Genomic DNA, 144,179 nt, shown 5'->3' with positions numbered 1-144,179 from the left:
TTTTATTTCAGCTCATGAAACATGGGACCAACACTTTACACACACACGTGCACACACACAAACCCAAGTTCTGCACATTCTGCACACAAAATAAACAAACACAAACAAGTTTTCTCACATTTGCACACGCACGCACACACACGCAACCAGCCCCTCCCACACAAGCTGAAAATCAGCAAAGCTTTTATCAGAGGCTCGCCAGCACAGGTTGCCACGCAACTCTAAACTCCCTGGGTTTGCCTCCACTTGTTCCACAACGCTGTATTTGCCAATCCAGTGTGCCACCGCACCGCCTCAATTGGTTTAATTAGATCCAGGGGCCTTAACACAGGCATGAATTTGAAACAGAGCAGGGGTGCGTGTACACGTACGCCAAAAATCCTGTGCACACCCGCTATACCCGCCAATTAAACGTTTGATAGCCATTCATCACCATTAATCGTATTCATGCAACGCACAGGGCCCAGGTCTTAAAAGTGAATTTCATATTCTCGACATTCTGCCATACGCACATTCGCATATTAATCACGGGATTTAAATTATGAGATCTGATTTGCCACTAATAGACTGTACAATGCATTTTTATCAGTTTTCTTAATTCCTTCTTCGTCTTTTCAACAGGTGCTTATAGCTGACACTGGGCTATCTAATTAATTCACTTAGTGCAGGGGAAGACATGGCAAACGGTCAACGGGCGAGCCACAATCAGATTAATTCAGCTGTTTTATATTGATAACTGCCTGCTGAATAGGAGATACTTTTAATAATGTAATGCTGTATCACCACAGAAAAGGCTCTGATTCTGACAGAAGGCCGCAGTATGAGGAGTTGCATATATATATTTCTCCGTAACTGTATATTCCTTCTCTTACATTACCAGCCTAAAGAACATCATAGAGGAAAAATTATTCTATGCATACCCTATTGCAGAACCTAAGCCTCCATGGGTCTTTGTATTTCCTGCTTAATCCTCCCTAAGCATTTCACTGAATCCCGGATCCTCAGGAAATTGCATCCTCCTCCTCACTCATCCCTTTCTCAGTCGTCAAGAGGGGAGGAAGAAGGAAGGAGGAGAGAAAAGAGAGAAAAAGGAGTGAATTACCGCTGAGCCGATGCTTAGTGATGCCTAAAGTCTAATTACGTTTCTGCCGCTGTTTTAATGGGGTTTACACAAGGTGCTGTGGCAACCATGTGGTCGGGACTAGGGAGGGAGAGAGGATTGAATGTTGTGATGGGGGTTATATAGAAGTCAGTGCTGCAGAAGGGGGGCCTGATTGACTACAGGATAATGGTTATTCATAAGACCATATGTGAAGGCAATTGATCCAAACCTCTTCACTAGGTATGTGGAGTGGTTTGGCGGAAAGTATTAGTGTTTGACATGGACATCCTCGTTTGATTTTATAATTAAGAATTGAGAAAAGTAACACATTTTGAGAAAAGGTAACAAAAAGGAAGAAACCAACATGTAATCAAACAAAACATTTTGAATTGAATCTGTTTTATTTTTTGAAAGAAAGCAACCTGAGACAACGATAGGTAACCCTGTCCCTGGGTAAAACAGGAGTAAGATGAATGGCGGTGGGGTCTGGAGGACCAGACCAGAGTAACGCGTTAGCCGGGTGGGGATGGCCAAGGTTCGCCCTGGAGAACCCTGATCCTGTGATGTGTACTCTAATTACCTCACCCGCTGCTTTGATCTAAAATGTTCACCAACATCACATATGTTCTATATAGATTCAGCTTTGATTTGAATAGGGGCTCTAATCCAGGCCAAGGTCACCCTGGCTAGCTATTAGCATGTCTTTGGTGTGGCTTGTGTAGTGTGTTTTTTAACCCTCCCGTTGTCCTAGGGTCAAAATGACCCGCCACTGTGTTGAACCAACTTTATTTAATATTGATATTTTTTGGATCATTTGTGAGAAGGAGGCAGTGATACTTTCTTTAAAGTCTCACTGCCTCCTTCTCACAAATGATCCCAAAAATATAAAAATTAAATAAATAATAATAATAATAATAATATGCCATTTAGCAGACGCTTTTATCCAAAGCGATTTACAGTCATGCGTGCATACATTTTTTTTTGTGTATGATAAAGTTGGTTCAACACAGTGGCGGGTCATTTTGACCCTAGGACAACGGGAGGGTTAAACAGAGATGAATCCTACTTCTATAAGAATGCACTGTACATATCAACAAACTTCCTAACAGAGCACAGAAACATATTGAAATTCATCATCAATGTCCCTCAGTGTTAGAAAGTAAGGCCAATAACAGGGGTTAAACACTTTGCTACAGATGTGTAAATGTTGATGTATGTTGGAAGTAACTACAGTAGATCTCCATTTAAAGGTGCTATCCTCAGCCAATCCTGTGGGAGCCCTAGATGAGGAAGTGCAGGAAGTTCACACTTCAATAACGAATTTGCTGGCGCTCAGATCTGGACAGGCAGACGTCTAGCGATAGCGCGGGAGATCTGACACTACTAAGCCTCCCCCCAACCCCCCCTCGCTCCCTCCATCTCGGCGGTAGAGGGAGAGAAAAATATCATCCTGCATCCTGCATCTCAATGAGAGACCTTCAGCCTTACATGGGTCTTAATCTGATGTGTGTGTGTTTTTCTAGGAGAGCTTGGCGAGTCCAATCAAAGAGGAAGATGCTCTCTGGCTGGGATTGGAAACAACCGCCCCATAAAACCCCATCTCTGCCCTAAAAATAAGCGATAATGCTTTGTTGAATAGGCTGACAAACATGGCTGACACTGAGCTAGACAGACAATAATCTGCCATGAAATTCTTGGACAGTTCTCTCGGGGGGAAACAAGGAAGGAGCAAAACAAAATTATTCCTCTGTGCCCTTTCTCTTTCTTCTCCTTCTTCTCTATCTCTCTGACTCTCTCTCTCTCTCTGCCTGCCTGCCTCCCTCTCTCTCTCTCTCTCTCTCTCTCTCTCTCTCTCCCTTGCTCTCTCTCTGCCTCCCTCCCTCTCTCTCTCTGCCTGCCTGCCTGCCTCCCTCTCTCTCTCTCTCTCTCTCTCTTTCTCTCTCGCTCCCTCTATCTCGGTCTCAAAATAAACACTAATCTGTGACCGTCTCAATTCGTTTTGGACTTATTATCGTGCGTCGACGGCGTTGCAGCAGTGTGTTAGCTCTCCGAGTCAGAGCTTAGCGTATTCCTCTGGGGATTTTTCCATTTGGTGATGTTATCGCTAACAAACCCCTGCAGAGCCTAACCCCCATGACCATGTTTATTAATGGACAGCCATTTCACTGGCGGTCAGCCTGCATGAGAAAGACCCTCTTCTTTCCCTCAGATGTGGTGAAGTTTGTCATGCAGCTGATGCAAGAGAACATAGGCAGACTGTAAAATAAGGTGAATGTAGAGTTGTGAGCAGAGAGTTGTGGAGTTGCTGCTTCATTTGATTTGCATGAGTAAGACGATCAAATGATGGAGAGTTCAAAGGATGAAAGAGTCACTCGTCTCTCTTGGAAGAACAGACTCTCACTAAAGCTGTTTTAACAGTTTTTCTGTAAAGCTCTTCTTTTCTCTCTCTCTTTCTTTCACCCACCCACACATGCACACGCTCAAGCACACACACACACAAGTACACACACACACACACTCAAGTATATACACATGTACAGACTCACTCTCATACACAATAGACAAACCTTGCTTATACAAAGTTAATTGAATAGAGCATTACTGCAGGCAGTTGGGTTTTGAGAGGCTGTGTCTTTGAGAGAGCTGGAGGACAAAGCCTGATTCACTGGGTTGGAGGAGGAACAGGCTCTATGGGGAGTCATTGTTTGGCCAACTCAAGGAGAACCGGACTTGAATCAGCGTCTAATAAAATAAGCTCAAATTCGGGCTTTGAAATTGCAAAGCCATTGGTGGATTGTGTAAACACTTCAGAGCATAAAAGGGACTTAAACAGCATTATTCTGCTATTATTTCAAAGTCATCTGTCAGACTCGCAAGTGCAAAAAAGTTCAGTGATTAAACAGACTTCCAGAAACAGCGCTGTCAGTGTGTGTGTGTGTGTGTGAGTGTGTGTGTGTGTGTGCATGTGTGTGTGTGCGTGTGTATTCATGGTTATGTCTATCTGATGTGTGTATACACAGTATGATGTTGATGTTTGCCATAAATAAAGTATGACTCCATCTGCTTCTCGGCTGTACAAGTGCAGTTTGTAGGATACATGTCTACTACAGTACTTCATCGACTGAGAGCTACTCAATAATGCAGGACCAAATAAGACCTGGCCAACGAGCCACAGGAACTTACATAACACTGTGAATTACAGTGCATATGCGTGTGTGCATATGTGAGTGTGTGTGCATGCTTGCGTTAAAGTGTGTGTGTGTATGTGTATTCGTCCATGTCGATGCACCCGTATGAATGTGTGCTCATGCACTCCCGTGTGTGTGTGTGTGTGTATGTGTGCCTTCATGCATGTGTGTGCGTATGTACACCATGTGCACCACATAATTCTCCTGGAGGATGTCAGGTGACTCTTAGCCAAATCAACAGCTGCTTACAATCAGTGGAGAGGAGACCAGGGGAAATAAGACCAGTGGAGAAGAGACCAGGGGAGAGGAAACCAGAGGAAAGGAGACCAGGGGAGAGGAGACCAGTGGAGAGGAGACCAGGGGAGAGGGAACCAGAGGAAAGGAGACCAGGGGAGAGGAAACCAGAGGAAAGGAGACCAGGGGAGAGGAGACCAGTGGAGAGGAGACCAGGGGAGAGGGAACCAGAGGAAAGGAGACCAGGGGAGAGGAGACCAGTGGAGAGGAGACCAGGGGAGAGGATACCAGGGGAGATGAAACCAGAGGAAAGGAGACCAGGGGAAAGGAGACCAGGGGAGAGGAGACCAGGTTAGAGGAGACCAGGGAAGAGGAGACCAGGGGAAAGCAGACCAGTGGAAAGGAGACCAGTGGAAAGGAGACCAGGGGAAGGAGACCAGGGGAAAGGAGACCAGGGGAGAGGAGACCAGTGGAGAGGAGACCAGGTTAGAGGAGACCAGGGAAGAGGAGACCAGGGGAAAGCAGACCAGTGGAAAGGAGACCAGTGGAAAGGAGACCAGGGGAAGGAGACCAGGGGAAAGGAGACCAGGGGAGAGGAGACCAGTGGAGAGGAGACCAGGTTAGAGGAGACCAGGGGAAAGGAGACCAGGTTAGCGGAGACCAGGGGAAAGGAGACCAGTGGAGAGGAGACCAGGGGAGAGGAGGCCAGGTTAGAGGAGACCAGGGGAAAGGAGACTAGTGGAGAGGAGACCAGTGGAGAGGAGACCAGGTTAGAGGAGTCCAGGGGAGAGGAGACCAGGGGAGAGGAGACCAGGGGAAAGGAGACCAGGTTAGAGGAGACCAGGTTAGAGGAGACCAGGGGAGAAGAGACCAGGGGAGAGGAGAACAGAGGAGAGGAGACCAGGGGAGAGGAGACCAGGGGAGAGGAGACCAGGGGAGAGGATACCAGGGGAGAGGATACCAGGGGAGAGGAAACCAGAGGAAAGGAGACCAGGGGAGGGGAGACCAGTGGAGAGGAGACCAGGGGAGAGGAAACCAGAGGAAAGGAGACCAGGGGAGAGGAGACCAGTGGAGAGGAGACCAGGGGAGAGGATTCCAAGGGGAGAGGAAACCAGAGGAAAGGAGACCAGGGGAGAGGAGACCAGTGGAGAGGAGACCAGGGGAGAGGGAACCAGAGGAAAGGAGACCAGGGGAGAGGAGACCAGTGGAGAGGAGACCAGGGGAGAGGAAACCAGAGGAAAGGAGACCAGGGGAGAGGAGACCAGTGGAGAGGAGACCAGGGGAGAGGATTCCAAGGGGAGAGGAAACCAGAGGAAAGGAGACCAGGGGAGAGGAGACCAGTGGAGAGGAGACCAGGGGAGAGGGAACCAGAGGAAAGGAGACCAGGGGAGAGGAGACCAGTGGAGAGGGGACCAGGGGAGAGGATACCAGGGGAGAGGAAACCAGAGGAAAGGAGACCAGGGGAGAGGAGACCAGTGGAGAGGAGACCAGGGGAGAGGGAACCAGAGAAAAGGAGACCAGGGGAGAGGAGACCAGGGGTCTAAAACCTGCTACAGGACTGCTAGTTTCAGCTCTGCTCTCTATTCATCAAGCCAACAGTTAATTGATTAACTGTAATGTACTAAATGGAGTGATTCTACTGTACAGAATTGGCTGAAAGTCACTTCAACAGGGTTTTTCCAAGGTTGAATTCGTTGCTGCATGGTCAATGGTTTGCTAAAAGTTAAGGATTTAGGTAGAGCCAGAGTAATACGACTCCAAATTCAAGTAATTACTCCAGCTACTCACACAAGAGGTCACTGATGGTGACGTATAAGTAATGTGTCAGCTAGTCTAAAATGGTCAAATGTCACCATGTTTTACATATTCTAATGAGACCATGTAGGCTACTGTAGAGGAAGTGTAAGGTATGTCTACTGTACAAACTCTCTGTGAGGTTCACAGACATGTTCATCACCCCTCTGTACTACCATTGTTGAAAAGACAACTCATGTGACATCCAAACGAAAAGAGCTAGACGGTTTAAAACCGTATCAAATCCATACATGTCTTTGGGCCACAGCTTCGCAAAGCTTCACACGTTAAGATATTCTGTCTCTTTTCTTCCCTTCCTGTTTTCCTTCAGCCTCTCTTGTGAAGCTCTTGAAAGAGAACCTCCTTAACAAATGTAGTCTGACAGAGAAAGTGTTTGATACCATGTCTTCAAAAGGCAGCAGCAGCAGCGAGGATTTCTTGGCAAGGTGGCTTTGTCAATGAAGGTCGGCCATGGCGATCTGGCCTTGGCTGGGCTTGCGTGCGATGGCGATAAAAACGCTCGGGGCAGAAGTCTGTGCAAAGTGGCATGGAAAAGCAAAGGGAAAGCAGAAGGAAGAAAAATAACATGGCCATAAAAGATTCATAAACAATAGGACTGTGTGTATCTGAGTGACTAGACGAGAGGGTCAATTCTGACCCCTGAGAGGTTCTCTCTCTACTTCACCAGATTACTAATCTGTCCATCCACCTTTCAGTTTGATTCTGTCATACAGTGCAACCAAGAGTATATAATCAGTTCTCATAGGTTTAGGGTAAAGATGGGATCCATGTGTTATAGATTATGTATGTGGTTGTATGTATGATGACATCTTTGAATGGACAATAAAGTCATATTCAATTCTATTGTTCTAGGAGTCCTTCAGCAGACTCCTCAGCAACTTAACTCTGCTAAATAGTCCACAACAGCAAAACATGATCTAACAACTAGTGAGCCAACAGCCCAATTAAATTGCCTTCTCTTAATTACATTACCCTATTACCACAGTCTGCTCTCTGGAACAACATGAGATAAAGTCACATTGTTGGTTTTGCTAAGAGTAATCCTGCTTAAGTCTATGTTTTTGTTTTCGAACAAAAGAGTTTGGATATTGACTTATGCATCTTTTACATTGGCCTAATTAAAGTTTTATGGATAAAGTCGGCCAATAAGAATACAACGGCATCTACTTTTCCACTGTGTCAGATGGAATCAGCTTCTCCACAATGGTCCTTCAATAGTACAAATAAAATGTGTTTACATGGAGAGTTAAGCACACTGACTGAAAATCCATACAATGTGAAATCAATGTATTGCAGTATATTGTATTTCAGTACATACACACTATCCAAAGGGATTTGATAATATTTTAAAGGAGACACAGGCATCCATATTGTGCCCCTGTGGTGTCCGGAAGGAGAGGAGGCTCCTCAGAGGAGGAAGGGGAGGACCATCCAACTTAGTGAATTTCTGAAGAATAAAAACAGTGAAACATTACAAAAAGTTATCCTATACTAAATATATTCACGTCACCAAATAACTGATTAAAGCACACTGTTTTAAGGTATACAGTAGCCTCAATAGCACCCTCTAGGGTAGCACCATTGTGTAGCCAGAGGACAGCTATTGTCCGTTCTCCTCTAGGCACATTGACTTCAATACAAAACCTAGGAGGCTAATGGTTCTCACCCCTTCCATAGACTTACACAGTAATTATGACGACTTCCGGAGCACGTCCTCCAACCTATCAGAGCTCTTGCAATATGAGCTGACATGTCTCCTCAGTCTCCTGAGTCTCCTGAGTGGCGTAGTGGTCTAAGGCACTGCATCGCAGTGCTAGCTGTGCCACTAGAGATCCTGGTTCGAATCCAGGCTCTGTCGCAGCCGGCCGCGACTGGGAGACTCATGGGCGGCGCACAATTGGTCTAGCGTTGTCCAGGGTAGGGGAGGGAATGGCCGGCAGGGATGTAGCTCAGTTGATAGAGCATGGCGTTTGCAACGCCAGGGTTGTGGGTTCGATTCCCACGGGGGACCAGTTTGATTTTTTTTTTTTAAATATATATATATATATATATATATATATATGTATTCACTAACTGTAAGTCGCTCTGGATAAGAGCGTCTGCTAAATGACTAAAATGTAAATGTAATGTTGTCCGTCCAACCAAAGGATTAGAGAATGAATCTAGTACTGAAAGCATACGCTACAGCTAGCTAGCACTGCAATGTGGTGAGTAGTTAACTCAAAGAGAGAGAAGACAATAGTTGAACAGTTTTGAACAAATTAATTTATTAAAAAATTAAGGAGAAGCAGCAGAGAGAGAGAGAGAGAGCGAGAGAGAGAGAGAGAGAGCTAGCTATATTTCGTTGGTTTACCTTTCACTTACTTAGCTAAAGCAGCTAATTAGCCTACTCAACAACCTGACTCAAACAGAGAGTAATGCTATTTATGTTAGCTAGCTGGCTAAGGCTATCCAACACTGCAACTCTTTTAAGTCAAGGTAAGCTTTTGGTTTTATAAATGTATTGCCACCGGGGCCTGCCAGTGTAACTGCTAAACTGCTGGCTGTACAATGTACTGCTTGATTGTACACATGGATTGGATTTTGGGTTTACTAATGCGTTAGTTATAGTTTGTTGACTATAACGTTAATATGGTGACAACGATGTAGGCTGTGAAACGGTTAGCGGTTATGGTATGAAGGTTTGGCTTGGAGAGGTTTTTGCACCTGGTCACAAACAGCTGTTGTGTTGTGCACTGAAGTCCACAAGCGAAGGGAAAAGGTGAGAGGAGGAGAACGCGTAGATGCAAGCATAAATTATACAACAAGCAAAGTGACGATGTTGTATGTGGCTGCTATGAAAGTGAACTGTGTGTGCAGGTGATCTGGGATGTATTCATTCCACCGATAGTGTTGCAAAACATTTCTTAAATTGAAGCAAACGGAATGAAACGGGGAGGGACCCACCTGAATTTGTCCAATAGAAACTCTTGTTTTAGACTAATGATTACACCCCAGATCAGCTAGATGCAGGAAAGCGTGTGCAAGGCGGTATTTAATGTGTCACTGTCTGTCACCTTGATTACTCCAATTTGTGTCTAGACCTGTGCACCTATGTTATAAACTTTCATTTGTAGGCTAGGTTGTAGCAATCTCATGATGGGTATAGGGCAAATTCTAGTGTTATGTAGTAGCCTAAACCTATCGCTATTACATTGAGCTGGGTGAATGGAATATGAATGACAGTCATCCAATATTATGTAATATAAATAATAATGGCATGCTCATAAAATAAAATATATCGGCCTCCCTAATCTTAAATGGCACCGACCGCCACTGTCCGGAAGGCCTTATGGGGTCACACGGGGTCAGCTGTAATGGCTGAATCCATTGACTGAGCAGCGATTTGGGCCATGGGAACAATGTGATGAGCCATTATGGAGAATGACCCTTGACCCCTCATCCTCTGTCGGTTTGACATCTGCTTCTCCTATAATACGAATACATTACCATAGGGAGGTGGATAACTTCTCACCTCATGTACTGTCTCTGTTCGCTGCAGGTTTTTAATCCTTAAGAGTCTAAGCCAATAGTAAAACATTATTTGATGAAACATTGAATTTGGCCTTACTGCTATTAGCCCATAGAAACGCATTAATTAACAGATTCATACATGGAAAAACAGATAGTCAAAAAGTCAATCAAAAGGAAGTTTGTTTTAAAGTGTCTGTCCTATATCAGGAAACTAAACTAAACTTTTTGGCACTAAACGTCTTCCATACATACTGTACTTCCATTCATTTTTTTAACTGGTACTGGGCTACCTTTAGATGAGTCTTGTGAGACTTGTGGGCGTCCTAGAGCAAATCAACCGACATATACATGTTTGTGAGAGTCTCACCTTTCCATAGTGGTCATATTAGTTTGGATGCTACAGATGTTTTCGTGAGAAGACCGATTTTCGGGATGTCTCATGGTCTGACAAACACCGCTGTAGCTGGGGCACCTTCCACCGCAGATGCGGAAGGCTGCTGATATCTCTAGCGTAAACAGACGGATTTTGATGTTTTTTTTTTATTGTGCAAATAAGATTTCCGTGGAGGCACGGACATACACTGTAATTTAAATGTTACTAGTCATCCCTTATGAAGAAAACATGCATTGTTAAAAGTAAGGGAGACTGTTTGGAGGTGAAATATTAACGTAAGTTCTTCTTTCAGAGAAAACCCAATGAAATACAGAGAACAAAGACAGTGTAAAAGAGAGCAAGAAAGTGAGAACATTAAGTAAAAAAGAGAGTGGGGGACTGATTTCTAAAGCTTTTGAACCTGAGTGAAGTTTTCACCACTTATTTAAAAAAAACACATAAAAGATGAAAGAGATCAAGTTTAAAAGCTTCAAATGTATCATTTTTATTTTATTTTATTTCTGATTTTGGTTAAAACGAGTTCAAACTTGGCACTACAGTGTAAAACTAGCCCTATATACTGTAAGTTTAAGAGAGAGGGAGCTAAAAAAAAACAGTGAGAGACAGGGAGAAAGAGAGAGAGAGCTAAAGAGCTAAAGACAGATCGACAGAGAGCGAGGCAGAGAGAGAGAGGAGGATAGGGGGAAACAGAGTGAGAGAGAGAGAGAGAGAGAGAGAGAGAGAGAGAGAGAGAGAGAGAGAGAGAGAGAGGAGGATAGGGGGAAACAGAGTGTGAGAGAGAGAGAGAGAGAGAGAGAGAGAGAGAGAGAGAGAGAGAGAGAGAGAGCGAGCGAGAGAGAGAGAGAGTGCTAAGAAGAGGAGAGAGAATGCATAAAAAATAGACTCCAGGCTAATGCAGTTGTAAGCCTTTCCAGGAGACATGCAGTACAAGCACATATTCTGCAAGAGTTCCAAACAGTGGATGGTTAAGAAGGTTTATTAACCCTGTACTCACCACTTCGACAGAGTCTTATCCAGCTGGTCGTAGACCGCAGACAGGACATTCGCTACAAGCACAAAGAGTCTCATCTTCCCCAGCCCACCATGCCACCCAACAAGTGAATTTCCAGTGACATAAGCTTCCACTGCCTTCCACTGACATTCAGCAGTTACAATACAGCCTTCTCCCTCATCTTGCCTGCAACTGTGTTGTAATTGGGGTGACTCTGCTCTACCACATCAAAACACACTAAGCTAGCATGTCTAACCTCATCACACAGTGAAACGGACAGGCACACCTTAGTTTGATGTCACTCCATTACCCTGACAAAACTACAGTGAATTGCCTGAATACCTACTCCAGCATTGCCACATTTTGCATTGTTGCAGGTACACATGTAAATAATGCAATGTTATTACTTTGTATTTCTAAATGTTGATTGATGTTTGTGCACAGAAAGGTCTCACTTTGATCAACTACTGTTTTTGCAAAAAACATTCAAAGAAGATTTTGAAATGGAAATTATAGTGAAACCAGTCATTAGTTTTGCCTGGCTCAAATATGGATATTTTCTACCAATCTTCTTAATTTGTCTGCCTGTATGAATTCACAGAATATATTTATATAAGCTGTACAGGGCTCTGTAGCATCAAACAGATGTTAGACATTCAGATATATCTAAAGACTGTTAATTTGTCAAGGGGAGTGTACACTAATGCTAACTCAAAAAGAGAACTGGGTATTCAACAGGAATTTTATATGATAAAAGTAACATACAAAACAAATACAGTATGAACAGTGTAGTACAGTTCAGTGTGTGAGTGTGTCTCATGTGTAGTAAAGTGCAGATAACTGGTGATAAGCAGATGATGGGAGAGGTGGTCATGATGACAAACACACACATACAGCAAGAAAATACAGTATGATCAGTGTAGTAAAGTTCAGGGAATAGCTGTACAGCTGTGTCTTAGCAGCAGCTGCTGTGTTGTATGTCTGAGGTGTAAAATGCAGACATCTGTTGATTAGCAAATGATGGGAGCGTTGTTGTCATGATCAAACTGCCATTCAGCTCCTCTTGAGTCCTCTACTGCTTGAAATCCAGCATAATGGGATACAGTTCACAGGATACAGTTCTGCTCCAATGATACTCCCAGGCAAAGGAATTATGTTCTCTCCATCTAGAATCCACTCCAGAAAGAAACATAGGCACCACACAACACTTTATCTTGCATCATGGCTCAAATTTTGTGAGATTGAAATGCATCCACTTTCATAATCATAACCAATATGTCACTTGAAAGCCATTGCGGCCTGGTCAGTTCTTTTAGTTTTGCCCGAGACGATTTGTGTTGTGTCCGCCTCCCTTTCATAAAAATCCCGCCTTGGGGGAGGGACGGGTTCAGAGCATGAAGCATCGCCCCACACCGAGTTGTAGTCTTTCAGAAACTGGAAAAAATGTGTCACCTTATACATTTATCAATGAATCCGCCGATAGGAACATGGCTGAAAGACGTCCAAAGGCTCTATCGAACAAGGACAACCATATCTACATGCACACAAATGTATAGTGCGGTCAGTATAACATAGAGCCCCCGTGCCTCTTGTGTAATAACATGTTTAGTCAACCCAGTGCTATACAATGTAAAGTGTTACAGTAGGATTTTACAGTACGCAAAATCATTAGGTGATTTTATTTGAGCATGGAAAGTAGCTACAGTAGGCTTAAATACTGCAATATGATTACATTTAAGTGTTCCTTTTGGAAGTCTCATCGAGCCTTACTTTGAGCACATTTAGAGTCACGGGACCTCAAGGGAACGAAATGCAAAAACAGAACTGGGAACCAACTGCTGTCCGTAACATCTGGTTGTTTTAGGTTACACCTAAACATCCTTTGATTTCAAGTGTTACATCTTTCTAAAAATATTTCTGAAGGGGTGTGAAAGGGTGCCATGTGACATGTGTGTGCATGCATGTGTGTACGTGTGTGTTTCAGAGAGCGACAAACAAATTCAAACAACTTTACTCAAGCAACTTCACTCATCATTAATGTTCAGCAATTAACTGGCATATATTAAAACCATGGTGATGACATACTTCCACAGCCAAGACATTATGTTACCTCCAGTTGAACTGGTAAAGATGTGAGTGAGTTAATAAGATGGGACCAGGAGCTAATGAACTCCTGATATATTATCCATCAACCATCAGAGTACCCTAAGCAGGGACACTTCTCTCTGGTCCTAATGGCTCTGACTACCAGAGATAATTTGCATAGTGGTTGTAGATTACATCAGCTCCCATAGGACAAAGCGAGAGAGGGGGAGGGAGGGAGGGGAGAGAAAGAGAGGAGAGAGAGAGAGAGAGAGAGAGAGAGAGAGAGAGAGAGAGAGAGAGAGAGAGAGAGAGAGAGAGAGAGAGAGAGAGAGAGAGAGAGAGAGAGAGAGAGAGAGTGAGAGTGAGAGATCATGGCGTGTTTGGTACCCTGATCCACGCTATAAAGCATGTGTGAAACGCAAATTAACTCTGGCTGAAATGAATACTGGACCTGAGTGAGTAGTAGAAGGTATTGTGACGTGGCAGCGCGAGTCGCATGGAACATTTTGCCTGTTGTAATCAAGATAGCTTGCTAACGTCATGTAATGTCATGTGAAAAAGCCCATAGTTTACATTTTACATTTTAGTCATTTAGCAGACGCTCTTATCCAGAGCGACTTACTGTTAGTGAGTGCATACATTTTCATTTTCATACAGTTTACCTGATGAACAGCCAATGAGACTTGTAACATATGTATGTGGAAAACAAACTGTTTCCAAAGGATTTCATTATTGTCCAAGGGATTCATTATCATAATTTACATAGGCTCCCATAGGACAGATAGAGAAGGAGGGTCTGCCACAGTTGATCTGAGTAATGAACAGCATAGGAAACCAAGGCTAGGCCATGCGGCCTAGGAGAGCAATGTTCCATCATCAGCAGATGGAAGTCCACCCTTAGATAACAACGTTTCTGAAGGAGGGAAAGCCAGAATTCAGGAAATGAATCACATCAATCGTCATACATTTAATGTACCCTCTGAGTAGCCTACATCCATCCTCATCAGACATGGTCTGGTATAAGAGAATAATCAGAAGAATATAAGTGGTCAGTGAAAAACACAGTAGAGAGGAGATCTGCTTTGCTTGGAACTCCTGGGATGCCCCTGTCTTATAGAGACCGCAATCAAATCACACTGTCGGAGACCAACATGCAATACATTCAGTACCTGCATTTCACAGCACAAGGCATGGATATTATCATAAACATACCGTTTATTCGAGATCTATTTTCTAGAACTACGTTGTGTTTACTCCTGTGCTGTTTATCACCCCCCCCCCCCCCACACACACACACACCCCCCACCCTCCTGAGCTGAACCGTAATAGAGGGAACTTTTTTCATATCCTTTTTTCCTTCTTTTGTGTATAAATAAGGTGGTGATGTAATTTCCTTCCTGGATCCATACAGTACACAAGAGGGCTTCAATCAGAGCCAAAGTGCCTGCTGCTGGTGCCAGGTGATTCTGGGGCTTGCACTGTTTCACTGGCAGCTCCAACACAGTCAAATGATTTATAAAGCTGTTTATGTACTCTGGAAAGCAGTGCCAACGAACACCGGAGGGTATACAGGAGAGGGCCTGATTTTAGAGTCAGACCCTCTCACTCTTCTAACCAGGCGACTGTGTGCTTTCCTTCACAAACTCCCACACAAATCTCTCTACATACAATGGGTTCTATTATTTTGCCTGAGAGGGAAGTGACAATGCCTCTGCACTCTGCTTTGTAGTACTGGTGCTGCACAGTGCAGGCACTAGGCTACATACAGCCGTGGTCAAAAGTTTTTTAAATTGTCATTTAGCAGACGCTCTTATCCAGAGCGACTTAGTGAGTGCATACATTATTTTTTTTATTTTTCATACTGGCCCCCCGTGGGAATCAAACCCACAACCCTGGCGTTGCAAACGCCATGCTCTACCAACTGAGCTACATCCCTGCCGGCCATTCACTCCCCTACCCTGGACGACGCTGGGCCAATTGTGCGCCGCCCCATGGGTCTCCCGGTCACGGCCGGCTACAACAGAGCCTGATACAAGGATCAGATTAATTGCAATTAATTGCAAAGTCACTCTTTGCCATGAAAATGAATGTAATCCCCAAAAAACATTTCCACTGCATTTCAGCCCTGCCACAAAAGGACCGACTGATATTCTGCAAAAGATACAAGGATTGGACTGCTGAGGACTGGGGTAAAGTCATTTTCTCTGATGAATCCCCTTTCCGATTGTTTGGGGCATCCGGATAAAAGCTTGTCCGGAGAAGACAAGGTGAGCGCTACCATCAGTCCTGTGTCATGCCAACAGTAAAGCATCCTGAGACCATTCATGTGTGGGGTTGCTTCTCAGCCAAGGGAGTGGGCTCACTCACAATTTTGCCTAAGAACACAGCCATGAATAAAGAATGGTACCAACACATCCTCCGAGAGCAACTTCTACCAACCATCCAAGAACAGTTTGGTGACGAACAATGCCTTTTCCAGCATGATGGAGCACCTTGCCATAAGGCAAAAGTGATAACTAAGTGGCTCGGGGAACAAAACATCGAAATTCTGTGTCCATGGCCAGGAAACTCCCCAGACCTTAATCCCATTGAGAACTTGTGGTCGATCCTCAAGAGGCGGGTGGACAAACAAAAACACACAAATTCTGACAAACTCCAAGCATTGATTATGCAAGAATGGGCTGCCATCAGTCAGGATGTGGCCCAGAAGTGAATTGACAGCATGCCGGATTGCAGAGGGCTTGAAAAGAAGGGTCAACACTGCAAATACTGACTCTTTGCATAAACTTAATGTAATTGTCAATAAAAGCCTTTGACACTTGTGGAATGCTTGTAATTATACTTCAGTATACCATAGTAACATCTGACAAAAATATCTAAAAACACTGAAGCAGCAAACTTTGTGAAGACCAATACTTGTGTCATTCTCAAAACGTTTGACCACGGCTGTACAGTACATCTCACAAACACACATTTACATTCACACAACATGCATATCCGCATCTCACAAGAGAAAGGGTGGTCAGGGACTTAAAAAGTGGTTATTTTTTGGGGGACCAGCTTTCTCCCCCAGTCTTTATTTCAGGCTAATGGTACATGGAGGGAGGGGATCATTAGGCTGCCTCCTGGACTATAGCAACACCTATTACTGTGCTATAGCGTTGCTCTCCCCCGACGGGCCCAGCACACTCTATCATTGCTTACCCCAGACCTTCCCCCAGAAGGTCAGCCTTCGCTAATGACTCGTGACTCGAGTCGTAAGGAGAGGAGAGAGAGAGGGAGATGGAGAAAATAACATCTAGAGAGGGGTGGAGAGAGGGAAGGAGAAAAGAGAGAGAGGAAAAGAGGGGAAGAAGTGAAGAGGGTGAGGAAGAGATGGAGATGAAGAGGAAATTGGGAGAATAACCTCCAAAGAGCGACAGGGACAGAAAGAGAGGAAAGAAGGAATGAAGAGAGTGAGGAAGGAAGAGAGAGAGAGAGGTGGATAGCTGAATGGAGAAAAGAGCCTCCCGAGAGAGAGAAGGGGAAATGGAAGGAAAGAAAGTTAGATAGTGAACGGAAGAGAGAGGAAGATATGGGTGAGGTTAAGATAGATGGAGAGGTAAATGGAGAACATAGCCTCCAGAGAGAAAGCACGAGAGTGAGGGAAGGAGAACCAAAGAGAGAAGGAGAGAGAAAAAAAAAAGAGCGTGAGATATTGAGATGGAGAGGTAAATTGAGAAAAAAAAGCCTCCAGAGAGAGGGAGAGGTGAAGAGAGGGAAGGAAGGCAAGAAAGAGAGAGAAAGTGAAAGAGAGTAAGAGAGAGGAAAATATTAAGAGGGTGAGCGAGAGAGAGCGAGATTAAGAGAGGAGAACGCCCTGAGGGACCTCAGCTCCGTGGCAGCTCTGCGGTGACACACTGGGCCACAAAGGTCATTTGGGAGTCATTGTGAGGTCACCAGAGTTGATCTCCTCAGAGAATCTATTGCTGTGCTCCAATTACCCCAACTGACCAGTAATGCAATCTCCTTCTTTTTTTTTCTTTTCTTTTTTTACAAACGACAAACCTATAGATACACACACTGCCCGCTGTTATTGGCTGGTTATTGTCCATTTGCCACCTAATTGGATTGTGACGAGTCCTTGACATTTATTACAGTGTCAGCAAGGTACAAATGTGGATCTAATCTCGCCATCAGTCTTCATAGACCTGAGAGGAGAAGGAAAAGAGCAACAAGGAAAATAACTTCTGATGGGCTACTAGCTTGAACTTGAATCTTCCTGCTTGTTGTTTGTAATAATAGACAAGTGTTTCAATGAGCAGGGAAGGCAGTAGCCAAAGGCAGACAGATCTTCAGAGACACCTTGCCTTAAGTTTTGATAGAGGTGTTCGTCTGTGAATTGAAATATCTGCATATCTGGTGTCTAGCAAAGGGGAAGCGTCTTTAGACATCCAACTATTTGGAAAATGGCACAAGGCACACTTAAGTGCCTACACCTTCATTAGAGTGTCAGTAGCTACTGAACAAGGATGCATGGTTTCACACACATCATTAATGAGGGATTAGAACGGGGGTGACAGGTGGACAGGTGTTAGTTGAACTCTTAAAGAAAAATCTCATACAAGCCATGTCTCTTTACCATACACGCACACACACACAGACATGCACGCACATGCATACTCAGTACTGTACACAACAAACACATTGTGGACAGATGCATCACCACACGAATAACAACTGCAGTCCTGCCGTCTTAATGAGAAGTAAGGAGCTCTCTTACACACACACACACACACACACACACACACACACACACACACACACACACACACACACACACACACACACACACACACACACACACACACACACACACACACACACACACACACACACACACACACACACACACACACACACACACACACACACACACACAGGTTTATAATTGTATCTCCCTGCCTGTTATGCAATAGGGCTATACTATACTAAACTATTCAGGCCCAAAACCAGCAACCGTGTTTCCAGGATAGGTCAAGAGCAACATTCTTCCTGTGCAACGCCAGAGGCAGGCCAAATCTTCTCTCTCCTCTTCTCTGTGTGTGTGTGTGCTTGTGCGTGTGTGGTGTGTGTGTGCGTGTGTATGTGTGTGTGTGAGTGTGTGTGTGTGTGTGTGCTTGTGTGTGTGTGTGTGTGTGTGCTTGTGCATGTGTGTGTGCATGTGTGTGTGCGTGCGTGTGTGCGTGTGTGTGTGTGTTAGAGAGTGAGTGTGTAAGAGAGCTCCTTACTTTTCATTAAGACGGCAGGACTGCATTGACTTCTCAGAGAGTCTCCCAGTCAATTGACTCTCAGGCTTTGCAAACAGACCTGCATTCCTTTCCTTTTTAAACAAACTTATTTACATTTACATTTACATCATTTAGCAGACGCTCTTATGAACTTAGCACTGCACTTGTCTGATGTTGGCTTGGCTGAGAATCTCTATGTACCACCAAACCCCCCGTATTCCTCTCCCTTGTGTACAGTGAACTATCACTGTTAAAATCCTCAATAAAAAATAAGAAGGATTTTACAAAAGAAATAAGAGAAATAAGAGAAATGTAATCTGAAGCGTATTGACTCTAAACTAAATAAGATTGTGAGTGTCATTACATTTTAAAGAACGACCTGCAGAAGTATCTTCCGTAATTTTCCTAAAGCTTTCTACATGACTTCCTCTAAGTGAAAAGACACGTTCCTACCCACGTTGGTTGACACGTACAGTACGTCTTCGCCAATTGAAATATGCCTTGCGCGTCTAGAAAAACTGTTCTGTGGGAAATAATTTTACGACACGGGGAACAGAACACCCCGAGTGTCTAACAAGAGAAACAACAAGACCTGGCTGAATGTATTGGCAATTATGATTAATTCCGTTAATTACCTACAGATTCTCGAGAGGCCTCTTTAGTTAGAGGCTGTGACAGAAGCAACAGCAGCACAGAACACAGCAGATCTGTGTGCTGTGGAGAGGAGAACGTGTGTGTACCACCAGGTCCTCTCTACTAGGGGCAGCACAGCTGGCTGAGACAAGCAGGGGAATGAGGTGGGGAAGTGCTATTCATCACGATAAGACTGCTGGACCAGAGAGGAGGAGAGGACATGAGGAGAGGATAGAGGAACAGAGAGGAGGACTGGGGACTACGTGCTGATAGGCTTTAGACTGGAGGAAACTCTTTCCTACACACCTACTTCTTCACACACACAGTGCTGGCAAGTGTTGGCATGCTGGCATGCATACACACAGCAACCCACAAACAGATGTGCACGCACTCATGCATACACCTGCACACTCACACAGATTGAAACACACATTACACTCACACAATTCCTTCCTCCTAGTGTTTCTTTCGCAAGCATTGTGAGAGTAAAAATTACCTGCTTTGTTTTATATTAACAGTTAACAATTATATGCTTAACATGGGTAAAGAGATGTTGATAGCTTGCAATACTGTCCTTCTGAGAAGGGATGGTTCCACTTTCTACTCCCTGCAGCTGGTCTGTGTGTGTCGTCAATGACATGGGGCGACTCAGAGATAACTTGCGACTCGGATAGAGATAAAACATGAGGGACAGAACAACCTGTTATTATTTTGTATCATCTTTGTTTCTGAGTAACTTGGTCACATGGCATAAGACAAAGAGCCTGAGAAGTGACCACAGTGTCTCAGTTCATCCTGTTCTTCTGTTATCTTTCAAGGGCACAGCTGTGTAAGGATGTGAGGTGAACAGCCTGGCTTGAACGGAAGGGAGTAACGGAACTAATGTTATCACTTATTTGTGCGCTATGAACCGATACACATAGCCATGAGAAGAAAACAAAGTAGCTTGTTTTCTTCCGAGCTGACGTGGAAGGGTGGAACCAGCCATGATTAAGCATTTTTAGGTCCACTATATAAGACATCTGTTTGTCTCTGTATGTCAGAGCTCTCGGCCCAACACTCAAGAGTGTTGGGTCGACCAGCCTCATTATTGCAGAGCACTCACTCTATTCACTTGTGTGTGTGGTGTGACCTGCTCCCTTATTAATGCAGTTGAAGTTGGAAGTTTACATACACCTTGGCCAAATACATTTAAACTCAGTTTTTCACAATTCCTGACATTTAATCCTAGTAAAATTTCCCTTTCTTAGGTCAATTAGGATCACCACTTTATTTTAAGAATGTGAAATGTCAAAATAATAGTAGAGAGAATGATTAATTTCAGCTTTTATTTCTTTCATCACATTCCCAGTGGGTCAGAAGTTTACATACACTCAATTAGTATTTGGTAGCATTGCCTTTAAATTGTTTAACTTGGCCCATTCCTCCTGACAGAGCTGGTGTAACTGAGTCAGGTTTGTAGGCCTCCTTGCTTGCACACACTTTTTCAGCTCTGCCCATACATTTTCTATAGGATTGAGGTCAGGGCTTTGTGATGGCCACTCCAATACCTTGACTTTGTTTTCCTTAAGCCATTTTTCCACAACTTTGGAAGTATGCTTGGGGTCATTGTCCATTTGGAAGACCCATTTGTGACCAAGCTTTAACTTCCTGACTGATGTCTTGAGATGTTGCTTCAATATATCCACATAACTTTCCTTCCTCATGATGCCATCTATTTTGTGAAGTGCACCAGTCCCTCCTGCAGCAAAGCACCCCCACAGCATGATGCTGCCACCCCCGTGCTTCATGGTTGGGATGGTGTTCTTCAGCTTGCAAGCCACCCCCTTTTTCCTCCAAACATAATGATGGTCTTATGGCCAAACAGTTCTATTTTTGTTTCATCAGACCAGAGGAAGTACGATCTTTGTCCCCATGTGCAGTTGCAAACCGTAGTCTGGCTTTTTTATGGTGGTTTTGGAGCAGTGGCTTCTTCCTTGCTGAGCGGCCTTTCAGGTTATGTCAATATAGGACTTGTTTTACTGTGGATATAGATGCATTTGTACCTGTTTCCTCCAGCATCTTCACAAGGTCCTTTGCTGTTGTTCTGGGATTGATTTGCACTTTTCGCACCAAAGTACGTTCATCTCTAGGAGACAGAATGCGTCTCCTTCCTGAGCGGTATGATGGCTGCGTGGTCCCATGGTGTTTATACTTGTGTACTATTGTTTGTACAGATGAACGTGGTACCTTAAGGCATTTGGAAATTGCTCCCAAGGATGAACCAGACTTGTGCAGGTCTACAAAAAAAATTCTGAGCTCTTGGCTGATTTCTTTTGATTTTCCCATGATGTCAAGCAAAGAGGCACAGCGTTTGAAGGTAGGCCTTGAAATACATCCACAGGTACACCTCCAATTGACTCAAATGATGTCAATTAGCATATCAGAAGCTTCTAAAGCCATTACATAATTTTCTGGAATTTTCCAAGCTGTTTAAAGGCACAGTCAACTTAGTGTACGTAAACTTTTGACCCACTGGAATTGTAATACAGTGAATTATAAGTGAAATAATCTGTCGGTAAACAATTGTTGGAAAAATTACTTGTGTTACGCACAAAGTAGATGTCCTAACCGACTTGCCAAAACTATAGTTTCTTAACAAGAAATTAGTGGAGTGGTTGAAAAACTAGTTTTAATGACTCCAACGTAAGTGTATGTAAACCTCTGACTTCAACTGTAAGTTTGGAATAAAGTAATATCCTGATTGGTGATTGGCCTTGTCTCTCCTCATTGTTAAAGTTGAATTTCCACAATAGCACTCACACATGCAAAAACACACAATATTCCTCTTCAGGTTTTTCTATCTGAAATAAACTTTTTAACAAAAAGCTGCAATTAAAAAAGTCATGTAATTTTGTGTCTGGATGAGTAGGATGTAACAATGCAAGTCTGAGTGGCTGTGTCTAGTGGGAGAAAGAGGGGGAGAGAAAGAAAGAGAGAAAGAAAGAAAGAGGGAGAGCGAGACAGGGGAAGAGAGAGGGACAGATACAGAGAGCAAGAGAGAAGGGTAGTGGCTGTGCATTGAGGTCGCAGTGATTAGTAATAGTACCAATACTGAGGTCAGTGGCTGCAGTTGCTGGGAATTGTTTTCAGGTGCAGTTACTCTGGATTGTGGCTGGGCAGTCAAACAAAGGATATAAGGGTGGAGGGGAAGAGTCCACGTTATAGTATAGTGCAGGTGGGTAGGGGTACTGTCACTAGCAATAAAACTAGGACTGGACATTTGCTAGCAACACACATCAACACGCAACATGCGTAGAGACAAAACAGAAGAGCAAAATGAGTAGTAGTTTTTCCACAATTGACATTTACTACATCAAATGTCTTCAGCTGTCACATTGCTGATGTGATCCCTTTTCCTAGCTCATCACTTCAGTAAAAACAGGCAGCAGCAGCTTTCGTTAGCGGCTACAAGTTGAGACAGTGACAGTGATGATAACAGCTGGTCACAAGGTGAGGCGACACCACTGAGATTATACACCTCTTCTGTTAGCCAGCTCACTAACTTGCTCAAACATTTCAACACATCCCGATCTCCCTGTCCTGATTTAGCCTATCAGCTCTGAACCAGGCACAATGTTTTATAACACCCAACGTCTGGACACACACGGCTGACGGGGGAACAAAGAAGAGTTAGAAAGAGGGGTTGGGGACACAATATGACGTCACACCGCCAGATAGGCCTACTGCACACACAGTTACAAGACAATAAGAGCTGATAATGTCAGCCAGTGATTGGAAAGTAATTGCTTTCAAATGAAAGCGCTGCATGTGCCTCAAATATCTTCTGTTGCACCTCCCTCCCACTGACATTATGAGAAGATGTAGGTGTCAGGAAGCAGAAGCAGAGAGCTGTGGAGCTGGGGTATGTCAAAGATGATTATGCGTCTTCTGTGGAGTTAGATTGAATCACTGCATTGTGGATTCATCATCAAAACAGTTCATGTGTGTGATGGGATGTTGTGCATGTTGTGTCTTTGACTAGGCAATTTGGAAGCCAAAGTCAAATAAGCCATTATTAAGTGTTTGAACTTGTGTTAGTACTTTATAATGGTCAGTTAGCACTAAACCGAACACCGCTAATAGAGAAACAAAGCAAGGCACGAATATCATGTAAAGAATTGTGTATTCCCAAATGAATCAGCTGACATACAGAATCAAATCCAATCAAATGAAATTATATTTGTCACAGGTGCCGAACCCAACAAGTGTAGACCTTACAGTGAAATTCTTACAAGCCCTTCCCAACAATGCAGACTTAAAAATAAGAAAATAAAAACACAAGAGAAATAAAACACACAATAAATGTATACAGTAGGCTCAGCCGTTGAATCACAAATTAACATCCAAAATCAGGTCTCTGTTTTAGTTTAGCAATATTAGGCTAGCTATCACAGGAGGATTGCAGCAAGAATTGTCCTCCAATGAAAGTAAATGCTCAATTCAGTTCAATCCCAAAATCCAGCAAGAAACCCCCCCCACCCCCCCTTTACTGAGCAACAAGTTGTTGAGTTGAATAATGTTGTTGCATTTAACTGCCGAAAAGGCTGTTATCAAGGTAATTTCCTTAGAATGTGACATCTGAGTTAAGCATGTGGGAGAAGTCAGAGCTCAGAAATTATAGACTAGTTTCCCACTAGTAATTACCAATTTGTTCAAATTGATTTTTCCCAGTCTAAGGCTGGTATTTACGAGATGTTATGAATGCAGCATTAGTCTGTGTAATAATCCAAAGTAAAGTAGTCCACAGAAGAAAACCCAAAATTATAAAAGTAGGAAGAGAAATAGCCTTCCAAACGTTGGTCCTCAATAGAGAAAACTTTTTTTAAATGAAAAACAGGTGTTTTAACTACAGTTTCCTAGTTACAAACATTTTCATCACGAAAAGCAGTCAAGAAAAATGTTCAATGCTTCGGTCCGCGCAATCCTGGATCCTTGGAACGTCTCTACCCCATTGACGTTGACATTTTAAATGGTTAAGGTAAGGGTTAAGGTTAGGTAAGGGTTATGGTTAAGATTAGGGTAAGGGTAGGGGTTAAGGGTTAGGGTTTAGGGAATTAGGTTAGGGACATCCCAAGGATTCTAGATAGCGCTGACGAAATGGCTGCCTCTTCCTGACCACCCACTTCCTGTTTCACTCAAACTAGGAAGTGACTATGGGTGTGGCTAGGGAGTGGTTCTGACTCATAGAGATGGATAGAAGACTCACTTCTGTATCTGTGCCATTATAGCGTCTGTGACAGGCAATCTCCCTCAATGGCGCTGCCCATGCTAATATGGCCTTTTGGCCAATAGAGCCCTCTATCATTCTCTATGGTCAGACTATACTGTACAGCTATTTTTGGAAGTGAGTTTTTCGTAGCAGGCAGTGGTATAAAGTATTTAAGTAAAAATACTTTGAAGTACTACTTAAGTCATTATTTTGGGGTATCTGTACTTTACTTTACTATTTATATTTTTGACAACTTATACTTTTACTCCACTACATTCCTTAAGGAAATATGTCATTTTTACTCAATTACTTTTTCCATGAGACCCTGCTCAGGCAGGACAGCAATATGGTCCAATTCACACACCTATCAATATAATGCGTTGTCATCCCTACTGCCTCTGCGTTTGTAAATTATGTCTTAGTGTTGGAGTGTGCCCTTGTCTGTCCGTAAATGTAAAGAACAAGAAAATCATGCCATCTGGTTTGCTTAATGTCACGCCCTGGCTCTGGGGACTCTAGTATGTTGAGCCAGGGTGTGAGTTTTCATTTGTTTTTCGTTTCTAGTTGTTGTATTTCTATGTTGGCCAGAATGGTTCTCAATCAGAGGCAACGAGTGTCAGCTGTTGATGGTTGTCTCTGATTGGGAACCATATTTAGACAGCCTGTTTTCCCACAGTGGTTGTGGGATCTTGTTCCAGTGTGGTTTGTGTTAGACCGAGGACGTCACGTTATCGTTTGTTGTTTTTTTTGTTCGTGTTATCATTATTTAATAAATATGTTCACCGTTCACGCTGCGCCTTGGTCCTCTGTACCTGACGATCGTGACACTTAATATAAGGAATTTGATGTATAGCTTTTACTTTTACTCAAGTATGACAATTGATTACTTTCCACCACTGTACTTATGCACATTTTAAACTAGATACTTTTAGACTTTTACTCAAGTAGTATTTAACTGGATGACTTTCACTTTTACTTGAGTCATTTTCCATTAGTTTGACAATTTAGTACTTTTTCCACCACTGGTAGCAGGGTAGGATAATTTACGCAGCAGGCTAGGACAACTAATGTGACAGGTTAGGAGACTTAGGTCAAGGTTAGGAAAAGGGTTAGGGTTAGCTAAAATGCTCTCCTAACCTGCTCCGAAAAGTAACTTCCAGTCGTAGCTGTACAACCCTATGAAGTGACTGGTGCAGAACCCACAGCCTATACCCATCCCAAGGAACCATGGGACCTTGTAGGTTACAACTTCTAAAACCATAGAAATCACAGAAATAGCTGAAATACTCTTCAGAAATATAAATTAAGGAGGACTGTGCATTAATGTACGACGTGCTATATAAATAAGGTTTGATTTGAATGATACACTTTCACATTAGATGCTGAGGCTAGTCTAGCTGTAGTTGGTAGTGTTCACCTATTGTCCAACCTTTAGGCTGACTGGAATGAAGCTGAAGATAAAACTATAGCTCATTGGCTAATGCCCTTGGGTCTGCATTCACCACCATAAAAACACATACAAATACTCTGCACTGGATGAAGATCTCATCTGAACGCAGTCAGCTGCCGGTCTCAAACTTGTATTTATGTGGGCAAGTCACAACATATTACATATATCCATCCCTTATCTCTTGATGGAAGTACACAAATAGGGTGACCAAATTCAAAATACTCAAATGCAGGACATTGGGATGATTTTGCGGGACATTGTACCAGTGGTGTGTATTCATGGATGCCAAGGGAATCCAGGCTTCCCCAAATATTTCACCAATACATTTTTTGAAATTATAAAATAATGTATCTTTCGTCACTCTGTGTTTTCATAACTTTCTGTCAATTCACAAATGGCTGAATCTCAGTGCCCCTCTGTCTCAGTATGTGTAGCCCATGTATCTGATACTGTCTGGACCAAAAGAGTATAACATGTTGCCACCGTAGCATTTAATTGATTGATGCCAGCAAGCATTTGGCCTGCCTTGATAATTAAAACAATTAATAATTAGCCAATCAGCCTTCAGCTGAGCTCAACTGTCAGAACGCTGCGTGTGGATGTGGTGCAGGGAATCAAGCGCAGGAACCAGGGTGTTCGTCAACAGACTTTAGTATATCCAAAAACAGGAATGATTCGCCAACCCAACCGGGTGGCACGAACAATTACGCACAACAACAACAGTGCGAAATACAAGAAAAAAGCGCACGCAGTGCGAACTCTCAAATACAAAGTTATGAGAGAGGAAACTCCTCAATGGCAACAGCTGACAATAATAATCACACATAACACCTGACCCAACACACGATAACTAAATAGGAAACAAAATCAAAGACTAACAAGGGACAGGTGTACAACCAGACAAAACCAAACAAACATGAAACATCGAACGGTGGTAGCTAGTACTCCGGGGACGACGACCGCCGAAGCCTGCCCGAACAAGGAGAAGGAGCAGCCTCGGCCGAAACCGTGACAGTACCCCGAAACCGTGACAGCCTCGGGGACGACCAGGACGACGCGGAGCAGGGCGCGTAGGATGACCCCGATGGAACTCAGTCAGCAGGGACAGGTCTAATATGTCCCTCCTCGGCACCCAGCACCGCTCCTCCGGGCCGTACCCCTCCCACTCCACGAGATATTGGAGACCCCCCATCCGGCGTCTCGAATCAAGGATGAACCTCACAGTGTACGCCGGAGCCCCCTCGATGTCCAACGGGGGCGGAGGAATCTCCTCTATCTCATAATCCTGGAGTGGACCAGCTACCACCGGCCTGAGGAGAGACACATGAAACGAGGGGTTAATATTCCTGTACTCAATAGGCAGTTCTAACCTGTAACACACCTCGTTCAACCTCCTCAGGACTTTAAATGGCCCCACAAACCGCCGACCCAGCTTCCGGCAGGGCAGGCGGAGGGGCAGGTTTCTGGTCGAGAGCCAGACTCGATCTCCAGGTGCGTACACAGGCCCCTCACTGCGGTGGAGATCGGCGCTCGTCTTATGCCGACGGATGGCCCGCTGCAGGTGAACGTGGGCAGCGTTCCACGTCTCCTCCGAGCGCCGCACCCACTCATCCACCGCAGGGGCCTCGATCTGGCTCTCGTGCCAAGGTGCCAGAACCGGCTGGTACCCTAACACACACTGGAAAGGGGTTAGTTGGGTGGAGGAGTGGCGGAGAGAGTTCTGCGCCATCTCGGCCCACGGAACGTATCTCGCCCACTCCTCCGGCCGGTCCTGGCAATAAGACCTCAGAAACCTCCCCACATCCTGGTTGACACGTTCAACCTGCCCATTACTCTCCGGGTGGTAACCCGAGGTAAGGCTCACCGAAACCCCCAACCGTTCCATAAACGCTCTCCACACTCTGGAGGTGAACTGGGGGCCTCGATCAGACACTATATCCTCGGGTACCCCGTAATGCCGGAAGACATGGGTAAACAGAGCCTCAGCGGTCTGTAGGGCAGTAGGTAGACCCGGCATGGGTAGGAGACGACAGGCCTTCGAGAACCGATCCACAACGACCAGGATGGTAGTATTCCCCTGTGAGAGGGGAAGGTCTGTAACAAAATCCACCGAGAGGTGGGACCAGGGTCGTTGTGGAACGGGCAGGGGTTGTAGCTTACCCCTGGGCAAATGTCTGGGCGCCTTACACTGGGCACACACCGAACAGGAGGAGACATAAATCCTCACATCCCTGGCTAACGTTGGCCACCAGTACTTAGTGCTAAGTCAGTGAACTGTCCGGCCGATACCTGGATGTCCAGAGGAGGGGGACGTATGAGCCCAATAAATGAGGCGATCGCGTACCTCGAGCGGAACGTACGTCCGACCCACAGGACACTGGGGAGGACTTGGGTCGGTGCGTAACGCCCGCTCGATCTCGGCATCGACCTCCCATACCACCGGTGCAACCAGACAAGACTTCGGTAGTATGGGAGTGGGCTCAACGGACCTCTCCTCCGTGTCATATCGCCGAGACAGGGCATCTGCCTTCCCGTTCTGGGACCCAGGGATGTAAGTGATTTTAAACACAAACCGGGCTAGAAACATAGTCCAGCGGGCCTGGCGAGGATTCAGTCTCCTAGCTGCCCGGATGTATTCCAGGTTACGGTGGTCAGTTAGAATGAGGAAAGGGTGTTGAGCCCCCTCAAGCCAATGCCTCCACACCTTTAGGGCCTGTACCACGGCTAACAGCTCCCTGTCCCCTACGTCATAATTCCGCTCCGCCGGACTGAGCTTCTTAGAATAAAAAGCACAGGGGCGGAGTTTAGGTGGTGTGCCAGACCGTTGTGAGAGAACGGCCCCAATACCAGCCTCGGACGCGTCAACCTCTACCTGGAACGGTAAAGCGGGATCCGGATGCGCCAACACCGGCGCTGAGGTAAACAGGTCCTTCAGTCTCCCAAAAGCCCTGTCCGCCTCAACTGACCACTGCAAGCGCACCGGACCCCCCTTCAACAGAGACGTAATGGGAGCTGCCACCTGTCCAAAACCCCGGATAAACCTCCGGTAATAATTCGCAAAGCCCAAGAACTGTTGCACCTCTTTCACAGTGGTTGGGGTTTGCCAATTACGCACAGCTGACACCCGGTCAACCTCCATCTTCACCCCTGACGCAGACAATTGATAACCCAAAAAGGAGACCGACTTCTGAAAGAACAGACATTTCTCTGCCTTGACATATAGGTCATGCTCCAACAGCCTCCTCAACACTCGGCGCACCAGGGCTACATGCTCAGCTCGGGTAGAACTGTACACCAGAATATCGTCTATGTACACGACTACTCCCTGCCCCTGCATGTCCCGGAAAATCTCATCTACAAAGGATTGGAAGACTGAGGGAGCATTCATTAACCCATATGGCATGACGAGATACTCGTAATGACCGGAGGTCGTGCTAAATGCTGTCTTCCATTCATCGCCCTCTCTAATGCGCACCAAGTTATATGCGCTCCTAAGATCCAATTTTGTGAAGAACTGAGCACCGTGTAATGACTCCGTCATAGTCGCAATCAGAGGAAGTGGATAGCTGTACTTCACTGTAATCTGATTGAGACCGCGGTAATCAATACACGGGCGCAGACCTCCATCTTTTTTCTTCACAAAAAAGAAGCTTGAGGAAGCGGGTGAAGTGGAGGCCCGTATGTATCCCTGTCTCAGAGACTCGGCGATGTAAGTTTCCATTGCCTTCCTCTCCTCTTGGGACAAGGGATACACATGGCTCCGCGGGAGGGCTGCTCCTGACTGGAGATCTATCGCACAATCCCCCTGTCTATGAGGCGGCAGCTGCGCCGCCCTAGTCTTACTGAACACCAGTTTCAAATCCTCATACTCAGGGGGAATCTGCAGTGCTGGCATTAGATTCGGACTCTCCACCGAGGTCGCCCCTATGGAAACACCCAGACACAGCCCCACACACTGAGCAGACCACCCTGTAAGAGCTTTCTCTCGCCACGAAATAGTAGGGTCATGGGTAATTAACCAGGGAAGCCCCAGTACCACCGGATACGCAGGAGAGTCAATCAGATAGAGCTGAATCGTCTCCTCATGACCCCCCTGCGTCACCATCTTAAGAGGCGCTGTGACCTCCCTAATCAACCCAGATCCTAACGGCCGGCTATCTAGGGCATGTACAGGGAAAGGCTTATCAACGGGACGGAGGGGAATCCCTAACTTTACACAGAACTGGCGATCTACAAAATTCCCAGCTGCGCCTGAATCTACCAGCGCCTTATGCTGGGAACGAGGTGCAACCTGTGGAAAACAAACAGGCAAGGTTAGGTGAACGACAGAAAGCTCTGGGTAAGTAGGGCACCTACTCACCTGGGAGGACTCCCCAATGCCTGGCCTGACCTCACCTCCACCAGGAGACCCACCCCAACACCTAGCCGCAGTGTGTCCTCCACGGCCACAGTTGGTGCAGGGAACGGCCCCCCTCGGGTTCCTACTCCTCCGTTCCCTAGCGCCAGCACCTCCGAGCTCCATAGGGCTCGGCTCGGAGGTGCTGGAAGGTGGAATGGGCAACCCCCACCCGGGACGTCCACGGGTAGCGAGCAGGGTGTCCAGCCGAATGGCCATGTCGACCAGCTGGTCAAACGACAACGTGGTATCCCTGCACGCCAACTCTCTCTGGACGTCCTCCCGGAGGCTGCAGCGGAAGTGGTCTATGAGGGCCCGCTCATTCCACCCTGCATCTGCCGCTAGAGTCCGGAACTCCAACGCAAAAACCTGTGCGCTCCTCATCCCCTGTCGGAGGTAGAACAGACGCTCCCCCGCCGCCTTCCCCTCCGGTGGATGGTCAAACACGGCACGGAAGCGGCGGGAGAACTCCGCATAGGTAACAGTAGCGGCGTCTATTCTCCTCCATTCGGCGTTGGCCCACTCCAACGCCTTGCCGGTGAGACAGGAGATGAGGGCGGAGACGCTCTCGTGTCCCGAGGGAGCCGGGTGTATGGTGGTGAGGTAGAGCTCCACTTGCAGCAAGAACCCTTGACACCCGGCAGCGGAGCCGTCGTACGCCCTCGGGAGGGAGAGCCGAATCCCGCTGGGTTCCGGAAGGGGGACAGGAGGACTGACCGATGGGGATGGTCCGGTAGGTGGGGGCGTGGGTACCCCGCTGGTCTCCCATCGGTGGAGAGTGTTCATCACCTGATCCAGGGCGTGACCGATCTGGTTGATCCTGTCCTCCTGCCCACGAAGACGGTCTTCCATAATGTCCGTTGGCGCGGCTGCTCCTGCTGATTCCATAGTGTGATGTGTGATTCTGTCAGAACGCTGCGTGTGGATGTGGTGCAGGGAATCAAGCGCAGGAACCAGGGTGTTCGTCAACAGACTTTAGTATATCCAAAAACAGGAATGAGTCGCCAACCCAACCGGGTGGCACGAACAATTACGCACAACAACAACAGTGCGAAATACAAGAAAAAAGCGCACGCAGTGCGAACTCTCAAATACAAAGTTATGAGAGAGGAAACTCCTCAATGGCAACAGCTGACAATAATAATCACACATAACACCTGACCCAACACACGATAACTAAATAGGAAACAAAATCAAAGACTAACAAGGGACAGGTGTACAACCAGACAAAACCAAACAAACATGAAACATCGAACGGTGGTAGCTAGTACTCCGGGGACGACGACCGCCGAAGCCTGCCCGAACAAGGAGAAGGAGCAGCCTCGGCCGAAACCGTGACATTAACTGTGAGTTGTCCTGGTGCAGCAAAATTCATTGTTGCCCATACCAGGAAGTTAGGCTAGCAAGCATTTTAGCTATGACAACAAAAACTAAAAGTGTACTGTGTGACAGAGCCATAGAACATTTTGCCAACATGAAAGAGAGGAGGATGGCATTTGCGTTCAACTGGTCTACAAGTAGGGTGAGTCAAAAAAATAGTTTTACTTGCGCGTGCACACACACCACACAAACAGAAATCAGTGCCATGGACACCCACATGATATTTAGCAACATTGATTGGACTAAATTGTTTTTGGTATCTTTAAGTTTGTTTTCAGTGTATTAAACTAAGCATATATATCCTTGTTGATTTGATGATGTTTCAATGTTTAAGTTGAAAAGGTGCTGGATTAGCGGAGGTAGTGCTCCTGTTGTCTTTGTGCTGACTTGCGGTAACTCCATGGTTCTAAATCAGTAGTTGATTATTTAGTAAACTGTCAAAAACATTAACTTGCTTGACCATGCTGCAGGTGATATAACTGTTACATACAATATTTGCGGACTTCACCGGACACATGTTGCGATGAAACAAACAGTATGTGTAGTTGAATTTATTCCTCCAATGTGTGACTGTTGTCTTTTTACATGACGCTCTTATCCAGAACGATTTAAAGGAGCAATTAGGGTTAAGTGCCTTGCTCAAGCGCACATCGACAGATTTTTCACCTAGTTGGCTCGGGGATTAGAACCAGCGACCTTTCGGCTACCTGCCACCCATGGTTTGTTGTCATGGTTTGATTGTATATCACGGTGGCGTATGAACAAATGGGTTATAGAGCAAACAACGCAATTATCACAACTTAGGTTGTAAAATTGTTTTTTGATTGGCTTGGCTTCCTCAGTGATTTTACCCACGCACCAATACTGCATTGTACAGGAATGCATTTTTCCCTCTATTAAATATCATTTTAGAATATTCATAAATGCATTCTCCAAATGCCTAGTCTGTGAATTTTGGCTTAAGAACATTATTCATTATTTTATGTATCCTAGGCCTACAGTCTAACTACTGTTTCGTGAGCGAGTTAGAGCGGATAGTGTTAACTATAGCCTACCAGTCTTTTCTTTTAATCAAAGCACATATTATGCCAAATGGCGAGCGCTGTTGAGTTTCGGCAGCATGAGAAAAAAATGAGACCATTCAGATAATCATCCTAAAATATCGTAATAAATGAAGTGGTGTATTTGGTCTAACAGTAATGGTAGGCTATACCATGCTATTATCTTTGGTTCTGTTATGTAGAATACTAATTATGTGAATACTCGTTATATGATCTTGCGGAATTTAAATACATTTGCATAATCTGAGAAGTGGCGGAGCAACGCTCTGGTGGGCCTCGGCAGCACTACACTCATGCTTTCTGCCTCACGTTCCGTGCTTGTTGATGCAGAAGCCAGACCATAATTGTGGCTGATTTATAAAAACTCTGGGAATATTTGGACAAGGAAACATTCCTGGTTGGTCTCAGGGTATGTAGTACGGTCAGAAAGGGAGACTTTCAAATTGGGATTAAGTAAAGTAAATGCAAATATGTTGAATTATTATGAGCAGCTATAAGCATGACTAAGCAACTATAAGCATGCCTAGCCTCAAAAGTTTGACAAAATGACCTTACATCATTGAGTCTAATATGGCTATTGACTTACTTTTGTTGTTCTTCGTTAGAAGCATGGTTTTTGTGACAGTCAGCTCTCCAAATGTATTTTACGCCTGCTACATTAGGTTAAACTGGAACTGAGCCCGACAGGATTTGACTAAAGGTGATTGGTTGATGACATGACATTGGCCTATGTCTCGTCTTTTTTTTTTTATTGCGTTGCTCAGAATATCAGATCTCAAAATGATTGGAGAAATGTTTGACATCACCAGTGCCACATCCATATGATATACACTCCCCTACATATTTATTTGGACAGTGAAGCTAGAATTTGTAATTTGACTCTATACTCCAGCATTTTGGATTTGAGATCAAATGTTTTATTACCTAAACGTCAGTGTTTAAAACTTAAACATTAGGCGTTTAGATGAGCCAATAAGTGTTCTCATCTTAAACACAGGAGTTTAGAATGCAATAGTAAACATGATAGTTAGCTTTTCCAAGTCAGTTTCCAACCAGGAGAACACGTATATCTCCTTAGTGTTCAGATTTTAACCACTAGTGTTTACTTTCCCATTGTCCTGTTTAGAGTGCATTTAGTCATTAGAATTGATGTGACTTCCCATGCTTGTTATTCAGATCAGTGTTAGGAATGTCTGTCACCTTACTTACATTTCAACACAACTGAACAGGACATTTGATTCAAGAAATCTTTTAAATTGTGCTATGTTGTTGTTACTCGACTGTGTTGAGTTCATTTTCGTTAACTGTCTGAGTGAAAAAGAGGGGCTCATTATCATATTTCCCAGCATGCTTTGTTGTAGGTTGATTTTTAGAATAGTTTGTTTTAATATCTATGTTTCCCCATGCACATTGATTGAGTAAGTGATTTTATACTGATTAATAACTTACATTTTTCTAAACTAATCCAATCTGTAAGGGGTTGGTCTTATTGCACCCGTTACTGACATGGTTGTTCCAGTTTAAATGGTTTAGGTAGTCTTGTATTTAAGTCCTTCACCATAGTGCCGGTTGTGGGTGATAAAATATAACAATTATTGGATATCCTCCCTCTGGCTGGATTCCGATAGGAATTACCTAATCACTTCACAAACCAGCGTATTGTGTCTTGCAGGTCTGATGTGGCCCATGAGCCAGGATTTTCAGACCACAATGTTGAAGATAATTAGGCCATAACTAAAAGATCTATGAAATGTATAATGTGTGGTTATAAAGGGTTTACTTTTATTCAAACACATTCACTTAGGCAGTCACTTGGTGAAGGCTTCAGGAATATAATTTATTGAATGCAACAACCATGTCTCTGTCACTAACAAACATGTCATGGGTGGGTATCTCTCACATTCACTCGAAAGGCATGCTGAGAAATATGCAAATCGGCTTTACACCCTACAGTGTTAAAACAAAACCCTCACTGTTTAGTGTTTAAAACCTAAACGCCTTGTGCTGAATAAACGTGTTAATGTGTTTACAATCTAAACACTGTGAGACATTTTCATTGAAATTCTAAATGCTTTGACGTGTTTAAATAGTGTTACAGAAAAGTGTTTAGTTGTGTGTTCAGATTAAAAACATTTCATTTTACAGTGTATGAGGCAACAGTAAAGAATGTTACCTTTTATTTGAGGGTATTTTTATACATATCTGTTTTACCGTTTAGAAATGAAAGCACTTTATGTATCTAGGTGACATACGTATTTGGGCAAATTAACTTATATTGTATTCAATTTAGTCAAAAGTTTAGTATTTTGGTCCCATATTCCTAGCACGCAATGACTACATCAAGCTTGTGACTCTACAAACTTGTTGGATGCATTTGCAGTTTGTTTTGGTTGTGTTTCAAATTATGTTGTGCCCAATAGAAATGAATGGTAAATAATGTATTGTGTCATTTTGAAGTAACTTTTATTGTAAATAAGAATAGAATATGTTTCTGAACAAATAGTAGATACTACCATGATTTCAGATAATCATGAATGAAATGTGAATAATGATGAGTGAAAAAGCTACAGAGGCATAGATATCATAACCCCTCCAAAATGTTTTATTCTTAGTTATTGTACTCTCTCTGCGTTGCTCAGCAACAGTGTCTGTGTACCAAATTACTATATGAGAGCATATAAACATATGCAAACCAGATGGAACCAGTTAATCTTCTCTGTGCTTGATGTGGTGAGATAACCTTTCCACTGTTCTGCTTGAATGCCAATGCTAAACAAGAGCGGTTCACGATGAAGCTGAGAGAAAATTGCACAGATGAGGATCAAAATGAGGACATCTAGTCTACTGTCGACTATGGTGAAGAATCAGGCTCCATTGCTACAGTAACTTCCATTGAAAATCTGTGAAGGTTTTGTTCACTTTGCTTCATCATGATGAAGAAAATTGCTCAGAAGTAGATTCAAATGAAGAAATCTGGTCTAGTGTCACCTACGGTGAAGAATTGGGCTCCACGTCAAACATATTCATTTAAAAATGGAATCCGCAGAAGGTGGAAACGGCGTCAATGGCCGCCCCACCACCGTTGTTATTGTTTTTGTTACAGAGCTGTGGAGCCCGCGCAGCATGGTAAAAAATAATTGCAGTACATATTGTGCTCTTCTATCGTGCGTGCAATGATGCCAGAGGGGAAAAAACAGTGTTCGTTGTTTGCAGTAACTCTTTAGTTGTTAATATCGCAAAGGGATGTAGCTGTTCCACCATTAAGAATGCCATCTTTAAAAGGGTTATGAATGGCCATGACACCTTATGACAGGGCAGGTGCTAAGTCATGTTGATAAAACTGTCTCGGCATCATGTCCGACAATATGTCTAAGAGATGATCACATGAAAAAGTGAAGGGAATAATGGGTTCTATCAGCGCTTCTGTCAGAGAGAGGCATTTGTCAATGAGGGTCACATTATGGGAAATGACACATTATCTCCATCATACTCACCTTGCATTATACACTCTCTCATGCTCTCTCTGTCTCACTCTCCCATCTCTGTCTCTCTCTCTCTCTCTGTCTGTCTCCTTATTTTTCTCTGTATCTTCCTCTTTGCCTCTCTTTCACTCACTCTGTCTTTCTAACTCTCACTCTCTCATTGCTCTGTTTCTATCAGGACTCAGGCTAAGACCCAGATGCAGACACAGGAGGCGGATATTACGAGTCTCAGAGTTTATAAAAGTACAATGGGCAGGCAAAAGGTAAGTCAAGGCAGGCAAAGAGTCGTAATCCAAATCAGACTAAGGCAGGTACAGGACGGCAGGCAATCGGTAGGTCAAGGCAGGCAAAGAGTCGTAATCCAAATCAGAGTCAGGCAGGCAGGATCAGGGTCAGGACAGGCAGAAAGGTCAGAACTGGGAAGACTAGGAAAAACAAAAACTAGAGCACAGGAAACATATGAACGCGCTGGTAGGACTTGACGGAACAAGACAAACTGGCAACAGACAAACAGGAAACACTGGTATAAATACACAGGGGATAATGCGGACAAATGGGAGACACCTGGTAGGGGGTGGAGACAAGCACAAGACAGGTGAAACAGATAAGGGTATGACAGTTTCTTTCAGTCTTAGGTGGAACTCTGGTAAGTGAAGAAGGAGAGATGATAGGAGGAAATGACACGAAAGTGTTAGGATGGGATCAAGAGTCACATAGTGACAATACGGCGGTGGTGGGCCTGATTGTCGACGGCTATGAGACAGCCTACAGGGAGGAGGTTAGAGCCCTGGCACTGTGGTGTCAGGGAAACAGCCTCTCCCTCAACGTTAACAAAACCAAGAAGCTGATCGTGGACTACAGGAAACAGGGGGAGGAGCACGCCCCTATTGTCTTCGATGGGGCTGCAGTTTAGAGGGTAAAAGCTTCAGGTTCCTCGGTGTGCACATCACAGAGAACCTAACATGGTCCAATCACATCACCAAAAAGCGCCTCTTCAACCTCAGGATCCTAAAAAAATTCAGCATGGGCCCTCAGATCCTAAAGAAGTTATATAGCTGCACAATTGAGAGCATCTTGACTGGCTGCATCACCGCCTGGTACGGCAACTGCGCCACCCTCAACTGGAAGGCCCTACAGAGGGTGGTGTGGACAGCCCAGGACATCTACACCAGGCGGTATCTGAGGCCCGAAAGATCATCAAGGACTCCAGTCACCTGAGCCACAGACTGTTCACTCTGTTACTGCACGGCAAGCGGTACCGGTGTACCAAGTCTGGAACCAACAGGACCCTGAACAGCTTCTACTCCAAAGCCATAAGACTGCTAAATAGTTAACCAAATAGCTACCTGGACTATCTGCATTGACCCTTTTTGCACTAACTTTTTTGAGATTCATCACATATGCTGCTGCTACTGTTTACTATCTGTGACTTTATTCCTAGTAACAGTGGAAGTTTACATAGACCTTAGACAAATACATTTAAACTCAGTTTTTTCACAATTCCTGACATTTAATCCTAGTAGAAATTCCCTGTTTTAGGTCAGTTAGGATCAACACTTTATTTTAAGAATGTGAAATGTCAGAATAATAGGAGAGAGAATGATTTTTTAAGCTTTTATTTCTTTCATCACATTCCCAGTGGGTCAGAAGTTTACATACACTCAATTGGTATTTGGTAGCATTGCCTTTAAATTGTTTAACTTGGGTCAAACGTTTCGGGTAGCCTTCCACAAGCTTCCCACAATAAGTTGGGTGAATTTTGGCCCATTCCTCCTGACAGAGCTGGTGGAAGTATGCTTGGGGTCATTGTCCATTTGGAAGACCCATTTGCGACCAAGCTTTAACTTCCTGACTGATGTCTTGAGATGTTGCTTCAATATATCCACATAACTTTCCTTCCTCATGATGCCATCTATTTTGTGAAGTGCACCAGTCCCTCCTGCAACAAAGCACCCCCACAGCATGATGCTGCCACCCCAGTGCTTCACGGTTGGGATGGTGTTCTTCGGCAAGCAAACCACCTTTTTCCTTCAAACATAACGATGGTCATTATGGCCAAACAGTTCTATTTTTGTTTCATCAGACCAGAGGACATTTCTCCAAAAAGGAAGATCTTTGTCCCCATGTGCAGTTGCAAACCATAGTCTGGTTTGTTTATGGCGGTTTTGGAGCAGTGGCTTCTTCCTTGCTGAGCGGCCTTTCAGGTTATGTCGATATAGGACTTGTTTTACTGTGGATATAGATACTTTTGTACCTGTTTCCTCCAGCATCTTCACAAGGTCCTTTGCTGTTGTTCTGGAATTGATTTGCACTTATCGCACCAAACGCACCTCCTTCCTGAGCGGTATGACGGCTGCGTGGTCCCATGGTTTTTATACTTGCATACCATTGTTTGTACAGATGAACGTGGTACCTTCAGGCATTTGGAAATTGCTCCCAAGGATGAACCAGACTTGTGGAGGTCTACATTTTTTTTCTGAGGTCTTGACAGATTTCTTTTGATTTTCCCATGATGTCAAGCAAAGAGGCACTGAGTTTGAAGGTAGGCCTTGAAATACATCCACAGGTACATCTCCAATTGACTCAAATGATGTCAATTAGTCTATCAGAAGCTTCTAAAGCCATGACATCGTTTTCTGGAATTTTCCAAGCTGTTTAAAGGCACAGTCAACTTAGTGTATGTAAACTTCTGACCCACTGGAATTGTGATACAGTGAATTATAAGTGAAATAATCTGTCGGTAAACAATTGTTGGAAAAATTACTTGTGTCATGCACAAAGTAGATGTCCTAACCGACTTGCCAAAACTATAGTTTGTTAACAAGAAATGTGTGGAGTGGTTGAAACACGACTTCAACTGTATATGTACATATCTAGCTCAATTACCTCATACACCTGCACATCGACTCTGTACTGGTACCCCGTGTATATACAGTGAGGGAAAAAATTATTTGATCCCCTGCTGATTTTATATGTTTGCCCACTGACAAAGAAATGATCAGTCTATAATTGTAATGGTAGGTTTATTTGAACAGTGAGAGACAGAATAACAACAACAAAAATCCAGAAAAACGCATGTCAAAAATGTTACAAATTTATTTGCATTTTAATGAGGGAAATAAGTATTTGACCCTTCTGCAAAACATGACTTAGTACTTGGTGGAAAAACCCTTGTTGGCAATCACAGAGGTCAGACGTTTCTTGTAGTTGGCCACCAGGTTTGCACACATCTCAGGAGGGATTTTGTCCCACTCCTCTTTGCAGATCTTCTCCAAGTCATTAAGGTTTCGAGGCTGACGTTTGGCAACTCGAACCTTCAGCTCCCTCCACAGATTTTCTATGGGATTAAGGTCTGGAGACTGGCTAGGCCACTCCAGGACCTTAATGTGCTCCTTCTTGAGCCACTCCTTTGTTGCCTTGGCCGTGTGTTTTAGGTCATTGTCATGCTGGAATACCCATCCACGACCCATTTTCAATGCACTGGCTGAGGGAAGGAGGTTCTCACCCAAGATTCGATGGTACATGGCCCAGTCCATCGTCCCTTTGATGCGGTGAAGTTGTCCTGTCCCCTTAGCAGAAAAACACCCCCAAAGCATAATGTCTCCACCTCCATGTTTGACGGTGGGGATGGTGTTCTTGGGGTCATAGGCAGCATTCCTCCTCCTCCAAACACGGCGAGTTGAGTTGATGCCAAAGAGCTCGATTTTGGTCTCATCTAACCACAGCACTTTCACCCAGTTCTCCTCTGAATCATTCAGATGTTCATTGGCAAACTTCAGACAGCCCTGTATATGTGCTTTCTTGAGCAGGGGGACCTTGCGGGCACTGCAGGATTTCAGTCCTTCACAGCGTAGTGTTACCAATTGTTTTCTTGGTGACTATGGTCCCAGCTGCCTTGAGATAATTGACAAGATCCTCCCGTGTAGTTCTGGGCTGATTCCTCACCGTTCTCATGAGCATTGTAACTCCACGAGGTGAGACCTTGCATGGAGCCCCAGGCCGAGGGAGATTGACAGTTCTTTTGTGTTTCTTCCATTTGCGAATAATCGCACCAACTGTTGTCACCTTCTCACCAAGCTGCTTGGCGATGGTCTTGTAGCCCATTCCAGCCTTGTGTAGGTCTACAATCTTGTCCCTGACATCCTTGGAGATCTCTTTGGTCTTGGCCATGGTGGAGAGTTTGGAATCTGATTGATTGATTGCTTCAGTGGACAGGTGTATTTTATACAGGTAACAAACTGAGATTAGGAGCACTCCCTTTAAGAGTGTGCTCCTAATCTCAGCTCATTACCTGTATGAAAGACACCTGGGAGCCAGAAATCTTTCTGATGGAGAGGGGGTCAAATACTTATTTCCTTCATTAAAATGCAAATCAATTTATACAAGTTTTTCTGGATTCTGTTGTTGTTATTCTGTCTCTCACTGTTCAAATAAACCTACCATTAAAATTATAGACTGATCATGTCTTTGTCAGTGGGCAAACGTACAAAATCAGCAGGGGATCAAATACTTTTTTCCCTCACTGTAAATGTCCCCATCAAGCCGATACCACGACGGCCCTCAAAGAACTTCACTGGACCTTATGCAAACTGGAAACCACATATCCTGAGGCTGCATTTATTGTAGCCGGGGATTTTAACAAAGCAAATTTGAGGACTAGGCTGCCGAAGTTCTATCAACATATCGACTGTTGTACTCGTGCTGCTAAAATCCTCGACCATTGCTATTCAAACTTCCGGGATGGTTGCCTCCTTTCGGCAAATCTGACCATGACTCCATTTTGCTTCTCCCTTCCTATAGGCAGAAACTCAAACAGGAAGTACCCGTGCTAAGGACTATTCAACGCTGGTCTGACCAATCGGAATGCACGCTTCAAGATCGTTTTGATCACGCGGACTGGAATATGTTCCGGGTAGCTTCCGAAAATCATTTAGACATATACACTGAAACGGTGACTGAGTTTATCAGGAAGTCTATAGGTGATGTTGTGCCCACTGTGACTATTAAAACCTACCCTAACCAGAAACTGTCGATAGACGGCAGCATTCGCACAAATCTGAAAGCGCGAACCACCGCATTCAACCATGGCAAGGTGACTGGGACAATGGCAGAATAGAAACAGTGTAGCTACTCACTCCGCAAGGCAATTAAACTGGCAAAACATCAGTATAGAGACTTGATTTAGAGTCGCAATTCAACAGCTCAGACACGAGACGTATGTGGCAGGGTTTACAGACAATCACGGACTACAAAAAGAAAACCAGCCACATCGCCGACACCGACGTCTCACTTCCAGACAAGCTAAACACCTTCGCTTTGAGGATAATACAGTGCCACTGACGAGGTCCACTACCAAGGACTTTGGCCTCTCCTTCTCCATGGCCGACGTGATTAAGACATTTAAGCATGTTAACCCCCGCAAGGCTGCCGGCCCAGACGGCATCCCTAGCCGCGTCCTCAGAGCATGCGCAGACCAGCTGGCTGGTGTGTTCATGGACATATTCAATCTCTCCCTTTCCCAGTCTGCTGTTCCCACATGCTTCAAGATGGCCACCATTGTTCCTGTACCCAAGAACGCAAAGGTAACTGAACTAAATGACTATCGCCCTGTAGCACTCACCTCTGTCATCATGAAGTGCCTTGTGAGACTAGTCGAGGATCATATCACCTCTACCTTACCTGTCACCCTAGACCCACTTCAATTTGCTTACCGCCCCAATAGATCCACAGACGATGCAATTGCCATCACACTGCACACTGCCCTATCACATCTGGACAAGAATGTAAGAATGCTGTTCATTGACTATAGCTCAGCATTCAACACCATAGTACCCTCCAAGCTCATCATTAAGCTCGAGGCCCTGGGTCTGAACCCCGCCCTGTGCAACTGGGTCCTGGACTTCCTGACGGGCCGCCCCCATGTGGTGAAGGTAGGAAACAACATCTCCACTTTGCTGATCCTCAACACTGGGGCCCCACAAGGGTGCGTGCTCAGCCCCCTCCTGTACTCCCTGTTCACCCATGACTGCGTGGCCAAGCACGCCTCCAACTCAATCATCAAGTTTGCAGACGACACAACAGTAGTAGGCTTGATTACCAACAATGACGAGATCGCCTAAAGGGAGGAGTGTGGTGCCAGGAAAATAACCTCTCACTCAACATCAACAAAACAAAGGAGATGATCATGGACTTCAGGAAACAGCAGAGGGTGCACCCCCCCTATCCACATCGACGGGACCTCAGTGGAGAAGGTGGAAGCTTCAAGTTCCTTGGCGTACACATCACTGACAAATTGAAATGGTCCACCCACGCAGACAGTGTAATGAAGAAGGCGCAACAGAGCCTCTTCAACCTCAGGAGGCTAAAGAAATGTGGCTTATCACCTAAACCCCTCACAAACTTTTACAGATGCACAATTGAGAGCATCCTGTCGGGCTGTATCACCGCCTGGCACGGCAACTGCACCGCCCACAACCGCAGGGCTCTCCAGAGGGTGGTGCGGTCTGCCAAACGCATTACTGGGGGCAAACTACCCGCCCTCCAAGACACATACAACACCTGATGTCACAAGAAGGCCAAAAAGATCATCAAGGACATCAACCACCCGAGCCACTGCCTATTCACCCCGCTATCATCCAGAAGGCGAGATCAGTACAGGTGCATCAAAGCTGGGACCGAGAGAATGAAAAACAGCTTCTATCTCAAGGCCATCAGACTGTTAAATAGCCGTCACTAGCACATTAGAGGCTGCTGCTGCCTATTGAAATCACTGTCCACTTTAAGAAATGGAACACTAGTCACTTTAATAATGTTTACATATCTTGCACTACTCATCTCATATGTATATACTGCATTCTATTCTATAATATTATTCTGTATCTTAGTCCATGCCGCTCTGTCATTGCTTGTCCATATATGTATATATTCTTAAATCCCATTCCTTACTAGTTTTGTGTGTATTGGGTATATGTTGTGAAATTGTTAGATATTACTGCACTCGGAGCTAGAAGCACAAGCATTTCGCTACACCCGCTATAACATCTGCTAAACATGTGTATGTGACAAATAAAATTTGATTTGATCTGAAAAGCAGTATTGGAGTATCACGTCTCGGACCAACAGGCTGAGACAGCTTCTACCACCAGGCCATCCAACTGCTGAAAAGCTGAACCTAGCTGTCTCCCTGCACAGACCTGCACCTTAGAGACAATTTGCACCAGAGAGACTATATGCACCGTAGAAATGATTTGCACTGACTACCCACACATCCAACCCTTACACACAAACTTAAACGCAAACACACACACAAATACCCATAAGCACACACACAAGCACACACAGTCAACACTTTGGTTCTAATAATATTGATTCCACAACCCACTTTATATTTGTAAATGCAGTGTAAATACAGTCCATAATTACTATGCATGCTACCTCTTCTATTACTTTACTACTTGATATTTTGGACTTGACTCTTTTCATTGTTATTATTGATATTGATTATTGTACTGTAATGTTAAGGGAGCTAGCACATAAGCATTTCGCTGCACCTTTTATACCTGCTGTGAACTGTATGTGATGAACAAATTATTTGAAAAGGTGACTGTAAGAAGCCCTCATCATTTCATATAGGCTACATATACACACAGCATATACACATTCTAAATAGATCAGGTGCCAGACAGGTAGCCTAAATTATTTAGGCTATATTATTAGCCTATTATTTCAAGGCTATAGCCTACAAATAAATTAATTGTGAAGCATTTGCGAGTGCGACACACTAGGCTGGCAGGATTATTAAGCGTTGTATTAAATAATTATAGTCTATAAATTGAGTATAAGGGCTGTGACTTAAATAAAAATGTAACAAAAAATGCCTTATTAGGTTCAGTGCCTTTGAATTCACTTTTAGAAACACGAGTTTGGCCAGAGTCTGTGGCTTCAGGCTCATGCGATGGTGTCTGGAGAGCAGATTAGCAGCGGAGAATACCCTCTCCATGCTTGCAGAGCCACTGGGGATGCTAAAGGCGGTGAGGGCTCTGGGAGTGTGACCCTTCGGGCCACTCTTGCCAGGCTGGGCAGAGATGCGGAGTTGTTTTTGTTATTTTTCTATAGGTAGGCCTAAAGGATTTTAAGTAAAATAACCCTATCAAAACAGAAAACTCCTTGTAATTGGTTTTTAAAAATGTCAGGCCTATTGGGACAAAATCAATGACGGCCTATTGTATAGATAATATAATGAAAATGAACTAAACTTTTAAGAGATATGATTTTTAGTTTATAAATGCTTTGCTACTATGTCAAATTTAGCCAGCTACCCACCTCGTTCCTTTCTGTTAGAATGTGCAAGTAGTACACCATCATGCTTCTGGATACGTGTCTTTTCAGATTCCACAATGATTCTTTAGTTGTGGACACTAAATCACAGCACCCCCTCTCTTGCTCTTGGTCCTCATCTTTGTAAATCACCTTGAATTGCACCTGTGTGTTTTATCAGTTTCTTTATGAAAATATTTTGCGAACTCCATGACAGTAGCTTCAGTGCCTTGCAAAAGTATTCATCCCCCTTGGCATTTTTCCTATTTTGTTGCATCACAACCTGTAATTTAAATGGATTTTTATTTGGATTTCATGGAATGGACATACACAAAATAGTCCAAATTGGTGAAGTGAAATGAAAAAAAGAACTTGTTTCAAAAAAGCATAAAAAATAAATAACGGAAAAGTGGTGCGTGCATATGTATTCACCCCCTTTCCTATGAAGCCCCTAAATAAGATCTGGTGCAACCAATTACCTTCAGAAGTCACATAATTAGTTAAATAAAGTCCACCTGTGTGCAGTGTAAGTGTCACATGATCTGTCACATGATCTCAGTATATATACACCTGTTCTGAAAGGCCCCAGAGTCTGCAACACCACTAAGCTCACTCAATCTCACACAAATTATCAACGAACCTACCAGGTACAACCCTAAATCCGTAAACATGGGTACCCTCATAGATATCATCCTGACTAACTTACCCTCTAAATACACCTCCGCTGTCTTCAACCAGGATCTCAGCGATCACTGCCTTATTGCCTGCGTCCGTAACGGGTCCGCGGTCAAACGACCACCCCTCATCACTGTCAAACGCTCCCAAAAACACTTCAGCGAGCAGGCCTTCCTAATTGACCTGGCCCAGGTATCCTGGATGGATATAGATCTCATTCCGTCAGTAGAGGATGCCTGGTTGTTCTTTAAAGGTAATTTCCTCTCAATCTTAAATAGACATGCCCCATTCAAAAAATACAGAACTAAGAACAGATATAGCCCCTGGTTCTCCTCAGACTTGACTGCCCTTGACCAGCACAAAAACATCCTGTGGCGTACTGCATTAGCATCAAATAGCCCCCGCGATATGCAACTTTTCAGGGAAGTTAGGAACCAATATACACAAGCAGTTAGGAAAGCAAAGGCTAACTTTTTCAAACAGAAATTTGCATCCTGTAGCACTAACTCCAAAAAGTTTTGGGACACTGTAAAGTCCATGGAAAATAAGAGCACTTCCTCCCAGCTGCCCACTGCACTGAGGCTAGGAAACACTATCACCACCGATAAATCTACAATAATCGAGAATTTCAACAAGCATTTTGCTACGGCTGGCCATGCTTTCCACCTGGCTACCACTACCCCGGCCACCAGCTCTGCACCCTCCGCTGCAACTTGCCCATGCCCCCCCCCCGCTTCTCCTTCACACAAATCCAGACAGCTGATGTTCTAAAAGAGCTGCAAAATCTGGACCCCTACAAATCATCTGGGCTAGACAATCTGGACCCTTTCTTTCTAAAACTAGCCGCCGAAATTGTCGCAACCCCTATTACTAGCCTGTTCAACCTCTCTTTCGTAACGTCTGAGATCCCCAGAGATTGGAAAGCTGCCGCGGTCATCCCCCTCTTCAAAGGGGGTGACACTCTAGATCCAAACTGTTACAGACCCATATCCATCCTGCCCTGCCTTTCAAAAGTTTTTGAAAGCCAAGTCAACAAACAGATCACCGACCATTTCGAATCCCACCGTACCTTCTCCGCTATGCAATCCGGTTTCCGAGCTGGTCATGGGTGCACTTCAGCCACGCTCAAGGTCCTAAACGATATTATAACCGCGATCGATAATAGACAGTACTGTGCAGCCGTTTTCATTGACCTGGCCAAGGCTTTCGACTCTGTCAACCACCGCATTCTTATTGGCAGACTAAATAGCCTTGGTTTCTCAAATGACTGCCTCGCCTGGTTCACCAACTACTTCTCAGATAGAGTTCAATGTGTCAAATCGGAGGGCCTGTTGTCTGGACCTATGGCAGTCTCTATGGGGGTGCCACAGGGTTCAATTCTTGGGCCGACACTTTTCTCTGTGTATATCAATGACGTCGCTCTTGCTGCTGGTGACTCTCAGATCCACCTCTACGCAGACGACACCATTTTGTATACATCTGGCCCTTCATTGGACACTGTGTTAACAAACCTCCAAACGAGCTTCAATTCCATACAACACTCCTTCAGTAGCCTCCAACTGCTCTTAAACACTAGTAAAACTAAATGCATGCTCTTCAACCGAACGCTGCTTGCACCCGCCCACCCGACTAGAATCACTACTCTCGACGGGTCTGACCTAGAGTATGTGGACAACTACAAATATCTAGGTGTCTGGTTAGACTGTAAACTCTCCTTCCAGACTCACATTAAGAATCTCCAATCCAAAGTTAAATCTAGAATCGGTTTCCTATTTCGCAACAAAGCCTCCTTCACTCATGCTGCCAAACATGCCCTCGTAAAACTGACTATCCTACCGATCCTTGACTTCGGCGATGTCATTTACAAAATAGCCTCCAACACTCTACTCAGCAAATTGGATGTTGTCTATCACAGTGCCATCCGTTTTGTCTCCAAAGCCCCATATAATACCCACCACTGTGACCTGTACGCTCTTGTTGGCTGGTCCTCACTACATATTCGTCGCCAAACCCACTGGCTCCAGGCCATCTATAAATCACTGCTAGGCAAATCCCCGCCTTATCTTAGCTCATTGGTCACCATAGCAACACCCACCCGTAGTCTGCGCTCCAGCGGGTATATCTCACTGGTCATCCCCAAAGCCAACACCTCCTTTGGCCGCAATTCCTTCCAGTTCTCTGCTGCCAATGACTGGAACAAATTGCAAAAATCTCTGAAGCTGGAGACACTTATCTCCCTCACTAACTTTAAGCATCAGTTGTCAGAGCACCTTACCGATCACTGCACCTGTACACAGCCCATCTGAAATTAGCCCGCCCAACTACCTCATCCCTATATTTTTATTTATTTTGCTCATTTGTACCCCAGTATCTCTATTTGCACATCATCTCTTGCACATCTATCATTCCAGTGTTAATACTAATTGTAATTATTTTGCTCTATAGCCTATTTTATTGCCTTACCTCCATAACTTGCTAAATTTGCACACTGTATATTATATGTATTTCTGTTGTATTTTTGACTTTGTTTTGTTTTACCCCATATGTAACTCTGTGTTGTTGTTTTTATCGCACTGCTTTGCTTTATCTTGGCCAGGTCGCAGTTGTAAATGAGAACTTGTTCTCAACTGGTTTACCTGGTTAAATAAAGGTGAAATAAAAAAAAATTATAAAAAAATAAGCAAGGGGCACCACCAAGCAAGCAGCACCATGAAGACCAAGGAGCTCTCCAAACAGGTCAGGGACAAAGTTGTGGAGAAGTACAGATCAGGGTTGGGGTATAAAAAAAGATCAGAAACTTTGAAATCCCACGGAGCACCATTAAATCTATTATTAAAAAATGGAAAGAATATGGCGCCACAACAAACCTGCAAAGAGAGGGCCGCCCACCAAAACTCACGGACCAGGCAAGGAGGGCATTAATCAGAGCGGCAACAAAGCGGAGATTGGAGTATGTGTCCATAGGACCACTTTAAGCCGTACACAGAGCTGGGCTTTACGGAGGAGTGGCCAGAAAAAAGCTATTGCTTAAAGAAAAAAATAAGCTAACATGTTTGGTGATCGCCAAAAGGCATGTGGGAGACTCCCCAAACATATGGAAGAAGGTACTCTGGTCAGATGAGACTAAAATTGAGTTCTTTGGCCATCAAGGAAAACACTATGTCTGGCGCAAACCCAACACCTCTCATCACCCCGAGAATACCGTCCCCACGGTGAAGCATGGTGGTGGCAGCATCATGCTGTGGGGATGTTTTTCATTGGCAGGGACTGGGAAACTGGTCAGAATTGAAGGAATGATGGATGGCGCTAAATACAGGGAGATTCTTGAGGGAAACCTGTTTCAGTCTTCAAGAGATTTGAGACTGGGACGGAGGTTCACCTTCCAGCAGGACAATGACCCTAAGCATACTGCTAAAGCAACACTTGAGTGGTTTAAGGAGAAACATTTAAATGTCTTGGAATGGCCTAGTGAAAGCCCAGACCTCAATCCAATTGAGAATCTATGGTGTGACTTAAAGATTGCTGTACACCAGCAGAACCCATCCAACTTGCAGGAGATGGAGCAGTTTTGCCTTGAAGAATGGGCAAAAATCCAGATGTGCCAAGCTTATAGAGACATACCCCAAGAGACTTGCAGCTGTAATTGCTGCAAAAGGTGGCTCTACAAAGTATTTTCACCCCAAAAATATTTTGCATCTTCAAAGTGGTAGGCATGTTGTGTAAATCAAATGATACAAACCCCCCAAAAATCAATTTTAATTCCAGGTTGTAAGGCAACAAAATAGGAAAAATGCCAAGGGGGGTGAATAATTTTCACAAACCACTGTAAAGCAAGGGGCTATAACAGCACACAAGTAGCCTACAAAGCTTGTGAAGTGAGCGCTACTGGAGCGCTACTGGAGTGGAATTAGAGTGGGTGAGAAGGCCTTTGGGAAACTCCAGCTTTTGGGATCAGCTCCAGTCAAATTGGGCATGCTCCAGTCAAATTGGTTATGCTCCACTCCTCGCTCGGCTCCAGCTCCACTCCGCTCACATACTCACATGCATGATATTATAACACCTGGCCGAACGAGGTGTGGGACAGAGGAATGAAGAGAGAAATAGAAAGAGACAAGGACACAGAGAGAAAGAGGACTGTCTCTCAACTGTCTAACCTCTTAACTTTCAATATGACTGTGTGTGTGTGTGTGTGTGTGTGTGTGTGTAGTCGTGTGTAGGCTTGCATATGTGTGTGTTTCATACACAATAATTGGTGGTGACCAGTTAGAGATATACAACATGTGGGAGGGAATGCACCCTAGTGGGTGGTGAGCTGTAGACAGTGTCACCTCTCCCCTCGCCCCCTCTGTCTGACAGGGCCAGTGAATCATCATCACCCCCTACCACCTGTCCTTCATCATCACAGGTATAGAAAGACCACCCCAGCTAATATGGCTGCCCAGACTAAAATATAAAGTTATTTAAAGTTATCATTTTTCCTCATGGTAAGGATATCATATATGATTTACAGGACTCAACAAAGCTATCTGATCATGGACTTCATACATGATAAATGAATAATAAAGGTGCATAAATGCTATTCCCTTAAGCTCAAAGTCTCATTATCACACGTTTATAAGACAATAAGAACTCTAAATGTATATCTATTCATAGCACTCAACACTCCATCAGTTAAAGGACTCAGGGCATCTTTAACCTCTTAAGGATCGGAACCTTTTTTTCAATTTTTTCCTAAAATGTCATACCCAAATCTAACTGCCTGTAGCTCAGGACCTGAAGCAAGGATATGCATATTCTTGATATCATTTGAAAGGAAATACTTTGAAGTTTGTGGAAATATGAAATTAATGTAGGAGAATATTTACATTTACATTTTAGTCATTTAGCAGACGCTCTTATCCAGAGCGACTTACAGTTAGTGAATACATATATATATATATATATATATATATATATATATATATATATATATATATATATATATATATATATATGTATGTGTATATATATATATATATATATATATAATTATTTTTATACTGGCCCCCCGTGGGAATCGAACCCACAACCCTGGCGTTGCAAACACCATGCTCTATCAACTGAGCTACATCCCTGCCGGCCATTCCCTCCCCTACCCTGGACGACGCTGGGCCAATTGTGCGCCGTCCATGAGTCTCCCGGTCGCGGTAAAAGATAATACAAATGGTAAAAGATAATACAAACAAAAAAACGTGTTTTCTATTTATTTTTTGTTGCATAATTTTTTAAATGCAAGAGAAAGGCCAGACAGTGATGTAGGATTCTAGATGTAATTTAGATGTTGTCCACCAGATGGCAGCAGTGTGTGTGCAAAGTTTCAGGCTGATCCAGTGAAGAATTACATCAGGACACAATATTTTATATAAAGTCTGCCAGGATTTTTCCCAAATGTGCCAAATTGGTTTTCAAGTACATAACTATAGAGAAGATACAAAAATGCTATGGTAATACAACATTTTAGTTTGCATACTCCCAGGAATGTCATAAATGATGCATCATTTGCTTCCCTACAGAAAAGACACTAACCTTCACACATCTAGATGGCCGGGTCGGGTGGGTGTGGAGTCAGAGGTCAAACTGTAGAACCCAGTTCCTACATGTGAATATAAAATTGATTTTTCAAACAAAACTACACTACATTTAATCTCTTGGACACTCAGGATACAAATCAGAGCAAGATTACTGAATGTAAGTACATTATTTACCTTCAGAGGTGAATGTACCAAACCAGTTGCCGTGATAAAAGTGTTTTGTTGTTGTGCACTATCCTCAAAAAATTGCATGGTATTTTTTTTTGCTGTAATAGCTACTGTAAATTGGACACTACAGTTAGATTAACAAGAATGTAAGCTTTCTGCCCATATAAGACATGTCTATGTCCCGGAAAGTTGGCTGTTGTTTTCGACACCATTCTAGTCACATAACGCATATTGAGAAACAACCATCCCGTATAAGGGACACCGTTCCCATAGAGGTTAAACTAACTGATAACTTTTTACTCAACGTTATTCCCGTAACAGTAACATAATATCAGTACACAAGACGTTTATAACTGTCACGATCGTTCATAAACGAGACGGACCAAGGCGCAGCGTGATATGCGTACATGTTTATTTTTCCGAATAAACACAATGACAAAACAACAAACGAAACGTGAAGTCCAAGGGACACAAAACAAACATACCTAACACGGAACAAGATCCCACAACCCACTAGTGCCAATAGGCTACCTAAGTATGGTCCCCAATCAGAGACAACGAGCTACAGCTGCCTCTGATTGGGAACCACACCGGCCAACATAGATCTACACGATCTAGATCTAAACATAGAAAATGTAACATAGAACATACCACACAGAAAAATACACACCCTGACTCAACAAATACGAGTCCCCAGAGTCAGGGCGTGACAATAACAACTCTTTGGAAAATAGATACTCTTTGCAGTTTCCATAGGTACAGTTCATTGTGCACTCATCTCACAAAAACAAAGTAAATAAAGGCATGTAAATAAACAATAGAGGTTAAAAGCTTAATAGTGCATAATGTTATTTGTATTTCATGGAAATTAATTATGTTTCATGTAGAAACAAGGTGTTGACTGTTTCCACTCTCTATATAGTACCACAGACTGTCTCATAACTCTAGGCAGCCATTCACCAGAAAAGCCCTGGGCTGCTTAAAGAATATTGAACATAACCCAGATGGCAAATGCCTGTACCAAACAATTGGTGATACAATCCCAAGACATTACCATTATGGTTAACCTAAAAAAAAGATAGAGCAAAAAAAGAAACAAGAGAGAAACAAATATGCTGTGGGCAGTTCAATAAAAATTAGTAAACCATTGTCTAACGCTCTCTCTTTTTCTCTCTCTCTCTTTCTCATTCTATCTCTTTCTTTCCCTTCACCTAGCTCTCTTTTTCACAGACCTGCGGGGTGTCATGATCCTCTCTATCCTGACTCATTTCTGACTCCTTTCAGCAGGCAGTCTTACTGGCAGTTCTGCCCAATGTTCTCTCTCTCGCTGCAGCAGTGGTGTACAAACCTTCATTTGTCATTTCGGGAAAATATTTATTTTCTGTCCCTCACACAGTCTGAGGGCAATGGTATGCACCCAATACCCCACAACCACAAACTAATACAAAAACAATTCTACCTAGCTCACCGGAGGGGGAGTAGGGGCTGCCAAGAACCACAAAATGAAGCATAGGTTCCTTGACAGAATCAAATTGAAACAGAAACCCAGGCACCTTCAATAGGTGACGCTGAAGTGCAGACCGGAGAGAACGGCCAGGCAAGATGTATGAGTTTTCCTCCTGACATCAAAGCGGTCTGTTTCTGAAAAGCTCTCTAACAGAAGAGAATGAATGTTTCACATTGCACAACAAACCATGAAGCAAAATTCATAACGCCACAACTGGCACAAATTGAGAGAGAATGTGATATACAGTGGCTTGCGAAAGTATTCACCCCCCTTGGCATTTTTCCTATTTTGTTGCCTTACAACCTGGAATTAAAATTGATTTTTTGGGGGGGTTGTATAATTTGATTTACACAACATGCCTACCACTTTGAAGATGCAAAATATATTTTTTTGTGAAACAAACAAGAAATAAGACAAAAAAACAGAAAACTTGAGCGTGCATAACTATTCACCCCCCCAAAGTCAATACTTTGTAGCGCCACGATTTGCAGCAATTACAGCTGCAAGTCTCTTGGGGTATGTCTATCTGAGCTTGGCACATCTAGCCACTGGGATTGTTGCCCATTCTTCAAGGCAAAACTGCTCCATCTCCTTCAAGTTGGATGGGTTCTGCTGGTGTACAGCAATCTTTAAGTCATACCACAGATTCTCAATTGGATTGAGGTCTGGGCTTTGACTAGGCCATTCCAATACATTTAAATGTTTCCCCTTAAACCACTCAAGTGTTGCTTTAGCAGTATGCTTAGGGTCAATGTCCTGCTGGAAGGTGAACCTCCGTCCCAGTCTCAAATCTCTGGAAGACTGAAACAGGTTTCCCTCAAGAATTTCCCTGTATTTAGCGCCATCCATCATTCCTTCAATTCTGACCAGTTTCCCAGTCCCTGCCGATGAAAAACATCCCCACAGCATGATGCTGCCACCACCATGCTTCACTGTGGGGATTCTGCTCTTGGGGTGATGAGAGGTGTTGGGTTTGCGCCAGACATAGTGTTTTCCTTGATAGCCAAAAAGCTCAATTTTAGTCTCATCTGACCACTTTTGGTGAACACCAAACATGTTTGCTTATTTTTTTCTTCAAGCAATGGCTTTTTTCTGGCCACTCTTCCTTAAAGCCCAGCTCTGTGGAGTGTATGGCTTAAAGTGGTCCTATGCACAGATACTCCAATCTCCACTGTGGAGCTTTGCAGCTCTTTCAGGGTTATCTTTGGTCTCTTTGTTGCCTCTCTGAATAATGTCCTCCTTGCCTGGTCCGTGAGTTTTGGTGGGCGGCCCTCTCTTGGCAGGTTTGTTGTGGTGCCATATTCTTAAAAAAATTAATGGATTTAATGATGCTCCGTGGGATTTTCAAAGTTTCTGATATTTTTTTATAACCCAACCCTGATCTGTACTTCTCCACAAATGTGTCCCTGACCTGTTTGGAGATCTCCTTGGTCTTCATGGTGCTGCTTGCTTGGTGGTGTTGCAGGCCTTTCAGAACAGGTGTATATATACTGATATCACGTGACAGATCATGTGACTCTTAGATTGCACACAGGTGGACTTTATTTAACTAATTATGTGAATTCTGAATGTAATATTTTAGAATTTTTTGAAACAAGTTATTTTTTTCATTTCACTTCACCAATTCTGACTATTTTGTGTATGTCCATTACATGAAATCCAAATAAAAATCCATTGAAATTACAGGTTGTAATGCAACAAAATAGGAAAAACAACAAGGGGGATGAATAATTTTGTAAGGCACTGTATCTTTCTATTGTAGAGGAGAACTATGCAGTAAAATGTGTTGTTATCTGTAACGAGGCATTCCAAACATTTCACAACTCGGTGTCCTTGTGGATTATTGTTTGATTATCGCTGATAGCTTTTATGGACCTTAATTGCGTCCGTTGAAGAAAAACAAAGAGGGTGTGGTGTGTGTGCATGTGTGTGAGTGTGTGTGTGTGTGTGTGTGTGTGTGTGTGTGTGTGTGTTGTGCGTTCGTAGGCTATGTTAGTGTGTCTGCGTGTCTGTGCGTGTGTGTGTGTTGCCGGGCAGGAAGCAGATTACAGAGTTGTGTAGTGATGGAAGTTGCTTTCTGCCCCGTGGTGAGCCAACAATGTGCAGTATTAATCAAGCAAGCTGGCTATCCGCTCAGGTTAATTAGGGTTAAGGGATAATTAGGACGCCATTAAAAAACGCAGGCAACCACAGAGGACCCTTAATCTGCGCGCTGGTGTGTGTCTGCACACAGTTGTTTGTTTGTGTGTGTGTGTGTGTGTGTGTGTGTGTGTGTGTGTGTGTGTGTTTGTATTAATGCTGGTGCAGACAGATTCCTGGTTGAAGCGTGACCTGGTTGTAAATTATTTGACCTTGTGAACCTGTCACAGAATGTTGTTTTGGTGCCTTTACAGCCAGACACTAACACTCACTAACACCTCACTGGGCTGTGGCACCGTCTCCCTCATAGTCACACAGTGACATCTCCCTTTAAGACAGTTAGCCCAGCTTAATTGTTGGGGATGAAAGTCAAACTAAATGCTTGGGGCATCAGTAAGACAAATGAAACTCATGCAAATGAGAATATAGTAGAATAGAATATAGTAGAATAGAATAGAATGAAAACAATAGCAACGTTACTGTATGTTTCATATCCTCTCCTATCTCTTCATCTACAAATGTCTACAAATAGAGTAGCCTACTCATGCACAGTATGTACACCATATACAATAAGAACTAATCTACGGTAGTTTCAATAACCCCAGTGTGCTGTACAGGAGGTGAATTGGTACTCTAAAGCATGTGTAACCTGTTCTGTCATGGTGGCTCGAGAAATGTGTGTAAAACCCAGAATGACTAGCAGCATTGTAGCTGATGACACGTGCATGTGTCGGGGGTGACCTGAGACATCCTCTTTGGCCCCCTCCAACGAAACAAATTGCTCCCATTTTGTGCTGCCAAGTGTGAACCTTGAATGTTTAAGTTACAAATTGAAATAGATTTAAGCCTTGGCCAAGATTTCTGAGGTTGCGACCCTAGATGCTAAAAAGCATTTTTCCAAGATTAGCATTCAACACTGTGCCGTACCTACCTCGCTGGCCACATTTCACAGCATGAATAAAATAAATTGCTATTTTCTCACTTTTTTTCTCACCTCGAGATTTTAGTCAATTGCTCTGGCATTTAATGGACAAACATTATTCCTGGTTTACATGAGGTTTGGGTGTCAGAGCGAGCCATCTGATACACAGTATGTTAGAGCAAGGCTTTATATTTTGACACCATCGGTTCAGTTCTGAAGTATCAGAATACATTCTCTACATTCAAAGACACAGACCAAATATGAGGAAAATGCATGGCAAAAATGTATTTATGCACTTCATTTGGATTATTGTCACTACGAACCGATGTGGATGTGGTGGAGGAGTCAGGCGCAGGACACAGAGGTCAAGTCCAACATACTTTAATAGTCCAAAGTAAACGAGAAAACACGACCTCGACTAAAACCAAGAGGCGAGGGAAATTACGCAACACGCGTAAACACTAAACACGAAACAAAACAGAGTGCTAACACGTAGCTCCGACAGAATAGCAGTCATAAACAACACACAATCAGACTAGTGCAAAACAAGGAACTTATAAGACAAGTAATCAACACACAAATGGACACAGGTGTAACAGACAGACAAAAGCAATCACATAACGAAACATAGAGCGGTGGCAGCTAGTACTCCGGGGACGGCGAACGCCGAATCCTGCCCGAACCAGGAGGAGGAGCAGTCTCGGCAGAATCCGTGACAGTACCCCCCCCTTGACGCGTGGCTCCAGCCGTGCGCCGACCCCGGCCTCGGGGACGGCCAGGAGGACGCGGACCCGGGCGCGTGGGTTGCCCACGGTGGAACTCAGTCAGGAGGGATGGATCGAGTATGTCCCTCCTGGGCACCCAGCACCGTTCCTCCGGACCGTACCCCTCCCACTCCACGAGATACTGGAGACCACTCATCCGGCGCCTCGAGTCCAAGATGGTCCGGACCCTGTACGCCGGGGCCCCCTCGATGTCCAAAGGGGGCGGAGGGGTCTCTCCTATCTCGTCTTCTTGGAGTGGGCCAGCTACCACCGGCCTGAAAAGAGACACATGGAACGAGGGGTTAATATTTTTATACTCTATAGGCAGTTGTAACCTGTAACACACCTCGTTCAATCTTCTCAGGACTTTGAAGGGCCCCACAAACCGCCGACCCAGCTTCCGGCAGGGCAGGCGGAGGGGCAGGTTTCGAGTCGAGAGCCAGACTCGATCTCCCGGTGCGTACACCGGTCCCTCACTGCGGTGGCGATCGGCGCTCGCCTTTTGTTGACGGATGGCACGCTGCAGATGGACATGGGCAGCGTCCCACGTCTCCTCCGAGCGCCGAATCCACTCGTCCACCGCAGGGGCCTCGATCTGGCTCTCGTGCCATGGTGCCAGGACCGGCTGATAACCTAAAACACACTGGAAAGGTGTTAAATTGGTGGAGGAGTGGCGGAGAGAGTTCTGGGCCATCTCTGCCCAGGGGATGAACCTAGACCACTCCTCCGGCCGGTCCCGGCAATAGGACCTCAAAAACCTACCCACATCCTGGTTGACACGTTCCACCTGCCCATTGCTCTCTGGGTGGTACCCCGAGGTAAGGCTTACCGAGACCCCCAATCGTTCCATGAACGCCCCCCCAAACTCTGGAGGTGAACTGGGGACCTCGGTCAGACACAATATCCTCGGGGACCCCATAGTGCCGGAACACATGGGTAAATAGGGCCTCAGCGGTTTGTAGGGCAGTAGGGAGACCCGGCATTTACATTTACATTTTAGTCATTTAGCAGACGCTCTTATCCAGAGCGACTTACAGGAGCAATTAGGGTTAAGTGCCTTGCTCAAGGGCACATTTACGTCATTTAGCAGACGCTCTTATCCAGAGCGACTACAAATTGGTGCATTCACCCTATAGCCAGTGGGATAACCACTTTACAATTATACTTTTTTTTTTTTTGGGGGGGGGGGGGGGGGGGGGGGGGGGGTAGAAGGATTACTTTATCCTATCCCAGGTGTTCCTTAAAGAGGTGGGGTTTCAAATGTCTCAGGGAAGGTGGTGAGTGACTCCGCTGTCCTGGCATCGTGAGGGAGCTTGTTCCACCATTGGGGTGCCAGAGCAGCGAACAGCTTTGACTGGGCTGAGCGGGAACTATGCTTCCGCAGAGGAAGGGGAGCCAGCAGGCCAGAGGTGGATGAACGCAATGCCCTCGCCTGGGTGTAGGGACTGATCAGAGCCTGAAGGTACGGAGGTGCCGTTCCCCTCACTGCTCCATAGGCAAGCACCATGGTCTTGTAACGGATGCGAGCTTCAACTGGAAGCCAGTGGAGTGTGCGGAGGAGGGGGGTGACGTGAGAGAACTTGGGAAGGTTGAACACCAGACGGGCTGCGGCATTCTGGATGAGTTGTAGGGGTTTAATGGCACAGGCAGGGAGCCCAGCCAACAGCGAGTTGCAGTAATCCAGACGGGAGATGACAAGTGCCTGGATTAGGACCTGTGCCGCTTCCTGTGTAAGGCAGGGTCGTACTCTCCGAATGTTGTAGAGCATGAACCTGCAGGATCGGGTCACCGCCTTGATGTTGGCGGAGAACGACAGGGTGTTGTCCAGGGTCACGCCAAGGCTCTTCGCACTCTGGGAGGAGGACACAACGGAGTTGTCAACCGTGATGGCGAGATCATGGAACGGGCAGTCCTTCCCCGGGAGGAAGAGCAGCTCCGTCTTGCCAGGGTTCAGCTTGAGGTGGTGATCCGACATCCATACTGATATGTCGGCCAGACATGCAGAGATGCGATTCGCCACCTGGTTATCAGAAGGGGGAAAGGAGAAGATTAGTTGTGTATCGTCAGCGTAGCAATGATAGGAGAGGCCATGTGAGGATATGACAGAGCCAAGTGACTTGGTGTATAGGGAGAAAAGGAGAGGGCCTAGAACTGAGCCCTGGGGGACACCAGTGGTGAGAGCACGTGGTGCGGAGACAGCTTCTCGCCACGCCACTTGGTAGGAGCGACCCGTCAGGTAGGACGCAATCCAGGAGTGAGCCGCGCCGGAGATGCCCAGCTTGGAGAGGGTGGAGAGGAGGATCTGATGGTTCACTGTATCAAAGGCAGCAGACAGGTCTAGAAGGACAAGAGCAGAGGAGAGAGAGTTAGCTTTAGCAGTGCGGAGAGCCTCCGTGACACAGAGAAGAGCAGTCTCAGTTGAATGACCAGTCCTGAAACCTGACTGGTTTGGATCAAGAAGGTCATTCTGAGAGAGATAGCAAGAGAGTTGGCTTTGGAAGGAGACGACAGGCCTTGGAAAACCGATCCACAACGACCAAAATGGTGGTATTCCCCTGGGAGGGGGGTAGGTCAGTTACAAAATCCACCGATAGGTGGGACCATGGTCGTTGTGGAACGGGCAGGGGATGTAACTTACCCCTGGGCAAATGTCTAGGCGCCTTACACTGGGCACACACCGAGCAGGAGGAGACATAAACCCTCACATCCTTCGCTAACGTTGGCCACCAGTATTTCATGCTAAGACAGTACACGGTCCGGCCAATACCTGGATGTCCAGAGGAGGGTGATGTATGAGCCCAATAAATAAGACGATCACGAACCTCGAGCGGAACGTACGTCCGCCCCACAGGACACTCGGGGGGAGTAGGGTCGGTACGCAGTGCCCGCTCGATTTCCGCATCGACCTCCCATACCACCGGAGCCACCAAACAAGATTCCGGCAGTATGGAAATAGGCTCGTTGGACCTCTCCTCTGTGTCATACCGCCTGGACAGGGCGTCTGCCTTACCATTCTGGGACCCTGGGATGTATGTGATCTTAAAAACAAACCGGGTTAGGAACATGTTCCACCTAGCCTGACGAGGGTTCAATCTCCTAGCTGCCCGGATGTACTCCAGGTTACGGTGATCAGTCAGAATGAGGAAAGGGTGTTGAGCCCCCTCAAGCCAATGCCTCCACACCTTTAGGGCCTGGACTACGGCTAACAGCTCCCTGTCCCCAACGTCATAGTTGCGCTCCGCCGAGCTGAGCTTCTTGGAGTAGAATGCACAGGGGCGGAGTTTAGGTGGCGTGCCGGACCGTTGTGACAGGACTGCCCCAATACCGGTCTCGGACGCGTCTACCTCTACTTGGAATGGTAAAGAGGGATCCGGATGCGCCAGCACCGGGGCCGAGGTGAACAGGTTCTTAAGTTTGACAAATGCCCTGTCCGCCTCAGCCGACCACTGCAAACGAACCGGACCCCCCTTTAGCAGGGACGTAATGGGAGCTGCAACTTGTCCAAAACCCCGAATAAACCTCCGGTAGTAATTAGCAAAACCCAAGAACTGCTGCACCTCTTTTACAGTGGTTGGAGTTTGCCAATTACGCACGGCCGATACACGGTCTACCTCTATCTCCACACCAGACGCGGACAACCGATAACCCAAAAAGGAGACGGACTCCTGGAAGAACAGGCATTTCTCTGCCTTGACATACAAGTCATGCTCCAACAGTCTTCTCAACACTCGGCGCACCTGGGCTACATGCTCGGCTCGTGTAGAAGAGTACACTAGGATGTCGTCGATGTACACTACTACACCCTGCCCATGCATGTCCCGGAAAATCTCGTCAACAAAGGATTGGAAGACTGAAGGAGCATTCATTAACCCGTATGGCATGACGAGATACTCGTAATGACCCGAGGTGGTGCTAAATGCTGTTTTCCATTCATCCCCCTCCCTAATGCGCACCAGATTGTACGCGCTCCTGAGATCCAACTTTGTGAAGAACCGCGCTCCGCGTAACGATTCCGTCATAGTCGCAATCAGTGGAAGTGGGTAACTGTACTTAACTGTGATCTGATTGAGACTACGGTAATCAATACACGGGCGCAATCCCCCGTCCTTCTTCTTCACAAAGAAGAAACTCGAGGAAACCGGGGAAGTGGAGGACCGTATGTATCCCTGTGCCAAGGACTCGGCTATGTAAGTCTCCATAGCCGCTGTCTCCTCTTGAGACAGGGGATACACACGACTCCGTGGAAGAGCCGCTCCTGTTTGGAGATTTATCGCACAGTCCCCCTGTCTATGAGGAGGTAGCCGTGTTGCCCTCGATTTGCTGAACACAAGTGCTAAGTCCTCATACTCAGGGGGAATGCGCAGTGCGGGCACTTGGTTCGGACTCTCTACCGAGGTCGCCCCTACGGAAACACCTAGACATCTCCCTACACACTGGGCAGACCACTCCATAAGAGCCCTCTGTTGCCACGCAATGGTAGGATCATGGGTGCATAACCAGGGAAGCCCCAACACCACGGGGTACGCAGGAGAGTCAATCAGATAAAACTGAATGATCTCCTCATGACCCCCCTGCGTCGTCATCGTCAGTGGCGCTGTGACCTCCCTGATCAGGCCCGACCCCAACGGCCGGCTGTCTAAGGCGTGGACAGGAAATGGAGCTTCTACCGGCCGAAGGGGAATTCCTAACCTACAACAAAATGCCCGATCAATAAAGTTCCCAGCTGCGCCTGAATCTACTAGCGCCTTATGCTGGGAATGAGGTGCCACCTGTGGAAATTTCACAGGAATACTCATGTGACCAACAGAAAGCTCTGGGTAAGTGGGGCGCCTACTCACCTGAAATGACTCCCCAGTGCGTGACCTGTTGTCCCCTCTCCCAGGAGACCCTCCCCAGCACCTGGCTGCGGTGTGTCCTCCACGACCACAGGTGGTGCAGGGGATGGCCCCCCTCGGGTTCCCTCTCCTCCTCTCATTAGCGCCAGCACCCCCGAGCTCCATGCGAATCGGCTCGGAGGTGCTGGAGGGTGGAATGGATGACCCCCACTCGGGACGTCCGCGGGTAGCCAGCAGGGTGTCTAGACGGATGGAAATGTCCACCAACTGGTCGAACGACAGGTTGGTGTCCCTGCAGTCCAGCTCACGACGAACGTCCTCTCGTAGGCTACATCGGTAGTGGTCGATGAGGGCCCTCTCATTCCACCCCGCATCCGCCGCTAGTGTCCGGAACTCCAGTGCGAACTCCTGTGCGCTCCTCTTCCCCTGTCGGAGGTGGAACAGACGCTCTCCCGCCGCTTTCCCCTCAGGTGGATGATCGAAGACGGCCCTGAAGCGGCGGGAGAACTCCGCGTAGGTGATGGTAGCGGCGTCTATTCCCCTCCATTCGGCGTTGGCCCACTCCAACGCCTTGCCGGATAGACAGGAGATGAGGGCGGAGACGCTCTCGTATCCCGAGGGCGCCGGGTGTATGGTGGCCAGGTAGAGTTCCACCTGCAGGAGGAATCCCTGACACCCGGCTGCAGAACCGTCATATGCCCTCGGGAGCGAGAGCCGAATGCCACTGGGTTCCGGTGCTGAGAGAGGAGGACTGGCCGTTGGTGATGGGATGTTGTAAGAGTGCGTGGGCACCTCTCGAGTCACCAACCGGCGCAGAGTGTTGGACACCTCGTCCATGGCGGCCCCAAGTTGCCGGATCATGGTGTCCTGGTAGCTGATCCGGTCTTCCAGGGATTCGGGTGCCGCCGCTGTTCCTGCTGACTCCATAGTTTTGGTGTGTTGTTCTGTCACTACGAACCGATGTGGATGTGGTGGAGGAGTCAGGCGCAGGACACAGAGGTCAAGTCCAACAGACTTTAATAGTCCAAAGTAAACGAGAAAACACGACCTCGACTAAAACCAAGAGGCGAGGGAAATTACGCAACACGCGTAAACACTAAACACGAAACAAAACAGAGTGCAAACACGTAGCTCCGACAGAATAGCAGTCATAAACAACACACAATCAGACTAGTGCAAAACAAGGAACTTATAAGACAAGCAATCAACACACAAATGGACACAGGTGTAACAGACAGACAAAAGCAATCACATAACGAAACATAGAGCGGTGGCAGCTAGTACTCCGGGGACGGCGAACGCCGAAGCCTGCCCGAACCAGGAGGAGGAGCAGTCTCGGCAGAATCCCTGACAATTATATTAATTCACATGAGTCATACATGTTGTGTTATGATAAAACACTGCATTATAGGTCATAGCCCTACTCATTTACCATTATTAGAAACAAAAAACTATGTTTTAAGTGAGAAGTAGAAATGAAGCCAAAAATGAAAGGAAATTCACATGAGCACCACAATGCCTACTTCACCCATGCTCTACCAAGGTCTTCCAGCCCACAGCTTTGACCTACTACACTAGCTTTGTCGGTCTATTGTACTTCAAACAATGTGTAGGCAAGTTGCTTAGGATTCAAACCTTCTCAAACAGCCTAATGTATAATAAAACATTTAATTAAATGTAGATACATTCAAACCATACTTAGCGATTAGTCACTCATTTATGGAACAATTACTCTTAGAATATCTCCTTATAGTATACAGTCTGAGCTGTTCAGTTAGGCGTCAAGATATATTACTTCATTAGAAGTAGTGAAGTTGGTTTCAAGGGAACCTCAATGAGTGCTGTAAATATTTCATCATGGTGTGAAACACCAATTAGCAGCAGTACACATCTTCACATCAATCCTTCCATTCAAGTGGAATGAAGAAACCATAAGGGAAAGACATTTCATTCTTACTATGAACTTCAGCTCCTATAGACCACCAAGTTGAGCAAACTGAAGAAAAGAGAACATCATTTGGCCCGAGAAGGACAGCCCAGGCCCACACTCTGTTATGTGGTGGATGATAGCAACCTAAATGGTGACTCGCCCTCCATCCCAACTCCTCAGCCAAGCAGACAGACAGACACCCTGATGAGGGGAGGAGGAGAGGATGGGAGGGGAGGATGGGCAAGCCCAGTTTATCAGGGCAAACAGCCAAAGGCACGCTTCAATGAGAACGGGCCCGGCTTAGCAAACACACTGATAGCCCAGAGCCGCACTGGGCACTTTATGCCATTTTTATTATTATTTCTGCCTTGGAAGGCGATATCTGTGGGCCTCCTGTGAACTGATTGCGCCTGTGAACTGATTGCGTCCTGACTGGGTAATTCCCAGCCAGAGATAAGGGGCTGGATAAGCATAATGAGGTTTAGAGGTGTGAAGTTTTTGCTTACTTTAAATAGAGACGGCGATTCTCTGGCACTTCTTACACCTCCTCGCTTATTTACAGCCAAGGCTGTGGCCAGGAATACCAATGGAGGTTTTGATTTACAGACAGGTCTGTTCTGGGTTCAGTTTGTGTGTGTGTGTGTGTGTGTGTGTGTGTGTGTGTGTGTGTGTGTTGTGTGTGTGTCTGTATGTGTGTGTGTTTGCGCGTGTGTGCATGAGTGTGTGCATAGATGTGTGTGCGAGAGCGCTTATGCGTGCACATGCATGGCAACATTTGTGTGTGTGTGTGTTTCTCCAGGCCTCTATCTTGAACCTTGCCTAGTTCCACCTCCCTCCTGATCTGTATGTGAGATAGGCTGTGTGTTGAACTGGTGGTAGTGTGTGTGGAGCGTGTGTGTTTTGGGCTGGCAGAGGGGGTCTTTATCTGCTTACCAAGTTTGCCCTGTCAGCAGAAAGTCAGCACTGGCCCTAGAAGAAGAGAGAAGAGAAGCTGTCTTTCTCTCTCTCTACTGTATTTATCTCCATAAGCCTCTATCAAGGTCACAATACATACATTTCTCCTTTACCCTCCTCCCAAGTCTTTCAATTAAAGTTGTTAAAGTCACCAGGGCTCCATGCTGCTTAGAGGGCCTTTGTATGGAGGGTACTGTCTTTGCCTCACAGTCCAACCACAGTGCATGAATTAAGGAGCAAAGTGGATACCTGAAAGGTGCTAAGACACTCTTGATGGACAATGATAGTTGTTATCACCCCTGGAGTAGCTTGATGAAAGGCTGCAAAGGCTCCAAAATGTACAGATTTTTCATGATAAAGAAGTGATGATTTTTCTATTGAGCTTTCGTTGTCCTTCGAGAGGCTGGCTGGATATCTAATTATATGTTATTATATCTCAAATCAACATTTCTATAAGGCATCCTGTTCTGTCTTGCTCTACTCTATACTGTACACCCCACTGCGCTGAGCTGGATGTGGTAGTGGTCTCTCTCTCTCACTCTCTCTCGCTCTCGCTCTCGCTCTCGCTCTCGCTCTCGCTCTCGCTCTCGCTCTCGCTCTTTCTCTACTGTCTCTCTCTCTCTCGTTTGCTCTCTCTCTCTCATTGAGGATTAATTCATTGCATGCGGATCTGAGCGCTGAGATGACAGCGGACACGTTGGGCTGATTATCTAAAGGCCTGATCTACACAGCCTTCTTATCTGACAGATCGATCAAGGCACACATAGGCACAAAAAAGCTATTGGAGAGGAAAAAAAGTGTGTGTATGTGTGTAATGTGTGTGTATGCATGTGTATGTAATATGTGTGTGGTGTGGATGTTTGAGTGTGGTGTGTGTGTTTGAAAGTGTTTGTATCCGCGTGTGTGTGGTGTATGCATCTTCTTGGCTCCTATCTACAGTGGGGAAAAAAAGTATTTAGTCAGCCACCAATTGTGCAAGTTCTCCCACTTAAAAAGATGAGAGAGGCCTGTAATTTTCATCATAGGTACACGTCAACTATGACAGACAAATTGAGAAACAAAAATTAATTTATTTGCAAATTATGGTGGAAAATAAGTATTTGGTCACCTACAAACAAGCAAGATTTCTGGCTCTCACAGACCTGTAACTTCTTCTTTAAGAGGCTCCTCTGTCCTCCACTCGTTACCTGTATTAATGGCACCTGTTTGAACTTGTTATCAGTATAAAAGACACCTGTCCACAACCTCAAACAGTCACACTCCAAACTCCACTATGGCCAAGACCAAAGAGCTGTCAAAGGACACCAGAAACAAAATTGTAGACCTGCACCAGGCTGGGAAGACTGAATCTGCAATAGGTAAGCAGCTTGGTTTGAAGAAATCAACTGTGGGAGCAATTATTAGGAAATGGAAGACATACAAGACCACTGATAATCTCCCTCGATCTGGGGCTCCACGCAATATCTCACCCCGTGGGGTCAAAATGATCACAAGAACGGTGAGCAAAAATCCCAGAACCACACGGGGGGACCTAGTGAATGACCTGCAGAGAGCTGGGACCAAAGTAACAAAGCCTACCATCAGTAACACACTACGCCGCCAGGGACTCAAATCCTGCAGTGCCAGACATGTCCCCCTGCTTAAGCCAGTACATGTCCAGGCCCGTCTGAAGTTTGCTAGAGTGCATTTGGATGATCCAGAAGAGGATTGGGAGAATGTCATATGGTCAGATGAAACCAAAATATAACTTTTTGGTAAAAACTCAACTCGTCGTGTTTGGAGGACAAAGAATGCTGAGTTGCATCCAAAGAACACCATACCTACTGTGAAGCATGGGGGTGGAAACATCATGCTTTGGGGCTGTTTTTCTGCAAAGGGACCAGGACGACTGATCCGTGTAAAGGAAAGAATGAATGTGGCCGTGTATCGTGAGATTTTGAGTGAAAACCTTCCATCAGCAAGGGCATTGAAGATGAAACGTGGCTGGGTCTTTCAGCATGACAGTGATCCCAAACACACCGCCCGGGCAACAAAGGAGTGGCTTCGTAAGAAGCATTTCAAGGTCCTGGAGTGGCCTAGCCAGTCTCCAGATCTCAACCCCATAGAACATCTTTGGAGGGAGTTGAAAGTCTGTGTTGCCCAGCGACAGCCCCAAAACATCACTGCTCTAGAGGAGATCTGCATGGAGGAATGGGCCAAAATACCAGCAACAGTGTGTGAAAACCTTGTGAAGACTTACAGAAAACGTTTGACCTGTGTCATTGCCAACAAAGGGTATATAACAAAGTATTGAGAAACTTTTGTTATTGACCAAATACTTATTTTCCACCATAATTTGCAAATAAATTCATTAAAAATCCTACAATGTGATTTTCTGGAATTTTGTTTCTTATTTTGTCTGTCATAGTTGACGTGTACCTATGATGAAATTTACAGGCCTCTCTCATCTTTTTAAGTGGGAGAACTTGCACAATTGGTGGCTGACTTTTTTCCCCCACTGTATATCCATTGACCCATCAACACGACAGTCAGAGTATTATGAATGGGAGACGTTGGCTCACTAGTCAGAGTAGCAGGGTCAGGAAATCACCTCCACCAACACACTGGGAGTAAATAATGACTACTTCAGCTTCAGAGATTCACAGTATACAATATATGACTCATTATCACTTTTCATTATAATACGCTGTAATGACATGAACAGGTATGAAAGCATGGGCGTAGGAAGCAAAACAGCAGCCATTACTGTGCATTACACTCTACAGGCACTCTTCTCCGAGCACTAAACCCATCAAATGGACCTCCTACGGACCTCCTACGGAGCCTTTTCATTTTGTTGGAGGTGTTGTACTAGCTCTCTGACATCCCCCTGTTGTAGTTTGGGTAACCCCCCTGGGCCAGGGACCCTGGGTAGAAGAATCGCTACACTCTGATTAATCACAAAACATTTGGAGCAGAGGAACGAGCGGTGTACAGGAGGGTGGGGTTGGGGGAGTGTGTGTGTTTTGGGGGGCTGAACACGGGAGACCGGAAAGAGCAATTTACGTAGTTGAAGTGTGAAGAAAAACACAATTACTGGGAAGGCAGAGGCAGAGAAAAAAATAGAAAAAGGAGCGGTAATGAGATGCATGAGTGTGAAGCAGAACCAATCATTGGCTGTCTCCATTCCAACGTATGGACCGCGCCTGCATTCAACACCCCCAGGAAACATATTGAGCACCCCTGTCTATCTCTTTATCTCTCTCTTTTTCTCCCTTTCTCCCTCTCCTCCTTCTCTCCATACTTGTGCATTGTTATTGGGCTTATCAGGGTGGAATCACAGTGTTTTGGAAGGGTATTCTAAATCGCTTAGTTCTCTGTGGTCAACCTGCCCTGTCAGTCTGGGTGGGAAGACCTGCCCTAGCTGCGAGCAGCAAGGTTAGACTCATAAATCACTAGACAGCATGTAACACTTTAGCTACCAAAACTTTAAAGACAGTCCGTGACGAATGATAAATGTAAAATCAGTGATGGGCTGTGTCAACCTTGTGCATGAGTTTGGAGGGTGGGACTTAACACTATAAGGCTTGAGAGATCTATGATTAAACTCAAAACCATACATAGAATGAGTTCGAGAAATCTGGAAGTGACATGTGAAGATAAAGGACAGGAATGACTGTTGTAAGAGGTAAGTTCAGTTTAGTTGGTGAGGAGTAGGTTGTACTGTAAGGAAAGAGATGAATCAGTGTATTTGGCGGTGGTAGAGGTGGTAGTTTGTGTGTGTGCGTGTGTGCGTGTGTGCGTGTGCGTGTGTGCGTGTGTGTGCATGTGCGTGTGTGTGTGTGTGTGTGTGTGAGTGTGAGTGTGAGTGTGTGTGTGAGTGTGAGTGTGAGTGTGTGCAGAGTCCATCAGCACAACCATAAATCATCAAGGTCAGAACTATTGCATTGTACATTTAACCCATTGAACTGCAAGAAAAACACACACACACACACACACACACACACACACACACACACACACAGCAGGAAAAAAGGCATAAAAGAGGGAAAACAGAAATCAATAACACTAGGAAGGAGAGAATAGTCCTTTGAGGACTGAGCTCCAGCTCGAGGAATAGCAGATCTGTTTACCAAACCATTTCATTTCCAATCACTCCTCCTCCAAAGTCAGATTGCTCAGGGATCTGCTAAATCCATAGGCAAAAACAAATGACCCACCATATGATGTCTCGGTAATGCCTGAGAGAATGGAATACATAAAACACTTCAGCCCTTCGACACATTAGTAAATTGAATTACTAATTATATACATTCATTATCTTTACTAATTTCATTATACTGTATATTTTTACTGTTATATTAATCATAAATGAATTCCAACACAATATCAAAGGTAATATCAGAGGTATCGTCATTAGGGAACTAAACCAATTTGAAAACATGACAAAATGGTGCTTTGTGTTTGTTACAACATTTCACAACACTTCACAGAGACATAAGAGCAAAAACGAATCTAGTACAGTTTTCCCCATTAACTATCTATCAGACTCAGGTGTCACATCTTGGGTGTAAAGGTCTTTGTTTTTCATATCTTGGCATTTATCCCTATCAATGTGAGGCTTGTTATGGAACGCTGATCGTTAATTGGAGCCAGGCGAGAGTTGAAAAGGTCTCTGATGAAGACTGTAGGGTGGCTGACATTCACTGACCCAGCCGGGTGACGTGTCTGGGACTGGGGAAATGGAGAGGATGGAGAGGAGGGATTGAAAAATCCTCCTCCTCCATAAGCTAGAGAAAATGTCAGCTTTTGTCACTACTCAATGACATGATGACACAGTCCTAGGAACATGTGATGCCATCATTCCTGATATAATACACTATTGCTGCGTTTGGACAGGCAGCCCAATTCCCATTTATTTTCTTCACTAATTGGTCTTTTGACTAATCAGGTCAGCTCTGAAAAAGATCTGATGTGAAAATATCTGATGTGATTGGTAGAAGGACCAATTAGTGGAAAAAAATATCAGAATTGGGCTGCCTGTGTAATTGCAGCCAATTGTCAGTTTGGTAGAACCGACAGAACCACTCTATATCTAACAGGGAAAGTGAAGATGTTCCTATAGTATCATCATAATCATTATAATGCTGAATACCTGATATACTGTACAGTATACCAATGTTTTCCACATCGTAATAATATAACTAAATTCTCCTGTACATACCTATCATCAATCAGATGCACTGTTTATTTTGTCTAAATGCATAACAACCCATATCCTCCTTGAAGTGGATGGTAAGCAACAAGTAAACAAGTTAAAGAAACAACTCTAAAACACTAACTTTCTATTAGCACCCACACACAATGTACTTACTGTAAATATACTGTGTCTATATAGATCTGTTTTCCCTGTCACATATAAAGACTTTCAACAGCGGTGGGTGCATTCCAACATTCTCTGCTTTTTTCTCTTGATTAGACTGCAGGTCAAGCTGGCTGTGATTTCGGTCAGAACCACTCTGCTTTGATTTGCCTCATTCAAAGCATCCATTCACTGTGCACTGTGTGCCTCTGACGTGTTGATTGAATTAGACAAAGAACCTCCATGAGAGGAAGAAGAGAAAATGCAATCATATTCCCATTAGCGTATGGCATAGTGGGAGCACTGCCGCCTGCCATGGCCTTTTCTTTCTGGCCTTCCATTTTCAACATTAATTACTGTTCATTTCATCCGTTCACTTGTATTTTTTCAGTCTTTCAATTTTTTTTACCGCCGCACTGACAATTAGACCCCACCACATTAGGTCAGCTATCCACTCTTCTCTCTCTCTCCCCCCTTCAACTCTTCAAGAGTGTGCTTTGAATTTAGAACTGAATAGAGGGTCAGAGACAATGGTCTTTTTGAGCGAGCGAGCCAATTTATTGCTTATTATACTTAGATTTTTTGAACCAGCTCATTTTAATTTAGAGGGGAAGTCAGAATTGACATTCATGAAGGGTTGGATTAATTTTATGTCTGCTGAATACACACATCATACAGCGGTGAGTGAGAGTCGTGGAAGAGGACTGGGGTTGGGGGCATACACACAGTGATGTACATGGGATCTTCTATAAGGAGAGAGGACTACACTCTCTCTGTCTCTGTCAATGACACCTAAAGGCTTTGTCTAGAGGTAATTGTCTTCTTGTGTGTTCGTCACTGTCACATGCCCTAAAAGTTACACTCCAACCACTCAACTCTGTCTTCAAGTGTGACTCACATTGTGAACTTCACAGCAAAGCCAGCGGGCCTGACTTGCATAATCTTCATCTTATTATTCTGTGTTGTGGCAAAGGAAAATGGATGAATCTGAAATGCCTACTGTGAGCGAGTGTGTTTGTGTGTGTGTGTCTGTGAGAGTGAGAGAGAGAGATAAAGAGAGAGTGTGTGTACAGTGCATTCGGAAAGTATTCAGACTCCTTTACTTTTTACGTTACAGCCTTATTCTAAAACGGATTAAATCAACATTTTTACACATCAATTTACACACAATTCCCCATAATGACAAAGCAAAAACAGGTTAGATGTTTTTTTAAAGCAAATGTATTAAAAATAAAATACAGAAATTACTTAATTACATAAGTATTCAGACCCTTTGCAATGAGACTCAAAATTGAGCTCAGGTGCATCCTGTTTCCATTGATCATCCTTGAGATGTTTCTACAACTTGATTGGAGTCCACCTGTGGTAGATTCAATTGATTGGACATGATTTGGAAAGGCACACACCTGTCTATACAAGGTCCCACAGTTGACAGTGCATGTCCGAGCAAAAACCAAGCCATTAGGTTGAAGGAATTGTCCGTAGAGCTCCGAGTCAGGATTGTGTCGAAGCACAGATCTGGGGAAGGGTACCAAAAAGTGTCTGCAGCATTGTAGGTCCCCAAGAACACAGTGGCCTCCATCATTCTTAAATGGAAGAAGTTTGGAACCACCAAGACTCTTCCTAGAGCTGGTCGCCCGGCCAAACTGAGCAATCGGGGGAGAAGGGCCGTGGTTAGGGAGGTGACCAAGAACCCGATGGTCACTCTGACAGAGCTCCAGAGTTCCTCTGTGGAGATGGGAGAACCTTCCAGAAGGACAAACATCTCTGCACCACTCCACTAATCAGGCCTGTATGGTAGAGTGGCCAGACGGAAGCCACTTTTCAGTAAAAGGCACATGACAGCCCGCTTGGAGTTTGCCAAAAGGCACCTAAAGGACTCTCAGACCATGAGAAACAAGATTCTCTGGTCTGATGAAACCAAGATTGAACTCTTTGGCCTGAATGCCAAGCGTCACGTCTGGAGGAAACCTGGCAACATCCCTACGGTGAAGCATGGTGGTGGCAGCATCATGCTGTGGGGATGTTTTTCAACAAAAGGGACTGGGAGACTAGTCAGGATCGAGGGAAAGATGAACGGCGCAAAGTACAGAGAGATCCTTGATGAAAACCTGCTCCAGAGCGCTCAGGACCTCAGACTGGGGTGAAGGTTCACCTTTCAGCCAAGACAACGCAGGAGTGGCTTCGGGACAAGTCTCTGAATGTCCTTGAGTGGCCCAGCCAGAGCCCGGACTTGAACCCGATCTAACATCTCTGGAGAGACCTGAAAATAGCTGTGCAGCGACGCTCCCCATCCAACCTGACAGCGATTGAGAGGATCTGCAGAGAAGAATAGGAGAAACTCCCCAAACTCCTCAAATACAGGTGTGCCAAGCTTGTAGCGTCATACCCAAGAAGACTCGATGCTGTAATTGCTACCAAAGGTGCTTCAACAAAATACTGAGTAAAGGGTCTGAATCCTTATGTAAATTTGATATTTCTGTTTCTAAAAACCTGTTTTTGCTTTGTCATTACAGGGTATTGTGTGTAGATTGATGAGGGGAAAAAAACTATTTAATCAATTTTAGAATAAGGCTGTAACGTAACAAAATGTGGAAAAAGTCAAGGGGTCTGAATACTTTCAGAATGCACTGTATACTGTATGTGTGTGTGTGTGTGCGTGTGCGTGTGCATGCATGTGTGTGTGTGTGTGCATGTGCACATGTACAGTACCAGTCAAAAGTTTGGACAAACCTACTCATTCAAGGGTTTTTCTTTATTTTTACTATTTTCTACATTGTAGAATAATAGTGAAGACATTAAAACTATGAAATAACACATATGGAATCACAAAAAAGTGTTAAACAAATAAAAATATATTTTATATTTTAGATTCTTCAAAGTAGCCACCCTTTGCCTTGATGACAGCTTTGCACACTCTTGGCATTCTCTCAACCAGCTTCACCTGGAATGCTTTTCTTGAAGTCTTGAAGGAGTTCCCACATATGCTGAGCACTTGTTGGCTGCTTTTCCTTCACTCTGCGGTCCAACTCATCCCAAACAATCTCAATTGGGTTGAGGTTGGGTGATCGTGGAGGCCAGGTCATCTGATGCAACACTCCATCACTCTCCTTCTTGGTCAAATAGCCCTTACACAGCCTGGAGGTGTGTGTTGGGTCATTGTCCAGCTTTTGTGGTGACATTGTCTGTAATTTATTTAGAATTCAAGGCAGACTTAACCAGCATGGCTACCACAGCATTCTGCAGCGATACGCCATCCCATCTGGTTTGCGCTTAGTGGGACTATCATTTGTTTTTCAACAGGACAATGACCCAACACACCTCCAGGCTGTGTCAGTGTCACACACAATTAGTGCCTTGCTCAAGGACACATTTTTTAAAAATCACCTTGTCAGTGCAGGTATTCCAACCAGCGACCTTTCAATTACTGGCCCAATGCTGTAACCACTAGGCGGCAGGAGATTGTTATTGTATTACAGAAGTACTGAAGAGTATTCTTTCTTCATTCTGTCAAGTATCTCATTTCTGAGGCTGTGGTCTGAAGGTTTTATGTGAAAGAGCTGGCATCTAGAGCTGTTCGTCAAACTGCGACGTGCATTAGTATTGAATGTGATTCACTCGGGGGAGAGAATGATGAAAGTCATAACACTTGACTCGTGCCTTCACCATCTCCCCACAAACTTCTCTAAAGCGCTCTCATTTCTGCACCGAACTGCAGCCTCAATACAACTACGATAACGAGCTCCCATATCACAACTTTTAAAAATGCATGTTGTGATATCGAACGATTGAATTTTTAGGGACAATTGTCTCTGGAGTGTCTTTAATAATCGTTGCCTCTGTCTGTGGATACAGCGTTATTTAAACGTGAACACACGTGTGCGTGCGTGTGAGACATAAGAGAAAGAGAAACTGCCAGGAACGTTCCTAATGAGAAAGGTTAAGTGCTTGGACAACAGAGAGCTCTAGATTCTGGACTAATCACAGGTGTCATATTATGGTGCAAAGTCACACAGATCTGCATGCTACCCCCATGTATAATAATAATAATAATATGCCATTTAGCAGACGCTTTTATCCAAAGCGACTTACAGTCATGCGTGCATACATTTTTTTTTTTTGTGTATGGATGGTCCCGGGGATCGAACCCACTACCTTGGCGTTACAAGCGCCGTGCTCTACCAGCTGAGCTACAGAGGACTTGGGTATTTTATTAGGATCCCCAGTAGGGAAAGGGGGATACCTAGTCAGTTCTACAACTGAATGCATTCAACTGAAATGTGCCTTCCGCATTTAACCCAACTCCTCTGAATCAGAGAGGTACAGGGGGCTGCCTTAATCAACATCCACATCATCGGTGCCCAGGGAACAGTGGGTTAACTGCCTTGCTCAGGGGAAGAACGACAGATTTTTACCTTGTTAGCTGGGGGTTTGATCCTGGCCCAATGCTTCTACCCACCAGGCTACCTTAGCTGTTGCGAAAGCAGCAGCTACTCTTCCTGGGGTCCACACAAAACATGAAACATGACATAATACAGAACATTAATAGACAAGAACAGCTCAAGGACAGAACTGCATCAAAAACATTTTTAAGGTACACGTAGCCTACATATCAATACATACACACAAACTATCTAGGTCAAAAAGGGGAGAGGCGTTGTGCCGTGAGGTGTTGCTTTATCTGTTTTTTGAAACCAGGTTTGCTGTTCATTTGAGCAATATGACATGAAAGGGAGTTCCATGCAATAATGGCTCTATACAATACTGTACACTTTCTTGAATTTGTTCTGGATTTGGGGACTGTGAAAATACCCCTAGTTGCATGTCTGGTAGGTTAAGTGTGTGTGTCAGAGCTGTTTGTAAATTGACTATGCAAAAAATGTGGACTTTACAACACATTAATGTTTCTTATAAAAATAAGAAGTGATGCAGTCAGTCTCTCCTCAACTCTTAGCCTTGAGAGACTGGCATGCATAGTATTTATATTAGCCCTATGATTACAACGAAGAGCAAGATGTGCCGCTCTGTTCTGGGCCAGCTGCAGCTTAACTAGGTCATTCCTTGCAGCACTCGACCACACGACTGGACAATAATCAAGACAAGACAAAACTAGAGCCTATAAGACTTGCTTTTTGGAGTGTGGTGTCAATAAATCTGTATGTTTTGACCATGACAGTTTACAATCTAAGGTAACACCAAGTAATTTAGTCTCCTCAACTTGTTCAACAGCCACACCATTCATTAACAGATTCAGCTGAGGTCTACATAATATAGACTTGTATTTAACTTGAATATCCCAACAGACACTGGGCATGGCACATAATTTGCATTGAACATCCATTTTACAAAATTGTATGTGTTTACTCCAAACCAAAGATATCGGTTCCAATTATGAGAATATTGTTTCTTAGAATTCCATTGTTTCTTAGAATTCCATCCTGTTTCTCAGAAGTCCTTTTTTGTCCCGTCTGATTGGACAAACCTTTTCAGAGAAGCTGATTGGTGCAGACAGCCCAAGAAGCCAGAACACAAGCATAACTTAACAAATCTGTTGTTGCTTTCTAGGAACAAACCTCAATTTATATTCCCATCTAAATTACTGATTTTAGAGGTAATATGACAGTAAAATGTCAAGTGATTGTGTACTTAAAAATAACTGATCATGATTCTGTGTTTAGCCATTCACTGTACAACATCCAAGTTTGAATCTCAGAATTCAGACAAACTTCTGTGTCCCCATAGAGGATGTCATCATCTCAAAATGTAGTCTGACTCATGACATTTGGCACAGAAAAACAATCTGACCCATCTGTAAAGGCTTCACTGGGCCCTGGTGCAATGGTAGTGCTGATTTAGGATCAGTTTTGTCTTTTAGATCATAACGAATAAGATCATATGGATTATATATCCTAGATCAGCAGTCCCACTGTGAGAGGCTTTGTGAATAGGGACCAGGCCTAAGCATGACGGAACCAGCTGTATGTTGATGTCATGTTCAGTCATTCAGTCAGTGAAAACCCTATGAGGTCCTATTCCCATTCCTGAGTGTTAGCCAACACCTGTCTTTCTCTGTATTGTGTTGGGCATGACAGTAATCGCAGCGCTCCTGAGTCATTTTACCTGGATAATTTAGCAATGCTAACAGCCGTCTATAATCTTATCAGAGAAGTGGTGAGGAAGTGATTCACCTTGAAAAAGAGATTACTTGAGTGTTTCCTTCATAAGTTTACTGCCGTGAACATCACCGCCATCACCGCGAGGCCCACCATTCAGGGAGTGAGACAGCTGCTGCTGTTTGCAGGCTTATATTTATAGTATCTATCCACTCACACAGAGTATTCAAAAATATCTCAAACTAATTGTTTCTCCCATTATCGCACATTTATCACTTTACGATGTCTATTGCTGCATTGGTTCATTGTGCGGCATGATAAATACCAAAGACACTTGTGAGTTGTGGCAGAGAGAAAAATAAAATATATATCTACCCCAATGAGAGCCGATTAGTTCCTAATCTGCATTGTTCCGAAGGCAATGAATCTGTTTTAGTTTACTTTGTTGCCCGTGCGTAAAGTAAACAACATTATCATTTGACAAAGCTCTCTGATTCATGGCTACATTCATTCTATTGTGGGGAGGAATCCAAAGACTGTTTAGACACAGCATGGGTTGGGGGAAAATATCCATAGTGAGAGCAGCATGGAAGGTAAGTGACTGTTGGGGGGGGATGTCCATAGGGGGAGTAGCAGAGGGAAGGGGGGAGCTGACTAGTGGTGGCTATTCAGCAGCCTGTTGTTTTGAGGGTAGAAACTATTGGCCAGTCTTCCAGTTTCTGCCATGATGCTCCTGTACCGCCAATGTCTGAGTGATTGAAGCGGGGAGAACAGGTTATGGCTTGGATGGCTGGGGTCCCTGATGATCTTCTTGGCATTCCTGCGACACCTTGTGTTGTAGGTGTCCTGTAGGGCAGGCAGTGTGCACCCAATGGTGAGTTTGGCTGCATGTATCACCCTCTGAAGTGCCTTGCGGTCCGCGACGGTGGAGTTCCCATACCAGGCTGTGATGCAGCCTGACAGTATGCTCTCAATGGTACTCCTGTAGAACACTGTGAGGGCCCCTTCGGGGACAGGCCGAATTTCTTCAGCATCCTGAGGTTGAAGAGTCGCAATCGTTCCTTCTTCACGACGGTGTTCGTGTGGTTAGACCATTTCAGCTTCTCTGAGATGTGTAAGGCGAGGAATTTTAAGTTATTGACCGTCTCCACGGCGGCCCCGTTGATTAGGATGGGGGCGTGTCCAGCCTGGTTCCTCCTAAAGTCCACAATCGGCTCCTTTGTTTTGCTAACGTTGAGGGAGAGGTTGTTTACCTGGCACCATGCCGTCAGAGTGCCTACCTCCTCCCTGTAGGCTGTCTTGTCGTTGTTGGTAATCAGGCCTACTACTGTTGTGTCGTCAGCGAAATTGATGATGGAGTTGGAACTGTGTGAGGCCACGCAGTCGTGGGTATACAGGGAGCACAGGAGGGGACTGAGGACGCACCCTTGAGGGGCCCCCGTGTTGAGAATCAGTGTCGAGGAGGTAATGTTGCCTACCTTCCCCACCTGGGGGTGGCCCATCAGGAAGTCCAGGACTCAGTTGCATAGCGAGGAGTTCAGAGCCAGGGCTGTGAGCTTTGTAATGAGCTTATATGGCAATATGGTATTGAAGGCCGAGCTGTAGTCAATGAACAGCGTCCTCATATATACATTCCTTTTGTCCAGGTGGGTAAAGGCAGAGTGCAGTGCAATGGCGATTGCGTCGTCCGTGGATCTGTCAGAGCGGTAGGGTCGAGTGTGTTGGGGAGGTGATATGGTCTTTGACTAGCCTCTCGAAGCACCGATTTGTGTCAAGAACTGCACCGCTGCTGGGTTTTTCTTTCCTCAGCCAATCCCTGTGCCCAAAAAGTGCCCAAAGAAATCTCTAAACCCATTTAATTTCAGCTTCATGACAAGCAATTTCACAGCTCAAGTGTCAAACACAGGGATCAAGTTGCAGCATTACGCAGAACACCAAAGTACCAAGAGAGAGTAGAGAGGGAAGTCCAGTTGAGAGCACAGGTCTTCCTTTCAATATGCTGAAGGAAATGGTCTTCAGAAGAGAAGAGAATGCATTCATTACAGACCTGTTGACTGGCTGACAGTCGCTTTGAACAGTCAAGTATTCATCTCGACTCATGCTCTCCAAGAGATGGATGGCAGGACCTCGACAAGTGAAGGAGAGAGAGAATAGAGGGAGAGAAAGAGAAGGAGAGAGTGCAAAAATGATAGACTGAAAGAGAAAGTGAGGGAGAGCCAGTGAGAGAGAGAACGAGAGAGCGAGGTACAGTGAGGAACAGTGTGAATTCAAGTCGACTTGAGTTAATTAATACAGCTGAGTACTATCACGGCAGGTCAGCGGCATGCAGCCACTCTGAGGCGGGTTTAATTTCTTTAAACGAATTGTAAGAAGCTCTTTTCACTTTCTCTCTCTCACTCTCTCACTCTCACTCTCTCTCTCTCTCTCTCTCTCTCTCTCTCGCTCTGACTCTTTACATATACATATTTCCGCCATTACACATCATCCTGTTAAATTGTTTTTATTTCTACATCTCTTAGTGTATATAGCATAGTCTGTAGTTATCAGCTACAGTGTTCATACGATTTGTGTTAATCCTGCATCTATTTTGTTGTCAGTATAGGTGGCACCATTTCACAGAGTCAAACTCCTGTACATGCAAATGTATTTGACAAATAAAGGTTACTCGGGGTAGGCCCGTTAATGTGATTACAAAGCTTATAATGTACCTCGTTATCCACCGCAGTCTGAATACAATGACGTTCTCAATCTTTGGTGCTCATCCTTGTACTGGCCGGCTGAAATTATTGCAGATAAAACTATACACGATGAAGGAATAGAGAATCAAGATACACACGTAGGTAGGCACACACACACTTACTTACAGAATCTCGATTTAAGCAGAAATTGTAATGCTTGACCAATGTACAGTATTACAACTATACTCCATTCCATTCCTTCCATTCAACTATTCAGCTCTGGACTACCTCTTTCCTGGTATACAGGTTTGTCAAGAGACCAATACAAGTATTGTTTTTGCCTTTCCCACTGCTTCATTTATTAGCATTATTTCTTATTAATTCGTCATTGTTGATTGCTCACCTACCTCTGACATCCATTCACTCTCAAGGACTATATCATATTTTCCTTTCTGCAGTATACTTTATAAAACACAACATGTTGCCACAACAGCACTTGAAGCACAAAGGAGATGATCGTGGACTTCAGGAAACAGTAGAGGGTGCACCCCCTATCCACATCGACGGGACCGCAGTGGAGAAGGTGGAAAGCTTCAAGTTCCTTGGCGTACACATCACTGACAAACTGAAATGGTCCACCCACGCAGACAGTGTGGTGAAGAACGTGCAACAGAGCCTCTTCAACATCAGGAGGCTGAAGAAATTTGGCTTATCTCCTAAAACCCTCACAAACTTTTACAGATGCACAATTGAGAGAATCCTGTCGGGCTGTATCACCGCCTGGTACGGTAACTGCACCGCCCACAACCTCAGGGCTCTCCAGAGGGTGGTGTGGTCTGCCGAACGCATTACCGGGGGTAAACTACCCGCCCTCCAGGACACCTACAGCACCCGATGTAACAGGAAGGTCAAAAAGATCATCAAGGACATCAACCACCCGAGCCACTGCCTGTTCACCCCGCTATCATCCAGAAGGCGAGGTCAGTACAGCTGCATCAAAGCTGGGACCAAGAGAATGAAAAACAGTTTCTATCTCAAGGCCATCAGACTGTTAAATAGCCATCATTAGCACATTAGAGGCTGCTGCTGCCTATTGAAATCACTGGCCACTTTAAGAAATGGAACGCTAGTCACTTAATGTTTACATATCTTGCACTACTCATCTCATATGTATATACTGTATTCTATAATATTCTACTGTATCTTAGTCCATGCTGCTCTGTCATTGCTTGTCCATATATGTATATACAGTGCCTTGCAAAAGTATTCATCTCCCTTGGCGTTTTTCCTATTTTGTTGCATTACAACCTGTAATTTAAATGGATTTTTGTTTGAATTTCATGGAATGGACATACACAAAATAATCCAAATTGGTGAAGTGAAATTCTAAAAAATTAATAACGGAAAAGTGGTGCGTGCATATGTATTCACCCCCTTTGCTATGAAGCCCCTAAATAAGATCTGGTGCAACCAATTACCATCAGAAGTCACATAATTAGTTAAATAAAGTCCACCTGTGTGCAATCTAAGTGTCACATGATCTGTCACATGATCTCAGTATATATACACCTGTTCTGAAAGGCCCCAGAGTCTGCAACAGCGCTAAGCAAGGGGCACCACCAAGCAAGCGGCACCATGAAGACCAAGGAGCTCTCCAAACAGGTCAGGGACAAAGTTGTGGTGAAGTACAGATCAGGGTTGGGTTAGAAAAAAATTGCCAAAACTTTGAACATCCCACGGAGCACCATTAAATCCATTATTAAAAAATGGAAAGAATATGGTACCACAACAAACCTGCCAAGAGAGGGCCGCCCACCAAAACTCATGGACCAGGCAAGGAGGGCATTAATCAGAGAGGCAACAAAGAGACCAAAGATAACCCTGAAGGAGCTGCAAAGCTCCACAGTGGAGATTGGAGTATCTGTCCATAGGACCACTTTAAGCCGTACACTCCACAGAGCTGGGCTTTAAGGAAGAGTGGCCTGAAAAAAGCCATTGCTTGAAGAAAAAAATAAGCAAACAAGTTTGGTGTTCACCAAAAGCCATGTGGGAGACTCCCCAAACATATGGAAGTAGGTACTCTGGTCAGATAAGACTAAAATTGAGCCTTTTGGCCATCAAGGAAAACTCTATGTCTGGCGCAAACCCAACACCTCTCATCACCCGAGAACACCATCCCCACAGTGAAGCATGGCGGTGGCATCATCATGCAGTGGGGATGTTTTTCATCGGCAGGGACTGGGAAACTGGTCAGAATTGAAGGAATGATGGATGGCGCTAAATACAGGGAAATCCTTGAGGGAAACCTGTTTCAGTCTTTAAGAGATTTGAGACTGGGACGGAGGTTCACCTTCCAACAGGACAATGACCCTAAGCATACTAGATGTGCCAAGCTTATAGAGACATACCCCAAGAGACTTGCAGCTGTAATTGCTGCAAAAGGTGGCTCTACAAAGTATTGACTTTGGGGGGGTGAATAGTTATGCAAGCTCAAGTTCTGTTTTTTTGTCTTCTTTCTTGTTTGTTCACAAAAATATATATTTTCCATCTTCAAAGTGGTAGGCATGTTGTGTAAATCAAATGATACAAATCCCCCCAAAAATCCATTTTAATTCCAGGCAACAAAATAGGAAAAATGCCCGGGGGGGGGGGTGAATACTTTCGCAAGCCACTGTATTCTTAAATTGTATTAGTGTTCATTCAGTGAAACAATTTCAAATATGAAAAAGTAATTTTTTATTAGGCTCAGGTAGTGCGTAATTAGTCACTTGAGTTCTGTTTTTCTAAGAAAGCTTTAGTTTTTAAAAAGCCTACAGAGTATATCTATTTTTAGTTGTTATCTATTTTTAGTTGTATTTAAATCATTACAATGTACAATAATTAATGCCTCAGGCAGTACTGAGGTGTAACAGTATTTGTTCTCTGTAGTTCCCCGGACAAACTGTTCTATTCATCACATTGTCTGACATTACCACTGCTACTGAATCCTTCACTAACTAGCCTATTTCCCTACTAAAGTTTCTTCTACTATAAAATTTGCTAAATGTGTTTGGCAGCCATTTTGAAAAACCAGGAAAAGAGAGTGATACAGGTCACACCCCCAGATATATGATATCATTGAAAAGCCCAGCATGTCCTCTCAAATGGACAACAGGACTTAACACAGTGGCATATATGGCAACAAAGATATGGACCAAAAACCAATGTACATTAGAGTGGACAAAAATGAATTGCTGGGTCTCAGGAGGACATGAAGCCTGCTTCATGCATGAAATAACTGGCTGTTGTCCTTCTGACCCTCTAACTTTTGATAAACACTGATACACACAATAACTCCCGTCTTGTACTATCGCTACTGTATCTGAGATGCCGATACACTCTCATTACCCCGTCCCATTTCCTGTGTAATTTACAACGTCTCTTTTCCCCTGTCATTATGAACATGCTAGCTGCTCCACAGACGCCATCTATGACCCCGCTGTAATGAAAATATAATGATCCACATCTAACGCCTCGTATTTCAACACGTTGTCACCGGACGCCTACTACCCTTAATGGGTTTAAATGGAGGAGATTGACAGAGCAAGACACCTATTTCATGGGCTAACATTTGCAACCCAAAAATCAGCGATGGATTTATTTGATGGCTGGTTAGAGGGAGTATGACAATGTTGGGAAAATAAATGGCATGCAGGGAGATGGGTCTCTTTTATCATGGCTACGTATCATATGTAAACACGGGAACCGTAGAGAAGCTAATGACATGTCACACCTGACTCAGGGGACTCTTATATGTTGAGTCAGGGTGTGAATGTTCTATGTTGTATTTTCTATGTTTGTGATCTAGGTTGTAGTTCTATGTTTGGCCGGGTGTGTTTCCCAATCAGAGGCAGCTGTCGCTCGTTGTCTCTGATTGGGGAGCATACTTAGGCAGCCTATTGTCATTCATGGGTTGTGGGATCTTCTTCCGTGTTTAGGCTAGTTTTGTGTTCAGCCTTTGGACTTCACGTTTGGTTTGGTTTGTTGTTTTGTTGTGTGTTTATTCGTTGTAAATAAACATGTACGCATTTCACGCTGCGCCTTGGTCTGACCCGTCCTTAAACGAACGTGACAGAAGATCCCACCAAACACGGACCAAGCAGCGTGCCCAGGAGCAGACAGCCTGGACATGGGAGGAGATCCTGGACGGAAAGGGATCCTGGACATGGGAGGAGATTCAGGCTGGGATGGATCATCGTCCTTGGGAGGAGACAGTGGAGGCCCGGTATAGAGAGGAGCAATGGCAACGCAGAAGGCACCCGTCGAGGAGGAAGCCCGAGAAGAAGCCCCAATACATTTTTTGGGGGGGGGGCACACGGGGTGGTTTGCGGAGTTTCAGAGCAGAGCCAACTCCCCGTACTCACGTGAGGAAGCGTGTGACTGGGCAGGCTCCGTGTTATGCGGAGCTACGTACTGTGTCGCCAGTGCGCCGGCACAGTCCTGTACGTCCTGTGCTAGCACCACGCACGTGCCGTGCGAAGATGGGCATCCAGCCAGGACGGGGTGTGCCGGCTCAATGCTACTGATCTCCAGTACGCCTCCTCGGTCCCGCATATCCTGCGCCGGTTCTACTTACTGTATCGCCAGTGCGCATTCACAGCCCAGTGCGTCCTGTGCTAATGCCTCACACATACTGTGCGTAAGTAGGCATCCAGCCAGGACGGGTTGTGCCAGCTCTCCGCTCCAGACCTCCAGTCCGCCTCCACAGTCCGGCCCGGCCCGTTCCTGCTCCCCGCACCAAGCCAGTGGTGCATGTTCCCAGTCCGGCCCGGCCTGTTCCTGCTCCCCGCACCAAGCCAGTGGTGCGTTTCGCCAGCCCGGTACAGCCCGTTCCTGCTCTCCGCACCAAACCAGTGGTGCGTGTCGTCAGCACGGTACGGCCCGTTCCTGCTCCTCGCACCAAGCCAGTGGTGCGTGTTCCCAGTCCGGCCCGGCCTGTTCCTGCTCCTCGCACCAAGCCAGTGGTGCGTGTCGCCAGTCCGGCCCGGCCCGTTCCTGCTCCTCGCTCCAAGCCAGTGGTGTGTGTTCACAGTCCGGCCCGTTCCTGCTCCCCGCACCAAGCCAGTGGTGCGTGTTCCCAGTCCGGCCCGGTCTGTTCCTACTCCTCGCACCAAGCCAGTGGTGCGTGTTCCTAGTCCGGTCCGGCCCGTGCCTTCTCCTCGCACCAGACCAGGGGTGCGTGTGTCCAGTCCGGCCCGTGCCCGTTCCACCGGTGCCTGGTCCGGCACCGGTCAGCTGCTCCACTCCAGAGCCAGAGCAGTCCGCTCCACCGGTGCCTGATCCAGCTCCGGTCAGCTGCTCCACTCCGGAGCCAGAGCAGTCTGCTCCGCCGGGGTCCAGTCCAGCTCCGGTCAGAGGCTCCACTCCGGAGCCAGAGCAGTCCGCTCCACCGGTGTCCAGTCCAGCTCCGGTCAGCGGCTCCACTCCGGAGCCAGAGTAGTCTGCTCCACCGAGGTCCAGTGCAGCTCCAGTCAGCGGCTCCACTCCGGAGCCTGAGCAGTCCGCTCCACCGGTGCCCGGTCCAGCTCAGACGTCAGCCCCTCTCCAGGGTCGGGGTCTCCCACTCCAGGTTCGGGGTCTCCCAGACAGGGCTTGGAGTATCGTGGGAGGAAGGAGAGGGGAAGCAGCGCGCCGAGGTCCAGACCAGACCAGGGGCGCAACAGGGAGGCGGAGAGTATGTGGTCGTCACGCCCGGAGCTGGATACGCCTCCGAGGCGGAATGCCCACCCGGCCCCTACCCTGTTGTGTAAAAGTTGTGCGGTCGGAGTCCGCACCTTTGTGGGGGGGTACTGTCACGCCCTGACTCAGGCGACTCTTATATGTTGAGTCAGGGTGTGAATGTTCTATGTTGTATTTTCTATGTTTATGATCTAGGTTGTAGTTCTATGTTTGGCCGGGTGTGTTTCCTAATCAGAGGCAGCTGTCGCTCGTTGTCTCTGATTGGGGAGCATACTTAGGCAGCCTATTGGCATTCATGGGTTGTGGGATCTTGTTCTGTGTATAGGCTAGTTTTGTGTTCAGCCTTTGGACTTCACGTTTCGTTTGGTTTGTTGTTTTGTCCTGTGTTTATTCGTTGTAAATAAACATGTACGCATTTCACGCTGCGCCTTGGTCTGACCCGTCCTTAAATGAACGTGACATGACAGCAACTGGTGATGATTCATATAAAAGCTACCAAAGAGAACGTATGTAAACCTGATTTCACAATACTGTGGTGTGGGAACCCAACAACCTGTCAACAGTATTACATTTACATTTTAGTCATTTAGCAGACGCTCTTATCCAGAGCGACTTACAGTTTGTGAATACATAATTTAAAAAAATAAAAATAATAATACTGGCCCCCCGTGGGAAACGAACCCACAACCCTGGCATTGCAAACGCCATGCTCTATCAACTGAGCTACATCCCTGCCGGCCATTCCCTCCCCTACCCTGGGCCAATTGTGCGCCGCCTATGAGTCTCCCGGTCGCGGCCGGCTGCGACAGAGCCTGGATTCAAACCAGGATCTCTAGTGGCACAGTTAGCACTGCGATGCAGTGCCTTAGACCACTGCGCCACTCAGAAGTATTACATAAAAATGTATCAGAAAATACCCTTTGAAGGACATTTTGAAGGGCATATGAATTAAATGCATTGTCAAGTTAAATGGCCTGGAGAAAAGATGGACAACTAGATCAATATTTACAATGTACATGGACTTTCTAAAGCTATACAGCAAATAAAATCCCTGGTGGAACATTGATGACAGAGAATAAATGTTTGTGTAGTACACCTGGCTTATCTGTGTCCATCAACTACAAAATCAGGATTCAGATCCCTGTATTTGATTTTCAACTGTGTGTAATTATTGTAATGATCTTGGCAGACAAATCCTAATTGCACCAAATGTTTTTGATCAGCAGGAAGTGAGTCAAGACATCTGCGATCCATGATCAACACACTCCATTAGGCTAGAGAGTGAAATGTTCTGCCGCAGTAAAAAGTAGCAGCACTGTGCAGCACTGCTGAGATGAATACTGTCACGCTGCTGAGAAACCAGCCTTATTAACTACCGCTAATGAATGCAGTATATAATCGCAGCATTGTGTGTGTTGTGTATGTGTGTGTGTGTGTGTGTGTGTGTGTGCTTGCTTGCTTGCAAAAGAGAGAGTGAATGTGTGTGTACGCATACGTGTGTGTTACCTAGCTTGCAACAGAGAAAGGCCATGACTTCCTGTACGCATGTGTGTGTGTGTGTGTTTACCAACACACTATCACAGATGAATTATTCGAAATTTGTGAAAGGCACAGGAAAAAGTTTGCGTTATACGCCCACCCATCCTCCCCGACCAACCTCCTTCCTATCGTTTCTATCTTCAGTAACCTGCTGTCTTTATCTGTGATTGAAATGCACTCCATACAAAATTGTGTACCGACACAAATTTCCAATAAGCAATACGTGTCTATTTCACAATAATCTGTGATACTGGGTTGGTGTTTACATGTGCACACGGGTGTGTGTCTGTGTGCATGCATGGACGATATAGACAGGGAGCGATTATGGTTAAATAACTCCATCCATTTGGCATGTAAATGACATCACATGCCTTAATGACACTAACCACGTTTCCATCCACAGTTTTCATGCGAGTAAAGTCATACTGTGTTTTAAAAAATCACAACAGCTGTGATGGAAACAGGAAGTTTCAGTACACTTTTATAAATGCCTACAGATAATTTCTTCATTCCACATGGTGGGATCTTTTTGTGTCGGTAAAATGTATTATGTGAGAAATGGCGGTGGAAACGTCTTTAGACGCAAATACTGATATAATAACCATCATAGCGAAGCAAACTTGGAGTCAGGCTATGATATGGAGTGTGGTACTACCACCACAACTTGGGAAACCATGCAGTTTATTAGGCTACAGATGAAATAAGTTATGATGAACTTCACAGGGTGGTGAAAGTGCACGCTATGAGCTTGATGCCCCTTTCCAATAAATATTGAGGGTCTTATTCTGGTGACATGATGATCGATGCTTCACTACAGTTTGACAAATATAAAATATTCGTATCCATAATAATCTCATCATGTAGACTAGCCAACCCGCACAGCCTACCCGCACCGTATCTGAGAGCTGTTGGCTAGAGCGCATGTGCCAAGACCAGAGAAGGCACATTTGCTATTTAAAGTAACCGTTTTTGGGACAAAACATGCAAAACTATTGGTAGAGTTGAAAATGTGATGGAAATACATTGAACTTTAGATTTTTATTCTGTACATGAAAACTTAAGCGAACATTTTTATTGTGTGTGCACTACATCATCACGCACTGATTTTCCTCCCCAAACAAGTCAGCTTGGTGGAAACACACCACTGGAGGGAAAATGCGCATATTGTCTTTAAGTGGTTTTTTGGATATTCGCATGAAAATCTGTTACCAATTGGATGGAAACCTAGCTACTGAGAGTAGATCTAAGAGACCCCAGCAAAAATTGGCTTTACATTTATCTGACTTTCATTTATCTGCATGTCCAGCCCTTATATTTAGCCTCACAATGAAGTGTTTTACCATTTTCTTTTCAGGACAACCAGGACTACAAGTAGAATACAAAACAATTTGACATAAACGGTTGCATTCATGAGTGTTAAAAAGCCCATTTCAATGTGACAGAGGAGGGCTCTAACGTGGTTGGCTTTAAGTGTTTGGCAGCGCTGACATGTATAGAGAAACCCAGGGTAAGGTAAACATTACATTTACATTTTAGTCATTTAGCAGACGCTCTTATCCAGAGCGACTTATAGTTAGTGAATACATAAAAAAAAAAAAAAAGTATCTATTTTTTTTAAATCTATTTTTTTTCATACTGGCCACCCGTGGGAATCGAACCCACAACCCTGACGTTGCAAACGCCATGCTCTATCAACTGAGCTATATCCCTGCCGGCCATTCCCTCCCCTACCCTGGACGACGCTGGGCCAATTGTGCGCCACCCATGAGTCTCCCGGTCGCGGCCGGCTGCGACAGAGCCTGGATTAGAACCAGGATCTCTAGTGGCACAGCTAGCACTGCGATGCAGTGCCTTAGACCACTGCGCCACTCAGGAGACAGACTCCACTCTGACAGCGTCCCTCTGCAGCTCTGCAGCACTCCCAATGCTCCTGAGGTATCTCAACTTATAACCTATTTAGCCAGTCAGAACTCAGTATGGGGCAAACACAGGAAAAGGACTTGTCACCTGACAGCTGTCCAGTTATTTTATCCATGTACAGCAGAGGTAGGGGGTGGGCCACTCTGGTCCTGGAGGTGCTGGGCAGGGTTGCATAAAACATCTTAAGTGTCCCTTACCTGAGGGAATTGTTTAAGGAAGTTGCACAGAGCCCTTCAAACGTTTTCTTAGGTAAGGGCATCATTTAAGGGTTTTACGGTAGTTTGAAGGCATGTAAGGCAGAAAGAGTCTCTGGATACCATGGAGACAGCCTGATTCATTGACTGAATAACCTCATCCCCAGGCTCAACTGCTACCACATATAGATCCTGGAAACACTGTGCAACAAAGTGGGACTTGAAAGGGGCATGGGTTAAAATCAAGGCGGGAGAGAGAGAGAACCTGCTAAAGCTATATTAAAGGTGAAAAATGCTGAAATCGACAATTAAAATAAATATTCTATCACAGCAACCATATTATTTTTGGGAAGCCCACAATTGATTCTGAGTTTGGGCATATAAAGTTTATATGTGAAAACTACTTTTAAGATACATACTTACCGATTTCCCAAACTCACTTCCTTGTTTATCCCTAGGTAGAAAATATACAGGTTAGGACAAGAGGATTCTAATATCCCATAAGTCTTGGCATAAATGCAGAATTTTAACAATGGGACTAGCAATGCAAGCGAAAATGACTGGAAGTGAATGTTACAGTACAGAAAGTACAGAAAGTCAGCAAAGACATAGCATAACTGTTTTACTATCATTCTATTCATTTAAACATTTCTCAAATTATCTACAGCCACTTAATTACTTGATTTCCCGACCGCTGGTCACGTTTTCAATGCTAATCCTGTAATCAGCAACGGTGCTGGTCCAATTAATTAGTTTATTTTCAAACGCTGCCACATGGAATTATTATGTTGTCCTAACCTGTATATTTTTTGACCTAGGTTTAGCCTAAATCACTTGCAATGCTCGCGGTTTGAAATCCACAATGTAGAGGGAGGTTCTAAGGGTTATGCTAGATGGTGATGGACTGAGAGATCAGCCAATGAAAATCCAGCAGGAGTTTTTCCCGCTCCTTCCATAGGCTCCATTCAAGTCCCTTTCTGAGGCGCTGTGAAACCAGATGGTTCGAAAGAGAAAGAGACGGCTGGTGGATGAGATTACTGACTGAATGTCTTGTAAAAGAGATCGCATTTATTTTGGGAGATCGCAAAATACAACTTTTACATTCAAGACAGGATAAACAAATTGTTTCAAATGACAATAAAACACATTTATTTATTTTAGTTACTTTTTCCTAAACTTCTATTACTTTCTAGCACATTAAGCTAGCTTACACAGAGTAGCTAGCTAGCTAGCCAGCTAGCTTTGAAGCCATGGATTGTGTACCTTACATTGTTTAGCTAAGTAGCTAGCTAGCTAACTGGTTTGCCACCAGGGCAGAGGAAAGCAACATTCACCTCCACAAATGCTGTTTGCATTGATATCCATTGATATCCATTGCCTACTGAATGAAGCAGTTAAGGGACCTTATGGGCACCTTGAACTTTTTCACTTAATTTAAGGGGAATATTTGCCTTAAAATGTTTTGTGCAACTGACTTAAAGTTAATGAAACTTTAAGGGAAAGATAAGGATGGCAATTAAGGGAAAAGATAAGGGGGGAAATTAACTTAAGATGTTTTATGCAACCGGGCCTTGGAGTGCATGTCTGCAGGCTTTTGTTCCAGCACAGCATAAACACACCTGATTCTACTATATGTAGTAGAACTGCAGCAGGAGACTATTCCCCCTATACATGCAGGGGCCAAAATTAATTGAAATGCATTAAAGACACACTTGGTATTCACTGTCATATTGCATTTTAGAATGCGGCGCTCAGAATGTGACATTTATTGCCATGAATGCTCGGCAGACGAACGCACTGGCATTGAACAGATTTATGCTGCCAATGCCGGCGGTATCCATCACAGGGGGAAAACGGCGGCGTCAAAATGCCATTCACTTTCAAATGACTTTCCTTTTCCCAAAAGCCAGGAGGAGAGTGAGTGGGAAATGTTCCTGAAAAGTGCCACTTTTGTAATTACATCACATCAACGACATGTCTTTCTTCTCCCATAGTAGCCCCGCTATTGTAATGGCCCTGCCTTGATGCCTGGATGACTGACACATCATTTATGAAGGTCTGAGAAAAGAAATCCTCATTAAGTTTAAATTGAATTATCCTCAAAGCTTTAACAAGGCGTTTGACATTTACTGTACGATGCCAATAGACGGTTTCACCCTTTGTGGATTCCTGGGAAACTGACAGTCACACAACAAGACCCTGGGTAATGTATATGTGTGCTGCTGTGCACATTGATACCACGTCAATAGACAGACCATTTTCCATTTGTTTTATATGCATGAGTGAAAGATGATACCATGGCTGTCTTCATGGGTTGAGGGAACCTGAGACACACACTCATGCACGCATGCACACACGCATGCAAACACACGCGCACACACACACGTTAATTTACCCTTTGTCTTGGATCAGGTCTCATGGGACTTAAGAACCTTTAGGATCTCTCGACAGTAGCCAGAAGCAGTAGCTAACTCCCCTTTCCCATCTTATTTTCTGTCCTCCATCTACTGCTTCTGCTAGCCCTTCTCCCTGCATGCTTCCTCCACCCCTCCTCCCCAGCTAGTCACCACCACTGGCTGTGTGAGCAGGCCCACTAATAGGGGAATGAACACGGGTGATCTCGGCAGTCCGGCATGGCTTTGATATTTCCGTCATTAAAGACTCAAGCTGAGTCGTAGCATGTAGCAAAGTCCCCCTATGGGGACAGCTATAGCTGCCGGTTGTGATGGCGGCTGTTTAAAGGCCTTCATTACCCCCACCAGGAGGCTCCACACTGGGGACACTGCAGGGAGGAGATTGGCATGACTCTACCCACCACTGGTTAGCACACCATGGGGACGCATGCAGAACTCACAGGCTGCCTGGTGCCTGGTGTCAGCTACAGGGCACTGCAATGGGAACCCAAGGATGGTGGATAATTGGCTTGTGTAGGGAATAAGGAACGGGGAGTGAGACATTCTATGTGTTGTGGCTGAGTATAGTTGGCACTGGGCTACGGTTAGAATGTCCTATTATACAGAACAGCAGCGGAAGGGAATAGGAAAGAAAGACATGAAAGGCTTTGAGATATATACCCACAGATATATGCTTTCACCTTGCCACAACACTGCCCCGGTGCCGCTAACTGTGTCTCAGACAGTGCTTTCTTCCCGGGCCCCGTTAAGCAGGCCAAGGCGAGCTTTATCGTTATCTGGGAGTAGCGTAATTAAGACGTTAGCATCTCCTGCACAGCTCAGCGCATTACTGGGGAGAAAAAAGGCAGACGGAGAGGAGTCTGATGGTTTATCTCAGGGGCTAATAAAAAAACGGACTGATTTTTGACTATGTTTTTTTTTTCTCTGCCCACGGCTTATGTTTTTCCCCCTGACTTTTGAAGCACAACGCAGCATAAAACTCTCCCTTGGTAACCTGGAGGGGAAGGAGAGTAAGAAAATAAAGAAATAGTGCCCTAAAGTGTGAGGTAACCAAACTCGGCAGCACATCAAAAGGTTTCAACATGTTTTTTTGAGGTGTTGGGTGCCTGTTAACATAGAATGAGGCATCTTACTGGTGTTTTTGTTGCTGTTGTTGTTTTTGTCTGAGACTTTAAGGGTATGAGCTCACGCTATCGAGTGATGGGAGAGAAACAATGGGATGTTAGCATTAGCATAACAAAAGTAGCATGGTGCTAATAGCAGGGGACCAAGAAACACAGGGCCAAAAGACAAAATGCCCAGCAAAGCACTAGTATAAAGTTAAAGAAGTCCATCAAACAGATAATGTTTGGAAGAGGAAAAAGAAGACCATGCTGCTATTTCCCAGAAATGAACCCCCACACATTCACTCACATTTCAAAGGGTTCAGATCTTCCTTCCTCCATAATTTCTCCTCCAACTAATAATAAGGGCTGTTAAATTGGCTTACATCGGGCGGATCTCTAAACCCCTGGTTGGCGTAAGCTTAGAGCCACAGAACTTTACTGCAGGGAGCAAACTCTTCCTCATAAATTGATTAAAATGTTAGGGGATAGAGGCAGAGCCATGAAGATGGTTGCATATAGACCGGGGTGAAACATAGGACACTGCTATTCTCTTTCTTACTTTGTACTGTAGATTTACACTGTCACTTTGTTCTGAGAAAGGGCTCTGCTGGTGCCCTTTCTTGTGACCTAATTCACGTCCACAGATCACCATCCTCAGAAGTGAACGGAAGTCACGCTGGGTAAGAGCATCCACTCGATGACTCAAATGTATTGTAATAAGACAAATCTAAGACCGAACATATGTGATTGGCTGAATGAAGCTAAAAGGAAGCTAAAGTGGAGAGTATTTATGCTGAGTCACTCTGGCAGGAAGACAACCTCACCTTGCTATTCCAAATGAGACTTCCTCCTTATTGCGTTCCGGGGAGCTGTTCACGTTTTTTTGTTAATTACCTGGGTTTGTCTTGCAGATTATTGCTCAGCAACAAAGAACTGCATCTTCGGGCCGAGCGCTTGGGGGCCATCTTCCCCCGGCACTTAAAAAATTCAAGACACATGCTCACAATATATATTTTATACTCCTGGACTGGGATTTATAATGCATTATGTTGTGTGTGGAGTAAAGAGAATCAAAGGGCTCTTATATTGTGTACTATAAAGCCAACGTGTGTAATGTGTTTTAGAGGGACCCATGCATGTTTATGAGGTAGAGAGAGGATAGACAAAAGCCAAAGACAGAGATGAATAGGTATAATCTACTACTGGGGCTATAATTTACATATCCATGATTACACTTGGTGTCCTCCACCAACGGCTCCTGAGTTTCCATTATCGCCAGGCGTTCTGTGGATTCATAACGGATGCTGAATAAAGTGGAGCCATTCAGTCAGTGTGTGTGTGCTTGTGTGTGTGCGTGTGTGTGTGTGCGTGTGTGGGTGCATGTGAACGCATGAGAGATTCAGTGTGTGTACTGTATGTGTGTGCATGTGTGCGTGCATGGTGTGCCTGCGTGTGTACGTGCGTGCATTGAATTAGCATAACATCAACTTCAAGCTTACGTTCATGAGTCAAGCTAATTAGTGGTACTCAGCATCAGAAATCTACAGTTCAGGTATAACAGTCCCCCGTACATCAAATCAACCATGTCTATGGCTCCCGCTGGAGCATCCTAATGCCAGAATCATGCAGTCTCCAGAGGAATACGCATTAACAATACAACCCCACTGTTATCCACAGCAGGAGTCAATTATAGGATGGTGATATGATGTGAAGAGAGAGAACAGTTGTAGGGACCTATTCATTGGATAAAGTCTGGTTGGACCAAGTTTGTGAAGGCATCGTTTGAGACGGCCATAAACGTAAGCAGTCCTCCTCCTTACTACTTCCAAGTGATTACTCCAGCTTAAAGAGAAGAACGGGATCTTAAGCACTTATAAATTCGTAACATATTGTACGAATGAACTTACAAATTGGGAACATATCATACATTAAAAAATTTTTTTTTGCAGGATGTAACATATCATACTAAATGGATGACGTTGTACACATTTGTGCATCATTTTCAGGGACCAGTTTTGGCTCGTGAGTGCTACTTTCAGAACTACTGGCTAAAAAGTACACAAAAGCTTTGGAATGCATCTTTAACCCTCATTCTACCATCTAGGGTCAGTTTGACCCCAGAGGCATATTTTTCATTACAGCCCAAAGGTGGTTTATTCAATTCTTCAAATTTTTACTTTGTCAAAGAACTTGTTCTTAAAAACTAAATATTATTTTAGTGTTTCTGTCTCAATATGCAGTAGACTTTTTCAAAAAAACACAATTTCGCCTATAGTAATTTGATAGATAGGATCTTGATTTGAATCTAGGTTTCTCTGGAGACTTAATAACAAGTTATCCATAACACCAAAGGGTGTAGGGGAACCTGTATCAGTGATTTTGAGGAATATAGCTCCCCATATACTCGCCTAAGATTGTACTTTTTTATACCACATGTTGTATGACTGTGTACAAAACCAAAATTACCTTATTTCTGTGCAAATAAAAGTCTGCCAATGGTATAAAAAGTCAGCCAACGGTATACAGTGGGGGAAAAAAGTATTTAGTTATATACCCTTTGTTGGCAATGACACAGGTCAAACGTTTTCTGTAAGTCTTCACAAGGTTTTCACACACTGTTGCTGGTATTTTGGCCCATTCCTCCATGCAGATCTCCTCTAGAGCAGTGATGTTTTGGGGCTGTCACTGGGCAACACGGACTTTCAACTCCCTCCAAAGATTTTCTATGGGGTTGAGATCTGGAGACTGGCTAGGCCACTCCAGGACCTTGAAATGCTTCTTACGAAGCCACTCCTTTGTTGCCCGGGCGGTGTGTTTGGGATCATTGTCATGCTGAAAGACCCAGCCACGTTTCATCTTCAATGCCCTTGCTGATGGAAGGAGGTTTTCACTCAAAATCTCACGATACATGGCCCCATTCATTCTTTCCTTTACACGGATCAGTCGTCCTGGTCCCTTTGCAGAAAAACAGCCCCAAAGCATGATGTTTCCACCCCCATGCTTCACAGTAGGTATGGTGTTCTTTGGATGCAACTCAGCATTCTTTGTCCTCCAAACACGACAAGTTGAGTTTTTACCAAAAAGTTATATTTTGGTTTCAGCTGACCATATGACATTCTCCCAATCCTCTTCTGGATCATCCAAATGCACTCTAGCAAACTTCAGACGGGCCTGGACATGTACTGGCTTAAGCAGGGGGACACGTCTGGCACTGCAGGATTTGAGTCCCTGGCGGCGTAGTGTGTTACTGATGGTAGGCTTTGTTACTTTGGTCCCAGCTCTCTGCAGGTCATTCACTAGGTCCCCCCGTGTGGTTCTGGGATTGTTGCTCACCGTTCTTGTGATCATTTTGACCCCACGGGGTGAGATCTTGCGTGGAGCCCCAGATCGAGGGAGATTATCAGTGGTCTTGTATGTCTTCCATTTCCTAATAATTGCTCCCACAGTTGATTTCTTCAAACCAAGCTGCTTATCTATTGCAGATTCAGTCTTCCCAGCCTGGTGCAGGTCTTCAATTTTGTTTCTGGTGTCCTTTGACAGCTCTTTGGTCTTGGCCATAGTGGCGTTTGGAGTGTGACTGTTTGAGGTTGTGGACAGGTGTCTTTTATACTGATAACAAGTTCAAACAGGTGCCATTAATACAGGTAATGAGTGGAGGACAGAGGAGCCTCTTAAAGAAGAAGTTACAGGTCTGTGAGAGCCAGAAATCTTGCTTGTTTGTTATTGACCAAATACTTATTTTCCACCATAATTTGCAAATAAATTCATAAAAAATCCTACAATGTGATTTTCAGGATTTTTTTTTCTCAATTTGTCTGTCATAGTTGACGTATACCTATGATGAAAATTACAGGCCTCTCTCATCTTTTTAAGTGGGAGAACTTGCACAATTGGTGGCTGACTAAATACTTTTTTCCCCCACTGTAAATACTTGATAGAACTGCAATACAGAACTCAGATACACTGAATCTACACAGAGAGCTGTATTGGTGTGCATTCTCCAAAAAGTTATTATTCTAGGTCAAATCTAAAAACGTATTTGAATCCTGGTTTTTCTGGAGATATAATATGAATTTATACATATCCTCAGAGGGTTGAGGGGGACCTGTATCAGTGATTCTGGTGAGATCACCTGCAGAAATTTAGCACCTTATGTAATCCCTTATGGTTATAACTGATTTTAACTAGGTATGACCGTGTACAAAATCAAAATGACCTTACATATATGCTTAGTTGTAGTGAAAACTGCTCAGTGGTATGAATACTTGGTAGAACTGTAATACAGAAACATCTACATGTACCCATAGTGCTGTATTGGTATGTATTCTTTGAAAAAATAGTTATTCTAAGGGAAATTATATTTACAGTGCATTCGGAAAGTATTCAGACCCCTTGACTTTTTCCACATTTTGTTACATTACAGCCTTATTCGAAAATGGATTCAATTGTTTTTTGCCCCTCATCAATCTACACACAATACCCCATAATGACAAAGTAAAAACATGATTTTAGAAATGTTTGCAAATGTATAAAAATTAAAAACTGAAATATCTAATTTACATAAGTATTCAGACCCTTTACTCAGTACTTTGTTGAAGCACCTTTGGCAGTGATTACAGCCTCGAGTCTTCTTGGGTATGACGCTACAAGCTTGGCACACCTGTATTTGGGGAGTTTCTCCCATTCTTTTCTGCAGATCCTCTCAAGCTCTGTCAGGTTGGATGGGGAGCGTTGCTGTACAGCTATTTTCAGGTCTCTCCAGAGATGTTCGATCGGGTTCAAGTCCGGGCTCTGGCTGGGCCACTCAAGGACATTCAGAGACTTGTCCCGAAACCACTCTTGCGTTGTCTTGGCTGTGTGCTTAGGGTCATTTTCCTGTTGGAAGGTGAACCTTCGCCCCCAGTCTGAGGTCCTTAGCACTCTGGAGCAGGTTTTCATCAAGGATCTCTCTGTACTTTGCGCCGTTCATCTTTCCCTCAATCCTGACTAGTCTCCCAGTCCCTGATGCTGAAAAACATCCCCACAACATGATGCTGCCACCACCATGCTTCACCGTATGGATGGTGCCAGGTTTCCTCCAGATGTGACACTTGGCATTCAGGCCAAAGAGTTCAACCTTGGTTTCATCAGACCAGAGAATCTTGTTTCTCATGGTCTGTCCTTTAGGTGCCTTTTGGCAAACTCCAAGCGGGCTGTCATTTGCCTTTTACTGAGGAGTGGCTTCCGTCTGGCCACTATACCATAATGGCCTGATTGGTGGAGGGCTGCAGAGATGGTTGTCCTTCTGGAAGGTTCTCCTATCTCCACATAGGAACTCTGGAGCTCTGTCAAAGAGACCATTGGGTTCTTGTTCACCTCCCTGACCAAGGCCCTTCTCCCCCGACTGCTCAATTTGGCCGGGCGGGCAGCTCTAGGAAGAGTCTTGGTGGTTCCAAACTTCTAACATTTAAGATTGATGGAGGTCACTGTGTTCTTGGGGACCTTCAATGCTGCAGAATTTTTTTGGTACCCTTCCCCAGATCTGTGCTTCGACACAATCCTGTCTCGGAGCTCTACGAACAATTCCTTCGACCACATGGCCTGTTTTTTGCTCTGACATGCACTGTCAACTGTGGGACCTTATATAGACAGGTGTGTGCCTTTTCAGATCATGTCCAATCAATTGAATTTACCACAGGTGGACTCCAATCAAGTTGTAGAAACATTTCAAGGATGATTAATGGAAACAGGATGCACCTGAGCTCAATTTCGAGTCTCATGGCAAAGGGTCTGAATACTTATGTAAATAAGGTATTTCAGTTCTTTATTTTTAATTCCTTTGCAAACATTTCTAAAAACCTGTTTTTGCTTTGTCATTATGGGGTGTGTGTAGATTGCTGAGGATGTTTATTTATTTAATCCATTTTAGAATAAGGCTGTAACATAATGTGGAAAAAGTCAAGGGGTCTGAATACTTTCCGACGGCACTGTTCATTCAAATATCCTGGGTTTGCCTATTATATTATAATGTATGCGATCTAAGGGAATATACAGTGCCTTCAGAAAGTATTCACTGTCGCAGATTATTAAATAACTCTATGATGTGTGTGACGATGATGTGTGTCAGATAGTGATAAATAGAAATAGATTAATTAATTTAAATGTACCACTAAATGTAGACCAATAAGTGTTCTTCAACCTATTTAATACCACAGTTTGAATAATTGTACTTCTATCTTCTTCGTTTGCTTTTGTTTAGTTTGTTGTTTGTTTTGGCTTGGTTTCTTGTGTTATTATTATTTATATTTATCGCTTGCTGTTATGATTTGTCTACTATTTCCCCATCCATAGGGAAGAGATGGATGGGAGGGAGGGTAGATGGGAAATTGGGTGAGGGGTGGGTTGGGTTAAAAGTGGGTGGGGAAGAAAATATAAATTCCTGTAGGATAAATTACTGTTCAATTGTATATTATATAATTGTGCAGGAATAATTGTGAAAAATATTATTCCAAAAAAGAAAAATAATAGATATATATATTTTTTTCAGATAACATTATTTACATGTCTTATGATGTTTTGATAATTAAGTTGATATTTTGCATGATCATTGCTTTTTCCAATTATTTCTTCTTGGAGTCAAAATGACCCCAGTTGGTAATCCATGTATGTAAACTATATTGGTAGTATGAGGGTTAACACACGCTATAGACTTTCCTTTCTTCTTTTTTTACGATTGCAGCTGCCATGTTTTGGAAAACACTTTGCAAAAAATATATGAGGCCAATATTGACTGAGACAGCAGAACACACTCTTAAAGAGATTCAGTTACTCTTTCCTCTGACCCATTTCATATGCAACCAACAAGGTTGTGGCTCCATCTGAGGACCAGCCTGCGTCTATACAGACCTATAAAATCAGCCTGGGATCCAAAATGGAGTCATAAAACCAGTACCAAGCATGGCCTCCACGGAGGGAAGAGTATATTTCACTCAGCTTCGCTTTATTGCCAAGTTGTTACTTTCCGCTCAATAACTCTTTCTGGCAGCCCTGGCCGATTTTGAAAAGGTACTTTTTACAGGGTTTTGTTCAAATCATTTGAAGTATTTCTTAATAGTTTTACTGTGCATACTCTATCCCCACAGTTTTGTGGCCTAACAATAACATTCATAGACCAAACCTTGTTCATTTGCTTACAATAAAGACAAATCGAATGATACAGTGAGAGACAAAAGTATTTGATCCCCTGCTGATTTTGTACGTTTGCCCACTGACAAAGAAATTATCAGTCTATAATTTTAATGGTAGGTTTATTTGAACAGTGAGAGACAGAATAACAACAAAAAAATCAAGAAAAACGCATGTCAAAAATGTTATAAATTGATTTGCATTTTAATGAGGGAAATAAGTATTTGAACCCTCTGCAAAACATGACTTAGTACTTGGTGGCAAAACCCTTGTTGGCAATCACAGAGGTCAGACGTTTCTTGTAGTTGGCCACCATGTTTGCACACATCTCAGGAGGGATTTTGTCCCACTCCTCTTTGCAGATCTTCTCCAAGTCATTAAGGTTTCGAGGCTGATGTTTGGCAACTCGAACCTTCAGCTCCCTCCCCAGATTTTCTATGTGATTAAGGTCTGGAGACTGGCTAGGCCACTCCAGGACCTTAATGTGCTTCTTCTTGAGCCACTCCTTTGTTGCCTTGGCCGTGTGTTTTGGGTCATTGTCATGCTGGAATACCCATCCACGACCCATTTTCAATGCCCTGGCTGAGGGAAGGAGGTTCTCACTCAAGATTTGACGGTACATGGCCCCGTCCATCGTCCCTTTGATGCAGTGAAGTTGTCCTGTCCCCTTAGCAGAAAAACACCCCCAAAGCATAATGTTTCCACCTCCATGCTTGACGGTGGGGATGGTGTTCTTGGGGTCATAGGCAGAATTCCTCCTCCTCCAAACACGGTGAGTTGAGTTGATGCCAAAGAGCTCCATTTTGGTCTCATCTGACCACAACACTGACTATGGTCCCAGCTGCCTTGAGATCATTGACAAGATCCTCCCGTGTAGTTCTGGGCTGATTCCTCACCGTTCTCATGATCATTGCAACTCCACGAGGTGAGATCTTGCATGGAGCCCCAGGCCGAGGGAGATTGACAGTTATTTTGTGTTTCTTCCATTTGCGAATAATCGCACCAACTGTTGTCACCTTCTCACCAAGCTGCTTGGCGACGGTCTTGTAGCCCATTCCAGCCTTGTGTAGGTCTACAATCTTGTCCCTGACATCCTTGGAGAGCTCTTTGGTCTTGGCCATGGTGGAGAGTTTGGAATCTGATTGATTGATTGCTTCTGTGGACAGGTGTCTTTTATACAGGTAACAAGTTGAGATTAGGAGCACTCCCTTTAAGAGTGTGCTCCTAATCTCAGCTCGTTACCTGTATAAAAGACACCTGGGAGCCAGAAATCTTTCTGATTGTGTCACGCCCTGGCTCCGGGGACTCTTAAATGTTGAGCCAGGGTGTGGATTTTTCTATGTTTAGTTTTCTATGTTTTTTGTTCTAGATCGTTTAGATCTATGTTGGCCAGGGTGGTTCCCAATCAGAGGCAGCTGTAGCTCATTGTCTCTGATTGGGGACCATACTTAGGCAGCCTGTTGGCACCAGTTAGTTTGTGGGATCTTGATCCGCAAAGGTTTGGTGTGTGTAACCTCAGGACTTCACGTATCGTTGGTTTGTTGTTTTGGTTTTGTTCGTGTGTTAAGTACTAATTAAAGATGTACGCTTATCACGCTGCGCCTTGGTTCCACGAGTCATCAGTCAACGTTCATGACAGAAGATCCCACCCAAAGAGGACCAAGCAGCGTGTCCAGGAACAGACAGCCTGTACTTGGGAGGAGATCCTGGACGGGAAGGGATCCTGGACTTGGGAAGAGATTCAGGCCGGAATGGATCGCCGTCCTTGGGAGGAGACTGTGGAGGCGCGCTACAGAGAGGAGCAGCGGCAACGCAGAGGGTACCGGCCGAGGAGGACGCCCGAGAGACAGCCCCAAGAATTTTTTTTGGGGGGGGCTAAAAGGGTGGTTGGCGGAGCCTAGAGTTAGAGCAGAGCCAACTCCCCGTACTCAGGCTAGGAAGCGTGAGACTGGGCAGGCTCCGTGTTATGCGGAGCCACGTACTGTGTCGCGAGTGTTCCGGCACAGTCCTGTACGTCCGGTGCTAGCACCACGCACGTGTCGTGCTAAGGTGGGCATGCAGCCAGGACGGGGTGTGCCGGCTCAATGCTCGTGGCCTCCAGTACGCCTCCTCGGTCCCGTATATCCTGCGCCAGTGCCACGTGCTGTAGCGCCAGTACGAGTGCACAGCCCTGTACGTCCTGTGCTGATGCCTCACACATATTGTGTGGAAATAGGCATTCAGCCAGGACGGGTTGTGTCAGCTCTCCGCTCCAGACCTCCAGTCCGCCTCCACAGTCTGGCCCGGCCCGTTCCGGCTCCCCTTCAGCAAGCCAGTGGTGCGTGTTCCCAGTCCAGCCCGGCCTGTTCCTTCTCCCCGCACCAAGCCAGTGGTGCGTGTTCCCAGTCCAGCCCGGCCTGTTCCTGCTCCCCGCACCAAGCCAGTGGTGCGTGTTCCCAGTCCAGCCCGGCCTGTTCCTGTCCCTCGCACCAAGCCAGTGGTGCACGTCGCCAGCCCGGTCCGGCCTGTTCCTGTCCCTCGCACCAAGCCAGTGGTGCGCGTCGCCAGCCCGGTCCGGCCTGTTCCTGCTCCCCGCACCAAGCCAGTGGTTCGCGTCGCCAGCCCGGTCTGGCCTGTTCCTGCTCCCCGCACCAAGCCAGTGGTGCGCGTCGCCAGCCCGGTCCGGCCTGTTCCTGCTCCCCGCACCAAGCCTGTGGTGCGCGTCGTCAGCCCGGTCCGGCCCGTTCCTGCTCCCCGCACCAAGCCAGTGGTGCGCGTCGCCAGCCCGGTCCGGCCTGTTCCTGTCCCTCGCACCAAGCCAGTGGTGCGCGTCGCCAGCCCGGTCCGGCCTGTTCCTGCTCCCCGCACCAAGCCAGTGGTGCACGTCGCCAGCCCGGTCCGGCCTGTTCCTGCTCCCCGCACCAAGCCAGTGGTGCGCGTCGCCAGCCCGGTCCGGCCTGTTCCTGCTCCCCACACCAAGCCTGTGGTGGCCCGTTCCTGCTCCCCGCACCAAGCCAGTGGTGCGCGTCGTCAGCCCGGTCCGGCCCGTGCCTGTTCCACCGGTGCCTGGTCCGGCACCGGTCAGCTGCTCCACTCCGGAGTCAGAGCAATCCGCTCCACCGGGGTCCGGTCCAACTCCAGTCAGCGGATCCACTCCGGAGCCAGAGCAATCCGCTCCACCGGTGTCCAGTCCAGCTCCGGCCAGCGGCTCCAGTCGGGAGCCGGTAATGTTTGGTACACCGTCGTCGGGTCCAGCTCCAGTCAGCGGGACCAGACCAGGGGCGCAACGGGGAGGTGGAGAAAAGGTGGTGGTCACGGCCGGAGCCGGATCCGCCTCCGAGGCGGAATGCCCACCCGGCCCCTACCCTCTTGTGTTTGTGTGGCGTGGTCGCAGTCCGCTTCTTTGGGGGGGGGGGGTACTGTCACGCCCTGGCTCTGGGGACTCTTAAATGTTGAGCCAGGGTGTGGATTTTTCTATGTTTAGTTTTCTATGTTTTTTGTTCTAGATCGTTTAGATCTATGTTGGCCAGGGTGGTTCCCAATCAGAGGCAGCTGTAGCTCGTTGTCTCTGATTGGGGACCATACTTAGGCAGCCTGTTGGCACCAGTTAGTTTGTGGGATCTTGATCCGTAAAGGTTTGGTGTGTGTAACCTCAGGACTTCACGTATCGTTGGTTTGTTGTTTTGGTTTTGTTCGTGTGTTAAGTACTAATTAAAGATGTACGCTTATCACGCTGCGCCTTGGTTCCACGAGTCATCAGTCAACATTCGTGACAGATTGAGAGGGGGTCAAATACTTATTTCCCTCATTAAAATACAAATCAATTTATAACATTTTTGACATGCGTTTTTCTGGGTTCTTTGTTGTTATTCTGTCTCTCACTGTTCAAATAAACCTACCATTAAAATTATAGACTGATAATTTCTTTGTCAGTGGGCAAACGTACAAAATCAGCAGGGGATCAAAAACTTTTTTCCCTCACTGTACATGTGTATCCGTTTACGGTCTCCTGCTGGTTGGACACGGATAAGTGAACACCTTTAGATGAACACACACCTGCTATGGTTGAATAGGAGCAATAGGCGTTAGAACATTCGGGAAGGGTAATAGGGGGGTCTAATGTATGTGGATGGTGGTGGGTGCTGAAGATTCATGGTGGGCCATGTGGAACAAGGCTTTCTACACCGGGAACAATAAATCACACCACACCCCTGGTCCGGCTAGCTACTCTCCACCCCCTCCCCATCGCTGTACCCTTATCATGATTAACAACCTTTTCCCCCCTGAATTTATTGAAATATGGAATTAAACCTCCATGGTGTCTGTGTGTTTGCTGCTGGTGGATGAAATGATTGGGCCAGTATGTTACCAATCACACAAAGGAATAAAGGTCATTATCAATCATTTCAATGACTTCTTCCATTCTCCACTGTTAGAGAACTGCCCTCATTTAGATATAGGAGTCCTCAATTCCCTTCACCTTCGTTAATAGCAAACATGTCTGGGCTGTTTGATTAGTCTGAACGGTAATTGAACAAGGGGGAAGGGAAGAAATCACTGGAGAGTTTGGAAAAGCAGGAGGGAAGGAGGAGGCGTTGTGGCCTGTCAACCTTGAAGCGCGATGCCAAGTCAGTGACACCAGAGGGAAAACAGCTGCTGCAGGTGAAGGGGGGATGGAGGGAAGGATGGAGGGAGGAAGCGGCAGTCCACCTCAACAACAACAACAGAACATTATCCGTAGCCCTGGTGACACCGCATGCAAATAGGAATGGATGCCCGACAACTTTAGCATGAAGGAAGAAAAACAAAACAGAGGGAGTTTTCTTTTCCTGGCACTTTGAGGATCAAGGTTAAAAAGCAGCACATGGTGCCATATGTTACCACCGTCTACAGAGTCAAAGGAGGCAGAGATTCTGAGACGGGAAGGAGTGAGTCACTTATCAAATAGTGAGAATATGACTGTTTATTCAGGCAGTCCTACTGTAGGGTAGTTTGCCAAACAGGCAGCTTCCACATTATAATATGAAGGGAGGCCTCTTAGTTAACAATGTTGGGTGGAGAAAACATCAGGCAACATCAATTTGAAAGGCAGATGAGGTTATTCTCTGTTATGACAAAGGGAGAAGATAACAGCCTTGAAAACAAAACAAGACTTTAATCAGAATAAATAAAGCGGGCAGATCAATGCATCTCCAAAGAGTTATGGGAGAAGTGTAGAACATTTAGTGTTGACGCCTTCCTTTACTTAGAAACACATTACTAGGTCATCTGTCGGTCACATACGACAGGTAACCATCACTCAGGGGGCAACGTCTGGATATGTGACATGTACAATGACTATCAACAATTAAATATGGCACATCATGTCAGACACGATCTGCACTTCTGTCCATCAACTCCCTATGGGCGTCATAAGACTGCACTGTAGGCATCATGGACGCATTGTGTTGCAAAGCACTGTTTGAAAAACAAGTGTTTATTTAACAGTGACTCTTGAACAGAAGTAGAAAGCTGGAGAAGGGAAGGAAAATTGTGGTGATGTTAGATCAAGTTCATATTGTTATGAATGTAAATGTTTTCAACTGGTTTTCTCACACAGAGATACATTGAATTAGAGCTCTATTTAATTCTGTGTTAACTTGAAAATGTTTAGAACATTCTAGGAAGGGAAATGTTCACATTTCTTAGAACACACATTGCTTGGTCTCTCTCCTTCCTGACCTCTCTCTTTCTCCCCACTCTCTTATCCTCCTCCATCTCAAGTAAACATCTACTGCTATCTACAAATCAGAGTAATTTACTCAGCAGCACAGACATTGGAGAATTCCATGGAAATGTAAATATAGAAACATACATGCATATGCCAATTAGTTGACTTCAGTCAATAATTCATACAGTTCAGCATTTTACACATTCTATTTTTTTGCACATTTTTATGTTGTTGTCAGGGTAACATGTCTTACATTTTTAGAGAGGTAAATAATGTTAAATCAATCTGTTGTTTACTTCCAATTTACAATGTTTAAAAAAAGATGTTCTCAATTTTCAATGTTTAGATTTTTCTTATTTTTGATGAGTTCCTCTGTGTATGATTACTTAATATGTATGATTACTTAATATGTGCAAATACTTGTAATTATTTACAGGACAATTGTTCAGAGGATGGGAATGGAAGGAAAGCTCACAGGTGGGCAGGAATTTTAAGAAGTACAAGGTAATAAACATTGGATGGGTCATGGAAATCTTAGTGTAATTGTAATGTCATTGTTGTTTTATGATCTCCTAAACTCATTACTCTTGTTCTCCAACATTGTTGGTTCAATTAATAAAATACTGAACCCAACTAAGATTCCTACAGTAAGATACAAAGTTAAATTTAAAATGTTCTGCATGCCAACTTGAAAAATCCTCAAACAATATCATATCATACCCGAACAGAGACAGACCAGGAAGAGGCCACTGCTGAGAGCTGGAGATGGTTCAAACTAATGCATGAGGCAATTGGGGCAATGGCCTCTATTTCAGCACCTGTCTTGATTGCCTCAGCAGCAACAAAGGTACAGCAGCCCCCCTCTCCCCCCCTGAAATAAAACTTGTTTTAGACCTTTCAGAATGATGCCCCATGATAATGCAAAAACTACAGCTTTATGCAAACAAGTAACTTTAAAGCAGCGGTTTCCATGTATTATCTGCAGAGGGCCAGTGTGGGTACAAGCATTCCTTCCAACCAGTAAGTCACATCTCTGACTCAACAACTTAGTCTTGACTGGAGACTTTGACAAGGTGAATCAGGTCTGTGACCAGGGGCGGTGTGTTCATTAGGGCGATATGGGCGACGCACTGCCAAACGGGAAAAGGAAGGGATTTTTTTTCTAATCAATTATATCACGGCAACAGTAGTTCAGTGTTCTAATCTAGACGCCTGATCTGCCAATAAATGTCCAATCATGCTAAAGTCGTGCTTCAAATGTCCCCGCCCGTTTTGGGGCGATTTCAGTCAGGTTGAAAATCGCCCAGAAGTCTCTCATAGCCTCTAATGTAAAAAATTTTTTTTTCAAATATCTGAGCTTTCAATACAATCTCTATGTGTTTCTGAGGGCTTGCACTTACGCGCTTTCGTCATACGTAACGGAACGATGAACGTAACTAAGAAACTACTCTTTCACCCTGAAGGCGGCAAGGCAGTAACGGACATGCACCATCTTTCAGAAAAGATTAAGAAACATGAGCTGTCAAAGACCCACATGGATAGCTGTTTGAGATTGTCTGCTTTTGGGAGAGTGAATATTGCCACTCAACTGGATGAGGGATACAGGCTAGCTGTCCGCCGCCACAACGATGAGGTTAGCAACAGCAGAGTCGTGAACACTGTCTACGAGAATCGAGACGACCTCATAGAATGTTTTGAAGCCATCCGGACGGGTTCATTGGGTTCATTTGACCAGCACACCTTGAGAGAGGCAGCTGGCTACGTGAGGATACTACATGATGAAGATTTAATTTTTTTCCTGCGGCTTTTTCACAAAATCATGCCCCACGTCGACATTCTGTACCAGAAGCTACAGAAGAAGGACATCGATGCTGTGTTTATCAAACGTGCCCTCGACAGCTTCACAAGCAAGTGCAGGCCATAAGGTAAGATTAAACAATATCAAAAAATGTGGTAAAAGCTCTTGTTGATCCTGCAATCTGAACAAATACCAAGATGCTGTATTTTCAGCTGATATTTCATTTGTTTATGGAAATGCATATTGTTTATGCAGTGTTGAGGAATGTGAAAGAACACCCTTGATTATTTTTACTGTGATAACTTATTTTGCTTTTGTAAGCCAACACTTTTGTCACGGCCGTCTACGGAAGGAGTGGACCAAAGCGCAGCGTTTGTAGCGAACATGACTTTATTAAAGTTAAAGTGCACGAACGAGAAAACAATAAACAATGACGGATAGTGAAGTCCTCAGTACACAGACTGAAACATGGAACAAAAACCCACAACCCTAAGGTGAACACTGACAGTTTAAATATGGCTCCCAATCAGAGATAACGAGCCGACAGCTGACACTCGTTACCTCCGATTGGGAGTCACATGACGAAACAAGACACTACAACCAAAACCAAACACAACCAAATGAACACACCCTATACCCAACACAACCAAATGAATACACCCTGGCTCAAACTACACAGTCCCGGAGCCAGAGCGTGACAGTACCCCCCCCTAAAGGCGCGGACTCCGACCGCGCCTACACCCCAAAATAGGGGAGGGCTGAGTGGGTGTTGCTCCTCGGAGGCGGCTCCGGCTCCGGGCTTGACCACCACCCCACTTCACTCCCCCCGTAGTGCCCCCGGTCCGATCTGACCCAGCTTGCTGGATCAGGACCTCCGACGCGCACCCCTGGCTTGGCGCGTGAGGTAGGAATGGACCGGAACTGGCAGACGATACGCACCCTTTGCCTGGTGCGTGGAGCCGGAACAGGCCTCACCAGGCTGAAGACTCGCATCCCTGGCTTGGTGCGAGTAGCAGGAATGGGCTGGATCAGGCTGACGGCTCGCACCCTTGGCTTGGTGCGAGTAGCAGGGACGAGCTGAACCAGGCTGACGACTCGCACCCTTGGCTTGGTGCGAGTAGCAGGAACGGGCTGGACCAGGCCGACGACTCGTACCCCTGGCTTGGTGCGAGTAGCAGGAACGGGCTGGACCAGGCTGACGACTCGCACCCTTGGCTTGGTGCGAGTGGCAGGAACAGGCCGGGTCGGGCTGGCGACGCACACCGTAGGCTTTGTGCGTAGAGCAGGGACAGGCCGGGCTGGGCTGGCAACGCACCCCGTAGGCTTGGTGCGTGGAGCAGGGATAGGCCGGGCTGGGCTGGCGACGCACACCGTAGGTTTAGTGCGTGGAGCAGGAACAGGCCGGGCTGGGCTGGCGACGCACACCGTAGGTTTAGTGCGTGGAGCAGGAACAGGCCGGGCTGGGCTGGCGACGCACACCGTAGGTTTGGTGCGTGGAGCTGGGACAGGCCTCACCGGACTGTGGAGACGGATAGGAGACCTGGAGCGAAGAGCGGCCACCACCCGTCCTGGCTGGATGCCTACCCTCACACACTCTGCGTGAGGCATCCGCACAGGACGTACAGGGCTGTGAACCCGTACCGACATGACAGCACGCGATACGGGAGCAGGATATCCGGGACCGCGGAGAGGCACTGGAAACCTCGAGCGTAGATCCGGCACACTCCGTCCTGGCTGCATCCCCCCCTTCGCACGACACGTGCGGGGTGCTTGCACAGGACGTACAGGACTGTGCCGGACCACTCGTGGCACAGTACGCTGCTCCGCACACCGCGGAACCTGCCCCGTCTCATGCTGCCATGCCTGAGTACGGGAAGTTGGTTCCGCTCTACCTCCAGGCCTCGCCAACCTGCCTTCTGCCTCCCAACACCCAGTGACCACCTCTCCAAAACGTCCTGTAGCAGCCGCCTGCTGCCCAGCCGCCCAAGCCATGTGCCCCCCCCAAATTTTTTTTTTGGGTTGCCTCTCTTCCATCCGACGATGGCCCTGCTGACGCCGTTGCTCCTCTCCTGCCAGGTTCTCCCCCTTCATCGCCCTCCGGTACCGGACGGCCTCCTCCTGCGTAATATGTCCCCAGCCGAGGAGGACATCCACCAGCGTTCTCTCCTGCGGGTGTTCCTGTATACGCTGCTTGGTCCTTTTGTGGTGGGTTTTTCTGTCACGGCCGTCTACGGAAGGAGTGGACCAAAGCGCAGCGTTTGTAGCGAACACGACTTTATTAAAGTTAAAGTGCACGAACGAGAAAACAATAAACAATGACGGATAGTGAAGTCCTCAGTACACAGACTGAAACATGGAACAAAAACCCACAACCCTAAGGTGAACACTGACAGTTTAAATATGGCTCCCAATCAGAGATAACGAGCCGACAGCTGACACTCGTTACCTCTGATTGGGAGCCATATTTAAACTGTCGGTTTTTCCTTTGTTTTTGGTGGTTTCTTGTTCATTTCGGTTTGTGTGAAACTGTAGACGTCACGTTATCGTTTTGTGTTTTTGATCGTGTGATCATTTATAGTAATAAAATATGTTCACCTTCAACGCTGCGCATTGGTCCTCTATGTTAGACGATCGTGACAACTTTTGAGATCAGTCAATAAATGCTTCTGGTATTGACTTATATGCTGCCCCTGTCTTCATGTTGTTGCTGGACATATCTTTTTAAAAATGTGTGTAGGTCACCTAAATCATCAGAAAAATTGCCCCCCCTGAGAATTTTTTCAGGAGCCGCCACTGTCTGTGACAGACTGGTTGGAATGAAAGCTTGGAACCACACTGACCCTTTGTGGATAAGACTGGATACCACTACTTTAAATGTAAACAATGGTTAGAAAGAACACATTACAAAGTGAATGAGACCAAGGGGGTGATTTAGACAGCTTGATTGTAGTTATGGTCTGCCAGAAGGGGAGGAACTTGGACAGGTGTTGAAATGCGTGCTGCCAAGTTGTTTCTTTAGGCATCCCAGCTTGCTTAATTTGGGCCCTGCCTTGGTGCTGGTCCAGTGTCCACAATGTCTCTCTGCATCTCTGGGTCTGGTTCCTTAAGGTCCCCAACCCCCATGCAGATGTTGTGCAAAACTGCACAAGCACAGATGACCTTCGGCACAAAAGTGTGTTGAACTTCCAAGGCCTTGAAGAAGATGCTCCTCCAATGCGTCTTCAACATCCCAAAAGTCCTCTCGATGATGCAACGAGCCTTTGAATCCTGCTTGTTGTAGCGTTTCTGGAACGCACTTTGCACGGGCTTCCGGAATGGGGTCATTATAGATGGGCTGTTGCAGGGATAGCCTCCATCGCCTAAGATGAAGTATCCTGCAGGTGGGTACCTTTTCTCACCATTAACAGGGCTGTTCTTAAGTACACGTGTATCCTGAACCAATCCAGAATAGCCCAAGAAAATGTCAATGAAACTCCCCTTGCTGTCACAGATAGCTTAAAGTTGAATGGAGGAAAACAGCTTCCTGTTGACATAATCCTGTGTATCTTGGCCTGTGGGTGCCTTAATGCGCACATGAGATGCATCAATTTCTCCCACACACTTGATGAATGCCTGGCTCCGTGGTAGCCTAGCAAAGCCCTGGCCAACAGCATCTAACTCCTCTCGTTTGGGCAACGAAATGCACCGATGACAGATGTCATGTAACTTCTCTGTGACCTTGTGCACTGCACTGAGAAAAGAGGTCTTCAGCACAACGAAGGCACGGGAGACAACGCTGTATGAGAGCCCGTGTGCCAACCAAAATCAAATCAAATCAAATGTTATTGGTCACATACACATATTTAGCAGATGTTATTGCGGGTGTAGCGAAATGCTTGTGTTCCTAGCTTCAACAGTGCAGTAATATTTAACAATATACACAAATCTAAAAGTAAAAGAATGGAATTAAGATATATAGAAATATTAGGACAAGCAATATCGGAGTCAGGAGTATAAATATACATACACTGAACAAAAAGATAAACGCAACATGTAAAATGAAAATAAATTATCCCTGAAAATGTCCCTGTTAATGAGTGTTTCTCCTTTGACAAGATACTTTCTTTTTTATTTATTTTTTGTCATTTAGCAGACGCTCTTATCCAGAGCGACTTACAGTTAGTGAGTGTATAATTTTTTTTATACTGGCCCCCCGTGGGAATCGAACCCACAACCCTGCCGTTGCCTTGCTCAAGGGCACATCGACAGATTTATCCCCGAGCCAACTAGGTGAAAAATCTGTCGATGTGCCCTTGAGCAAGGCACTTAACCCTAATTGCTTCTGTAAGTCGCTCTGGATAAGAGCGTCTGCTAAATGACTAAAATGTAATGTAAATGTTGCAAACACCATGCTCTACCAACTGAGCTACATCCCTGCCGGCCATTCCCTCCCCTACCCTGGATGACGCTGGGCCAATTGTGCGCCGCCCCATGGGTCTCCCGGTCGCGGCCAGCTACGACAGAGCCTGGATTCGAACCAGATCACTGTGCCACTCGGGACAGGTGTGGCATATCAAGAAGCTGATTAACGAGCATGATCATTACACAGGTGAACCTAGTGCTGGGGACAATAAAAGGTTGCTCTAATATGAGCAGTTTGGTCACACATCACAATGCCACAGATGTCTCAAGTTTTGAGGGAGCGTGCAATTGGCATGCTGACTGCAGAAATGTCCACCAAAGCTGTTGCCAGGGAATTTAATGTTCATGTCTCTACCATAAGCCGCCTCAAACGTCGTTTTAGAGAATTTCGCAGTACGTCCAACTGGCCTCACAACCGCAGATCACGTGTAACCACAAAAGCCCAGGACCTCCACATCTGGTTTCTTCAAATTACATTTTATTGGCCACACGCGCCGAATACAACAGGTGCAGACATTACAGTGAAATGCTTACTTACAGCCCTTAACCAACAGTGCATTTATTTTTAATAAAACAGTAAAATAAAACAACAACAAAAAAGTGTTGAGAAAAAAGAGCAGAAGTAAAATAAAATAACAGTAGGGAGGCTATATATACACGGGGGTACCGGTGCAGAGTCAATGTGCGGGGGCACTGGCTAGTTGAGGTAGTTGAAGTAATATGTACATGTGGGTAGAGTTAAAGTGACTATGCATAAATAATTAACAGAGTAGCAGCAGCGTAAAAAGATGTGGTGGGGGGTGGGGGTGGGGGGGCAGTGCAAATAGTCTGGGTAGCCATGATTAGCTGTTCAGGACTCTTATGGCTTGGGGGTAGAAGCTGTTGAGAAGTCTTTTGGACCTAGACTTGGCACTCCGGTACCGCTTGCCGTGCGGTAGCAGAGAGAACAGTCTATGACTAGGGTGGATGAAGGCTTTGACAATTTTGAGGGCCTTCCTCTGACACCGCCTGGTATAGAGGTCCTGGATGGCAGAAAGCTTGCCCCAGTGATGTACTGGGCCGTACGCATTACCCTCTGTAGTACCTTGCGGTCGGAGGCCAAGCAGTTGCATACCAGGCGGTGATGCAACCAGTCAGGATGCTCTCGATGGTGCAGCTGTAGAATTTTTTGAGGATCTGAGGACCCATGCCAAATCTTTTCAGTCTCCTGAGGGGGAATAGGCTTTGTCCTGCCCTCTTCACGACTGTCTAATTGTGTTTGGACCATAATAGTTTGTTGGTGATGTGGACACCAAGGAACTTGAAGTTCTCAACCTGTTCCACTACAGCCCCGTCGATGAGAATGGGGGCGTGCTCATTCCTCTTTTTTTTCCTGTAGTCCACAATCATCTCCTTTGTCTTGGTCACATTGAAGGAGAGGTTGTTATCCTGGCACCACACGGCCAGGTCTCTGACCTCCTCCCTATAGGCTGTCTCATCGTTGTCGTGATCAGGCCTACCACTGTTGTGTCATCTGCAAACTTAATGATGGTGTTGGAGTCGTGCCTGGCCATGCAGTCATGGGTGAACAGGGAGTACAGGAGGGGACTGAGCATCCACCCCTGAGGGGCCCCCATTTTGAGGATCAGTGTGGCAGATGTGTTGTTACCTACCCTTACCACCTGGGGGCGGCCTGTCAGGAAGTCCAGGATCCAGTTGCAGAGAGAGGTGTTTAGTCCCAGGATCCTTAGCTTAGTGATGAGCTTTGAGGGCACTATGGTGTTGAATGCTGAGCTGTAGTCAATGAATAGCATTCTCACATAGGTGTTCCTCTTGTCCAGGTGGGAAAGGGCAGTATGGAGTGCAATAGAGATTGCATCATCTGTGGATCTGTTGGGGCGGTATGCAAATTGGAGTGGGTCTAGTGTTTCTGGGATAATGGTGTTGATGTGAGCCATGACCAGCCTTTCAAAGCACTTCATGGCTACAGACGTGAGTGCTACGGGTCGGTAGTCATTTAGGCAGGTTATCTTAGCGTCCTTGGGCACGGGGACTATGGTGGTCTGGTTGAAACATGTTGGTATTACAGACTCAGTCAGGGACATGTTGAAAATGTCAGTGAAGAAACTTGCCAGTTGGTCAGCACATGGTCAGAGTACACGTCCTGGTAATCCGTCTGGCCCTGCGGCCTTGTGAAAGTTGACCTGCTTAAAAGTCTTACTCACATCGGCAACGGAGAGCGTGATCACATAGTCATCCGGAACAGCTGGTGCTCTCATGCATGCTTCAGTGTTGCTTGCCTCGAAGCGAGCATAGAAGTGGTTTAGCTCGTCTGGAAGTCTTGTGTCACTGGGCAGCTCGCGGCTGTGCTTCCCTTTGTAGTCTGTAATAGTTTTCAAGCCCTGCCACATCCGACGAGCGTCAGAGCCGGTGTCTGTGTCTGAGACCAGCCACCCGCATAGCTGATGAACCTGTGGATTTGCACAATCAAAGAATGTCTGCACAAACTGTCAGAAACCGTCTAAGGGAAGCTCATCTGTGTGCTCGTCATCCTCACCAGCATCTTGACCTGACTGCAGTTCGGCGTCTTGACCTGACTGCAGTTCAGTGGGCAAATGCTCACCTTCGATGGCCACTGGCACGCTGGAGAAGTGTGCTCTTCACAGATGAATCCCGATTTCAACTGTACCAGGCAGATGGCAGACACAGTGTATGGTGTCGTGTGGGCGAGTGGTTTGCTGATAACGAAGTGAACAGAGTGCCCCATGGTGGCGGTGGGGTTATGGTTTGGGCAGGCATGAGCTACGGACAACAATTACAATAGCATTTTATAGATGGCAATTTGAATGCACAGAGATACCGTGACGAGATCCTGAGGCCCATTGTCGTGCCATGCCATTCATCTGCCGTCATAACCTCATGTTTCAGCATGATAATGCACAGCCCCATGTCGCAACGATCTGTACACAATTCCTGGAAGCTGAAAATGTCTCAGTTCTTCCATGGCCTGCATACTCACCAGACATGTCACTCATTGATTATGTTTGGGACGCTCTGAATCAACAAAGTGTTCCAGTTCCCGCCAATATCTAGCAACTTCGCACAGCCATTGAAGAGGAGTGGGACAACGTTCCACAGGCCACAATCAACAGCCTGATCAACCCTATGCGAAGGAGATGTGTTGTGCTGAATGAGGCAAATGGTGGTCACACCAGATACTGACTGGTTTTCTGATCCACACAGCTATCTTTTTTTTTAGTTATCTGTGACCAACAGATACTTATCTGTATTCCCAGTCATGTGAAATTCATAGATTAGGGCCTAATTAATTTATATCAATTGACTGATTTCCTTATATGAACTGTAACTTTGGAATTGAAAAAATCTTTGGAATTGTTGCATGTTGTGTTTCTATTTTTGTTTTTCCCCATTTTGTTACGTTACAGCCTTATTCTAAAATTGATTTTTAAACTTTTTGTCCTCATTAATCTACACACAATACCCCATATTGACAAAGCCAAAACAGGTTTTTATAAATTTTTGCAAATGTCTTAAAAATAAACAACAGAAATACCTTCTTTACATAAGTATTCAGACCTATGAGACTAGAAATTGAGCTCAGGTGCATCCTGTTTCCATTGATCACCCTTGAGATGTTTCTACAACTTCATTGGAGTCCACCTGTGGTAAATTCAATTGATTGGATATGATTTGGAAAGGCACACATCTGTCTATATAAGGTCCCACAGTTGACAGTGCATGTCAGAGCAAAAACCAAGCCATGAGGTCGAAGGAATTGTCCGTAGCGCTCAGAGACAAATTAGTTTTGAGGCACAGATCTGGGGAAGGGTACCAAAAAATGTCTTCAGCATTGAAGGTCCCCAAGAACACAGTGGCCTCCATCATTCTAAAATGGAAGAAGTTTGGAACCACCAATCTCTTCCTAGAGCTGCCTGCCCGGCCAAACTGATCAATCGGGGGAAAAGGGCATTGGTCAGGGAAGTGACCAAGAACTCGATGGTCACTCTGACAGAGCTCCAGAATTCCTCTGTGGAGATGAGAGAACCTTTCAGAAGGACAAAGATCTCTGCACCACTCCACCAATCAGGCCTTTATGGTAGAGCGGCCAGACGGAAGCCACCCCTCAGTAAAAGGCACATGACAGCCCACTTGGTGTTTGCCAAAAGGCGCCTAAAGGACTCTCAGACCATGAGAAACAAGATTATCTGGTCTGATGAAACCAAGATTGAACTCTTTGGCCTGTATGCCAAGCGTCACGTCTGGAGGAAACCTGGCAACATCTCTACGGTGAAGCATGGTGGTGGCAGCATCATGCTTTGGGGATGTTTTTCAGCGGCAGGGACTGGGAGACTAGTCGGGATCGAGGGAAAGATGACCGGAGCAAAGTACAGAGAGATCCTTGATGAAAACATGCTCCAGAGTGCTCAGGACCTGAGACTGGTCTCTCAAGGTTCAACTTCCAACAGGACAACGACCCACAATGCCAATACAAAGCAGGAGTGTCTTCGGGACAAGTTTCTAAATGTCCTTGTTTGGCCTAGCCAGAGCCCGGACTTGAACCCGATAGAACATCTCTGGAGAGACCTGAAAATAGCTGTGCAGCGACGCTCCCCATAAAAGCTGACAGAGCTTGATAGGATCTGCAGAGAAGAATGGGAGAAACTCCCCAGAAACAGGTGTGCCAAGCTTGTAGCGTCATACCCAAGAAGACTCGAGGCTGTAATCGCTGCCAAAGGTGCTTCAACAAAGTACTGAGTAAAGGGTCTGAATACTTATGTAAATATGATATTTCCTTTTCTTATTTTTAAAACATTTGCAAAACTTTCTAAAAACCTGTTTTTACTTTGTCACTATGGGGTATTGTGTGTAGATTGTTGAGGGATTAAAAAACGATTTAATCTATTTTCGAATAAGGCTGTAACCTAACAAAATTTGGAAAAAGTCAAGGGGTCTGAATACATTCCGAATGCACTGTATAGACCATAATAAGGACCTCACGGTGACCACCCTAGCCGTGGTGTTTGTGGACATCAAGGTGCCTCATAATCATGTTCATGGCTTCTCCGGACAAACGAAAATCCCGCTTCATGTCTTCCTGCACGTCACGGTAGATCTACAGAAGTGACACTATGGTGTTCATTCTGGCGTAGTGCACCAAAGGGACTCTATGTAGAAAGAAAGAAAATAAAGGAATTATAATGTTCAATTGTTAATATTTTAAAATAGAAAAACAAGTGGCTCATACTCATGGTGCTTTCAAGACAACTGGGAACTCTGAAAAAACTAGGTCAAATCAGGTGCACGACTTTGATTTTAGAAGTTGGGGCGACATTATTATTTTTATATTTTGTCAGATAAACACTCCAAACAGCCTATCCGACCACTCGGAGGCTTGGTCCTAAAGCACACCGTTGCCTCGTTTTGTATCACATTCCAATGATAAAACTGGGGGGGGACAAAAATGCAATTTCAGCAAAGTTGAGTCAGTGATCTTCAGGTCGGTAAGGCCTGAGTTCCCAACTTCGAATTCCGAGTTGGATGACCGTTCAAAGCGATTTTTCCCAGAGTTCAAAGTTGTCTTGAACGCACTGATGTCGGAAGTCCGAGATTTCCGAGTTGCCAATTGTTTTGAACACGGCATCAGACAACAGGAGTTAGTGCCAACATATGAGTATCCACTGTAAACAAATGTGAAGCACATAACTCTTCATATGAACAAATAGTTTTTTAAGCAAATTTGACTTTGATATACATTTCTAAGCCATCTACTTTTGTAGAGCGTAAACAGTGCAGTTAGCATAGAGGGTGTTAGCATTAATAATGTTAGCTAGCTCATACAACTTTTCCTGACTGCACACTTATAAATCATAATTTTCGATTTACCTGATACGGTTGGATAGCTAGCATTCGATGTCTGCGGATGCATTGTCTTCTGGCCAAGATACGAAATGCAATCATAATTGACTGTAGCGCATATAAGGCACACACAGTGGTTCCATGATGACTGACAACACGACTGTTGGACGAGTGATGAACTTCCAGGCAAGGGCAGTCTATTTAAAGTTAATTCCTCCTTCCCCCCTCGCCCTGCAAGTGTCAACTCATCATACGTCATGATACGTCATCAGAAGTGTCCACTTAATTTGAGGGGAGAGGGTGTGCATTTTTTGTGTTTGGACTCCAGCCTATTTCAGTGGAGTTTGCTCTCTCCCCCTCTCTCTCCCTCTCCCTGTAGTGCTGTACTGAAACAGCTGCAAAAACCGGGTAACGTGATTCGTGACGTTGCTTGATGCAGGCCTCTCTCTGCTCCATTGCCAGTGAATTCATGATTCAGAAATTTGCGAAGTGTGGACAAATTCGTTGTTTTATTGAAAGCGTCCTCGTGGGAGAGACCCTGTTATTTAGAAAAGGCACCAAATGTCACTGTTTTATGATAAAAGATACGGAGAGATGCAGAAGATGGTTAGTAGCAATCTGAAATAGTGAATACGATGTAAATACTCCTGCAGCCAACCTTGCATCACTGGGTGTGTGTTGTAAGCACTTCAACGACGATGCATATAAACGAGATATGCAATCTGAAATTATGGGGAAAGAAAACAGAAGGATACAAAAAGATACAGCTGTTGCTTCTGTTTTTCCATGGACTGGATCTGGCGTGGTGCCAAAATACATAGATGCATTTGAGAAGAGAAAGCGACAAAGCAAGCGTACGGAGGTATGTAGCCTCATACTTGAAGTGTTCTTTTGTGTTATTACCATTACACCATATCATGTAGACATAGAGGCCTAGGTGCTCTACAGGTTAGCATATGTGCCCATATTTGCATTCAGAAAGTATTCAAACCCCTTGACTTTTTCCACATTTTGTTAAGTTACAGCTTTTTCTAAAACGGATTAAATTGTTTTTCTCTCCTCATCAATCTACACACAATACCCCATAATGACAAAGCTAAAATTGGTTTTTAGAAAGTTTTGCAAATGTATTAAAAATAAAAACTGAAATATCACAGACCCTTTAAGCAGTACTTTGTTGAAGCACCTTTGGCAGCGATTACAGCCTCGAGTCTCCTTGGGTATGGCGCTACAAGCTTGGCACACCTGTATTTGGGGCGTTTCTCCCATTCCTCTCTGCAGATCCTCTCAAGCTCTGTCAGGTTGGATGGGGAGCGTCGCTATACACAGCTATTTTCAGGTCTCTCCAGAGATGTTAGATCAGGTTCAAGTCCGGACTCTGGCTAGGCCACTCAAGGACAGGCTTGGCAAACTCCAAGCGGGCTGTCATGTGCCTTTTACAGACGAGTCTGGCCACGCTACCGTAAAGACCAGATTAATGGAGTGCTGCAGAGATGGTTGTCCTTCTGGAAGATTCTCTCATCTCCACAGAGGAACTCTGGAGCTCTGTCAGAGTGACCATCGGGTTCTTGGTCACCTCCCTGACCAAGGCCCTTCTCCCCCGACTGCTCGATTTGGCCAGGCGGCCAGCTCTAGGAAGAGTCTTGGTGGTTCCAAACTTCTTCCATTTAAGAATGATGGAGGCCACTGTGTTCTTGGGGACCTTCAATGCTGCAGACATTTTTTGGTAACCTTCCCCAGATCTGTGCCTCGACACAATCCTGTCTCAGAGCTCTACGGACAATTCCTTCAACCTCATGGGTTGGTTTTTGCTCTGACATGCACTGTCAACTGTGGAACCTTATATACATTTACATTTTAGTCATTTAGCAGACACTCTTATCCAGAGCGACTTACAGGAGCAATTAGGGTTAAGTGCCTTGCTCAAGGGCACATTTACGTCATTTAGCAGACGCTCTTATCCAGAGCGACTACAAATTGGTGCATTCACCCTATAGCCAGTGGGATAACCACTTTACAATTATATATATATATATATTTTTTATTTTTTTATTTTTTTGGGGGGGGGGGGGAGGGGGGGGGTAGAATGATTACTTTATCCTATCCCAGGTGTTCCTTAAAGAGGTGGGGTTTCAAATGTCTCCGGAAGGTGGTGAGTGACTCCGCTGTCCTGGCGTCGTGAGGGAGCTTGTTCCACCATTGGGGTGCCAGAGCAGCGAACAGCTTTGACTGGGCTGAGCGGGAACTATGCTTCCGCAGAGGAAGGGGAGCCAGCAGGCCAGAGGTGGATGAACGCAATGCCCTCGCCTGGGTGTAGGGACTGATCAGAGCCTGAAGGTACGGAGGTGCCGTTCCCCTCACTGCTCCATAGGCAAGCACCATGGTCTTGTAACGGATGTGAGCTTCAACTGGAAGCCAGTGGAGTGTGCGGAGGAGGGGGGTGACGTGAGAGAACTTGGGAAGGTTGAACACCAGACGGGCTGCGGCATTCTGGATGAGTTGTAGGGGTTTAATGGCACAGGCAGGGAGCCCAGCCAACAGCGAGTTGCAGTAATCCAGACGGGAGATGACAAGTGCCTGGATTAGGACCTGTGCCGCTTCCTGTGTAAGGCAGGGTCGTACTCTCCGAATGTTGTAGAGCATGAACCTGCAGGATCGGGTCACCGCCTTGATGTTAGCGGAGAACGACAGGGTGTTGTCCAGGGTCACGCCAAGGCTCTTCGCACTCTGGGAGGAGGACACAACGGAGTTGTCAACCGTGATGGCGAGATCATGGAACGGGCAGTCCTTCCCCGGGAGGAAGAGCAGCTCCGTCTTGCCAGGGTTCAGCTTGAGGTGGTGATCCGTCATCCATACTGATATGTCGGCCAGACATGCAGAGATGCGATTCGCCACCTGGTTATCAGAAGGGGGAAAGGAGAAGATTAGTTGTGTATCATCAGCGTACCAATGATAGGAGAGGCCATGTGAGGATATGACAGAGCCAAGTGACTTGGTGTATAGGGAGAAAAGGAGAGGGCCTAGAACTGAGCCCTGGGGGACACCAGTGGTGAGAGCACGTGGTGCGGAGACAGCTTCTCGCCACGCCACTTGGTAGGAGCGACCGGTCAGGTAGGACGCAATCCAGGAGTGAGCCGCGCCGGAGATGCCCAGCTCGGAGAGGGTGGAGAGGAGGATCTGATGGTTCACTGTATCAAAGGCAGCAGACAGGTCTAGAAGGACAAGAGCAGAGGAGAGAGAGTTAGCTTTGGCAGTGCGGAGAGCCTCCGTGACACAGAGAAGAGCAGTCTCAGTTGAATGACCAGTCCTGAAACCTGACTGGTTTGGATCAAGAAGGTCATTCTGAGAGAGATAGCAAGAGATTTGGATTAAGACGGCACGCTCAATAGTTTTGGAAAGAAAAGAGAGAAGGGATACTGGTCTGTAGTTGTTGACATCAGTGGGATCGAGTGAAGGTTTTTTGAGAAGGGGTGCAACTCTCGCTCTCTTGAAGACGGAAGGGACATGGCCAGCGGTCAAGGATGAGTTGATCAGCGAGGTGAGGTAGGGGAGAAGGTCACCGGAGATGGTCTGGAGAAGAGAGGAGGGGATGGGGTCAAGCGGGCAGGTTGTTGGGCGGCCTGCAGTCACTAGTCGCAAGATTTTATCTGGAGAGAGAGGGGAGAAAGAAGTCAAAGCATAGGGTAGGGCAGTGTGAGCAGGACCAGCAGTGTCATTAGACTTAACAAACGAGGATCGGATGTCGTCAACCTTCTTTTCAAAGTGGTTGACAAAGTCATCCACAGAGAGGGAGGGGGGGGGGGGGGGGGAGGATTCAGCAGTGAGGAGAATGTGGCAAAGAGCTTCCTAGGGTTAGAGGCAGATGCTTGGAATTTAGAGTGGTAGAAAGTGGCCTTAGCAGCAGAAACAGATGAAGAAAATGTAGAGAGGAGGGAGTGAAAAGATGCCAGGTCGGCAGGGAGTTTAGTTTTCTTCCATTTCCGCTCAGCTGCCCGGAGCTCTGTTCTGTGAGCTCGCAATGAGTCATCAAGCCACAGAGCTGGAGGGCAGGACCGAGCCGGCCGGGAGGATAGGGGACACAGGGAGTCAAAGGATGCAGAAAGGGAGGAGAGGAGGGTTGAGGAGGCAGAATCAGGAGATTGGAGGGAGAAGGATTGAGCAGAGGGAAGAGATGATAGGATGGAAGAGGAGAGAGTAGTGGGAGAGAGAGAACGAAGGTTGCGGCGGCGCGTTACCATCTGTGTAGGGGCAGAGTGAGTAGTGTTGGAGGAGAGTGAGAGAGAAAAGGATACAAAGTAGTGGTCGGAGACATGGAGGGGAGTTGCAGTGAGATTAGTAGAAGAGCAACATCTAGTAAAGATGAAGTCAAGCGTATTGCCTGCCTTGTGAGTGGGGGGGGATGGTGAGAGGGTGAGGTCAAAAGAGGAGAGGAGTGGAAAGAAGGAGGCAGAGAGAAATGAGTCAAATGTAGACGTGGGGAGGTTGAAATCCCCCAAAACTGTGAAGGGTGAGCCATCCTCAGGACAGGAACTTATCAAGGCGTCAAGCTCATTGATGAACTCTCCAAGGGAACCTGGAGGGCGATAGATGACAAGGATATTAAGCTTAAATGGGCTAGTGACTGTGACAGCGTGGAATTCAAATGAGGAGATAGACAGATGGGTTAGGGGAAAAATTGAGAATGACCACTTGGGAGAGATGAGGATTCCTGTGCCACCACCCCTCTGACCAGATGCTCTCGGGGTATGCGAGAACACATGGTCAGACGAGGAGAGAGCAGTAGGAGTAGCAGTGTTTTCAGTGGTAATCCATGTTTCCGTCAGCGCCAGGAAGTCGAGGGACTGGAGGGTAGCATAGGCTGGGATGAAGTCAGCCTTGTTGGCGGCAGAACGGTAGTTCCAGAGGCTGCCTGAGACCTGGAACTCCAGGTGTGTGGTGCGTGCAGGGACCACCAGGTTAGAGAGGCAGCAGCCACGCGGTGTGAGGCGTTTGAGTAGCCTGTGCGGAGAGGAGAGAACAGGGATAGGCAGAGGCATAGTTGACAGGCTGCAGCAGATGGCTACAATAATGCAGAGGAGATCGGAATGAAATGAACTAAACATCAGGGAAAGGAGAGAGCAGGCCTCCCTCACCAAAAAAATTAAATATATATAACTCTCCCAACTTCCACCTCAGAAACTATAATTGTTTCACTGAACCACCCGAGTAAAACTCTCCCAACTTCCACTTTAGAAATTAGAATTGTTGTAAACTACAGCAGACTGTTATCAGTAACTGTAATTAAGTACAGCAGCTACCAACCACCTAACGTTAATGCCTCGGATGAGGTTAGAAAAACAGCTGAATGGTAGCAGCTAACTGGCTCAATCACAGGTACTCTTAAGCATGAAATAACATTGGAAACAATTAACCACAGTTGCAAAAAGTTACCAGTAGCTACCCGCTAGCTAGCTAGCTAGCTAGCTTTGTTGGTCCAAGTAGTGGGTAAGCTAGCCTCGTGCTTCGCCGGGGTCCGCCGAATAAAGTCCTTAACTACAATAATTACCTACAATAACCTTCAATAACTACCTGAGTAAGCTACCTATAATACCAAACTACAATACCTACCTACAATCTAAATACATGGTTTAAGCTTAACTCAGCACCATATAAGAAGCCAAGCTTACCTTTCATAACGCAGCAATGATTAAACGTTGGGTAGCTAGCACAAAGATATTGTATTTAGCTACTACAGTACAGCCAGCTGGTAGTGTTGGCTAGCTAGCAATGGCTGCTGTGTTGACTTTGTTTGAAAAACGGCGTCGCTGCGAACGAATGTAGCTGGCTAAAAGGATATTGTTTTTAGTTGCAACCGTTGCTAATAGCTACTCGCCAGCTAATCCAGGAGGTGAGTTAGCTAGCTAGCTTCGTGCTACACCCGGCACCGCCGAATACAAAAGTAACCTACAATAACTACACAACAGCTACCCACAACAGCCCACGATGCCTACCTATACTACTTAATAATATACAGCCCACGATGCCTACCTATAATACCTAACTACAATCTAAATACATAGTTTAAGCCTTACTCGACAAAGCCCAAGCTATGTATAAAGCCAAACTGGCAGACTGCAATCAGTAGCCGAAATTAAGTACAGCAGCTACCAACCACCTAACGTTAATGATAATGAGGTTAGAAAAACAGCTGAAGGTGGCAGCTAGCTGGCTCAATTACAGGTACTCTTAAGCGTGAAATAACATTGGAAACGGCTAACCACAGTTGCTAAAAGTTACCGGTAGCTACCCGCTAGCTAGCTAGCTTTGTTGGTCCAAGTAGTGGGTAAGCTAGCCTCGTGCTTCGCCGGGGTCCGCCGAATACAGTCCTTACCTACAATAATTACCTACAATAACCTACAATAACTACCTGAGTAAACTACCTATAATACCTAACTACAGTACCTACCTACAATCTAAATACATGGTTAAAGCTTTACTCAACACCATATAAGAAGCCAAGCTTACCTCCTGCTAGAGAAAACACAACCTCTCCCGTCAGCTGCCTTACACACCAGGTGTGTGTCTTTCCAAATCATGACAAATCAATTGAATTGACCACAGGTGGACTCCAATCTAGTTGTAGAAACTTCTCAAAGATGAGAAATGGAAACAGGATGCACCTGAGTTCAATTTCGAGTCTCATAGCAAAAGGTCTGAATAGTTATGTAAATAAGGTATTTCAGTCTTTTATTTTAAATACATTTGCACAACATTTATTCTGGGGTATTGTGTGTAGATTGATGAGGAGAAAAAAACATTTTAAATCAGTTTTAGAATAAGGCTGTAACGTATCAAAATGTGGAAAATGTTAAGGGGTCTGAATACTTTCTGAATGCACTGTATTTATGACAGGGGAAGTTGAGAGACAATAGACGTGTCACTTTACATTGCAGAATAGAATATTCCAAAACATTGTGATAAATAAACATAGGATATATAGAGTTTTGGGCTAGTGTGAAAACATTAACCCAATAACGGCCCCGTTCATAGAAGTTTATGATAAGCTATCATTCAATAAATTAAAGTTTAGTTACTTACTCGTTAGATAACTGTTAATTTGGCCCAGCAGGAACAGGGGTGAGTCTCCAATTAGTTTTTTTAAAACATAATTTATTTTCCGGGACACCAGATCTTATGTAAGAATTGTAGTCACGTATTCAAAATATATGCAGCCCAAACATTCCTCATTCGCGGCATTGGAGCGCAACTGCCACAACTGCACCACCAGTCTGTGTTGATCCTGGGGATGGTTTGGGGCTGTGGTCCAGTTACTGCTACGGCTTCGGTGGCTAGAGCAGCAGCGGCCATCTGAAGTTCAATTTGCCTCAATTCTTCGTTTGAATACTTAGCCTCAAATAATTAAGGTTCGACGACACCATAGGGGCCCTTCCAGTAGTTTTCTTCATTACTCACGAGTTTTCGTCATCAGACATATTTGTAGGTTGTTGTTGTTACATTAATGTGTAAAGTGGTCTTCACTTCTCCGCCGAATAAAACGTGCATCTGTGAATAAGTGCATAACTTGCAGTCCCTACTTAGCAGGGATTCCCCCGAGAGCACACATGCACAGTTGTTACCCATCTCTGCTGCTGTGGCAGATGGCTACATAAAATAATGATATAAAATAATCGCTAATGTTTTACGTGGAAAAGTACACATTTCCTGGCCCACAACGGATACTACTTTTGACAAAAATAGCTATTTCGTCCATACATTTTCAATAAAATAACGAATTTGTCCTCACTGAATTCACTGGCTAGGGAGCAGAGCGAGGCCGGCATCCAGCAACGTCACAAGTCATGTGACCCATTTTTGCAGCTGTTTCAGTACATCACTACAGGGAGAGAGAGGGGGAGAGGGCAAACTCCACTGAACTATACTGAACAAAAATATAAAAGCAACATTCAACAATTTCACAGGGTTGACTCTCTCACCCTACCTCCCTTTATCCCCCCTCATTCTCTTCTCTCTCCCTTCCCCTTCTTTCACCCCCTCCACCCTCTCTCACCATCTCCGTCTCTCTCTCCCCCTCCCTCAGTCTCCCCACTCTCTCTCTCCCTCCTCCATTCTCTCTCCCTCCTTCTTTCCCTCCCTCCACCTCCTATCATCTCTCTCTTCCTCCTCTCTCTCCCCCTCCCTCCTTCACCCTTCCCTCTCTCTTTCCCCTCTCTCCCCCTCCCTCACTCTGATTTCACATGGTCAGATGTAGGCTTGCGTTCACCGGGATCATTCTTTGAACGGTCCCATGTCACTCAAAAGCACATTAACTCTAGATCAGGCATCAAGTGATGCCTACCTTTCTGCCATGTAGTGGGGGGAGAGGCAAATTAATTAATTGTTCATTGGATTAGGATTATGTCTAGGGTTGAGGCCCTAACCCTAACCCTAGCTTCATGTCCACTCCCAGCTCAACCCTAACCGTAACCCTAACCCAAACTCTAGCTTCATGTCCACATCTCAGAGAGAGAGAGAGAGAGATAGAGAGAGGGTCGAAACAGCAGGACCGGGACAAGGTAGCATGACCGTTGAACAGGTCAGGGTTCCATAACCGCAGGCAGAACAGCAGAAACTGGATCAGCAGCACGACCATGTGGACTGAGGATGGTGACAACCAGGAGTCGTCAGGCCAGGTAGTCCTGACGCATGGTCCTAGGGCTCAGGTCCTCCGGGAGGGGAGAGAGAGATAGGACAATTAGAGGGAGCATATCTAAGATCAAACAGGAACCAGATAAGACAGAAGAATTACACAAGATATGACGTCTGACCCTATCCCCCGGCACATAGACTATTGCAGCATAGACTCTGGAGACTGAGAGGGGGGGGGGACACACACACTGTGGCCCCTTCCAAAGTTACCCCCGGACAAGGCCAACCAGGCAGGATAACCCCACCCACTTGGCCAAAGCACAGCCCCCGCATCACCATAGGGAAATCAACAGACCACTAACTTACTACCCTGAGACAAGGCCGAGTATAGCCCACGAAGATCTCCCCCACCGCATGAGCCTGAGGACAGGAAGGATGGGAGAGCGCGAGCAAACCAGTGACTCAGCCCCCATAATAGGGTCAGAGGCAGAGAATCCCTGTGGAGAGAGGGGAGCCAGCTAGGTAGAGATAGCAAGACTGGTTCGTCACTCCAGTGCCCTGCCGTTCACCTTCGCACCCCTGGGCCAGACTAAACTCAATCATAGCGCCTACTGAAGAGATGAGTCTTCAGTAAAGACTTAAAGGTTGAGACCGAGTCTGCATCCCTCACATGGATTGGCAGACCATTCCATAAAAATGTAGCTCTATAGGAGAAAACCCTGCCTCCAGCTGTTTGCTTAGAAATTCTGGAACAATGAGGCATGCGTCTTTTGACCATAGCATACGTGTAGGTATGTACGGCAGGACCAAATCGGAGAGATAGGTGGGGGCAAGTCAATGTAATGCTTTGTAGGTTAGCAGTGAAACCTTGAATCAGCCCTAGCCTTAACAGGAAGCCAGTGTAGAGAGGCACTGGAGTAACCAATATTTTAGCAGCCGTATTTAGCACTAGCTGAAGTTTGTTTAGTGCCTTGTCCGGGTAGCCGGAGATGAGAGCATTGCAGTAGTTTAATATTGTGGCAAAAGCATGGATTAGCATTTCTGCATCAGTTTTGGACAAAACGTTTCAGATTTTTTGCAATGTTACGAAGATGGAATAAGGCTGCTCTTGAACTTTTTTTTATATGATCATCAAAAGAGCGATCAGGGTCCAGAGTAACGTCGAGGTCCTTCACAGTTTTGAGACGACTGTACAACCATCGAGATTCATTTTCAGATCAGACAGCAGATCTCTTTGTTTCTTGGGACCTAGAACTAGCATCTCTGTTTTGTCCGAGTTTAAAAGTAAAAAATTAATTCCACCTTCCACTTCCTTATGTCTGAAACACAGGCTTCAAGGGTAGGCAATTTTGGGGCTTCACCATGTTTCATCGAAATGTACAGCTGTGTGTTATCTGCATAGCAGTGAAAGTTGACATTGTGTTTCCGAATGACATCACCAAGAGGTAACATATATAGTGAAAACAATAGTGGTCCTAGAATGTAACCTTTAGGAACACCGAAACTTACCATTGATTTGTCAGAGGACAAACCATCCACAGAGACGAACTGATATCTTTCTGACAGATAAGATCTAAACCAGGCAAGAACTTGTCTGCGTAAACAAATTACGGTTTCCAATCTCTCCAAAAGAATGTGGTGATCAATGGTGTCGAAAGCGGCACTAATGTCTAGGAGCACGAGAACAGACACAGAGCCTTGGTCTGACGCTATTAAAAGGTAATTTACCACCTTCATGAGTGCGATCTCAGTTTCGTATAATTATTTGTCTTCAGGAAGGTAGTGAATTGCTAAACAACAGCTTTTTCTAACATTTTTGAGAGGAATGGGAGACTCGATATACTGTATAGGCCGATAGTTAAAAAAATATATCTTGGTCAAGGTTTGGCTTTTTCAGGAGAGGCTTTATCATTGCTATTTTTAGCGAGTTTGTTACACATCCGGAGGATAGGGAGACGTTTATTATGTTCAACATAGGAGGGCCAAGCACAGGATGTAGCACATTGAGTAGTTTAGTTGGAATATGGTCCAGTAGACAGCTGGAAGGTTTAGAGGCCATGAATGCAATTTCCTATTGACTGTAATTTATTGACATAAGATTCAATTGGTTGATGCTTATCTTTTCCCATTGACTACTATGTATTGACATAAGCATCAACCCTGTGGCACTCATCTTTTCACAATGACTGCAATGCATTGACATAAACTTAAACCCTGTCACACTCATTTTCCCCATTGACTGCAATGTATTGAGAAAAACATAAAACCTGTGACACTCATCTTACCCATTGACTGCAATGTATTGAGAAAAACGTCAGCTACTATGAGATTTTACATTTAAAGCTAAATTGCAAAGGCTTTTGCTTAGCAGGTAAAGATGTTCTTCTGCTGTACAAGACACCAGGTTCAAACCCCGTCAGTTACATTAGTCTAAAATCAATGTACAGAGAGCGTGACATGGCTAGGATGTATCACTGCATGGTGGTGTTGTGTTGCTTCCCTGGTTCATGCCTCCAGGAAGCAATTCGCATGCACTTTGAAAATAAATATGAAAAGAGAAAATGCTAAATTGGGCAGGATTGCATTTACCATTTTCTGGTAACCATCTGTGACTTGCTCTATCAAACACATTTTGAGTTGTATACAGTGCTGGAAAGAGGAGAATATTGGCTTTCTAATGAGACCAACATGATCTCTCTACTCCAGATATCAAATGAGTTACGTGCCATTACATGCCGTGTCACCAAACCATGTTTTTGAGAAAAACGCAGTCAAAGGTTGCAGTTACTTTTAAGACATTTATTCAAATGTGACTTGCTCTATCATAATCAGTCACATTGACCGCAAAACACATTCAGTTACTTTTAAGACATTTATTCAAATAATGAAAAACAACTATTACTTAATACAAAACCTGAAATTTACATTTTTAGTCATTTAGCAGATGCTCTTATCCAGAGCGACTTACAGTTAGTGAGTGCATACATTTTCATAATGGCCCCCCATGGGAAACAAACCCACAACCCTGGCGTTGCAAGCACCATGCTCTACCAACTGAGCTACAGGGGACTACAATGAGTGCCTGTGTTCTTTTTCTTTCTCTCACTGCAGAGGTTAATGGAATCAGCGATCTTGCCAATGAGCACTAGATGTTTTTCATCTGAAAAATAACACAAATAACAAAATACAGTGCCTTGCAAAGGTATTCATCCCCCTTGGCGTTTTTCCTATTTTGTTGCATTACAACCTGTAATTGAAATTGATTTTTATTTGGATTTCATGTAATGGACATACACAAAATAGTCAAAAATGGTGAAGTGAAATTAAAAAAATTACTTGTTTCAAAAAATTCAAAGAAATAAATAACGAAAAAGTGGTGCGTGCATATGTATTCACCCCCTTTGTTATGAAGCCCCTAAATAAGATCTGGTGCAACCACTTACCTTCAGAAGTCACATAATTAGTTAAAGAAAGTCCACCTGTGTGCATTCTAAGTGTCACAAAGTTGTGGAGAAGTACAGATCAGGGTTGGGTTATAAAAAAATATCAGAAACTTTTAACATCCCACGGAGCACCATTAAATCCATTATTAAAAAATTGAAAGAATATGGCACCACAACAAACCTGCCAAGATAGAGCCACCCACCAAAACTCATGGACCAGGCAAGAAGGGCATTAAATAGAGAGGCAACAAAGAGACCAAAGATAACCCTGAAGGAGCTGCAAAGCTCCACAGCGGAGATTAGAGTATCTGTCCATAGGACCACTTTAAGCCTTACACTCCACAGAGTTTGGCTTTACGGAAGAATGGGCAGAAAAAAGCCATTGCTTAAAGAAAAAAATATGTAAACCCAACACCTCTCATCACCCCAAGAACACCATCCCCACAGTGAAGCATGGTGGTGGCAGCATCATGCTGTGGGAATATTTTTCATCGGCAAGGACTGGGAATAGTTATGCACGCTCAAGTTTTCAGTTTTTTTTGTCTTATTTCTTGTTTGTTTCCCAATATAAAATATTTTGCATCTTCAAAGTGGTAGGCATGTTGTGTAAATCAAATGATACAACCCCCCCCCCCCAAAATCAATTTTAATTCCAGGTTGTAAGGCAACAAAATAGGAAAAATGCCAAGGGGGGTGAATACTTTTGCAAGCCACTGTATAACATTCAGTATTTAACATTCAGTCATCATCTTTATCAATTCTAGCCAGCACATTTTCAAGTAATATCAACACACTTTCTATAACACACACAAAGTACACATGATCTGCACTAATTGAAATGCATGCATGAACACACACACACACACACAAACAGTACACATACACACACAAACAGTACACACAATACACACACACACACACACAAACAGTACACACACAGACACACACAAACAGTACACACACAGACACACACACAGTACACACACAGACACAAACACACACACACAGTTTTACTAGTATTGTAAATGGGTCATGTTTGATATAAAGGTATGTGATAACTTTATTGATGGCCATTTCATGCATTTATGTAACCTGTCTTTAGGTCAAATAGGACAAATATACAGCGAGGTCACCCGTGATACAAGTCAGTATTCGACGCCCATCCATGTCTGAGGACGTTGAGAGATGACATGGAAACCGTCCACTAGGGGCAACAGTGAGCGCTGTGACCTTCAAGTAGAGTTGAGTTTTGCTACAGTGTTGTGGATGGGGATGGTGGATTGGCATAAGCATCTGCCTCTGACTCCCAGAGTTGCAAGTTTGAATCCAGCAATAGAAAACCTTAACCCTAACCTTAAAAATTCGGAGTCAATTCCTGAAATTAACCTTAAAGACTTTTAAATGTTTGCAGCAACTTCGAAATTTGATGTTTGAGAAACATGGATGAACGTCTAATTCTGACATGAGACTGCGAGCTAGTTGCAAATATAAGCACCCACCACACACACACATTTTTCTACTTGTCTATTATTTCAAAAAAAATTATCTCTGCATTGTTGGGAAGGACCGGTAAGTAAGCATTTCACTGTTAGTCTTTACACCTGTTGTTTACAAAACATGTGACAAATAACATTTGATTTGACACACAGGTCCTGTAAATTACTGCAAATGTTTTATGGGCTACACATTCCCCACTTCTTTCTCTCTCTCTCATGTGCGTGCGCACACACACACACACACACAATGGTCCCATAAGTTACTAGCTACATAGCTAGTTAGGTTGCATGGGCTACACATTCCCCACTTCTCTTTATCTCCCTCTTTCCCATGCCATGTCTTTCCCAGGCTTCAATACACTAGCTAGCTAGCTGGTCAGTCTACTTGTGCCTCATCACACACACACAAACACTGACAGATAGACAGACATAGAAACGCGCACACATTACACACTCACAGCCAACTAAACTTGACTAATAGTTGAATGACAAGCACTTACCATTGGTGAGTTAATTCATCTGGTCACGTCTCTTGACCATCTCATCAGGGGTAAAAAGCAAATAGCAGGGCTTGCCTTCGTTGGACATGCAAGTGCACCTGAACTCGTGAGCCTTTTCAATTTCTTGCCCAGCATCACTGACATATTCCCCCATCGACCGACTGAAGCACCTTAACTGACAGATCCACCATTAATGGTGGTCTTCCTTGGTTGCCTCCTCAAGGGGCTCGACTTCGGTGAGCTCGTCAGTGTCTGTACTGTCTGTTTAGTCTGATGGAAATGCTCACCAGCTCAGGTGTCAAATAATTTTCACATTCCTATTTAGCATTTAAGCATTGCATTTTCGAACTGGCACTGGAGAAGATGGCTGCCGTTTTACAGCCCTCTAACCAATTGTACTATTAGGTGTGTTTTTTTGCGTTATTTGTAATTTATTCAGTACATAATGTTTCTGCCATAGTCTCTTATGACCAAAAAGAGCTTCTGGATATCAGGACAGCGATTACTCACCTCGTATTGGACAAAGATGTTTTCTTCAGCGAGTCGGACGCGAAGGATATTCTACAGACACCCGACAAGGCCCAAATCCCCGTCATTCGCAAAAGAAAGAGACAGAGATATCATGGATGTAGGTCGGGGTGCCTTGTAAGGATCCGACGGCGAGCGAGTATACTGCCTCTTCCATCAATCCTATTAGCCAATGTTCAATGATTTGGAAATAAATTGGACGACCTAAGATCAAGGATATCCTACCAAAGGGACATAAAAAAACTGTTTCACCGAGTCGTGGCTGAACGACGACATGGATAACATACAGCTGGTGGGATATACGCTACATCGGCAGAATTGAACAGCTGACTCCAGTAAGACAAGGGGTGGCGGTCTTTGTATATTTGTAAACAACAGCTGGTGCAAACAATCTAATACTAAGGAAGTCTTGAGGTTTTGCTCGCCTGAGGTAGAGTATCTCATGATAAGCTGTAGACCACACTATTTACCAAGAGAGTTTTCATCTATATTTTTCGTAGCTGTCTATTTACCACCACAAACCATTGCTGGCACTTAGATTGCACTCAATAAGCTGTATAAGGCCATAAGCAAACAGGAAACGCTCATCCAGAGGCAGCGCTCCTAGTGGCCGGGGACTTAACTCCGTTCTACCTCATTTCTACCAGCATGTTAAATGTGCAACCAGAGAAAAATAAACTCTAGACCACCTTTACTCCACACACAGAGACACGTACAAAGCTCTCCCTCGCCCTCCATTTGGCAAATCTGACCATAACTCTATCCTCCTGATTCCTGCTTATAAGCAAAAACTAAAGCAGGAAGCACCAGTGACTCGGTTAACAAGGAAGTGGTCAGATGACGCAAATGCTAAGCTACAGGACTGTTTTGCTAACACAGACTGGAATATGTTCCGGGATTCTTCCGATAGCGTTGAGGAGTCCACCACATCAGTCACTGGCTTCATCAATAAGTGCATCGATGACGTCGTCGCCACAGTGACCGTACGTACATACCCCAACCAGAAGCCATGGATTACAGGCAACATCTGCACTGAGCTAAAGGGTAGAGCTGCCGCTTTCAAGGAGCGGGACTCTAACCCGGATGCTTATAAGAAATCCCGCTATGCCCTCCGACGAACCATCAAACAGGCAAAGTGTCAATAGAGAACGAAGATTGAATCGTACTACACCAGCTCCAACGCTCGTGGGATGTGGCAGGGCTTGAAAACTATTACAGACTACAAAGGGAAGCATAGCCGCGAGCTGCCCAGTGACACAAGCCTACCAGACGAGCTAAATCCCTTCTATGCTCGCTTCGAGGCAAGCAACACTGAAGCATGCATGAGAGCAACAGCTGTTCCGGATGACTATGTGATCACGCTCTCCGTAGCCGATGTGAGTAAGACTTTTAAGCAGGTCAACATTCACAAGGCCGCAGGGCCAGATGGATTACCAGGACGTGTACTCCGAGCATGCGCTGACCAACTGGCAAGTGTCTTCACTGACATTTTCAACATGTCCCTGACTGAATCTGTAATACCAACATGTTTCAAGCAGACCACCATAGTCCCTGTGCCCAAGAACACTAAGATAACCTGCCTAAATGACTACCGACCCGTAGGACTCACATCTGTAGCCATGAAGTGCTTTGAAAGGCTGGTCATAGCTCACATCTACACCATTATCCCTGAAACCCTGGACCCACTCCAATTTGCATACCGCCCCAACAGATCCACAGATGATGCAATCTCTATTGAACTCCACACTGCCCTTTCCCACCTGGACAAGAGGAACACCTATGTGAGAATGCTATTAATTGACTACAGCTCAGCGTTCAACACCATAGTGCCCTCAAAGCTCATCACTAAGCTAAGGACCCTGGGACTAAACACCTCTCTCTGCAACTGGATCCTGGACTTCCTGATGGGCCACCCCCAGGTGGTAAGGGTAGGTAACAACACATATGACACGCTGATCTTCAACACCGGGGCCCCTCAGGGGTGCGTGCTCAGTGCCCTCCTGTACTTCCTGTTCACACATGACTGCATGACCAGGCAGAACTCCAACACCATCATTAAGTTTGCTGACGACACAACAGTGGTAGGCCTGATCACCGACAACGATGAGGCAGCCTATAGGGAGGAGGTCAGAGACCTGGCTGTGTGGTGACAACATGATCAAGTAAAAGGAGATGATTGTGGACTACAGGAAAAAAAAGAGGACTGAGCACGCCCCCATTCTCATCGACGGGGCTGTAGTGGAACAGGCTGAGAGCTTCAAGTTCCTTTGTGTCCACATCACCAACAAACTGGCATGGTCCAAACACACCAAGACAGTCGTGAAGAGGGCAGGACAAAGCCTATTCCCCCTCAGGAGACTGAAAAGATTTGGCATGGGTCCTCAGATCCTCAAACATTTCTACAGCTGCACCATCGAGAGCATCCTGACTGGTTGCATCACCGCCTAGTATGGCAACTGCTTGGCCTCCGACCGCAAGGCACTACAGAGGGTAGTGCGTACGGCCCAGTACATCACTGGGCCAAGCTTCCTGCCATCCAGGACCTCTATACCAGGCGGTGTCAGAGGAAGGCCCTAAAAATTGTCAAAGACTCCAGCCACCCTAGTCATAGACTGTTCTCTCTGCTACCGCATGGCAAGCGGTACCGTAGCGCCAAGTCCAAAAGGCTTCTTAACAGCTTCTACCCCCAAGCCATAAGACTCCTGAACAGCTAATCATGGCTACCCGGACTATTTGCATTATTTTTTACTTAACACTAAAAAAAAAAAAATTAAACTGCATTGTTTGTTTAGGGCTTGTAAGTAAGCATTTCATTGTAAGCTGTACCTGTTGTATTTGGCGCATGTGGCAAATACAATTTGATTTGATTTGATAATCCAACAGTTATGTTTGACTTTATAATTTAGCATTTTGATAAAAAATGTCAGGGGGCTTAAAGGGATACTTCGGGATTTTGGTAATTATTCCCTTTATGGTGAGCCAGTGCTAATTAGCGTTAGCGCAATAATAATAATAATATAATAATATGCCATTTAGCAGACGCTTTTATCCAAAGCGACTTACAGTCATGCGCGCATACATTTTCTTTTGTGTATGGGTGGTCCCGGGGATCGAACCCACTACCTTGGCGTTACAAGCGCCGTGCTCTACCAGCTGAGCTACAGAGGACCACAACAGCGCAATGACTGGAAGCAGATACCCATAGATTTCTGGTCATAGCAGATACCCATAGACTTCCAGTCATTGTGCTAACGCTAGTTAGCATTGGCTCGCGAAACTACCTCTAACTTCCTTCATACTGGACACAGAGACACAACAATGATATCCACAAGGTCATCTGACACTGGGGAAGTAGATATAGGGCAGCATTGCCAAAATCCTGAAGTATCCTTTTAAAGCTAGAATCCTTAATTTAAAAACTAACAAAGGGGGTACCCTGCCTCTGTTTCGGTGAAAAGCTGAGGGATGGGTCTGAAGAAATGTAACCACTCTTAGAATTACAGACAGAGCTATGGCTGCAAGGACTGACCGTTCATGATATAAAAATTATAGCTTTAACCATATTTTGAGGCTATATAGTGTTTGTTTACGTTTACTTTGTTTACAAACATTGGAGTAAAACAAGCGTATATTTTGTGTTCTGATGGGGTACGAGAGTTGAACTAAGCTCATGAGGCATTTATAAGTTATATTTTTCAAGAATCAATGGTTATATACATTTTATAATACATTTACTACAAGTCCAAAAATGTATGTTGCAATTAAGGATTCTAGCTTTAAGAAACACCCTTGACGACTTCCATCTAGCCCTAACCACGGGGCGGGTTCTTCACTCATGTGTAGCTCCAGCCTGCAGTAGGTTCATCCAGGGACAGGGGCCTGCGTTTGACCTCTCTCTTCAAACCCCATCCAAATGATTTAAGTGCAGCTGTAAGTCTTTGTGTGTCAGGACTTTGTGTGTCTGTCTGCCTGCCAGTAATCAAACACAGCCCGGCACAGAGCAGTGCTGCTAAGTGAAGTCAGTAAGAGGGGTTTGGAGCTGTCCTACCTGTCTAGTCTTCTGCCTGAGAGACACACCGGTGGAACACTTCAAAGAGATAGAGAGGAAACGATGGAGACAGGGAGAGAAAGAGAGAGAGGGAGAGAGAGAGTTTGACTTATCCCAGCACTGAATCTGTTCGTGTCTATCTGTTACTGTCGGCTCCAATCCGGACAGATGAAGAGAGAGCCGAGCTCTCTTCTATGCAACCATACTGAGACAGACAGAAACAAAAGGAGAGGAGAAAGAGAGGGGAGAGGTTTATGCCTGGATGTACAGGTTTGTTTATCTTACTGTCATGTTCGCTTACAGACGGGACGGACCAAGGTGCAGCGTGATATACGTACACGTTTATTTAAATGAATAAACAACCGACAAAACAACAAACCAAAGTCCAAGGTAAGTCTAGTATGACATACTAGACTGGGCAAGCTCCGCATAACACGGAGCTTGCCCAGTCATACGCCTTCTCGCGTGAGTACGGGGAGTTGGCTCTGCTCTAACACTAGGCTCCGCCAACCACCCTTTTAGCCCCCCATTTTTTTCTTGGGGCTTTGTCTCGGGCTTCTTCCTCGACCGGCTTCCTCTGTGTTGCTGTTGCTCCTCTCCTGCCTGGGCATCTACCTTCTCCCATGGTCCTTTCCCCGCGAATATCTCCTCCCATGACCACAAATTGGCCACCTGTGACATGGCCATCCGCTCTGCCTGGACACGCTGCTTGGTCCTCGTTTGGTGGGATCTTCTGTCACGTTCGCTTACAGACGGGACGGACCAAGGCGCAGCGTGATATACGTACATGTTTATTTAAATGAATAAACAACCGACAAAACAACAAACCAAACGAAACGTGAAGTCCAAGGTACAACAAACAACATACCTCACACGGAACAAGATCCCACCCCCCACTAGTGCCAATAGGCTGCCTAAGTATGGACCCCAATCAGAGACAACGAGCGACAGCTGCCTCTGATTGGGAACCACACCGGCCAACATAGATCTAGACATACTAGCCTTATAACATAGACCTACACCACATAGAAAATACACACCCTGACTCAACAAATAAGAGTCCCAAGAGTCAGGGCGTGACACTTACCTTTATTTAGCCAAGTCAACAACCCTCTTTCAAAAAGTACAGTCCAAAACAGTTCAACACCACCTTTGGAGAGGTAGTGCAACATTTCAAGAGCTCTAACCTCACTGACTTTACACAGATCCATACTTGTTATTTATCAACATCGCTGCTGCAGCTACTGTCCATGTTTCTCTAGTATTATGATCAAGCCACTTCTCTCGAAACCATAGTGGTATAGTACGGAGCAAGCTAGATCTACTCAGGCTTTTATAAAGCTAGCCAGCTTCAAGTCAGGCTTTATCCGTACTACGACGGTGGATATTGTTTGTCCGCCTGCTGCTAACTCTAGCAGGCTTGTAACTACGCGTGCATTTCGTACATGGCTAGTTGAACGCCAAACTCTTCATTGAAACAACGCTGAAACATCAATCCATGAGTTAGTGCCACATTTTCATTTGTGCCGAAATCAAAATGAAAGAAAAGTTATCTTGCAAATTCAGCAGGCTATGGTGTGAAATAGGCTTTTAGAAGTGCAGTCTTTATTTGATTACTTATCGTTAATGCTGTCTTTGCTGTGCTTTGGTGTGCTTATCAATGCACAAGCACCTTTTCCCCACTCCTATCGCTCCTTCTTCTATTTGTGGAACAGCTTGTTGCATTGTGGCCATAGACATATAATCCATAGAAGGGTCTAACCCTGACAATTTGACTGTTAAACCAAAGATATGTATAACTAACCCAAGATAGTTCATCTGTGTTGTTTCAATTGGAGCAAATGAAGCATAGTGGTCAGAACAAGCAAGGAGGTGGGCAGAGCCAAGCACGAGCTAGCGAGATCCTATTGACGTGTTCTAGCATGTATTTGCGTATTTTCGTTAGGGAATGCCTTCTCTGTGAAGTGCGTGTGTGCAATAACTACATTCGCCCTTGCACACCTTGTAAACAACAAAAAAACATGAAACTTTGGCAAAGTGTCACGTTAACCAAATTTAGCGTACTCTGTTCGTAACATATTATAGTTTTGGGAATAGAAAACTGTATTGAGAGCAGGCTTTTCTTCAATAAAAAAAACTGCAGAATGTCGGCCCAGTTCCATCTTGCTCCATAATCTCTAGGGTTTGATATTTTCCAGTGAATCAACCAAAATTGCAAGAAATTTCCGGCCTTCCCAGTATTCCCATTCAAACCGGAAGTGCTATTTAAAACCATATAATACCAGCTGAAAAAAACTAACATGAAAATAACATGATTATACCACTCTAAATGGAGAACTATACACATAATTAATATGTTTTCTGTTGTATTTGTTGCAATTTAATCAACTTAAAGTTCTCTCAAAGTCACCACACTATTTGTTGATGTAGCCTAGTTTTAACAGGGCTATGAAGCACTGGCAAAATATTATGACGTTATTACAGTCTAGTGAAAAATACATTCGTTTTAGCCTACCTTTGAGTGAAAGATGCAGGTTGGTCATTTTCTCTCCCCTTGCACCTGGCTATAAGGGGAATTTGGGAAGATTGGGGCTGTTTTTACTTTGCTTATTGTGGTGATTTGGTCAGAGGGAACATACCTGATTCTTCGATAATTAAACAGATAAGATGTAGCCATTGATCAATTTCCCGTGAATCTAAACCCGCCATGAATCATGTGCAATTCTAAGGTAGGCTATATTTTACATAAAAGCTAACATTTACTTATTGTATTCATTATCATTTGTTATCATTTGTTAGCAATAAAGTAAATAATAGTCTCTCAAGGTTTTGTTTTTAAATGTTTATTTAGTCACCGCATAAAATAAATGAAACGTGAGCCTTCTGGCTACACAAACGTGGACTCAGTCAAGTCAAGACCCAGCCATCATTATTTTCCATTATTACTTTTATTAGACAGAAAAACAAACATTTTATAAACTTGCTTGTTCAATTCGAGTTCATTAAAAGACACCGGGTTCTCATATTATTTTTTTACATTAAAAGCAGACTTGGTCAGAAACTTGTATACTTGTAGGTTACTGTAATTGTAGCTGTCTGATTCTCAAGACCCAGCCAAACAAATGTAGAATAACATTCTACACACAGTGGACTCTCAAAAAGCACAGTGCATCAATGCTTCCCGGACTCTCAGCCTCCATGGAGGTGGCCTGGATCGTGGTGAGCACCTCAAACAGGTGCTGCAGGTATTTTGACCTGCTGTTTGTTGCTTCAAACAGGCAGAATTCCTTAGACAGGATTTTCAGCTGGTCGGTTTTGCATTTGGCCTTGTTGGCATTAATTTTTGTAAAGCTTTCCCACATGGACAACATTTTTTAATGTACAAAAGCAGGTAGGCCTACTGGTATAGCTCAAAAGTTGGAGCCAATTTTGTTACCATATTAACTGCATTTCAAGGTTGTGTGTACAGTTTCAGTATAAACAATCCATGCACTTTGAATTTATGGAAAATTTGTGTAAATAAATATTGTTGGCTACAATGCAGCACACACACACACACACACACACACACACACACACACACAAACACACACACACACACACACACCCTGAGCGTTGATTATTGATCATGCATATAGATAGCAGAGCAGAGAAGGCCATATGAAGATAGATTTAGACATTGCATATAATTTAACAGTTCCATTTCATGTCACTCTGTTCACATAAATAATTCATTATACTTTACCGGCATAGCCGCGGGAATTAGTTTGGGGTTGAGGGTGCAAAATCCTTTTGCCCTTGCTGGCGCTACAGACAGCTATATCGGTCTGCTACTACAGAACTATTTTTTTTTAACACCATCCAGTTTTGATTTCTATTTGCCAAATATGTTTAACTGTGCTGTGAGGTTTCACAAAAGTTCTGAACCTTTCTATTCTCATAGTTTCTACAGACTGTAAATTAAAGATAAAATGTTTTGCTAAAAGTATTATTATGTTATTGATCGATTGACTATGACTTTTCAAATCACCCTGCAGTGCTATTTGCAGAGTTAGCTCCAGGGAAATGTTGCGATTCTTCAACAATTCCTACATATGGACAGTACCAAAACAAATGATCTAATGATTATGTCTTTCGCAGCAAAATCAAAAGAGCTGGGATAGTTGGATCCCCCATATATATAACATTCAATTGGTTGCAAGAATTTTGAATAATAATTTTAATTGAAAAAGTTTTGAATCCGGCGTCGTTTTGTGTATCAGTTAATAAACCATGTGCCATGGAATCCGTACGTTGAAAATCTCTTCCCAACTACAGTGGGGAGAACAAGTATTTGATACACTGCCGATTTTGCAGGTTTTCCTACTTACAAAGCATGTAGAGGTCTGTAATTTTTATCATAGGTACAATTCAACTGTGAGAGATGGAATCTAAAAAAAAAATCCAGTAAATCACATTGTATGATTTTTAAGTAATTCATTTGCATTTTATTGCATGACATAAGTATTTGATCACCTACCAACCAGTAAGAATTCCGGCTCTCACAGACCTGTTAGTTTTTCTTTAAGAAGCCCTCCTGTTCTCCACTCATTACCTGTATTAATTGCACCTGTTTGAACTTGTTACCTGTATAAAAGACACCTGTCCACACACTCAATCAAACAGACTCCAACCTCTCCACAATGGCCAAGACCAGAGAGCTGTGTAAGGAAAATCACATTGTATGATTTTTAAGTAATTAATTTGCATTTTATTGCATGACATAAGTATTTGATACATCAGAAAAGCAGAACTTAATATTTGGTACAGAAACCTTTGTTTACAATTACAGAGATCATATGTTTCCTGTAGGTCTTGACCAGGTTTGCAAACACTTCGGCAGGGATTTTGGCCCACTCCTCCATACAGACCTTCTCCAGATCCTTCAGGTTTCGGGGCTGTCGCTGGGCAATAAGGACTTTCAGCTCCCTCCAAAGATTTTCTATTGGGTTCAGGTCTGGAGACTGGCTAGGCCACTCCAGGACCTTGAGATGCTTCTTACGGAGCCACTCCTTAGTTGCCCTGGCTGTGTGTTTTGGGTCGTTGTCATGCCGGAAGACCCAGCCACGACCCATATTCAATGCTCTTACTGAGGAAAGGAGGTTGTTGGCCAAGATCTCGCGATACATGGCCCCATCCATCCTCCCCTCAATACGGTGCAGTCGTCCTGTCCCCTTTGCAGATAAACATCCCCAAAGAATGATGTTTCCACCTCCATGCTTCACGGTTGGGATGGTGTTCTTGGGGTTGTACTCATCCTTGCGTGCGCTGCAGGATTTTAATCCATGACGGCATAGTGTGTTACTAATGGTTTTCTTTGAGACTGTGGTCCCAGCTCTCTTCAGGTCATTGACCAGGTCTTGCCGTGTAGTTCTGGGCTAATCCCTCACCTTCCTCAGGATCATTGATGCCCCACGAGGTGAGAACTTGCATGGAGCCCCAGACCGAGGGTGATTGACCGTCATCTTGAACTTCTTCCATTTTCTAATAATTGCGCCAACAGTTGTTGCCTTCTCACCAAGCTGCTTGCCTATTGTCCTGTAGCCCATCCCAGCCTTGTGCAGGTCTACAATTATTTCCCTGATGTCCTTACACAGCTCTCTGGTCTTGGCCATTGTGGAGAGGTTGGAGTCTGTTTGATTGAGTGTGTGGACAGGTGTCTTTTATACAGGTAACAAGTTCAAACAGGTGCAGTTAATACAGGTAATGAGTGGAGAACAGGAGGGCTTCTTAAAGAAAAACTAACAGGTCTGTGAGAGCCGGAATTCTTACTGGTTGGTAGGTGATCAAATACTTATGTCATGCAATAAAATGCAAATGAATTACTTAAAAATCATACAATGTGATTTACTGGATTTTTGTTTTAGATTCCATCTCTCACAGTTGAATTGTACCTATGATAAAAATTACAGACCTCTACATGCTTTGTAAGTAGGAAAACCTGCAAAATCGGCAGTGTATCAAATACTTCTTCTCCCCACTGTATATGGCATAGCTGTAAATTTTTTGGTCTTTAAATGAAACTGGTATACCTTTTGAATCACAATTTTCTTTAACCAATTTTGGTCTTTAATGCAGGGCCAACAGACAAGTTCCTTACTTTTCCCCCCTTCTACTTGGCTCTTCCGTTTTTGCGATAATGGTGCAATTAGATGGTTGTAATTTTGGGTAGAGCATACATTTCCATATATTGTTGTTAGCTGCATGTGTGACATAACTCCACCAGTCCTATGTATGATATAATGTACAAATATTATACCTTTTTTTATTGTTATTCCCAAAAACAATTTTTATATTTGAGTTTAACCATAATATTTGTTGTATTATTTGTTCTGTCTTTTCCAAAGGATTAAACTGAAATTGCAACCAACTTTCTATGGCTTGTTTTAAAAATGGCGATATTTTGGAGATTATTTCATTTTCAAATAACTGAAAGTGAGAGGTTGTAATCTGAATAAATGGAAAAAAGGCTATTCATGAACATGGGGTGAGACATTCTTACTAATCTGCTAGAGAACCAGTTGGGATTTAAGTATAACTTTTGTATGACTGAAGCCTTTAGGGAGAGGTCCAATGCTTTAATATTTCATCCTTTCTGCCCTCTGAATTAATATTCATTATATAAATAAGGCCGAAAGAGGAGGAAGGGAAGCACTACTAAGGTACACAATAGTAAATGTTGGCAGCCGAAACGCGTCTGATTTAAAAAAAATATTGTTTCTATTGAACATGCCATAAAGGCATTTTAATTATATGAAGAGTGCCTTGGTCCTCCTTTCTTTTTGATTATATAAATAAGGCCGTTTAATTTTGTCTTCCAAAATGGAATATTTTTTGCTCATATAATTTAAAAAACAGGTTGGTAGGTGTACGCAACGCCATAAGCAAATAGGTAAACTTGGATATGACTAAAGAGTTAATCAGGGTGATTTTTCCACAAATAGACAGGTATTTTCCTTTCAATGGTGGCAAGATCTTATCTATTTTTGCTAACATTCTATTAAAATTGATTGTAGTGAGATCATTTCTTTTTTTCGGGATATGAATACAGAGTATGTCTACATCACCGTCTGACCATTTTATTGGTAAACTACACGGTAATGTAAAAGTTGTATTTTGTTGTGATCCAATACATAATATAGTACACTTAGCATAATTTGGTTGTAATCCAGAGAGGTTAAAAAAAAGTATCTAGACCCTCTATGACCCTCTATTTAAAAGAAAACATGAATCATCAGCTTACAATGACGTCTTTGTTTTAAGCCCTGGATTTCTAGCCCCTTGATATTATTGTTGGGTCTGATTTTAATTACTAACATTTCGTAGTCCCCTGTAGCTCAGTTGGTAGAGCATGGCGCTTGCAACACAAGTGTTGTGGGTTCGTTTCCCATGGGGGGCCAGTATGAAAAATGTATGCACTAACTGTAAGTCTCTCTGGATTAGAGCGTCTGCTAAATGGCTCAAATGTAAAAATGTCGATGGCCATAATAAATAGATATGCTGATAGTGGACAACCTTGTTTTACTCCTCATGACAGTTTAATACTTTCTGAGAAGTAGCAATTATTTACTATTTTACACTTAGGGTTACTATACATAACCTTAACCCATTGTATAAGAAATTCTCCAAAATTGAAATATTCCAGACATTTATATATAAATTCCAGTCGTACTTTATCAGCTATTAATAACAGGCCTGGTTTCCCAGATTTGTCATATATTATCTACAATGTATGTATGCCGTTCAGCGCTGGAGTTTTCCCGGACTTAAAGGCTTTCATTGCATCAAGAAGTTCATCCTCTGTAATTTGGCCTTCACATGAGTCTTTCTGTACAGCTGTTAATTTTAAATTAGTAATAGAAAAAAAATCCATACCATTCACTTCGGTTGGAGGATACTGAAACTAAAATATATGCTTAAAGTACTTTGCTTCCTCTTTCAAAATATAGTTTGGTGAATCATGGGTGACTCCGTCATTTGCAACAAGTTTCAGTAAATTATTTTCGGTAGCATTTCTATGTTGATGATGAAATTTTTTTGGTGTGCATTTCCCCCCATATTCTATCCAGTTTGCTTAATTTTCTATTATATTTTACACTTGATCTTTCTTGAATAGGTTCCTCCATTTATTTTTGTTTTTCCTCTAACTTATACTGTGTCTCTATGGTACAGTTTTTATTGATATCAATCTGTACTGTTAGTCCTTCTACTTATTTTGTTAATATGAACTCTTTTGACCTAAATTGCTTTTGTTTTAAAGATGAGTATTGAATTGCATGGCCTCTAAAGGCACATTTAAAAGTGTCCCATACAATAAGGGGATCTGCTGTACCTATTTTATTTAGGAAAAAGTCAGTTATAAACTCTTCTGTCCTAGTTAAAAACAAGGTATCATCCAATATGCTTTGATAAAATTTCCAACATCCTCTCCCATGGGAGAAGTATATTTCGCCCCCCTCCCCGTTCTTTTCCACACAACCTCATCTAAAATTGTTGAATGAGCTTCCTGTAAACAATATATATTATATTCCTTCTCTTTTAGCCAGGTAAATACTGATAGTCTTTTCTTATTATCTGCTAAGCCATTACTTATTTCACCATTTACCATAATGAGATTCAAGTTTCAATTCTATTTATCATAATATATGTTAAAAAGTACCATAATGATTCAGTGTCCATATAGCTGTACCATGATATTTGAATTGCTATTAAGTAAACCTCCAATTGTTCTCCACTATTCCACCCGCTAAATCCTCCCTTCATCCCAAATTTGTTTGTCGTCCAATTGACTGGCAAACCAACCCTGTCCCCCTGGATCCTAGGTCCTTTGAGAGATTGGGACACATCCTTTATAAAGAGCACACAGAGCCACCCACAGAACAGAAGCTGATCAACCGCCGAAAGCATTTCCAACGCCCTCACCTCGATTGTATTGTATACAGTTATTTTAAATATACTGTAAATACTGTATATATATTTTAAAATCTTGCATATCGTTAATTTATTTCCACAATTAGCAAATAATATGCGTAATAATGTAGGCAGTTCATGTGTAGGATTGTTATCTATAACCAGGATTGCCATTACATAAATTACATTTTTGGCAAGCAACTATTATTTTGGCAAACAATTATTTCGATTCATCCTATATTGTCCCTAACTTCATTACCCCATAGCAACAGATGTGGATGTGGGATACACACAAACACTCACACACACACACACACACACACACACACACACACACACACACACACACACACACACACACACACACACACGCACACTCATACACACTCCCAAACCTTCCCCCACAAACAACCACAAGCTCAGATGTTCAACAGTTGTTCCATCCCTGAGCCCAACTCAAGAAAATACTTGATGTGCGAATGCATTCCATTTTTTTCTTCTGATTCATAAAATATTGAATCAGTCGTCTTCCTCAAATGAAGGGGATAATGACACAATCTTTGCGAGAGAGGGTAGGCCTATCTGATTGCATTGGTCCTCAGCTCGTGGCTCAGACACTTCATTCAGGATTAAT

The sequence above is a fragment of the Coregonus lavaretus genome (genome assembly GCF_964263955.1).
Source record: "Coregonus lavaretus genome assembly, chromosome: 4".
In the NCBI taxonomy this organism is placed as follows: domain Eukaryota; kingdom Metazoa; phylum Chordata; class Actinopteri; order Salmoniformes; family Salmonidae; genus Coregonus; species Coregonus lavaretus.
The sequence above is the reverse complement of the archived record's forward strand: the minus strand, read 5'-3'. Positions refer to the sequence as shown.